The 144,179-nt window shown below is 43.6% G+C and overlaps 2 protein-coding genes and 2 long non-coding RNA genes across 4 annotated transcripts in view; 2 read left to right on the top strand and 2 right to left on the bottom strand.

Annotated features, from left to right (window-relative positions):
• Positions 1–56,259: 56,259 nt before the first annotated feature.
• TTC17 (tetratricopeptide repeat domain 17) lies at positions 56,260–102,324 on the bottom strand. Its single transcript, XM_072338758.1, is given in 26 exon segments — positions 56,260–57,387; positions 58,540–58,683; positions 59,712–59,831; positions 61,564–61,647; positions 62,119–62,278; positions 62,598–62,718; positions 65,140–65,305; positions 65,886–66,136; positions 66,531–66,692; positions 76,907–77,093; positions 79,225–79,449; positions 81,492–81,569; positions 82,120–82,294; positions 82,812–82,927; positions 83,294–83,434; positions 84,902–85,014; positions 85,596–85,756; positions 85,997–86,136; positions 86,499–86,643; positions 86,880–86,989; positions 87,643–87,774; positions 88,891–89,002; positions 89,928–90,097; positions 91,516–91,605; positions 102,006–102,278; positions 102,280–102,324. Coding segments are annotated over 26 exon segments (3,753 nt in total). The 3' UTR covers positions 56,260–57,255.
• A 698-nt stretch (positions 102,325–103,022) lies between these two features.
• Positions 103,023–117,413, bottom strand: API5 (apoptosis inhibitor 5). The gene is made up of 14 exons (XM_072338327.1): positions 117,214–117,413; positions 114,180–114,341; positions 113,198–113,291; positions 112,188–112,253; positions 111,712–111,863; positions 111,126–111,332; positions 110,558–110,662; positions 109,851–109,940; positions 109,089–109,270; positions 108,845–108,938; positions 107,981–108,037; positions 106,981–107,057; positions 106,518–106,654; positions 103,023–105,148 (listed from the first exon to the last, which is right to left on the bottom strand). The coding sequence occupies exons 1-14, from the start codon at positions 117,280–117,282 to the stop codon at positions 105,069–105,071; spliced, it is 1,572 nt and encodes a 523-aa protein (XP_072194428.1). The 5' UTR covers positions 117,283–117,413; the 3' UTR covers positions 103,023–105,068.
• Positions 117,414–132,976: 15,563 nt separating this feature from the next.
• Positions 132,977–136,290, top strand: LOC140253083 (uncharacterized). The gene is made up of 3 exons (XR_011903765.1): positions 132,977–133,034; positions 133,503–133,657; positions 134,250–136,290. It is a non-coding gene; the product is annotated as an uncharacterized lncRNA (long non-coding RNA).
• A 521-nt stretch (positions 136,291–136,811) lies between these two features.
• The window catches only part of LOC140253084 (uncharacterized), a 7,673-nt gene continuing 305 nt past the window's right edge, over positions 136,812–144,179 (top strand). The window contains exons 1-4 of the long non-coding RNA XR_011903766.1: positions 136,812–137,200; positions 138,502–138,650; positions 141,633–141,744; positions 144,092–144,179. The exon at positions 144,092–144,179 is cut by the window's right edge and continues 305 nt beyond it. This is a non-coding gene — a long non-coding RNA (uncharacterized lncRNA). The remainder of the gene's footprint in view (positions 137,201–138,501; positions 138,651–141,632; positions 141,745–144,091) is intronic.

Below are 144,179 nucleotides of genomic sequence, written 5' to 3'. Positions count from 1 at the left end.
AGAAAAAGAAACAAAGAAAGAAGGTGGGATTTTAAAACCATGTTACTCAACAAAGGGCCAAGAGACAGGACCAGCTTAGCAAGGTCCTCCAAAAAAGATCAAAAACCCCAAGCCTTGACATTGCTGAGATCTGGCAGGACACAATTCATTTATGATCAGTGTGGTGTGGGATGATCCACCAAAGCCTTTCTAACTTTGTTTGTACATAGCCTTCTGACACAGCAGACTGCTTTCTTTCCTCTTCCAAGAAATCTTTAAGAGCAGAGAGGGCACAGATGACTCTTCCAGACAGGAACCTTCCGAACCTACAGGCAACTCACCATTCAGATGGGATCATCAAGCTACACTAGTAAAAGGAGTGAACAAAATGGAATAAGTGAACCTATCATAACATAAAACACCAATCTCCATAATTCAGTAACCCTAGGACTGATCTATCAAAAACTCTCTGCCTCCATTTTGCTGAAATGCGTCTCCTGTAAATACTCCTACCATTTGAAAATCAGATCTTTGTCCAAGGCTGTACTAAGCTGGGAGAGCCTGGGGAAGCACACAGGTGCTAGCAATTCATTTGAGCCAGCCATATTTAAAGGACAGAGGAACACAGCCATTACAAAGCAGTTTGAAGAGGGAATGATGGTGAATACTTGCTGTCTCCTTTCAGCAGGCAGAGCTGTCTGTAGTATGAAATTCCACATTTGAGCAAATTATCTCTTTCTTTTAAAAACCAAAATTTCTAAGTGTCATCAACAGTGTGCATTTAAAGAACTACGGCAGTTGACTCCAAAGTAAGTGCTCTCGCTGACTGCTGAAACCATATTTCTGTATGTTGGCACATCAGTTTGGGATCCTCTGATCTGGAAGTCACTCCAGATTCATCTGAAAATAGTCTTTTTGTTTTGGTTCCAAGTCAGATGTGAAATCTTAAAATCTTCCCTCCCAATCTCAAAAGACAATGTACAAGTGAGTATACCCAAGAGTAGAATTTGACCCTCATCTTTTCCCGTAATTTTCACTACTGCACAAAAAAAAAATATATATGGCTTTTATTTTATTGCCAGCTCCCAACTAGATGAATTATTGGTGATACTCGCAAATACGGCTTCTGAAACACCCATTTTTATGGCCTTCTTATTAATCACTGACTATGTCCTCCAAACCCTGCTCTCTCATAGAGAAGCTTCTGACAGTGTTAGTGATATTCTCCAAGTTGTGCAAAATTCTTTTTGTGCTTCTGTCCTTCTGCTTTTATACTATACCACTCATCTCTAGAACTCATCCCAGTCCCATTAAATACAGTAGCAGCAGGATAAAGAGCCAGACATGTAACTTTTTCTTAGCTTCAGGTTTGCAATTTGAGGCTGCAGTTTAGAAGGGATGGGGTGAAGGGAAAATAACAACTAACCCACACAGAGCACTGAGTAAAATACACAGTAAGTGAAACTATTTAAATAAAAAAATAATAATTTCTAAAATACGTGTGAAATAAATAGCTGACAATCTAATAACATCTTGAACAAACACCAATTTCAGATAGATTCTTGTCTTCGCAGATTTTTCAATCAAGTATCACTGAAACAGATGATTTCTAGATGTTGGGATGCTAGCTATAAATTTATCTAAATTAGAATCAAAGGGTTTAACAATCACAATGATTAAATTTGATTAAGGTATGAGGTATTGGAGTTAATTTGGTATCATAAGAAAAAGTTAAGCAAACAGTTTAATTTATGTGTAATGTGTCCCAAACAACCTCGCCAATTTCATGAAATATAGTGTTATATTTCTTGATGATCCTGGCAAGCATATGTAATTAAAAATGAAACTTAGCATCTGTAGCCTTTCCTTTTTCTTCTCCTCTGTCCAAATATCTGCAGGTCCCAAGCCTGCAGACACGTATTTGTTTGAGGAGTCCTGCAGGCTCAGACTACTCACAAAATTAGACTTACTCATATGTACTGAAGTGTTTATAGCCTCTAACTCGAATCTCCAAGCTTGCAGGAAAGACTATCCCAAATAGGTGACTCCTCAAAACAAGAGAACTTCGCTATAAAGTACTTATTATTTTGAAATATAAATGTAAAGTTGCAGAGGGGAATTCTCATCTGAAAGAAAAGATATTTCTAATCAAAATATTAGGCATACACATAGAATTAGTGGATTGGGATCGTATGGAAATGAAAATTTGCTTCGTTAACTGCCCAGAAAGAAAAAAAACAAGTAAAATATCAAATAAAAAGCAACATCTGGGGTAGTCAACACCAAGTTACAAGTAAATAAATTGTTAATTGGTAGTTTAATGGAGAAAAAAGAAATCTCCAGCCTTTGTTCTTAACAGCAAAGATTTTTATATATATATATATATTAATATATATTTATATTTCTAATGTAATTTTTTTTAAGAAGGAAAATATGACTGTTACTATGGAGTAAATAAAAAAAAAGAGGATTAACATTTACTTTTAAAATTCATATTTATTTAATAACTTTCATATTAACAGATGACAGAGTGATAAAGTGGCAGTATGCTGCTCTGACAATTTTTTTTTTCCTGATCCAAGCTTGTTTAACATTTAGCATCCACTGCTGCCCTAATGGAGTTATTTTTTTCTTCCTACTTAGGGTTACATTCATATGAAAAATTCATCCTAAACCTGCTTTTGGGTTCCTCATCTGCAAGAGACTTTTGTTTGCCTGTGGCTGAGCCTAAACTTGGGGGGGGTTTAGGCATTAGAATTGCCCTTATAAAGCCAACAGACCAGATCCTGCTTACAGGTAATGGGGCTAGATTTGTGGGACAAAGTAACATGGATTTGACTGTTATCAAAATATGCAATCAATTATTGTTTTATCAGCTGCAGCTGTCATTATGCACTTAATAACCCCCCTGACTAGCTATACCAAGAACAGCAGGGCAAAGCTTTAATTTTTTTCTTTGCTCTCTCCTTGATGATTATAAATTTGGATTTTTTATTTATCTTTTTTCCAAGGGATACAAAGGGATAATACTTTCAGTATCGATCAGTGCTTATTTCTGCTCTGGCCACCCAAATAAATACTTTCATTTATTGGAAACAAGAATATGGGAAATTAGGTATGGAAAGGGAGTTACATGTGGCCTTTACCCACACGGGCTTGGAATCTCTATCATGCCTACTAGGGAGATTTAGAACCTTCTCCCCCCCCCCACCTTCCAGAAACATTCTCTTACACAGCAGATCCTTAGCTAAGTATATACAAAGTCAAATGTTCTTAATGGCTTACTGTTAGTAGGTAAATGCATTTCTTAAGCAACTCTTTGAAGACATCCTCCAGGTCTCCACTGCAATGCTGCTTAACTTAAAACTAAATAAAACAAAGGTATTACAGAGATTCCTTCAAACAAGAAGCCAAGTCTGCATTCACCTTGCATCCAGAGCTTCTCATTTGTTACCAAAACCTCTTGGAGTCTTTTTTTTTTTTAATGTTTAGGTTTGCTTATTATACTTTTAGCATTTGGTTTGCTTAATTTTCACTCCTCCCCAATGAGCAAACCACCACTAGCCTTGATGCTGGCTGCCACAGCTCAGAGGGACTTCCCATGCGTTACACGGCAACCAACCTGTAAGGCCAGAGACCACTAAAGTGAAAAAACTTCTTCTGACTAAACATCAGGAACAGTAAAAGTAAATATTCTATTCTGATGTTGACCCAGAAGTTCTAACCCAGCAGAATACATCCTCCTATCCCAGATACTCGCCTGTGGGACAAAGTGCCCAACAGCATTATGCTAAGACTGCCCTACAGAGGCACTGAATGGGCACTTCGTTATGCTCGGCTAGCATGATTTGCACCTTGCAGAGCTCTGTAGATCCAAGATCTTTTTACTTGTTTCACTGAAATGACATTATTCAAACTCCACCTTGCTCAGAGTTCCTAAAACTGACAGAAAGCAAACTGAGCTGTTTCCTTCTTGAAGTCTTTTCCCAAAACTCCATTTAGACTTCACTGGGGTTACCTTTTGGAAACCAGAAAAGGAACATATCATACCAAGAACTGTTAGACTCTGTACTCAGTTATTCTTTAAGCTGATACTGAAGTGCTGTTGAGTTTGGGAACTGTGCATAAAGTTAAAAAGCAACAGCCTAAAATTCTAAACTTACTGACTGAGGTCGGGCTCCCAAACTAGGCTGCAGAGAAGGGCAAGCCACTAAATAAAGACATTTAAATCAAGGAACAACTGTTCGACGTGATGTCTGCGATATGAACAGGTTCACAAGTCCACCTGTGAGAGTAACTAGTATTTTTAGCTCTATAATTAAGTCAGTGGACATCATTAGGAAGACATGAAAAATAAGGTAAGCAGGATTTGGCATACAGTTGCTAAATCACTACGTACAGAAAAAAAGTGCTTGTCTTCCAGTGACACTTCATATACGTGCTCATGACTTCTCAGTCTCTGTGCCAGAGACATTACAGTCTGCTTCCAAATAAAAATCATGACATGAAGCGATCACCAAATTAATTTTGACCTTCAAGGACAAATTAAAATGGGAAAAAAAAAAAATATATTAATCTACTGGCTTTCATACTGAAATGTGACACCTATTCCTGTAGATATAAAAACTATGTGATTGCGCTTAAAGAGAAGACCACTGATACACTGTTCTTATTCACAACTTCACACCTCTCTACCTAATGCATGCAGCAAGCCACAGTAAGAACTACACAAAACATCTAGTTTTGTATATAGATAGATAGATGGAAACAATATACGTGGCTACACATGCATACATACACAGAAATCATGACGGCTGTTCCCTCAAGTAGAGGAGGCCACTGAAGGGACCGATACTACATCCAAACTATTTCCTTTCAATGAAAAACTGTCCCTAATTTTTAGTGAGTTTTGGATCAGCTTTCATTAAATTATGTGAACAGTATGGGCCTTATTAACATGTATGTTCAACAGTTTTCAAAGCAACTCACCGGAAAGGTAATAGATTTGTGAAATCCCTTTCCATTATGGGAATTTCATCATACAGGAGAACTATACTGCAGCTTTCATGAGCAACTTAGAATTCTATTAACCTACCCCAAAGCCTTGTAAACAAATAAGCAGAGGATGCATTTGTTTCTATTTACTATTTTCAGGTACCATGCTTTTCCTATTTTTTTCACGCACATGATGTGTGCCTATATATCTATATATATGCATACGGACATAGCTCCCCACACAGAGTGCTACTGTACTGGTTCAAACTTATGCAAAAAATTCCTTTAGTAGGAATGAATCAAGAGATTGATTTAGAGCAGTTAAGGTGAAAAGCAATGAGCACTGTTTGACTGGGACAGCGTCAGCTAAAGTTTCACACTTGGACTATAGGGGAACTGAGAATGGGCACACTTAAATGGTGCCTATGGGTTTCTATTGTAGTATTCAGTGGTGTTACACAATTCAGGGGGGTTAAACTGTGGTCTTTTGCAGATCAGAACACCTAAATTAAGGTGAAAAAAAGTAAAAAAAAAAAATGAAATGCAATAAATCTTATTTTATGTTTTCTTCCTTTTCAATCTCATCAGATTTTCCTACTTTTTTTTTTCCTCTGATTGCTTTTCCTGCTCACAATACATGCTTAGATTTAGGCAGCAAATAAAATATCTAAATTGTGATGTTTCTCCTGTATGCAAGTATATATAAAATGAACAAAATAAATGAAGGGGATGAATATGCCTCAAAAGAAGAGGTTGAAGAAGAAATTCAGAGGAAAAAAAATATCACTACTGAACCAGTACCTTCTACATACATGTCTAAAGGAGTTTTGCTAAACGCCTCACTGAAGGAATAGAACTGACCACATAATCTTATGAACCATACAGGAAAGGTCTTATGCCAAAAGATAGAGCAGGTTACAGAGATTTAGGCACTCATCATCATTTAGGAATCCTTAAGCTTCTCCACATAGAAGTACATGGCTACATTTTGTTTACTGAGTGCTGAATTACAGGATCTCCATTCTCAGTTTGACAGCTGCATTACACGTATATTTTTAAATCCCACTAAACTGAGAAAGGTCTAGTTTAACTATGAATAATCAGAGATGGAAATAAGCAAGCAAGCTAACAGACAAGGCATCAGTGGCTTGCTTGGTACAAGTTTGTAAGGTCTCTGTTTAACTGCCAGGCAGTAACAGTTTGTAGTTAAGAAAGTAAAAATATAAACAACAACAAAAATATCTCCCTCTCATCTTTGGACAATCAGAGCAGAAAGGACCTGGAAAATCTCCTGGAGGACCTGGAAAACTCCTCTCATCCTCCAAATAGTCCCTCTGACTTGCAGCAGCTGTTGTACCATGGGGCAGCAGGTTAATAAAACCAGTATATCCATTGCAAATGGCTTTGCTGAGCGTGTGGATGGAGAAATGGTCACACCATGCCAGACCTACATCCTACAGAATCTGCTCAAAACAACACCTAACAGAAACATATAGAAACCAGTATCTTTCAGGGAGGGCTTTAAGCTCTTAATCCCAGTTCTACAGCTGAACAGTTAAAAGTGAAGTAAAGTTCAGCAAAAGCTTTGTTTTCAGCATGTCCAAGTGAAAAGGAAGAGGAAAAAAAATATCTCAGATGCAGCAGTGCTAGACAAAAGGCTGCAAGTATCTGCCTCTGTGTGCAGCACTTACTGCTGCAAGCAGCCCTGTTGTGGCCAGGCTATGCCTGGTTCAAATACAGCTTGGGAAACAAAGCACCCAACCTGGGATGGGAAACCCTTACTGGATCAGGACACAGTTACTTCACTTCAGAAACAGCTGCTAGGTTTGCAAATAACGTGCAAAGCTTTGAATCACAGCAGGCTGCTGGAGAATACAGCCAGCCATAAACTTTTTCCCTGACTACATGGTTAAATTTGGGGGTGAAAAAAAAATATATAAAAAAATAAAAAAATGCAAGTTGCATAAATGCAGGCAACTACAGGTCAATAAACAATTCTATAAAACATGCTTGACTCTACAAGCTGTGATATAATAAGATGGACTGCTTCAGTAAAATTAACACAGAATGGGCTTGAAAAAGTTGGTAAAAATTTGTGTAATGAAATACAATATTACTAGCATAAAGTAAAACCTGTGTATCATTAAATAATATTTAACTTCTTTGTAAAACTTATATCTAGCAAGAGCAGGTCCACGTTTTGCCTTCACTGTTCCTACTACGGATTTGCACATGCATACATTTGTGACTGTGTTCGTGTGCACATACACATCCATATGTGCACCCACAAAAAAGTCCATATGAACACACAGAGGCTTGTGCTTTCAGAAATATGAAATAAGAAAAGCAGAAGAATAGATATAAAAAACAATATGCATCTGCAGGATCGTCATAATAGATTAAAGCCATTGTGCAGATTTTTAAGTTTAATGTAAAAAAAAAGTAATTGTTTTTCTTACTAATTTTACTTCAGAAGATACAAGCAGGAAGCATTAACAAAAGCAGAAGGGAAATGCTGATTTCCAGTTTTATAGGCTCCTTATGGTTGCATTTCACTCAGTTTGGCCAGTGGAAATAACAATAATTAATAATAATATCAATTGTTCATCCTCCTGTCCTGGCCATTCTATCTCCTTGCTCTCACATACTAAAACTAATCAGCTGCATTTGGCTATTTGACATAAAACGTAAAATTCTTTAAATACTAAAAAGTAAATGAAGTATTTTCAGTGTTCTCTCTCACAAATATACTTTAAAAAATAGAGAGAGAAAGAGAAAAATAATAAGGCTTTAAAAAGTAATTGCTATAGGTCCTTCAAGCTGATCTTTAGGGCCTGGCTTCAGCATAACACCCCGTACACTGCAAGCCACCCAGCAGAGCTCCCCCACAGCTTCAGCTCAGTGCTGTGGCACCCTGAGCTTCTACGTCACACTATACCCAAGTAATTCACCCTCTTAAAACAGCCTAAAGATGAAGGTGTATGTGACCTGTGAGCATATGGACAGCAATAGGTCAGGGTACAGATCAGTACCGTCAGTTTGGGGGGTTTTTAATTCTTTTTTGCTTCGCATTTTCTTTTTTGGTTTAGTCAGGCAGGCTGGCATTTTGCTCCAGCTACCTAATATATATATATACATGTGTGTATAAAAACATATAAAAGCAGCCATTATGTAGAAAATTCTATAAGAAAGCATAGAACACATATAAAAAAACCATTACCACTGTTGCATATCAGGTCCTCCGTTCCCCACCTTGCTTGCCTAGACTCATCACGAAGCATGGAGTGCAAAGTCCCTCTATTCTTTGTAATTTCTGTGCTGTCTGTGATGTGCTGCAGGTGGGTAATCCATTTCTAACCTACCACACTACCTGCAGCATCCACACCAATCCTGTGCAACAGACACAATGGCACATGCCACACCAATTTACCTACAGAGCAGCTAAGGCAAAAAACCTCAGCACCAAACTCAACAGTGGAGGAAGAGATTTTTTACACTTACATTGACAATCCCTGACATCTGCTTCCTCTACTCCGTGGTGACCCTCATGACTGTCCCCACGCCAGCAGATACTGGCCAACCCAGCCAGTGATTGCATCTTCCAGACCAGCCAGCCCTTCTGCCCTCACTCCTCAGTTTGCCTCCTGAGTTCACCAGGAGAGCTTATCTTGTGCCCTGAAGGTAACGAGGTGGGAGGAGCAGGGCAGCAGGGGAATCAGCTGAGGGCCAACTCCAGAGCCAGGTGTGTTTATAGGCAGGGATGAAAATCTGGGAGACAAAATAGAAGAAAAAGATAGAGATTGTGCATGTGACTGAGAAGAAAGAACTAAACAAAAATAAGAAGAAAATAGGAGTGTTTTGTTTTTTAAAGGTGGGGAGAAATAAGAACTGTCTCACCACATTCAGATCATTAATTACATTGAGTCATTTTTCTACCTGTACTGCACTGTACTTTCCCAGCAGATGATCCTGTAAGGGTAAGGTGGCTGAATGAAGAGCGCTGCTCTGTTGATGGTGACTCTAAGGACCAACAGCAGGCGGAGTTTTTTAAAGCCTACAAGTTACTCTGCTAATTCATGTCTTTTTCTGGCTTCTTACATCCTGATTTGGAAGGGAAAAGAAAGTTACCAGATATCTTGTCAAATACCAGTGTTCCTAATGCAATGTCAACTCTCCCTGTGCTTCAGCAGGACTCTCTCCTCTCTCATTTTACCTTCTCAAGAGGAAAACCAGTTCCTCTTCCAGCCTGGAACCCTCCCCAGCCCTGTGCATAAAACAAGCAAGGAACCATACCAGCCAATGTACAACAATGCTGAGCACCATGCCCCAGTGGGGAGTCCTTTCCTGCACCACCTGTACTAGAGACTTACCAACAAACAGCAGAGCTGTACCAAAATTAACAGTGACTATCCAAGCTGTGTTGGCCAACATGTGGGTACGGCCTGGGACTTCTAAAAGGTGTATCCAGATTCTTTTCATTCTTATAATAGAATAACAGCTTACATTACATTCTCCTTCCACTGCTTCTATTGGTTCTCCCTTCATTTAATCCCTGGCCACTTCTAAATGTGACTAAACATAACATAGACACACATGTTGAAAATTAAGTAAAATGTAGCAATGTAATTAAAGAGATGTAGAAAGGAAACCAGAAAGTGGTAGAGCCTTGGCGTCAGTGTGCCACTGCAGCTGTGAGTGGCTGTGCCAGATGTGCAGAGTGCTAATAAGTCACCCAGTGTGATCTTCCGGGCAGGGAAAAGCAAGGGCATCCAAACATGTTAGGGTTGGGTTTTGCATCTCCTCTTGGATGCTCGCATCTCTTGTTGTTTACATTAAATTAGCACTGCCGACTACATATTCCATATACTGAGATTGGACAACCAGTAGTTTGTGGCTGCTGGCCACTTCTCCACAACCTTCTCCTAATTAACTGGACTTTTCTGTCTTTACTCCTCTTGTGGGAAATGCTGACAGTTTTCTTTCTAGACCGGATACTATGTGCCATTCACTCAGTGCAAGATCTAATACGCTCTCTTTTGGATCACTTTCTCATTTGCCTTCTTTTACCTTCACTGAAGGTGGATGCCGATGTGGGCACTGACATACACCTGCACGTTTGGACTCTACCTCAATGAGCTGCACATCAGCACACATCGTTGGTTTTTTTTCTAGTGCTCATCCCAATTCCTCTGTTGGAAAATACCCTTATTTGCTTCAGCAAAGCTGTAATCTCAGGAGTGTGGTGGGCCCTGATTCAGGAGTGCTTTCTGCCTCCCACACTGATCTGGTGGAACCGATCATGCCAGGGCAAATAATTCAAGGAGGAAAAATGGAAGAATCACATTCTTTAACAATCAGATACAATTTCTCCATGGCAGTTTCTACTTTTTTTCCTTCAACCATGCACTCATTTTGAAAACATGTCCTTCAAAACTATAATATTTTCAGGTTTTTGTTGTTGTTGTTCAAATTCCTCTTTACAAAAAGTCTTGTTCACAACCTGAAAATGCTCAGGTTTCCCAAGTGGTGGTACCTCATCTGCTCAGGCAGAAACCCGTGGTAACTTACGTTATTTAGCATGGTATTATCCCATGCTGTTTGCTTCTATCTCACTAAAAATAAGGGATGATGGAACACATTTTCCTGGACACACCCTGCCTTTATCTTTAGTAAACTGTTCCCTACGATTTCGGCCAAGAAAGCTGGGTTACTCTGAGCCTTCTTGCCTTCTTTTTTCACTGGAGTGGCCATTTCCAGCTGTGGGAAAAAGCTGATTTAACCCACCACCAAATACCCACAGGTGGGCAGCAAGGTGGCCAACTTGGGAAGTCCACCCCCTGAGACACAGCACTACAGTGGCATGGCCAGGAGCACTGGTGAAGAAGCATCTGTCAATTTCAGAGGACAAGCATTGGAGATGGAGGACGCAGTGGAGAGGCTACTGCCACCAGCACAGCATCACACAAACAAGGGGCTCACACTTCACCTCAGCCTGGACACAAGGCAATTGCCACTTCCCTCCTGAGAAGCTTCCTGCTGCATCCCGGTGACTAGCACAGGCACCATCTGCATGTCACTGTGTGTCCTCATCATCCTGCTCATGGCTTGCCCCCTGGCCACCCTCACGGGGACAGGAGCACTCATGGGGAGCCACCTGAGCCTCACAGAGGCTATTCTGCAGCCACAGGGAGGAGACGGTGTATGCCAACCCCAGGCAGGTTCCTGAGGTAGCAGAGCTATGCTGTGCATGAGGCTCGTGTCATGCTGCTAGCGTGACGCATTTCTCCACATGCAAATGCCATAATTAGTCCAGCATCTTCTACTGTCCTTCCAAACCCAGCCTAATGACAGCACCAAATACTCTATAAAATAAAAGTGGCACTTCTTACTTTTAAGTGGGGTTCTGATTTTCACAGGACCGTTTTGCAACTCTCTTCCACAAATTAAGAAGCTTGACTACCTGTAACTAAAATAAAACACTAAAAAAAAAACCAACAATTTTATGTACATACATATGTATTTTGTGAGCATGTATGCAAGCACGTGTGTGTGGCCAACCCTGTGCCTCTGCATTCTGTTCTCTAAGGTTCTAGGTCATTTACATGGAAAATTGTCTGTTTTTAAATCAGTGGCAACTTCTTCTCTCTGTTCCAAACAATGTCTACTGATGCTGCTGTAGGTCCACATGCATCTCTTCCCTAACAATTAATTGTATTTACCAAAGAACACTGAAGTGAAAGTTCACAAGCCTCACTTCACTCTTTCTCTGTCAGTCTGGCTGCTCTGGTGCTCCTCTCTGAAGTTTCATCGCTCTACACCCCATATTTTGCCCCAAACTGCTTTCTGTGTCTGCTGTAACACAAATCTGCTGAAGTTTCCTACCACCTCTACGGCTAATTAGGCTTCATCAGGGTTTTCACTCTTATGCTCCCTGCTGTAGATAAATGCAGTGGCAGCTAGGCGTGCTGCAAGAGCTGCTGACTGCATTACTAGTTAGCAGAGCAGCGCCAGTGGTCATGCTAACAGGTGATAACCATAGCAGGAATGTTTTAGCAGAAGACCTGTGTAAGTATTGCCAGTGAGTTAACAAACCCTGCTTGGCATTCCTTAAGACCCTCCTGGAATATAAGAGAAAGAAAAAAATAAATAAATAAATAAATAAAAATGTGAAAGAAGCACTAATTACTTATCATTTTGAGTGGACAAAAAGGAAAAGGGACAGCACCAAAATGAGCATAGCCCCACTGAAGCTGGTAAAGATAAAAGATAACTTCTGCGTGTCCCGTATTAGAGTGGTCTCTGCAGCCAGAAGTGAGATGGCAGCATACCACAGCTCACACAAATATGAGATCCAAACGTATTTGTGGCAAAAGATTTGAGAGAGAAAGAATGAGAACCAACGTGTGGATGATCTGTAAAAGACTTGAATGCTAACAAAAATTAGGGGAGGAGGCAGGAGGGGAGGGGAACGGTGTTAATCATTATTTCATGAGGCCCATACTCACAAATCAATTTTTTACAGATGGTTGGAGGTATTTCTCGGTCCCTCACTGACAGGAATACAGGAGGCTCCGAGGCCTTAAGCAGCAATTCTATTCATAGGCTCTTAGCCTTTACATAATTGTATTAAGTGCAGTAACAGACGTAAATTAACGCACGCTGACCCCACGCTCCTAGCAAAGTCTGCCCTGACCTTTCAGAAAACCTGAAGAGCAGTAGTGATTTAATGTCTGATACGATCTCTTTGGGGGGAGGTTGGATGCTGCTCAGGAGGTGCTATGTGCCAGTGGACCTAACAGGTCTTTCCATCCTGCACGACGAGGAGCCACTCTCCTGCCTCCCTTTCAATAAGCAGCTTGTCTACGTTGGTGGTGAGTGAGCCGACACAAAGCACTGCAAAGCTGAGTGGTGCCTTAGAAGTGCACGGCTTGTGCCACGTGGAAGCTGAGCCAGCCCCCCACCTCTGGGGACATTTGCCCTCCTGGTAGCTCTGAGGGGCAACATCTTTGTTGGTTTGAAGCAAGACACACAAAGAACACAAGAGCAGGTGACAGCCTTCCAGAAACTGGGTGCCAAAATGAACTAGCAGAGATGGACGTCTCGTAAAAGGCTTTCCTGCTTCTTATACCTACTCATATAATAAAGTTCAAAATAATGCACGGAGGTTTTGTTTTTTTTTTTTTCTAGTTAGTTATCTATAAACTTTTAATCTTATAACAGGAGTACTTTTCCCATTCCTCTAAACTGTCCACATTCGGAAACAGGACTGTGGGGTTGCCGCCAAACAGACAGAAATGGCATACGTTCCCCTGCCTCACTGGGAGGAGGGCTCCTTATTTCTAAGGCACTGCTGGTAATTACTTTGCTTCTCCTTCTCCTACCTCACGGCTGCAGTGGTAGCCAGAGAACTGCAGAGCTGTGTCGGAGATCATGGACGTGAGAAGGAAAAAAATAAAAAAGACAAGCCTACACGACTACATCTACAAGAGCTGCACGTGTTGGACGGCACATGCAACTCTGGAGCAGAAGAGAACGTAGTTAATAAATAAAGAAGGAAAGATAACACAGAAATGGAGATTTTAACCAAAGCCTTCCAACTTTTCCCCTCCCCACCTGCTCACAACGATGGATTCTCTTGAAATCAGTGTGACAGCACAGCAGGGACACCTAACTTCTGCTGATTTCCCTTCCTTCAGGGCCTCCCCTGCCCATCTTCTCTCTTCCCTGCCTCTGGCCGGGCCACGCTTGGCCAGGAGTGGGGACAGCCGGGCCTGGAGGGGCTGCCTGTGCCCTGCCTGGGCAGGGGAACTCGAGGCGAGATGCCCAGTGCTGATGCAGCGTGGGCTGTTGCTACGACTGGGGTCAAAGGAGAGAAGTAGGCCCGGGCACCCCTGGACGTGCTCCCCGACCCCCTTTGCCGGGACTGGGCCGGGGGTAGCCCGGTGCGGCGCTGCTCTCACCTGGTGTGGGCTGCTGCTCCCGCGGTGCCACGGATTCCTCGGCCCCGACGGTGCGGTCACACCTGCGAGGAAGGGCAGAAAGAAAGGAGGGTGAGCAGGTGGGGACATCGGCCTCGCACCTCACACACATGTGCGGCCGCACACACACGGGCACACGCACGCTGACACACGCGGGGCGCAGACTGCAGCCGGCTCCCGGACGGCAGCCCCGACTCTTCAAGGTGAAGCCGCGTCTCCGTCACCGCGGGGTACAGAGGAGCTCCGCTCCAGCCGCAGCCCCAAGGGCAGGGATCCCCTGCCCGGGGAATCTCGCAGGCACGTCGAGGGAAGCCAGCCCAGTCCCGGGCGCCCCGGCGGGAGGAGGAGGCCGCGGTGCTGCAGTGCGGAGGAGCCGGGGCCTCCCTCAGGGCGGCCCCGACGGGGTGAAGGCGGAGGGGGTCTGTTCTACAGGGCAGGGACAGCGGCGAGCCGGGGAGACGGCCGCGGGTCGCTGCGCTGCCTCGTTAGGGGACCTCTGGGGGAGAAGGCGGCGGGACGGAAAGCTGGGGAGTGCGGGGGAAGAGCCCCGCGGGGCGGCGGCGTCGGGAGCCGGGCTGAGAGCTGCCCCCGAGCAGAGAGGAGCGGCCACCGCCACCGCCCGCAGCAGCGATCCTCAGCAGGGCAGCAACAGTTGGCTGCCAAGGTAAGGAGACGTGGAGCCGGCGGGACTGCAGCTCCACTCTCTCCCGAGCTGCCCCCCCAGACCACCCCTGGTTTCAGTTCTCTGAAGTGTGAAGCAGGAAGAAGAGGGGATGCTGCTTTAGATTCAGCTTGGCTGATTCCTCTCATCACTTCTTTTTTTCCCCAAGTTCCCTCCAGTACCTTGTCTCCCTCTTTAAAATATGCTCACATGAATAAAACCCCTGCAAGGAGGTTTGCTGGCGACTGGAAAGGACAAACACTTTTTTATTTTCGAAATAGGAGAGGATAAATAATTATGAAAATGCAAGTCTACTTGAAAGATATCGTGACCCTTCCACGTCTGTTTTCATCAAGGCAGCTAGTGCTCGAGCTACGTGTCCTGAACGAGAAGGAAGGGAGGAAGGGGAGCGACGAGGTGCTTTTCCTTCGCCTCCTTTCCCCACTCATCCCTTCACCAGCCTTTTACTCTTTTCTAAAGTGCAGGCAGGTCTTCAAAATCTCTTTTATCTCTTGAGAAATATTAACTCTTAGCCCCGACCGTGGTCCTCGCCCGATCTCTCCACTGCAGGCTTCCCTGAACTGCCAGCTCAGCCCTTTCCCGGCGGATCTCCCTCGGTGCCGGCGGCAGGGCAGCGGGGAGGAGAGCCCTGCCGGCTCCGGGCAGCCCCGACGGTCGCTCGCCCCCCCACCCCTTTTTCTTTTCCAGACGGTGGAACCATAGGCCCCTGTGTCGCGTCGAGCGGCCGCTCTGCTCCCAACTTGCTGCTCAGCTCTTGTCTCTTTCACGAGGCTGATCGGCACGGACAGAGACGCTTTTAATCGCTCGCTCTTTTGGGGGGCGGCAGGCAGGGAGGGGCTCTTTTTGTTGTTTATTTCTTGCCCACGGAACCGGGCTGGTAATTACTGCAAAGGGAGAGAGAATGCAGCTTCCTCAACTCCTGCCTGAGATGCTCTTAGAGCTGTGTGCACGCACAAGGCAGTTTCAGAACCAGAGAGCTGGTGCTGATGCTGCTCTGCTCGCTCGCAATCACCTCGTCCAAAAGCGGAGCCTCGGCGGGGTTTTCCCCCGGATTCCGCCTGTTTTACCCTTTTCGGGGGCACTAGCTTTTAGGAAAAGAGTGATCGGGGCGATCGCCGGGCTGCAAGTTGCTCAAAATCGGGTTGGAAGTGGGCAGGGGGAGGGAGGCGCCTTTGGCAGCGCCTGCCTGGTGCAGCTCCCGCGAACTGGGGGCTCCCCCAAACCGCCGCGGCTCCGCGCGCCTCCCCCTCTCCTCCCTCCCTATTATTTATGGGGCGATCCCGGCAAATCCCACCCTCCCCACCTCGGAAGAAGCCGAGGCTCCCTATTACGGAGCGTTTAATGAATCGCTCAGAAGATTTTTTTTTTCCTCTCTCTCTTTTTTTTTTCTTTTTTTTTTTTTTTTCTTTTTTCTTTCTTTCTTTTTTCTTTCTTTCTTTTTTCTTTCTTTCTTTTTTCTTTCTATTTTTTATTTTTTTTTTATGAATTGATCTCGCCCAGCCAGGACTCCCGTATATTTTAAATACGGAGATGCCCCGACGGGAGGGGAGGGGGGAGAAAGGTGAGGGGCGGAGAACTTTTCGGAAGTTTTATTCTATTTTTATTTTGCCATTAATGAAATAAAAGCGACCGTACAGTTATCTGAATCAAGGTGTGATCTGCTCCGATAAGCAAAAGTCGATTAAAAAGTTCGGCGAGAGGCGGCGGCGGGTGCCTGACTGCCCTGGGGGACCGAGCGGGGTGGGAAGGGGGAAAGGGTGTTTATTTCTGCCACTACATCGCTCCCTCTATCTCTACACACAGATATACACGCACAGCACGGAGGGATGGGGGTGGGGGGGGGTGAGGGGGGGGGGCTGGATGGAGGAGAGGGAGAGGTGCCAGGAATTAATAATAGAAGCCCACAGAGTCTAGATAAGTCCAAGGCTCGGCGATCGCAGCTGCTGCTCCTTCGGCGAATGCGCCCTCCGCGAATGCTTTTTGGGGTAAGGGCTTCCCGGGTAGGTAGTTATGTACAGCAAGCCCAGACCGCAAAAAGATTCGCGAAGGACAAAGTCTGCCGCGGCTTTCCATATCCATCGGCCGGCCGCCGCCACACCATCCACCGGACCCACGGGCGATCGCTCCGCCATCCCCGCCACGCCGGGTCCCCACCCCCATCCCCACCGAGCGCCGCTCCGAGCCCCGCGGCCCCGGGCGAGGCGAAGCAGGGCGAGGCGGCGGAGGTGAGGGAGGGGGGGGGGTGGCCGTCACCCCCCGGCGAGGCCGGGGCCGGGGCCGCGGGAGCGTGGCGGAGCGCGGCGTGTCCGCGGCCCCGCTCCGCGCGGAGGCTCCGGCGCTGGGCACAGGCGCTGCGTAAAGAGAAAACTCTTCCCCCTGAGCGCTAAATAAATAGAGAGCAGGCGGGCAGCTCATTGGTGCGGGCTAAAATCGTCACCCACCAATCAGGCGGCGCTTCACATTGCCTATTTCTGCCTTTTTTTTTTTTTTTTTTTTTTTTTTTTTTTTTCTTCCCGAAAGGGGGAGAGGCGGGAGAGAGGAGGGGGAGAGCGAGAAGGGAATAAAGAAATAAAGAAATAAAAAAGAAGCATCTCCACGGCTAATTATTCGCCAAATCCACTACCACGGCGCGTCCGAGAGCGTGGCCGGGACCCCCTTACACCTCTCCTCTCCCCCTCGGCCCTACCCTGCCCGAGGGGCTCCGCGGAGGCACGGAGCCGCCCCGCCGTCGGGGGACCCCGCTGCGGAGCCGCCGCTCGCCCCGACGGGGGCGCCCCTGGCCGCCGCCACCTCGCGGCGGGCAGCCGGGGACACGGGGAACCGCGGCGGGCGCTCGGCTAGGCAGCGTGCGGCTCCCGGCCCCGGGCAGCCCCCGGGGGCGACCCTCCTGGGGCGGAGGGGGGGACGCGGGACGCCGCCTCCCGTCGCACCGCCCGAGGTCGCGAACCTTCGTGCCCCGCCGCCGGAGGGGACGAGGACGGCCGGTTCCAAAAAGTTTCGGGGACGCGGCACCCAACTCCGGAGCTCCCCGCCGCCAACCCGAGGGGAGAGAACGGCCCGACGGTGCCCGCGGGCGGCGGCGGAAAGGCGAACGCGCGCCCACGCCGCGTCCCGCCGGGCTCGCGCGCGACGCGGGGAAGGGAGACCCGCAGGGCTCGGGGGGGAACCTCGCACCTCAGAAGTTGGCGGCTCGCCCCGCTCCGCAGAAAGGACCCGCGAGCGGCGCCTCCGCCCGCCCCGAGCGCCCCTCTCCCCCCGGCCCCGTTAGCCGAGCGGCGGAGCGGCGGGCAGGGCGGCGGCACGGGGCGGCGGAGCCCGGCACTTACCTGGCGTTGCCTCCCGGCCGCTCCGGCGGTCCCGCGCCGCGTGCCCGATCACCACGGGGTGTTTTGGTTGGTTTTTTTTTTGGTTTGTTTGTTTTTTTTATAGAAAGCCCAAAAGCGAAGCGTCCCTTCCTCCAGGTATGTATATAAGTTACTGTACTGTGTGGGAGGGTCACGATCTCGCTAGGTGCAGAAGATTCCCCGGGATTAACCCCTCCTCTCCCTTCCCCTCCTGCAACTTGTTGAGGATGGCACCGCGCGCGCACGCGGAGCGGCACACGGCCGCACGCACACACACGCGGAGCGCGGCGCGGGAGCGGTCCGGTGCCCCCGACGGCTCGGTGATTGGCCGCGCTGCTCGTGGAGAAGGGGACGTCTCAAGTCGAAGTCACGATTTCTCCTCAGTTTGGAACCATCTGTGACTGGAGCCATGACGCAGCCAGAGCACATTACTCACTTTTACAGTCACGACTTGGAAATCCGTGCAGTTTCCAACCAAAATTACACCGCCACCATTGAATTATTTAATAGGATCCAGTTAAGGGTAATCTCATGCATTGTGCCGGAGAGCGGCGGTCGGGAGGGGAGGGCTGGGAGGCGGGGGGGGCAGAGGGAGGGCACTGCCGGGCTCTAATCGCTGTTTCACAGAGCCACTGTTTCCGAGTTCCGACGATTGGCTGCACGTGCCGTAAGGGCTTTTTTTCCTTTCAACCCCAACCAAACAAACCGGGGACGGGTCCGTTTGTAAATACGACCACGCGCGCTCGGGAAAGGAACGGTCCGGTTCCCACATTCAGGGCGTCCGTGGGCGGAGTGCCGCGGTGCGGCTCCGCGGGGCTCGGCGCGAGGAGAGGCGCTTTGTGTGCCCGCGGCCGCGGCCGCAGCGCGGCATTGTCTGCAGGATCCGCTGGCGGTGCCGGGCTTTGTGCGGTAGGTGCACCATTTTCTAAGCTCGCTCGTACCGTGAGGCGACGGCTAAGGGCGCTCGGCGGGTGCTGCCGCCGCGGCTATTGTCTGCCTGTACCTCTCCCACCCCTGCAGGGCTCTGGCTGCGGCGGAGCCCCCTCCCTTCTCGGCGGCTCCAGAGCGGTGCCGCGGTGCGGGGCTGCCCGGGGCGCCCGCCGTGCCTGCCCCGCCGCGGGGCTGCGGCGCCGTGACCCTGCAGCTCGGCCCCGCGCCTCTCTTTCGGCCGTTCCCACGCCTCGGCCGGCGAGGTTCTGTCTGCCTAAGGACGCGAAGGACGGGCGATAACAAAAGCAGACACCCGCACACACGCGATCCGCAGAAGGTGTGAGCGCTTAGCGGGGAGAAACGAGGTGGGAGGAGAAGGGGTGAGTCCAAATAAAGCAACCTATAGCCTCCTATTTTGCGGAGCACCATCATCAGGTACAGCTCTTTCAAACGCACGGGCGGGAAGGGCGGCGGCGGCGCGCACGGGCGCGGGGGGAAACAGCCGCGGGAGCGGCTCCCACGGCGGCGGGACCGGGCCGACCCCCCCCCTCCCGCCCTCCCCCCGCGGCGGCGGCGGCGGTTTCAGCACCGGGGAGCGGACAGCGCCCGGCGGCGGCCCCGCGCAGAGCCCGGCCCGCGCCCCCCGCCCGGCCCCGCCGCGCCCCCCCCGAGCGCAGCCGAACGGGGGGCGGGCGGGCGGCAGAGGGGCTCGCTAGCGCCGACAGAGAGAGAGCGAGAGTTGCAGCTCGCTATTGATTCAGAGATTTACCGACAGGGTGATTCCCCTTTCTGCACAAGAATTCCCTGTCTCCGGGCTCCGTGCATGCAGCAAATGCGTTATGGAGACGAGCGGAGCCCCCTACGCTTTAAAGAAAAGTAGAAAGGGAGGAAAACAGAGGGATCCGAGCATGCAGAAAGGAAAGACGAGACTCACGGCCACTGGCTGCAGCATGCACAGGAAAAATCGCTACTTACCGAGCGGGAACTCCTCGGGTAGGGGAGGGGGCGGGGGGGGGGGGGGGGGGGGGGATGGCGAGGATCGGGGGTGTCGGGGGGGGGGGGGAGCGGGGGGAATCCAACAATTAATTTCCAGACAGGAGTTGGAAAAAAAATACTGCGGTGATGTCCAGGTTTTCTTCCACCCGCGCTCGCTTTTTATACAAGTGCAACCCTCTGTCTATTTCTGGAACGCGATCAAAACCCTGATGCTATTTTTAGCAGGTACTGGGGAAAAAATCCACACACAAAGGCATTTCGCTGGAACGCTACGTCCAAAACATTAAATGTGCATTAAGTCTGCTCCCCCCCCACCCCCCCCCGCACACACAGCCACCCCCAGCCACGCATCCCCCTACCCCGGCTTCTTTCTGCACCACCATCCACTGTTGCTTTAGGTGCATCATTGCAGAGAATTAAAAAACAAAACAACAACAACAAAAAAAAAACCAGCACCACCAGAAAACCATCAACTGACCGCCTTCCGTGCTGTCCTATTGCACAAACCCCTAATCCACAGTTGTACTGAGTCTGTCTCTCTGCCTGTTGCCTTGCAAGCATTACTGTGTCTGTCTTCTTGCAGTGTCTTTGTAAAGTGGGCTTTGGAGAAAACACAACAACCACCACCATGCACCACTTTGCCATTGTGCACAAACGTGGGTTTCAGGCAGGGATGCTTGCTTTGCTGGGAGGCTGAGGTGGCTTCATACGGTGAATTGCACCCAGCACAAAGAAGGGCTGCTGTTTCTTTTTTTATAATTCTCTCCTCCTCGCCCCCTGCCTTCCTCCCCCTTAAAAAAAAATGTAATCCTTTGTTTGGAGAATAAAGGATCTATAAATATATATATGAAAAAAAAAAAGGGTGTGTGTGTGTGTGTGTTTGCGTTCTAGTAATTCACTACGAGGGGGGACTGGGGAAAAAATAGAATCATTAGGGCTTGCAGGCTGCAAGGAGCCAGCCTGAGACTCCTTTGCAAGGCTGCGTCAGTTATCAGCTATTGACGTCACGTTCAGATTCTCCTCTTCAGAGGCTCTAGTTCATCATAAAAGATGTCTGTGCTCAGAGCTTTGTGCTTGCAGAAAGGCACTTCAATTCGAGGAAAAGAGTTAATTAGCAAGCCCCATATTTTGTGGTGTGCAGCTTTCTGTGCAGTTGCACAAAAATCCGGGTGGGGTGGGTGCAAATGTGTGTTTGTAAGTGTGTGGGGGGAAATCTTATGCGCTGGGGATAGGGAGGTGTTTCTCAAAACACACACACACACACACACACACACACATCCCATGCAGAAGCACAGACAGAGAGCGAGCAATCTGCATAGCCCGGCACTGCAAGAAAACGACCCCCACCCCCCCACCCCCCCCAGCCACCCCCTCCTCGGGGATGGCTATGGCAATTTTAGCAAAAAAAAAACCCAAATTGGAACAAAATCTCAGGTTTTTAATATTTGCAATGCAAACAGCATTGGGGGGGAGAGAGGGGGGAGGGGAACTGAATATATTTTAACATCCCTTCTCCCCCAACCCCCCCAATCTGAACAGCAGCAGCAGCAGCTCGCACCCCCACCACCTTACACTTGTATTTGGCTACTGTAGCAAAAGACAGATATTGATAAAACCAGGATAAATTCTGTATATTTGTCAGGCAAACAGCCCCGTCTCCTAGAATGACGCAAATAACAGATTCTATGGCTCTGGCTTTCTATATTCTGCACCCACGCACTCTGCTTGGTCTCCCACGGAATCAGCTACAGAGAGCAATGATCCAGATTATACAGAGAGAGGGGTTGGGGAAAGGGAGAGAATAACAAATGAAATTGCAATTAAAAATTATAATGCTGCTCCAGTCTGTACGCAAATGGCTCAACCTGAGCTTGCACAGTGGCACACACTGACACGCGCTTGCATCCCTGAGCCCCCTGCCCCTATACCGGGGGGCATCAGCAGCATTTAGACAAAAGGGAGTTGTCTTACTGACAAATGCAGGGTTTATCTAGCAAGGAGAGGTGTTTCCTTTATGCACCACACCTTTCCCAGCTCCCATTAAGCAAAACACATCCCTGAAACGACCTGTCCTGCCACTAAGTGTGTGCAGAGGGGACAGTTAACACACACAGCTGGGGAGAGGAGTGGGGCCACCCCCACAGCCCCACAGGAGCTAAGGAGGACCTCTACGAGCAGGTCATCTTCTCTGTCTCCCAGACAAAGGGATGCAGCTATTTCTCAAAATGCCTAAAAAAAGTCAAGCGCAAAGGGCTGTTACTATTTTTAAACCTCTCTCTCATTTGTTGGAAAATGGCACTAAAAGCATTAACCAAGCTCCCCGCCCCCGGGGACACAGTCAGACACACGGCAAGCCCCGAGGAACACCAAGGCAGTGGGGACTGTCTCTTCCCCAGGTGAGGGCTGGGAGTGCCCCACCACCATTGCCACCACTAACTACGTCACACCCCATGCGATGGGAGAAGCAAAATGTCGGGGCAATCAAGAAACCCATAAGTTATTTACTGTCTAATCTGTACACACACACTCCTTATTTATTAACTCATTTAATTATTACCAACTTCTTTTGCAGACAATGAATTTCCTAATGTCAGTAAGCTGCAATCAATGAGGTAGGGCTGTCTCTGTCTCTCTCTTAAAGCCAGACAATACTGTTGTCATGTCTGCCCGTGACAGGGCAGCAACTGGGGAGGAGACCACACCTTTATAGGGGGGCACAGCATGGCATCATGAGGCTCTGGGTGGTTTAGAGGCCATTCAAATGACCATACGTAATGCATGAGGTGCAACCATATGCATCACCATCCGCACGTCAGCAATAAACCCATCTCCACAGGACTTGGAGAGATGTTACACTTCAGACCTAGAATGAAATGCAGCCCAACCTAAGGTTTTGCCATGGGAAACACCCATGCAGTAGTTGTCGCCCAGAAGCCAGATGAACAGGAAGAAATGCTTCCACAGGGAAAGCCCTTACGCCAAGGTCAGATTCTGTTCCCTCAAGCCCCCTGGGAGCCAGCTGTGGAACATAAATCCTCTGAGGAACTGCAGTGAAGTTCATCCTGGATGAACAAAAACACTGGGCCACACAGGAGCTTAAGGATACACACATGCATGCCCAAACTGTCTTTTGACTCTCAGACCTTTGAGAGCCTTCTTATGCTGTGGAGGGAGGGGGAGTGCAGCCATTTTCTCTCCCTTCCTGCCCTCACACAACCTGATTCTTTTGTACTTCTGTGTAGTGGTCACCTTTGTGAATATGAACAGAAGAAAGCTGGCCAGCCTCATCTCTTCTCTGTTGCATAGAAAAGATGCTAACACAAGGGGTGATCCTGGTGGCAGGCCCTGGATTGGAGGATGTGCAGCTCCCAGGCCTCAGGAGCTCCAGTGCCTCTTCTTCAGCCAGGAATCCTATCTCCCAAGCATCTCCCTGGAGCCCCACAAGTGTTTTATATTCTAAACTCTCCCACGTTAATGAAAGAACTAATTAATCTTCCTACTGCACGGTTTGGGATGTCTTTCTGGAAGTTGTTGTATCACCTCTCAGCCTCAATTTCATCAGCTCATCTTGCTTCTCCATTTACTCCTTTCTCTTCTCCACCCAAATGTATCCTCTACCTCCCAGCAGGCCTGTCTCCTGTCCTGCTTGCATACTACTAAAAGCAAGGTGGAAGCCACGTCCAGTGCCCAGGGAATCCCTGGCTTAAATAAATAAACAAATAAATGGAAACCATCCAAAGTGGAAAGAATGTTTGGCAACCACCTAACCAACAGCGGTTAGAAGCACCAAAGGGAAAATTTATCCTCTATCTTGCTATTTCAGTTATCAGCAGCCTTCTCACTTCAAAACAATTAAAACTCCCTACCAGCAAAGTCTTAATGAAAGCAGAAGCTCCTGTACTATTTCCTCCACCAAAAAGTAATACCACAGATCTTGGACAAAGTGGTGCCGTGCCTGACAGCAGCGGTACACTGCCCAGAGCTACTGGGGTACCAAAGGAAGCACCTCTAGCATGTGGATATTGGCCTGTCTTCTTGAGAGTTCCCCTTCTGTGCTCTGCCCTAATGGACAATGACACACATGGGAATACTACTGGGAATAATATTGTTATTATCAGCAGCAAAGTGTTAGCTGGCACAAAATTCTTGCTTGAACAACTATGATCTATCAATTACAAAGTAGTTTAGTCTGCAGGTAGAAACTGTTTTAGTTGCATTTGTCACTTTTTCTTCAGCTCACCAAGTTTAAGGTCCCGTCTCTTTCTCATTTTGGATAAGAAGGTGGCTTTCACCTTCTCTCTTCAGGACAAGGAGCAGTCACAATCAAGACTACAAAATGAGGGAAAAACAGCCTAAACTTGGTTTGGTTCCACAGCCCTTGGAGTTCTGCTGACCTGTGAGCTGAGGACTGATTTATAGATGTAACTGTTTAAAAAAATATCTTCCTAACCCCCACTTACTCCCACAAATAGTCTGTTCTTGGGCTCCACCCAGGCAGCTGAATGACATTTGATAAATTCCAAACATAAAGAGAACAGAAGAAGGCCAGAAACAAAGAGTGAAGTGTCGCAAGGGACTTAGAAAAACCCTCAGATTTCAGAATACAATTCACCTTGTATCAGAGCAATCAATAACTTATACTAGTTAACTCTTGTTACAGGAACACATGGCACCCAGAAGAAAGAGGAATTGCTTTGAAATGAAAATAAATTAGTAACATCTCTTCAGTAACCTACTGCCTATACAGACAGCAAGGTCTAAGTTAGTGATAGGACCTAAAGAAAAGTGATTGCTATCTGAAGTGAGATGTTCCACTAGATATTAGATATCCCTCTTCAAAACTCAGATTTGCTGCAATGAGTGTTGATCCGAAATTTCTTGCTGAAAGACTTATTCCTTTAGCATTTTTGAGGTTCTCCTCAAATGTCAGGTGAAGTGCCCATCACTTTACGCTTGATTTATCAATCTATAAAACGAAGATAAGATGATACCTACTTACCTAACCAGGATGCTCTTGAAGATATCTATAGTATTGAGATAATCAATAAAAGTCATCAGTAAGAAGACAGCAATATTACAAATAATCAGAGAGATCAAAGCACACAAAGAAGCACAAGAAGGAAAAGAACACTTTTCCTTCAAACATCGGGATGAGAGACTGAGCAATATTTTAGTAAAGAAAATCTCACCTGCATCAGAAGACCAAAATTAAGACTTGTGACCTCAATGTACGGAATTTTTGGAGAATCTGGATGCACAGACCAGGAAACCAACAAAACAGAAATGCACATTCTGATGTCATCTCATTCAGATTGCATTAATAATCACCTTGAACAGTTTGTGATACCTTTGCTTTGTTGCTTTTAGTTTTTCTGTTTACATTGTTAAGAAACATAACAGCTATAACATGTAAAATGATAGAAACTGGATCTTCCTCCAATGGCTGCAAAATCAGACCCTAGAGACATATTTCTGTGTAGCGGGGATGAAAAGAAGAAAACCATTAGCATAATGAAACTGGTGAAAAAAGAGTATGACGATCTCAACATTGAGGATGATATCAAAAGGAAATCATAACAGTTTTTAATAAAAGTTGAACCTATGGAAGAAATATGGTAAATAGACATAATACTTCAGGTACATGAAGAATAATCTTTGAGGAATTCAGCTGCAAATTTGATGAGCCTTTACACTAAGACTTGATTTCCATTAGCCTTTGAAATGGAACTTTAATAAATAAGACCCATGACCCTTAACACCATGTGTACACATATCTGGTGAACATCTTGAAGAAAGGGTTACAAACAAGAACAAAAGGTAAGAAAACAATTTGTGGTGCATTACACAGAATCTTGTACTGCTGGGAAGAAAAGAAACGTGAAGGCAGTAACGAGGATATACCAAAAATCTGTGTCAATCTTGAATTCATAACTAGCCAGTATCATAGCCAGAGGGAGAGAATGGGATATGGAGTGGGGGTGATATTAAGGTAGTCTAGGAAGAAGTTATTTACTAAGATAATAGAACAAAAAGTCAAAGAATCCAGTGAAAGGGAAAAAATAAAAAATAAAATAATAATAATAAAAAAAAATAATCCAGTTCTTCTCAAGGAAGAAGATGGTTGGGTAGAAAAAACCTCCACACTCATTTAGCTGCATTTCATAGGTGATGAGGTGAAACACAAGGCAAGATACCTAGGATTATCCAGACATGGCCCTACAAGATCTTAACCAGACCTATGATGATCCTGTAAACAAGACTTTTCTCTACTTTGTTGCCTCTGATTTGCTCTTCCTTATAGTGCAGTTCAGTCTAGCTCTCAACAATAACAATATAAAATTGCTACTCAACCAAAGACTCCAACAGATAGCCCAACCAGGATAGGCTGGTGAATTTATTGGTCACTTCTCTACTTACCTTTTGGGGTACAAAATTCTCAAGTTTATACCATTCAGAAGTTCTGGTACTCCTATCTATCTAGAACCCAAACTTCCAGAAATCCTCATTCAGTAAGTCAGAAACATCTGGCAAAATGGATTCCAATGCCATCAGGAAAAGTTAAGACTTGAATAGAGCGTAAGACCTAGATCACATATGACTTCTTGTCTGAATATCTATTTTTATCACTGGTTAGCATTTATACATTGCATGCTAATAGGATGTTCAGCCCTATAAATGGCACCAAAATCCAAGCTGTTTCTGCTTGGATTCAAGCTGTCTCAGCTATGCACAGTTTACAAATTAAGCCACTGGTTCCCTGACTGTGACTGGCAAAACATCAGTGTGTACAGAACTTTTGGAAGTCCCAGAAGGACCAGCTGGCCAAACAGCAATGGCTTTTGTTTTCTCAGCTGCTGAATCTTCTCTACAGAAGCATGTAACACTTGAATTCCTTTCACTTTGCCTTGTAAATTACTACTGCCACCGATAACATGGGGATACTTGATCATTAATTGAAAGGAGGCAATTCATCTGACTGAACATGGGAGTGGAAACATCTATAACACGTGGATCAGATCCCCTAGGGAAAACTGCAACAGGATTTGCCATGAAATTAATAGAAAGAACATACTCTGAAGAATTGGTCCTTCAAGATAGTCTTCAAAAGCATTGCTGTATTCCATATACTTGATCACCCAAGCCAACAGATGGCCACACATGTGGTGGAATCACAGTGTTCTCCACTTTGTCCCATCATTGGTGGAAACACGTAGCACCTGTGTCTACATTTATATTTCCTTAATGTCAGGAAACATGTATTAATACTTACTCAGCTCATCATGTGAGCTGATTGGGCAAGTGAGTATCATACATAACTTACTGAGTATTAGTAGAAGAGCTGGAGATCCATGGATGAGCAACAGAAGCGCAGGTTATTACGGTATTGCTATAAATGCCTGCTGCAGAGCCAGCTGATGAAACACATTCTGCAAATCCCTCACAGATCATCATTTTGATGCTGCTTTTTCAGTAATTACAATTATTGTAGGACTATATGAACAGAGATACAGAGTCTGAATTATGTTCTATATAATGATTTTCTGGGTAGTTGAAGGTCTGCATATAAAAGCTATGCTGAACTGTTGTTCAAGACTGACAATGAGCACTTAGATAAAATTAGTAATGTGTTAATTTTTTAAAGTTCAATATTGTATCAGTTGATTGCTCCTTGCATTAGCTACACATGTCACCAGTTAAACTTTGAAGTGTGAGCATTATTATACACTGACTATCACAGGCTAAACTCTGTTTCTGTTGGATGCCATGCAAACACAGAATCAAAAAATAACCACATGGGATGCTCTAGCTAGGAGCCAACAGCTGAAAATAGGAGTTTGGGTGTTAAAAAAAATTATCCTTATTCAGGAATAGTAAGGAGAGATTTTTATCTAATCACCCTTGATACAATGAATACTGTTCTAAATAACCAAGGAGACACAATGTCCAATCCATGAGGTTACAGTCAGATTGGAAGAGCACAGACAAGGGCTGACTTCCATGATGAACAGATGAATTTGTCTTGTCTCCTGGTGTGATATAAGGATACAAAGGGATTTTTGCATTTTGGAAGAGTTGCAGATAAATCAAGAGGAGTATCTGCAGAAAGATGTCCCACCTTTGCAGATGTTTTTGATTAGATAAGAGACAGATACAAGTTGGTAGGAAGGAGATGTTGGACAGAACACTGATGTGGAAAACCATCAGTTGCCAAACTAAGACGTATGGCCTCATAGTTAATTGTATTCCAGCAGTCATCAGGAAGCTGATGCTGAAGCATGGAAGAAATGGCAGCTTCTATACAACAAGAAGTATTTGCAAAGATACAGAGCAAAACACTGGTGAGACAATCTTACACTCTTGTTTCTGATTGTGGTGTTTCAGGAGGAGAAAGTGTAATGGAGCACACAAAGCACTCAGTTACACTCTGTGAGTGGAGCTATTCATCTTTAGTACTAGTTTTTCAAATGGGAAGACAGAGGTGAACTAACTGTGCAGCAAGACAACAGCATATGGGTGTCAATAAAGTTTGGAGCATCTTTCAGAGATGTCTAGAAGAAAACAGATAAGAGGGCTATACTTTTGCCAAGGTGTTTTTGGGCTTGTGTCATTTTCTTCCTCTTCTTTCTTTCTTTTTTTCCTTCTGGAAAATAAAGGTGCATCCAGATGACAAACTTTGGCCATCCACTTATCCACTCAAAGTACAACATTTAGCAGCACTCAAGTCTGATTGATTGATGGCCATAAAATAGCATGAAATGCCCGAAGAAAGAGTAAAATACATTACCAATACTGGTGTTTTGCCAAGTCCTTTCTATTACATACATAGCTGCATAAAAGAGTGAGTTGCTTTGTGTTCCTACAGAGTATGACATAGTGTGGGGTTGCCCCTCTTGAAGGATTTTCATAAGAAGGTGCAAGTTGAGGGGCTCATTTACTATGAAGAAGGTTGCATGTAGGCCTCTAATGGTACTGTGCAATTCCTGCTAAGACAATCCAGGGAGAGATACTTTGAAGAGAAATGCAGGTTTCTCATCTGAAAGTCTGTCCATCTGACACCTAATATGTTGCATGGTGGAATACACTCTTGCCATCTTGAATAAAAACTTTGTTTCAGAATTAGCTTACGTGGCATAATTGAGATAAGAGATATCACCAGACATGAGAAATCAGCACAGCAGAAGAACACGCAAAGCCCGGGGAAACTTTATCAGGAATATCCTTCAGCACAAACAACTGAATCCAGACAAGCCCTTCAAGGGAAGATACTTTGTTGCTCTAGTCCCACTCAGTGCTGAACCAGAAGGACAGGTAAGTAGAGACACAGGACAGAGCAGAAAAAGAAATGGAAGTTAGCTCTTTCAAAACAGAAAATTCCTCTACATCTAACATAAAAAGAAATAACATCTGCAATACTGCAGAAAGGTAGCTGAGCTGTGTGCAAGCTGGAGAATTCCCTCTATTGCACAAGCTATGCAAATATAATTGTAGGCTAGAAAGTGCTGTGACTCATAGGTGAAGTGGATGTGAGAATATCTGGGTCAAAGAGAGACTGTACTGAGAAGACCATGTGTAAGACCTCAGAAGTTCCCAGGGAAGGTAAAGTGAAAGGAGTTAATGAAAACTCATCAGAAAGAGTCATCCTGCCACAAATTGCTTCTTTGAGGCAGCACATGAGGAGGTCCTGAAGGCATCTAAACCAGGTGGTGTTTCAGAACATCCTGGTATCAAGATTAACCAAAGATTTGAGGATGGGCTTGAGAAGAAAACAAATGAAGAACAATCCTCAGAAAATGAGGGTTATCAACAATTTGCTCTATTTAGTACAAGACAAGATAGGCCATCGAGCCAGGAATCAGAGGACTAATACTTGTTATGAAGATACATGTTGGACCCAACACAGCACTGCCACGTGATGGACTCCACTTGTTGTGGAGCTCTGCAGAGTCAAGACAGGACTGCCTCATGATGCTTCAGCTCCTGCAGCTCTCACTAATCAGATGACCCCAATGATGTACGCATCGATATTCCCAGTGATAAACCACAGGCTTTCCACATTTTCTCAGCTGGACGTGCAAATGACAGATGAGGAGTGAACAGACAACAGCAGAGGTGACTCAAGGCTGAGCTAACTTACCATTTCCATACTTGGAGGGCAGATAGACTGAAGGTGGAGTATGCTGGAGAAGTAGAGATGAGGGCTCTGTAGCCCCCAGCTCATTCCTAACCATTCTGTGCTTCATGGCTGTGGGCAGTCCATGGCTGTGGGCAGTCCACAGCTTTGGCTTCCAGCATTACCTCACATCTCAGGGCATTTGACCATCACCCTGCAGCTGGGAGCTGGGCTCCCCCCAGGTCTGGGCTGCCTCGTGTATCTGCAGAGATCCCATGTCCCAGCTGCAGGGTCAGGATGCAGCTCCACAAAGTGCCTCAGCTTCTTCAGGAGGGACATACACCAGGCATGGCATGCACTTACAGCACTGCTCGTCCCACGGTGCCACTTATTGGTCATCAGGTTCAAAAGAAGCAGAGAGGTGTCCCAGGATGGGAAAAGCTTTCCATCAGTCAGCACAGTCTGATCTTGCAGCACTTTGTGCTTCCTCCCCAGACAATGAAGCCCCTCCAGCTTTTCCAGATTAAGAAACCCACTTGGAATTAGTGATAAATCACACCTGCTCTTCGCAGGCAGGGCAGCTGTTGCTAACCACACCAAGTGCAGCAGCTCTAGAGGAGAGCAGAGCATGCACTGCAGCTGCCTGCTGCCACAAGGGAGGCACAGGCTCAGCAGATGCTGAACTCGAGGTTCTCCCCATCTTCAGGCTCTGCAGTTCTCAGGCCCCCAGGAATTCAGCAAGCAGCTCGGGCTGCACACTGCAGAGCACTAAAGTTTGGATCATGCCATCCTCTCTAGTTTCTCAATAGATCAGCTATCAGAAATTACTATGTATAAAGATTTCCCTCTACAGGTGGTTAGAGCTTGTAACAGCCTCTCACTTTCTTGCATCACTTTAATTGCTATTTTGTCTCATCGTTTACTTTGCTGTCATTCTGCCCGCGCCCCCCACCACGAGTTTGCGGCCCCTTCCCAGAGGTACCAAATTCTCTATGCCAGAAACGCCAGCTCCCTCCGATCCTCCTGAAGCTTCAATGCTGCCGGCTTATTTGGTTGCAAAAAGAGCCAAAATCCCATCTGCGAGCTTCTTACCCGAGCGAGCCAATCCCTCCCCTCGTCTCCCCCCCCAGCCCACAAGTGTGCCCCAGTGAAAGTTGAGGCCCCTGCAAAAAGTGCGTGTGTGTATGTGGGGGGGGGTCGTCTCCAGCTCGCAGCTCCCAACTGCAGCCCTACAGGAGCAGGACAGGACCCAGCACACAAGAACTCTTTGCACGGAGAGGGACGCAGCGCCTGCACCAGCACACGTCGGGAGAGAAAGTGTTTCTTTGCAAAGCATCTCGCGCCGGGATCGGGAAACTTTGCGAATAGGCGAAAGCAAAACACCTGCACACCCGGCACCCGCACCCGCGCGCACACAGAGGAACCTACCTTGCCACATCTTCTTCACTTATTTTGTGTGCAAAGGAGGGGGGAGGAAGGGGGAGGAGAAGGAAAGAAAGAGGAAAACAACAAACCGAAGCTGTCCCCAAACAGAACAAAAAGAATCGCTTCCCCCCCGCCAAAACCGCGTCCCTTCTTTCCCGCGCCTCGGCTGCATTTCTAGGGAACGGGGCCGGGGAAGGGGGGGGGGATCAGGGGGGTGGGGGCGGAGGGGGAGGAGGGGGAGGAGGGCCGGCCGGGAACTGGCGCGTGGCGGGCTGGGGGGCTGGCGTCATGTGTGGCTGCACTGAGCCGGGAGAGAGACGGAAAAAAATAGAAAGAGGGAAGGAGGGGAAAAAAAAAAGAAAAAGGTTGGAGGGGAGAAAGGGGAGGAAAAAAAGAAAGGGGAGAAAAAAAAAGAAAAGAAAGAAAGATCCACCATCACCACCATCACCACCATCACCCCGCTTGGCGCTCGCAGCCGCCTTGGAGCCGGAGCGCCCCCCCCCGTCCGCCGCCCACGCGCCGCCCCCGCACCGCCGGGCCCGGCACCTCCCGGTGCCCGCGCGGGCGGAACAGCGCGGCCCCGCGCGCCCCCGCCGCCCGCGCCCCCGCCGCTATTTATAGCCCGGCTCGGCGGGCGCGGGCACACGCGTGTCCCTGCCTGCCTCCGTGGGCGGCACGCAGGTAGCGCGCCTCGCTCTGCACTGCGTCTCAGCGCTCTCGGAACGTTTCTGTTCGCCGTGTCGGGTTTATCACTTTTGCTTTCATAGAGGGTGGGGAGCGCGCAGCCCCCGGGGTAAGAAGGGGGCGGTGGGGGGAGTGCGCGGGGCCGGGGCTGCGTGTGCGGGAGCCGCGGTGCGGGAGCGGGCGCGCAGCCCTTGGCTCCCGGCAGCACAGTCAGTTCCTCCAGTGTGTGCTATTGACCTGCATTGACGTCATTGCGTCATTAGGTCTCCCTTAGAAACACTGACTTTCAAAAATAGTATCAAATTAATTCAGCTGGCAGAGAGGAGCCACTAGCTGGAATGAGCCATAAAACTCCAGAATCTTCAGCCCTCCCCCCCCCCCCCCCCAACCCCCAATCGCCCCCCCCCCTCCTTCCCCCCTCCCCGGCCCCTCCCGGCAGAGCGGGGGGAAATCGGATTGTATGGAAAATACCATTGATGGAATCAAAAAAGGAGAGAAAGAAAGAAAGAAAGAGGGGGGGGGAAAGAGAGCCCGAATTAGACCGCCAGCCCGAGCGCTGCCTCTCCCTCGCTCCTCTCTCCCTCTCTCCCCTCCTTTCCCTCCGCTGAGCTAAAAATAGCCCCCGCGAGCTGACTGCGGTATCTTTTGTGTTGCATCGTTCCGTTTTTAGCTCCGCGTGCGCTGCCCAAGGGCGGCCGCGAGGGACCGGGGGCGGCGGCGTCGGCCCTGCGGGACCCCCGCGCCGGGCGGCGGTACCGAGCGGAGGGGCCGGGCGGGGGCCGGGGGTTATTTTAGGATAGAGCTCACATTGCCGCCGAGCCGCGGCTCCCGCTCTCCCCCTCTAGATTCGCTTTAAAAATATCCTTCCCTCCTCACCCCACCTCGCTCACGTGGACCTGTGGGCAAGCACATGTCACCCCCATTCATACGGACACAATGCAGCCGAGCAGCGGTAATGCGCGGCGATGGTACATTCACAAACAGCGGCGCGGGCCCTCGATGCAGCCTGATTCCGCCCGAAGGACACCGCAGCCCGGAGGAATCCGATAGGGCTGCTGATGTACTTGGGCAAGCTGCTTAGCGCTTCCCTCTCGTCTTAGCCCGAATTGAGCTAAATTAACCGATCCTCTTTTTTTTCCCCCTTTCTTTAAAAATAAACAGAAAATAAAATTCCATTGATGCTGCAGCTGGAGGATCTGAACCTCGGGGCCGCTGTTGGAGGGCGGTGACAGCACGGGGTGTGGGCTCGGATTCCGGGTCCAGACACCTCCACCTGCACAGTCCTCCGTGCAGAGGCTGCCCCATCCAGGGCAGTGATCGATTGAAGATTTATGTACAAATACATATGTATATGTGTGTGTGTGTGCGTGTTTTTTCTTCAGAGAAACTGTTCAGGAACAGAAGTGCTGTGCTAGACAGTAATAATTTGCAAGATCGGGCCATAAATAGGGCTCTCACACTGCAAACATTTCTTCACGTGCCAAGTGTTAAGGCTGTGACTAATCTAGTTGGAAATCAAGGGGATTACTCACAGTAGTAACATTAAACACCCACACGTTTTGAGGACCAGGGCCCATCCGACAGACCACCACTGCAGCGCTGCTGTGCACCCAGCGCTGCTCCCAGTCCCGTGGCTGCACCCCATCCCATCCCATCCCTGCAGGTTGCTGGGCTCCAGCACTGTGCTTTGCTGCCCGTGTGTCTCGTGGAGGTAATGCCGTACACACGGCGTGGATTTAGGATCGTTTGAGCAGGAGGACCCGGCCCCCCAGCCTGCTTCACGTGGGCGGTTCACGAGCTGCTTCCCTTCGCTCAGCAGCCACATGTGCACTGCAGCTGTCCCCGCAGGCTGCCGCTTCCCTGAGGGTTAGCAGGGGAGGGCACGGAGGCTCCACCCTCGTGGGGGAAGAAGGAAAGCAGGGCCGCTACCCAAACACTTCATTCGTTCTTCAAATATTGCTCTTAATTTCGTAGCAGATGCTCTGGTCCAGTTCAGGCTGCTCTGTTGTTGCCATTCATTCTGGTAGTGCGTGGCCCCCACCAGCCGTGCTTCTGCATGAGCAGCAGAGCCCCGTGCTCCAGCCCCCAGAGCAGCTGGTGGCACACAACCTATGGCAGAGCAGCACGAGTGTATGCTGGGTGAGTAGGTTTCCAGGCAGGCTGCAGGTACCATACCTCAGTGGCTCCAATGGTGTTTGTGAAACCTCAGCCACATCCATACACTGAGATGGGGGCTGCTTTCCCCTCAGCTGTCAGGAGCTGCACAACGTGTGCATTGCCTGCTTTTCCCAAAAGTGCCTTTGGCCAAGTTCCACTATCTCTGGGTTAGAAGACAGCACTGGCTCTAAAATAAACAGTCAGGTTTGGTTCTAGAAACCTAAGTTGCCAGGAAGATCACTAGTGACTCAGTGAGGGAAGATAGAAGGTGATTAAAACCTGGATTTGGTTACCTGGAGCAAGGTGAGCTAATGCAGTCTAAGGAAAACAAGCTTGGCTTGGTCACCTGCCCCAGTAAGGAGCTGGTAACACATCCCTCCCACAAACACACTGCTCCTGGATTTCGGGTTTCTTTCCCTTGGTGCCTGTCTCAGCATGTGTGATGCTATGTCCCATAGGTCTCCACATCACCCTGAGAGAGGGGCGAGGAGAAGGGTACAGCTGAGATGGGTGTGTGGGAGGAAGGAGAAGGAGAGCTGCCAATGGTGTGGGCATGGAGAGGACATGGAGAGGAAGAGGAGTTGTGAGAAGGCAGAGGGACAAAGGTGTGGTTGTAGCAATGGGGAGGTCAGAGGCACTGAAGCATGGTAAGGGAGAAAAAAGTGCTGGAAGGAATGGACTTGGGGCTGAAAGCAGTGGAGAGGAACAGGACAAGCAGAGCAGCTGGGCTTTGCAAACTTCTCAGCCACCATCTGTACCTCACAGGGCTTTGGAGTGAGTTGTTTTGTATCTCACACAGCCTTCCTTCACGTCCATTCCCTTCTCTAGGCTCTTTAGCCTGGAGAAGAGAAGGCTCCAATGGGACCTTGTAGCAACCTTCCAGTGCCTGAAGGGGACCTACAGGAAAGCTGGGGAGGGACATTTCAGAAGGCATCTAGTGACAGGACAAGGGGAAATGGTTTTAAACTGGAAGAGGGTAGATTTAGACTAGATATTAGGAAGAAATTATTTACCTTGAGGGTGCTGAGATATGGGAACAAAGGTTGCCCAGTGAGGTTGTGGATGCCCCTTCCCTGGAAGCACTCAAGGCTAGGCTGGATGGGGTTGTGAGCAACCTGGTCAGAGGGAGGTGTCCCTGCCTATAGCAGGGGGGTCAGAAATACATGATCTTAAAGATCCCTTCCAACCCAAACCATTCAGTGGTTCTATGATTGTATAATTCTATTCTCTGCTCCACCATCCCCAGAGGTGTGTCCAGGGCCCCAGGCTGATCCCCTGCTCCTCCCCAGGGCAGCACACATGGGATTGGGAGCAGCATGGGAGCAGTGAGCCCATGTGGGTTTGCATGGTGGGACAAGGCTGAAGAAGTCTGTGTGCCCCAGAAGGTGTCAGGACTTCCTGCAGGACATTGGCATGGGCACATGGGGCACACCTCTGTGGGCAGAGCAAGTAACAGGCTCCCATTTCCCTCGGCGCAGACCCTGTGCTGTATCATGATTTCAGCTTCTCTGAGCTGCTCCCACTGATAATCAATACATCCACAGTCAACACAGCGAATCCACTCAGAATAGATGCAGATAAATGCTGGATTTCCAATTCGTTGTCTGTGTTTCTAATAATAGCACACCCAAAGAGAGCGTCTCAGGTCTATTTATTAGGCTCCTCACTTTTTGCTGTGCCATTCCCAGGAGCTAATGCCAGCAGGACACATTTAAGGTGGTGCTAGGGAGAGATATTGCTTGCTTTCAGCATTTCATTGCTGGCTTCCCAGGCGTTGCAGTCCTGTGGATATCGGAGCTTTCTAGAAGAGCAGAGAGGCACCACGCTAACTGTGCAGCAACAAATGTTCTGAGCACTAAATAACAGCAGCAGAAGACAGCTCAGGGCACACAGTGCTCTGTGGTCAAATGTAGGAAGCCTGGAGTTCAAACGAGACACCAGGTGAAGAAGACATTTAAAAAAGAGATGGAGGATGAGGAAGGTGAGTTACTGAGTTGAGATGGGATGGATAGATCTTGTTGTTTTCCACATTTTAATCCAATTGGCTGTCCTGGGAAGGACTGTGGAGGGGTCAGCCCTGGAAGAAGAACCTGTGATGTGAGATTTGTGTCTGGGTGGGCTGTGTGGCATGTGGTCATGGGGCACTTTGGGCCACCATCAGCTGCACAGCTGGCAGAGCATGCACAGAACAGGCTGTGTACAGCCCCAAGGCAAAGAAGATGTCTCTCCCTTTCTCGTGCAACTTAGAGCTCAGGGTGAAATTTCTGGTCTGCACAGAGTGCAAGGAGCCAAGGGATGGAGATTTAGCAGGAACATAACAAAAGCAAAGTCACTTTCAACTATGGCACTACTGAAGTCCCAGTGAGCTAGTAGCATCCTGCCTACCATATGAGCTCCATGGTGAGCCGTGCTTCCTGCCCCTTAGCACAGCTCTGCCCATAGCACACAGCTGCAGAACAGGGTGATGTTGCTACCAGCTTTGTGACATGGCCGCACACCTCCTGGCAGGGGACCCCTCTGCAGCACTAAGGTGCCTCTCCCAATCTGTAGCATGTATAGGGACTGGGCTTAGGTCTGCTGATATCACACACACATACACACACTGCTGTTGTGCCAGGGTACCTGTCAGCACAGAAAGTCCTTTGCAGGTTTTTTCCTGCCTTCATCATGCTGCAGCTCAAAGTCTCAGAGAGGCCATTTTGAACAAACTCATTCAAGACCTAAATCTGTTCCACACTCCAGGTGAATCCAGCCTTGCTCTTTGTACAAAGCCTCTCAGTGCCCACGTCCTGCTCACACTCTCACAGAGGAGACGCTGAGAAAGAGGGCATGGCTGCCTGCTGACCTGCATGCACAATGGGGGCTTTCTGCCTTTTATGAGGGAGACGGAGGGTTTGAAGCCTGAATCTTTGAAGCTGAATAATGATGGCTGTGGGCCTGGTCCTCCCCTGCGAGGCGGCTGGAGGAGGTGCTCTCTGTGACGCACTGACTTGTCACTATGGAGCAATCCAGTATTCCCCCTCCTCAATGCTGTGGGGACGGTGCCGGCAGTTTTTCTTTCTGCCTGGCATATTCCCTCCCCCTCCACGTCAAAGACAGGCAGGAAAAAAAATCCAGAGTGCAGGGTCAGGCTCACGCCATGTCCCTGCCCCTCTCTTGGGGTGCAGCCTATGCCAAAGGCCACTCTGGGTCATGGTTGAGGGTCAGGGACACAGTCAGGGTGCCCTGCAGGAAGGGTTGTGGGCAGCAGGTGTGGCACACACGTACCTGGGTAGCAATGACAGCTGTCCTGAGCACTCCTCTTTACCAAAATCATCCTTGGCTAAAGTCTAGGCAGTTGTTGGTGTTACCAGCAGCCAGCTGCACGTTTTCATTCGCAGGCTGTGATGTTAGGGACTGACTCCAGCACACCTGGCTCCACGTTGGACCAAGAAGATACGACTCCAAAACAGCCAATAAAACAACCACTTACTGTCAGACACCCAGCAGCAAAAGCTTCTGCCCACCTCCTCACTTCCCTTATCAATTGCACCTGGTGATCTCTTTGAAAGCAGTACCCAGCTGGGCAGTTCCGAGCCCATTCCCTCCCCACAACAATCATAGGTGCTCAGTGAGGTCATGGCAGATCTGGGCTAAATCACCCCTTGTGTCCAGAAACCCCTCTTCTATTCCTTGTGCTCTCAGTGTAAACACACCCCATCCCCAGTGCTGCAGGGCAGGAGGAAGCAGCAGGAGCTGACTGTGGGGGAGAAGGGCTCCCTGTTGCACCCACGAGGAGATAAAGGTGGATACCTGATTTGCCGAGGAATACATTTTCAGTGTGCAAATATTCTTCTTAGCCATCAGGCTCCATTCCCATCTTGTCTAGCAGAGGAATTAAAAATGTTTGGCAGCTGAGCACATTAGCTGCAAAACCTTAAAAGAACCCCAAGGCATCAGCAGAGCCGGCTCAGGCTGGAGCCTGTGACTATGGCTGTAGCACCCCCAGCCCTAGCATTGCTGCCGTCCTTACTTTCAGCAGAGTCCAGAATCAGAATTTGCCTCTTTGCCTTCCCCCCCAGCAGCGCTCCCCACATAAGCAAGAAAGCTGGTAGGGTGGCCACGGGTGCATTTTAGGACAGCATCACCCCACCATACCTCTCGGTGTCCCTGAATGTGAGCCCCACCACCCAGCTCCACCGTCACCGAAGTGCCTTCCCCAGCAGCATTAACTTATGCGCACACACCATTCACCAATTGTTCCACGTTTTTTGTCAATGAATCCGCATTTTATGAATTAGAACAGACCATGCCCCCTTGTGGTTCGCCTCCGCTCCCTTCTTCAGCTGCGGGCCCCTCGGCATTGCGTCGAGATGACCCCAGGGGGCAGCCCCCCACTACTGACACTCCGGTGCAGGAGGAGCATCCTGGTGTGGGAGCGATGCACCCAGGGGCGGCATGAGGAAAGCCGCTGCTGGGGGGAGGGAAGGACTATTGCTTTCTGCATGGTTTTCAGAAGGGCTTGGCTAATTTAATGGGGCTGGGAGGCAGCGCAGCTGACACGCACGCATAATGCAGTCCCCCGCTTCTCCATGGAGCAGGCACAGCGAGGAAATGGCTCCTGCCTGACCTATATGGCTCTGACGTTTGTGAAGGAGCACACGTGGAGCCGACGCTTCGCAGCCTTTCCTCTGCTAACCCCTTCCCGTCCCCAGCGTGGGGCTTTCTAGGTTGCGGCAGCACTTCAGTTACCTGAACTGCTTTCTGCCGAGACCTGAAATGAACCCAGAGACCTGAGCCCCTGGGGGAATCCTGAGAACATCCAGGTGCACTGCTTTGATTTGGGGACAGAGGGGTGAAGCACTAAAGCTGCAGGAGAAGAGGTAAAACCTGCAGTGCAGGGCCTGCAGGAGAAACGGAGTTGCAAACAGGGTCCCATCCTGCCCACAGCACTCCGAGAAAACACAAGGAAACCAGAAGAGGAGTGAACCTCCTGAGGGCAGCCAGAGCACAAGGCCCCTTTGCTTGCTGTAGCACTGCACCCTGGCAGGCTGCACCCAGGTCCTGCTGCCACATGGCTGAGTTATTGATAACAGGGGTTTGAAAACAGCAAAAGAGAAACCAGCTAACATGAGAGAAGAGCAGGTGTTAATGTAATTATGACGCTTGGCATGAAGCGCACACATACGTGCATGTTTGTGTGTGGTGGTGACCCCACCATTACCAGCATGTTAGGGTGGGCGTCTCACCTGGCTGCCTGCATCTACCAGGACCTCCATCATGGATCGGGCTGCTGAAAACGGACATAATAAGGGTTTAAAAATACAACCGGCAGTGGGTGTTGTGAGCGACCTTTGCTCCCCCTGCCTCGCACAGAAGCCGAGTTTTGCAGTGAGCTTCACACAGCCTCACATGGCGTGTGGGGTTTTTTTCCTCTGTGTGGCTGTCAGTTTAAAACATTTGGGTAGGATATTTAACAGGGATGCTTTTCACCTTCCTCACTCGCTCTTTGCATGAAGCAGCACAAGTTTGTTCTTGTGAGAGAGCAGAACGTCTCTCATAAAGACCGAGGCTGCTAAACTGGGGGTTTTTGTGATTTCTCCTTTGCAGGGCTTAGTTCAAAACATCTAGTCTTGCTGAGGAAGCCCCTCAGCATGCAGGGAGAGCTGGAGCAGCCTCAATCAGCTCATCGCTGCTTCCTCCCCAGGGTTGCAACAGGGGAAAGCGGCTCCCCAAGGTGTCCTCGTTGGGGTTGCTGGCTCCCAACATAGGGGTGGGGGTTAGCACGTGGTGGCAGGAGAAATGCATTGGGGCTACAGCTCAGCTCTCCAGATTTCACCTCTGTGCTTATGGAGGCATGAGGCACACAGCGCCATCCAGGAGACAATGGTAGTTTTGCCCTTTGGGGTTCAGAGCTCCTGTTGGGGATGTTGGGAGGACTGCTTTGGTTAACGAATGCATCCTGAGGCTGTAACACAGCCAGAATAGCTCTAGTGCTCAGCGCTGCAGAGAGAGCAACTCTGCAGCATCCCTCTCCTCATGGCCACTAAATTAATGAGGGTATTGCTATAAAGATGCCCGTGCTGAGATTCTGCTCTCTCTGACGCTATAGCAATACCTCTCCCACCTCAGATGCCAGCGGAGATGGGAGCACAGGGGAGAGGTGTGGGGATTCCCTTTGGCTCACAAACGCGTTTGGCCCAGAGCACAATCACCCCCCACCCGGAATGACACCACACCTCCCCCAGTCCTGCTTCCCCCCTGGTCCCCCGCCCTGCGGCAGCTGGGCTCCGGGAGGAGCGAGGCCGGGCGCGATGCCCGCGGCACCGTGCTGTGTGCGCCTCGGGGTCATGCGTGGCCAATGGCACCGGGCGCTGCGGGGGCGAGTGCTGCTGCGAGTCCCCCCCGCCCCCGCAAGGAGCGGGGATGCTGCTAAACCGCATCGAAACCCCCTTAAAAAACTGCGGTTTGGCGTCTTGCTGGGTTTTATTTCTCTCTGCCGTTCCTCTTTCGCCCTGGAGTTCTGTAGTAGCCCTGAATTAGCATGTCACGTGTATGGCATGTGGAAATGAATCAGGGGCATGTGAGGAGGAGGAGGACGCCTGTGTCTGTGTTTGCATCCAAGGATCTCCTCTCACTCTGTGTTTGCGTAGGTGTCTGGCTCCCTGCTCCCCCTCCCTGCGCTGCTGCCTCGCTCCCTCCCTGCCTCCCGCTCTTCCTCCATCTGGCCAGCTCTGCTTTCCCTGCCAGCTCCAGCAATTCCTCAAGCAGAAACTGCAGCTTTTTTTTTTCCTGAGCCCCATCAGCAAAACAAGGGGACCCCCAGTTCCCGGTGCCCACCTGGGGGAGAGCAGAGACACGTGCTCCCCAGCGTATCTCCCTTTCCCACTCCCCTCCCCCTGCATTTTTGCTCCTTGCTCAGAACCCAGCGCCCTGCACACTGCACCAAGGGCAAGCCCATAACGTCAGCGTGATACAGCCGCCAGCCAAGCCCCCTTGCAGCGGGTGGGTAGCGCTTGCCCCTTTGCCCCCCCTATCTCCCCCCCCCCTCCCCAAGCCGAGCTCAGAGCCTGCATCCCAACGGAGAGGTGTGCCTGGGAATGGAGGGGGGAGCACACCTTACACCCCATCCTCACAGCACCGCCTGTGACAGCCCAGAGCCTCCAGAACCACTCATGTCAGTCCCATCACCCCCTCCCCAAGTGATGAACTCAGCAGTGCTTTCCTTTTCCCTTTATTTCATTCCCTTTCCTTTGAAGTCTCCCTGTGTAGCATGTGAGCTGGGACGTCCCTGCATCCCCAGGCCCCCTCCCAGGGCTCCCTGCCACCAGCCCTCAGGTCCTCAGCCCCAAGGCACATTGCCCCACTATGGATGCTTTCCCCCAGAGCCCCTTCCCCGCTAGGGAACTGCCACTTCCCTCCCAGCTCCCCTTCCTTCCCCTGCCCTCTCACAGCTCCATTCCTGTCACTGCCGTCGCCCACCTTCGCTGTCCCCAGGCTGTCCCCACGTCCCCCCCACGACCGTGGCCGCGCTGCAGTGTGCGGGAGGTGCATGCAGCATGCAGGCTATAAATAGCACTGAGAGCTGCGTTCCCATTGACACCGTTTGGACAGAGCATGGAAAAATAAACAAAGGAAACTCTGGCTCCAAACGGCAGCCTCGTTCCTGCAGCTAAATAATAACAGATTTTCTACCAAGGTGTGCGGGCAGCGTGTGGAGCGGAGCACGAGGGAGGGAGGGAGAGCAGGGATTAAAACACATTATCTACACCCAGTGAGTGTCAATATTTTGGTCCTGCTCGCTCGGCCCCGTAGTAGCTGAGTGCACACAGATTGGCCATATTTAGAGAAGGGGTATTTTTAAATACATGGCGATGGAGCTTGTCGCCATTAATAATGGTGGGGAGCACTGAAAGAGGTGGCCCTGGTGAGGACTTGTCAAGTGTTACTTTAGTGACGGAAAGAGGCCCCAGAGATAAAGGGCAGGGCAGGAGCAGAGCAAATATTTTGCAATGGAGCAGCAACTGCCCTGAGGTTTGCAGTTGCCCTGCTGTTTTGATCCAGGGGTCTGTTTGCAGCAGGAGGTCACCCACAGCTCCTGCTGGGGGATTCCAACAGTGGGAACAGAGCTCTGGTGTCAGGGGGTTGTTTTATTCTCTGTTCCCCCTCTTCATTTGAGGACAAGAGGCGTTCTGCAGCAGAAAGGCTCTGCTCACTGTGGCTGAAGCATTGATGGGTACGGGGAAAGAAGTGGCATTGATCACCTGACTGTGGGATGCTAACTCAGCCCAACTTGGGAAGAGCAGCATCTGCATTTTAGCAACAACCTTTTTTTTTTTCATCCTGTCCTTCCTGAAATAACCTTTCCCAGCCTGTGGATTTCTACAGGGATTTCAATCCTGACTTTTATGCATATCAGGTGACGGGGCAAACAACCTATGGAGACCTGCACCATGACATGGTAGGAGTGATGCATACCTGGCAGTGAAGGATTGCACAAGAATCTCAACAGATGAAAAGAGGAGGAAGAAAAGGAAAACGAAAGAATAAGGACAAAAGGAGAGAAAGACCTTTGTGATTAATTTATCATCGGTAAATGAACGCTGGATGACTTACCCAGGGCCATTGAGTGAGGCTGTGGCATCATTGCTTTTCCATCCCAGCACAACACATGCCATGCGACCAAGATAATACTTCACTATTTCTTTCCTCCTAGATGTTTCCACTCAACCACCTCCCAGGCAAGGCAGCTTCAAAAGCAGAGTCGTTAACTGTCAGCTCATTGTGGAGGCCAATGCACACCTGCTTGTTTGCAAAGCTCATCCTGGCACCATGTTTAATGCCCACCTGTGTGCAAAGGGAAAGGCACAGCCTGATGGGTGGGACAGCATGGGGAGGTGGTGCTCCTCAGGCTCTTCTTGCTTCTCCTGTGGTCTGAGTCAGTTAGGGCAGGGTGGGAATAATTGGGGAAGGTGTGGAGCAAAATCCATTTTTACTGTGGAATGGATGGGAGATGCCAGAGAATGTGGGACTGCAGGAAGTACCCACTGGAGGTGTCCCAGCCCGTGTGGTGTGCATGCAGCCATATACCCTGGAAGGGACAGAGATGTATCCCATCCCAGTATCAGCCCTGTGTCTGCTCCTTGGCTTGTGGAAGTCTGGGTGGTGTTCACCGCGTGTTTTTTAAAGCTTGGAATGCTCAGCCCACGTACTCACGCTGCTCCCTCACAACTCCCCTGCAAACAGGCACAGTGAAAGGCAATAGGCTGCACCTGCTTTCCTGGAGGAATGGATGCATTGGGGCACTTTCAGCTAAGCCAGCAACATTTGTGAATAACCTGCCTTCACATAGACGTGCGTGGTTTGGATCCACCCAGCACTGAAAGAGAGGAGGAAAGACAAGTGAGCAGCCCCACACGCACCTGCCTGATACTCCCAGAAGCAGCCTCAAGCAGGAAGGATCTCCTCACAGACACCCCACACAGTGCACAGGGCAGGGCTTTCCTCACGCTTCCAAGATGAATTTGTCCACCTCACTATGGGAGACAACTGCATCTCCCCCCAGAGAAAAAGGCCCTCTGTGGTCATGGCAGGAGAGCCTGACTGGGCCTGGTTGCAGCCTGTGCTCACACCACATCAAAGGGACTTCATGGCCACACATCATCTCCATCTCCTTGGCTGGCAGCTGCCCTGTTAACACGGAAACATGAAGGCCCACCCAAGTTGAACCTATTCCACAGAGGTGCTAGGTCTGCAGGCCGTGCAACTGCAAGAGGAGGGCATGTGGAGACTATGGGTTTTCAGTAAACTGAATGTGAGATCAAATGGGAATGGGGTATAAAGGCAGTGAAAAGAAATACAGTTGTGGAGGTGGGCTCTGAGGAAGAGCTGCAAGAGGAGGCTGGGTTGTGGGTTGACCCTTATCTGAGCACCGGGACTGACATTTCCGCTGGCCTTGATGACAATGAGCCTCCAGCTGACAATGCGGGCTTCTGTTATGTGCTGATATATCTACAGGGACAGTGGCACCACGCCAGCTGGTCGCTTTATTCATACTTTGCTACTCTTATAAAGATAGGCTCAAGTGACTCATATGTCACTGGCCACACACCATACATTTAAACTCATTGTCATAGATTTGATTTCTGGGGGTTAGGTTGTCGTCGTTTTGGCTTCCTTGTTTTTATTATTATTATTTTTAATATTAATTCCCTTCCCTTCACTCTCTTCGATTTAATTTCGACCGTGTAATCTACAGATCTGTAAGGCTCAAGCATGATGGCTCTGGCTATCAGGTTTCCATGTTCACAATTAGCAAATGGTGACAACAAGATGAGCAGTGCTTAGGAAGCAGTTTTAAGGTGGAATCTTTAAGAGGATCTGTGGTACCGTGGTGTCACCGCTGAGGGGAGGGCCACAGGTGAAGAAGGATTTAAGTTTCAGTCTCAAGTTCTGGAGCACTTAAAAAAATAGAAAAACCAACCTTTGCCAGGCTTCCTACAGTTAGATGAATGTCAAGCAATAAGGAGCACAACAAGGACATTAAGCCTTCCTTAACGGTGTGCAGGTACCACTGAACCATGCCGATGACTTGTTGGTCTTAGAGCAGAAGTCCTCCTTTCTCTTCAAATGTCACTGAACAGTGGCTCTTGAGTAACACAGCCCCTCAAAACATGTTGCTTCCTCCCCCCAGACACACACATTCTGAATGTCAGCTGCTGCTTTCCATGCTTTCCTCCTCCACTTTGTGCCACAACACCCTCAGCTGCTTTGCTCTGAAACTGCACATGCAGGGCTATAGAGCCACAAGCAGGACAAAGGCCCCAGGAATTGACTACAATCTTCAGTCCCAAGAGGAAGTGAAAAGGCTCAGAAAAATCCAGGGTGTCACCTGTGGCACATTCCTCACCATTTCTCCGTTGCACTGATGTGCGAGGAGTGCAAAAGCACTAAACACAAGGAAAAAGATTGGCAAGGTTGGCTAGAGACCTGCTGTCATGCTGTTGAATTCAATATCTGTACACCACAAGTTTCATACCACGTAACACCTGGGTGCTGAGTATCCTATTATTACCGTCCTAAATAGGCATCTTTAGCCCACAGTGGTCTTCATCTTAGGATGAACTCAGAACACTGATCCAGAACCGTGACACAAGAAAAGCAGAGGGGGTGTTTTGGGAAAGGATTTCAGTAGTGATTGGATACAGCTCATGAATGTTTTCCATTTCTAGAACAGATGTGCAGACATGAGACGTTCCCTACCTTAACTTCAGCATTCTGAGGAAGCCATTTCACCTCTTTTTTTTAACAGGGAGAAATTTCCATTTCTTTTTGCAGTTTTCTTCAAGTGCAACAAAGCAGAAACAGGTAAATATCTGGCACTTGGATTTCTCAAAGAAAGCTTCATACCTGTTGCCACCTACCTGTCTCCAAGGACCCCCCCCTGTCGTGGGTGTTTCACTGCCATCTCAGGCTCTGTGGATAGATGCTCGTGTCCTGTGCAGTACCACGGTAACTGGTTATTGGGAAAAGAGAGGGGTGATGCCTATGGCTCTCTCACTCGGACACCCATCAGGCACCCGAGGATGCAGGTTGTGTCCAGTCAGATCTGAAATTAAGAAAAGAAAAGCCCAATTTTTCTGATTACAGTGGAAAGGACAAACTCATCGATGCAGTGCTGTGTGTTAACCTCCATGGCAATGGGAACATTCCTTTACACCATTCCCCATTTTTCTTGCTGCAGCCACAACCGAGACCTGCTAAGGGCTGCATCCCTGAACAGATGGTCCAATGGAGAGACTTGCAATTGCCTGGAGGTGCAGAGAACAAAGAGGGCTGGGAGTAGGTGGTATGTCAGGAGAAACATCAGACCTTTTGGCTGTGCTCAGGCATGGGACATGTGCAGTGCCACGGTATCTACAGCAACTCATTTCTGAGCAACGCCCTCCTCAACGAGGATGCTCCATTCCTGTAGAAGTGAAGGATAATGCAGGTAGCCCAAAGCGTCACTCTCCTCACCCACCTTTATAGCAGCAGGCTCCTTGAAGGCAGGAGATGGTCTGCAGGCTGCAGGGTATGCATTGTGGCACCAACAGCGGCAAGAAGATGAAGGATACTGATGCACGTCTGGTACTGCAGTGGTCTGGCACTGCAGGTGTGGAGAAAGGAGGAAACCTGACTTGAAGTTTAGAGTCAGAGCTGAGACAGCAGCTTCCTCGTTCCTGCTGCAGGCATTACCTGTGAGGTGGCTGCCCACAGGTCCCCCTGCCCGTGGGCACAGTGGGGTGACAACAACAGGAGCTGCAAAGGGCTTCAGGAGCCCCCACAGGGGGATGAGGGCAGCAAAATGCAAACTAGCAGGGGAGAAGACGTGCAACACCCCCTCCTGCATGTTCACTATGGGGGGTCATAGGGAAGACGACTCCAAGAGCATCTCCTTTTCATTTTGCTTCAGACGTCTGCTGCCTATTTCTTGCGGCTGCTTCACAGGGGAAATTTCTTTGGCTCTGTCATAGAGGCAGAAAAACCCCAGACCAGATTATTTATTTATTTATTTACTTATTACTTTTTTTATTGGGTGGAGGCCACTGCAGCAAGGTACTAAGCCTGTACCTTTTAATCTCTCTATCTGGCTAGATTAAATACATTTATAGCACACAGAATGCGCTGCAAAGTAGAAACTAGGAGGCTGGCTTTGTTGGGCAGGAGAGAGTTAATCCCTATGGGGTGCTCATGTACGTCAGAGCAGGTTCCTGTCTGTGCAGTGCTCAGCTAGGATTGAGAGCTTTTGTTCCTTGTTGTTTTTCATGATTTCTTTGCATTTAATAGTGTTTGGATTTTTTTTTTTTTATTTTTTTTAATACATTTTAAAGAGCATTTCAAGCTGGCAAATGGGGGGCAGACTGGAAGCCCTGTAGACTGCAGTCCCCTCAGCACCCTGAGCTATTGAAAGAACACATAGGCACAGGCAGGACAAGTCCCCACTGTGGCCCTGGCATGCTTACCTCAGCGCGGTGCCCTTGCCACACCCTGCAGGGGCACAGCCCTCGTTTGCTGCCCATCATCTCTCTGGAGGCTGAGCAGGGTCCAGGAAATGGCGGTGGGATAAGGGGTGCTGACAGAGGTACCCCCTCTCTATCTCTTCCCCCTGGGTCCGCCAGCAGGCAGCTGTCACCTGGGCAGGACTGGGGGCCGAAGGACGAAGGCCCTGAGCTGTGCCAGTCCCGAGCCAAAGCTGTCTCTGGGCGTCACTTCCCCCTTTGGTTTTTGACTGAATTCAAATCAGTTTGGAAGAAAGTGGTGTCATGGTTCCCTGGCTGAGGATCCAGCCGGAGGGGCGGGAGGCGCACGGAGCCTGGGGTGGATTCCCGTGCTCGGGACAGAGGCAGCGCTGGACAGCGCCTGCCCCGCGCAGAGTCGGGAAGGGGAGCCGGGTTCTCCCGCAAGCAGCTGTACCCAGGAGGAGGACTGAGGGTCGGCCCCGACGGACCGGTGCGCGGGCGGGTCGGGTGATGCAGCCGGCGGGATTCCCCCGGTCCCACCCACGTCTTGTCCCGGTGCGGGCAGCTCCGATGTGCTCAGCGCCTAACAAAGGAGCGGCTCTCGCCCTGCCGAGAGGCACCGCAGAGTTTTACATACCGAGCGGAGCACGGGGAGCTTCTGCGGCTCGTCCCGAGCTCAACCCCAGCGGGCGGCCCGGCACAGCGTGCCCGGAGCGTGGCTGCCTCCGGAGGGGAAGAGCGGGGCAGCACCCGGCTCCGGGTGCAGTGGACAGGGATCCCCCAGCAACATCACGGATCTGCCCCGCGCCGCCGGCGGTTTCCCCTCCCCTCTCCGCCCCGCAGTCCCGTAGCCCGAGGGGAGCACCTAAGGAAACGGCCCCTAGCCAGCTCTGGGGACACTCTGGAAACGGCTCAGTATTACACCGACGGGAGACGGGACCGAGCAGCCGCAGTCCCGGAGGAGTCGCATCCCTCCCGCAACACCCGCGGCACGAACACGCGTGGGAGGGGATCCCCGCGCCCGCCTCTCCCCGCAGCCTCGACGGCGCGGCCCGACCCGCAGCGCCGGCCCCGCCCGGCCCGGCCCCGCTGCCTCTCGCCGAGCTCCGGCTGCCACCTGCAGGCCGTAGAGGGGAGAGCCGGGCCGAGCCTGCGGCAGGACCCCTTCTCTGTGAGGGGAGCTGTGAAGGGCTGCACCCCGGGGAAAGAGTAGGGGTGTGCGGTGCTCGGGTGGCAGATGTGAAGGTGCAGAGCTGCGGGTAGGAGGGTAAAGCAGTGCACAGAGATGGGCAGTAGGAAACTGGGAGCAGAAAAGCAAGTGCCCGTAGGTCCGAGGCTGGTGGTAGGGGATGGAGAAACCACAGCGTGGGCTACCTGGTGCTGCTGGGCTGGCACAGGCAGAGTCACAGACGGTCATCTCATCCTGACACCTCAAGTCACACATAGGCTGGGATGGGTGCGCTGGGGTGGGACAACTCCTACCAATAAGACAGCCACTCATACCAGTCCAATATGCCTGGAGAGGAGGCAAGAGCAGTTTTGTCTTTGGTCACTTCTCATTTCCACTGCAGCTACCCCTCTCAGGAACTCAGAGCATCCAGAAACCAGGCAGTGACAGTGCTGGGGTGGCTCACACCATCCATGGCTCTCTTCCTGGAACAGAAGCAGGAATAGGGCAGGGGTGAGGCAGGTAAAGAATGCCCCCAGCCCCTTGGTCCCAGCAGATGACAGGAGCAGGCTGGGGGTGGGAGGGGGTGCTGCAGAGGAGCAGGCAGCCAGGCTGTCTCCCAGCCCCCACATAAACTTCCCTCTTCTTCCTCCCACCTCCTTCCAGCTGCTGGTGCTGCTCTCTCCTCCCACACAGCCACACTGAGAGAGGCTGGAGGAGATGGCAAGGAGCAGGGGAGGCTGATAGCTGCCACAGCCTTGTTGCACCACAGGCCCAGCTCCCCATAGCCTCCTCAGGCTCAGGATGTATAGAAATGACTAGGCTGCTCAGCACAGGGTAACACAGTGCCTGGGAGCTGTGGACACTCATCACAGCTCTGGGAGGGAGCAGCAACCTCAGGATCAAGGAAAAAGAAGAGTAAAAGTCATTGCTGACCCTCCCCAGGCAGCTATGCCAGCCAGGGCCATTTCACCAGGGGTGTCAGGAGCAGAGTGTGGCTACAAGGCAGTAACCAAAGGTGGGCGGTAGCAGACAGAAGGGCAGCATTGCAAGGATGCATTCAATACCATCTCAATTGCTGCACCCATGTAGCTCATGCTGCGATTAAATAGCAGCTTTTTAAAACTAATGCTATGAATTCAGCTGCACACCTAATTCCCTTCTCAAAACTTCCTAGCAGCACTCGGACAGAACTAGAAAGTGTTGTTTTTCACATTCACCAACAGAACAGGCTTAATGTCAAGCACCTGAAGGGCTGGCTGCCTGTTGGACAGTCACAGACACCTGGTGCACCAAGACAGGTGAAAAAAACACACCTGCCACTCAGTTACCCCTATATACATATATTTATTCATATACACACGTCTGAGTATGAATAGAGCCCAGGGCTCAGCCAATGGGAAGTCAATAGAATCCCTCTCACAGCTCCCTGCAGCTCACGGGCAGGTTCTGTTCCTCTGCCCAGCACTAAGAAGGGCTGACAGCACAGAAAAGGTTCATCCTGCTTCTCTCTTTGGAAGTTTCTAAGGAAACTGTCACCCTGCTTATTTGTTTTTCTTTTTCTCTACCTTGCAGGTCCTCCTGTTGAACAATGAAAGCCTCATCAGCACAAAAACACATCCACTTGTTTGTTCCTCTGGTCAAAATGCCTTTGAAGCATTTTGTTTAGGGGGAAGTGGTTTATAAGAAACACTCTGGGTTTCTAAAAGCAAACAATATCCCATCTACCACAGAGGACAGGGGTGTCTCTGTTGGGACACCAGTACCGGTGTACACCAACCTGATCAGTGCAGAGGAGTGCAGCCTCTCCTGCCCGGACACGAGGACATGGGTTTGGTCACAGTGTCTGAGAGCTTCTGGGTGAGCTCTCAGTATGGATGGATGGCATGAACATAGGAGGTGTCACCACAGATCTCAAGGGCAGTCCATGTAGACCAGCAAGTGTCTAGGAAATGAACTCTCACAGTGAGAGTTCTTGCAGCCTAATGCTGACCAAGCTGCTCCAAATGATTAAAACTGCCCTTGGATGACAATCAGCAATTAATGAATTAGGATCTGGAAGGTCATTTAGTTCTCCCCTGTCGGATCATTGAAAATGAGACACAACTGCCCATAGATAACGCACAGATTACTAAGGCTGCAGTTCTGACTTCTGTTATTGGAGTCTAATTGTGAACAACCCTGTGGATGAATTAGTGATTCAGTTTCATACCCCATGGTTACCATCAAACACAGGGTTGGTTCTCATGGCAGTACAGCAGCACCTTCAGATGCTGCAGTGCAGAGATCGGTGTGGTGAGGCAGGGGGCAGTCGGGAAGATGTTTGTTGCCAACCCCCCTGAGTTGATGCAGCCAGGCATACCATCACCATGCTGAGGGAACTCTGCAGGAGCTGTTACACTGCCTGCTTGCTCAGAACCCTTCCTTCAGTGCCTCAACCCTCTACATCCCTGTGTTACATGGTCAGATGCAGACTTTGCTGCCTCCAGTGTGTGGCCAGCATCCCACTTACCTGAGCCACATCCTGACCATTCTGTTCCAGCAGAGTCTGTGGTACAGGTGGAGAAGCAGGAAAAGGAGGAGACTGCTGTACACACTCATGATGAAAAACACATTTTTTAGCAAGTGTTCTACAGTCCCAAACAAGAATCACTAGACTAAAAGTGAAAACAAGTCTGCTCAGGCCTCATAGTGTTGTCATAAAAGAGCACAAAATGGAAAAGATGAGGGAGAGCAACTGTGCATGGTCTCATCTAATCAGGAAACAGGGACAAGGAGGACCGAGTGAAAAAAACTTCCTCACCAAAAGGCAAACTAATGTTGGAGCTCCCTGCTGTAAGTGCTTATGGACACTGAGATGCCTATATAAGTCAGAAAATGGACTGATCAAGCTACGGGAGCAAACTGAATGGTATCACACTGCACTCCAGCATGGGAGCCATGCTCATGACATCCCACACAGCAGCAGAGCCATACAGGTGCTACCCTGCCAAGGCCCCAGAGCCCACAGCACAGTTGGCTGAGCAGGCACCTGCTGCATGCACTTGTGTCTCCTCAGGTGCCTTCCTCACTCTGATTCTCTGGACTACCAGAAGCCACCCACTCTGCTTGGGCTGCCTCTGTCCTCCTCACCCTGCCCAGTCCTACAGCCAGAAGCGGGTTTTGTGCTACCACACGGGATCCTCACCCTCTGCACATCCTTGCAGTTCTCAGGGTCCCGCCACCAACACTGGGTTAACTTTCCCCTGGTTCTGAAGAACTGTTTCGTACCTGAGCTCCTGGCAGAGCTATTGGATACAACTGGCTTCCTGCATCCATTCAGTTTGTTTGGATCTCATCTGCCCACATGCCACTGAATGACTTCTAGACATTGCTCCTCTGCCCCTCAGCACGTGGGCCACAAGTCAGGGCACATCGAGAGGCAGCCACAAGACACAACATGGTAACACACTGTCAAGCTGCAGTTTGTTGCTCCAGCAGCTCTGGGATTCTTTCATTTTCTTTCATCACTACTATAGAATTAGAAAGCTGTAGAGAGCAGATAATACCAGATTAAGACCAAAGAGGACAGTGAAAACATTTAGGTTGAGAGTTTTCCATGAATGCATAAGGATGATGACTGCTTTGCTTGGCAGGCTGCTACCTTCTGCTCAGGGGAATGGGGACTGCTCCATGCTGCAAAGCGCAGCGATGCCCCTGTTGAGGCACTGCAGGCAGCGCGGTTCGGTGAGCGGCCGCCTGGTCCTTGACCGTTGGGTGAACTCCACCAACACCGCCAGCAGCCGTGGGAAGCTTCCTGCGGGCCCACGTCTGATTGCGCTCTCTTCAGAGCAGAGATTGCCTCATTGTGAAACATCTGGCCTGCTATCAGCACAAATAGGTATAAATAGCAAAACTCTATTAGGCTGGTAATAACCCGCCTCTGAAGGACCGAACATGGAAGGAACAGTCCAAAACTAACTACAATAATAAACCAGAACACCGATCTTTAGACAATCCTTCTAGGTTGAAAATGTCACAAAGCTAACTCCAACCAGCTGTGTTTGATCTGGTTCTTCTTGTGGCACTGTTATTGTATCTCCTGTGTTACTAATGGAATCGGTGACTTTGGATTTTGTTCTAGCAACTGGCACAAATGGTTCAAAGCCAACAATTAACCAAAGTTTTAAGGGCTGCTTTTTTAAGCAGTCAGCCTTACCAAGGTGCTGTTCCAAAGCCATCCTGCTCTTTTTGATACTTAAAACTGAGAAAAGCTGTAAGTATAAGAACACTCTTATTTAATTCAGCAAGACTCCTTGCTTTCCTAACAGTTCTTTACACATTCTTATGCAGAATATGGATTGTATCAGTCCTGTCCAGATCTCCTAATAAGCAAAATAATAATTACATGCACTTGAACTCCCTGCCCATCCCTTCCAGTTAGCTGCTCACAAGACAACTTCTGCTGGCTCTCACACACACCAGCCACCAGGCTGCAGCCAGAAAACCACAAATTGATAGGAAAGCTTCATAAGCCTCAGCATCACAGACCCATTTGTTCTGTTTGAATCAATACCGGCATGCTTGAGTACACTCGGCAAATTAAGAGAGAAAATCAACAAGAGCAAACCCCAAAGTGACAAACCTCTCTCTTTGGGGATATGCCTTTGGGGAGTCTTGCTGGACAGCTTCTCTAGGAAACCAAGGCAACCCGCAGAACTGAAGGACACCTCTGGTGCTTCCCGAGATGGGAGAACCACCTTGATCTCCAGAGGAAACAAGGAGCTTGTAGTTTTCTGGATGCAGAAAGAAGTTCTTATGCAGCATTTTCACTCTTTCAATGCCGATCCAGGGGCTATTAAACTCTTCCCATTTCTCACTTCGTAGGTCTCTACACAGTTGTTTTTAATCTGTGCTGTAATTGTTTGCATTCCCTGGCACTACAACAGTTTCTCATACAAAGACATAAACAGCAAGCATTGCGGCTCCAAAAAAGCCATATGTTCTACAAAGCCATCAGACAATGCGTGGGAGGCAGAGGTACAGGGAGAAGGGGAAATGCTTTGCCTGGAGTCACACAGGAGGACAGGACTGGGAACACCACTGTTTGTGAAGCAGCTCTAACCCCCAGGAGGTCCAAAATTGCTAACCAGACAAGTTCGTGGGAGATACTGAGTGTCTCAGGAAGGAAAATGCCACGAGCAGCATCCCAGTGCTGTGATAGAGCTACAACATCTTCGAGCAGCTTAGGTTACTGTACAATTGCCATGGGGCTTTGCTCATTTTTATTCTCTTTCCTCCAGGTTAAGAGAGAAGATGCGAAGGTTTTGGGAGAGGGAGAAAAGCAGGTTGTAAGCTCCATCAGAAAACTTCTGATTTGTATTCTAGCCTGTTATAAAAGTTGGTCATCAAAGGTGATAAAAAGAGATTGCAGGTGATGGGAACTGAAAAGCCAGCCTGGGTGCCAACACAGCACTTTGCATTTTTCTTCTTTGTACAGGATCAGTGCAGCCCTGATCAGTACAACTACGCCATCAATGGTGAATCAAAGCCATCACTCCGTAGGCAGAAGTATCTGAACTTTCTGCCCTCAAAAGCCCTTTGATGTTAGACGAGTAACGCCATCCGCAAACAAAGGGACTTTTCCTCTCATCTGTACTTCAACTTTTGGAAACCAGGGAGAATACTTAGAATTCATTTTATTTTGTGGGAAAGGACTTTGCTCTTTGCCCGTGGTTTTGCCATCTCTAAATTAGGCAACTTTGACGATATATTTAGCAGAGCTAGTCAGTGCAAAATATGCTATTAAGCGTCATCATTAGAAATCATATGGTAGCTGGTCAAATGTATCACAGCAGTCATGGGAAGGAACAGGCTGACTGAAGACACCACTTGTCACAGGGAGGGTGCATCAACCTCTGGAGATAATCACCTTTTCCATCTGCTGAAGATGCAGCCAACACAACAAGCTTAGATAGCTTATTTTAAAACGGATTAAATAAAAGGTTTAATCCTTAAGTAGCGAGCTCATCCTGCAAAGAAGCACACCTTTGCTCCATCAAATTCATTGATATCCCTCCTAGCACGCCGTCTAACTTGTCTTCTCCTTGTAAGATGGACATCATTAGTTTTTCCCTTACACTTGAATGCAACCAAAACATTCAAAATCACCACCCTTCCTACTTTTGCAGCGGCATTTAAGACACAGGAATGAGAAAGAAGAGCAATACATCTGCATTCTTCGAGATGGGAGTTGGTGCTCCCCAGAAGATCCTAAAGTGGAATCTTCAGGACACATGCCTTACCGCTGGCATTAACCCAAGCTTATGCTTGAGTAAATTGTTTTCTTCTCTGCATTGATTTTATGCACTGTGAGCAGATGATGGAAACTACTACAACACTTTGAAGAATTACCTAAAACTTATGAGAAGACACTTCACAGGAAAGCAGGGGCTATTTCATAATTAGTTGCATGGAAGATACAGCAATAAGCAGCTGAGTAACAAATAAACAGCCGTACATGGATGTCTTATGAGTAAGGTAACGTATGTTCCCTTAAGGTATTTAACCAATATTCAGAACAAAATACAGGAACTCAGACTACCTCAGTTTTGAAGAACTATTACAAGGTATGAACTCTTCAAAAATGCAAACAGATGAAGAAGATAAATAGCTTGCTATCTCCTTGGTGGCAACACCAGTTTATAGTATGATCATCACACAAAATGTGGGGCACCTGCCTACCTTTTGCATGATGTCTGTATGCCATGCTCCTTGCTACGCTTCTAATGAAAATACCAACCAACCTAACCACTGTAAGGAAGATGCAAGCTGACAAGGGTATTAATGCCTAATTTTAAGTGTGCATCAGTGCTGTCTACGAGCAATGGTAGGTGATCCAGAAAAGGTTTACTTACATTCCATCCTTGACAAAGCCAGTACTGCCAACTTGTGACCCACGTACAGCTGCTTTAGCTTCTTATGGATCAACTTTGCCCTTTACTTAAAGCTTTGACATTGCTCATCACCAGTGAGACAGACACACTAGAAACTTCAGTGTGTGGCGATCACTTGATTCAACCAAACGGCACATCAGAGCATTGAGCAGTAAGCTGGATCTTCTAGGTAAGAAAACTTTTTGCATATTATTATTTTTCTAACTCAAACGGAACTTCTTTCCTTTAACACGTACCCACCTTATCGGCTTCTCCCAAAGCTCCAGGTGAGAAGTCTCCACAGTTTCTTCTCCCAGTCCATACTCTTTGTGGCACCGTATTAGACTTTCTTGAAAGTGATCAGACTCTCACAACAATAGAACTTACGCAGACAGATCTCCAGTCAACATTATCAGGCTTCCAAACAGCCTCAGGAAAGGAATACGATTCGACTTGCTGCCGGCTCAGATGACAATCAGAAATTCAACACACTCACACGTTTTTAATAAAAACCTACCCAACAGCAGTACTTGCTCATACCTCTGTGAGGCTTTCTAGATTAATAACAAAAAATTACTTGCAGTAAAACAGAGGTAAACATTTGCATTAGAACTACTCATCTTCAATTACATATAAAAATATTCAGAGATCATATTATGAACTGAAAAGTTACAGTAAATTACAAAAACTACATTGATGTCATAAGTTCCACCACTGCCATTTTGGCTCTTATTTCTGTCATTGAAAGAAAGGTGAGGAGTTTCCCATGGATATGTAGCAAACCATTATCTGACTAGGAACGCTATAGGATCTGCCAGCTCCCAACTCTACTTGCTCCAAAAGAAATGCAGCAGCTCCCCAAGGCTAGTTTCCTTCAAACAGCGCATGACACACAGAGGAGAAGCCACGTTTTGTTCATAAACAATTTATTTGAAATATGTGCCCTTGTTAATTCAACAATGATGTATGGAGAATCACGTCCTCCACTGACCAAAGAGAAAACTGATCTGGAAATCTTTCACCTGACTCATTTGCTGATGATACCTTGACAATGACTCCATCCCTGCTCCTTCTCAGCTGATGAAAGTACGGCTCAGAGAGAGCAGAAACTTGCACCTTACTTGGAAATGACTAGAAGTTCAGTGAACAAAGAATCAGTAAAACAACCATTGAAGGAGGCAGAGGGCTATGAATATACAGACAAATATAAAACATCTTATTGGGATCACTACTCTTTTGTTTTTTTTCCTCCCTGCCAGTAAGATTAAAAATAAAACCACTTTGACTTCAGTGTCTTGTTGTTCCCCACCCTTCATTCCCTCATCTCCAACAGAAATAAATCATTCCAAAAGTGATAGATGTTCCTAACTCCTTTTTATTTTGTTTTCCAGATAAATGTTTGAAATTCCGTGCCTCTCCTTCCAAAAAAGCAGGCAATGTTGCATGGAGTAAACAGGACTGGACAAAGCATGAGTTTCACATGGATGAACTGCTGATTATCTCTTCTTACTATTTAGTATGGGCGTGTGCTTTGCATTTCTATTGACCTAGATTATAAGACACAAAGCAAGTCATTTTAGATGCTGAATGCCAATCTGAGCATTAAGGAGAAACTAACGGTGCCTGGGTCCTGATACAGGTGGTTATGGACTCATGGAACTTCCTTGGTTTATTATTTACATGGTTGTTTTAAAATTATTGTCTGTGAAACATTTTCCAAAGATGTCTCTATATCTGAGGAAAAGATAAAAGAACCCCTGATCCAAATCCCATCTCTTTTCCGAAGTCTTGTTAAAAATTTCGATTCATCAATTTATCTTAGCACACTTAAAAGCAGAGTAGTGAAGAATGGCTTTTTTTTTTTTTAAAAAAAAAAAAAAGGAGGAAAAAAAGAGGAAAAAAAAGCCAATCTCTATGGAGACCGTCGCTCTTTTTTCATAAGTAAATGACACTGAATGGTGTGGATTCGGTTCTTTGCTGGGGCAAACTCCGGCTGAAGTTTTAATGTTGATTCATACCATTTCATCGCCTTTTCAAACTCTTCCTATTAAAAAAAAAAGGCAGAAGAAGATAGCATGAAGTCAGATTCTAAACACAGAGACCACTAACTTTCTTATTCTTTCTTTTCCTCCTCCAGTAATCTCTTGATTCAAATTACTGCAGAACATTACTGACCAACTCTCTTGCCTTTTCTTTTTAATCATCTATCCGAATACTCTTGCTGTAAAGTAGTTAACAACAAAACCCAAGACTTCAACTGAATACAAAAAATTTTCTTTCTTTAAGATGACAGCAAAGCACTGAAACAGGTTGCCCAGATTGTTGGTAGATGCCTGGTGACATCTGAGGTAATGCTGGACAAGGTTCTGATCAACCTGATCCAGCTGTTGGTATCCCTGGTCAGATGACTTTTAAAGGTCTCTTACAGCTCCAACGATTCTGTATGTTTCTTTTCAGTCACTTTTTGCACATTTTTCCTCCTCTTTTCTCCTTATAAGAGCTGAGCTGCTTCTATATTTTTGATATTTTTGACACTGTGGATGTTTTTTTGTCCCCCTCCTGAATCTACTAAAGGGAATCCCCAAAAGAGCTTTAAAACCAATGCTGGATTTTGGCACCTCTTCTCTTAAACAGCATATCCAGTATTTCCTATGGCAAGGCTATTGATGAACTACTGGTAAAGAGCTAAACTAACATCCCCATGTGAAAGCAGACAGCATGTGGAGCAGCACTTCTAGACTCCCTATTTTCTTTATATGTAAAAGATGACAGAACTTCTATAACATCCATCCAGAGTTCTCAATCCTTATCAAGGCCAACAATTTCCACTTTTCAAGGCAACGTGATGAAAGCCTGCACAATAAAGAATGTTGGCCTCTCTAATGCTCTACTTTCAATTACCCTGATATTTTTTTCTAAACAATCTGTTGGGCAGAATCAGTTCTTTAAGAACTGATAGCTTGCTAAATACAAAAGTATTGTAGGCAGCATCCTGAAGCCAGCCTGTAACAACACTGGAATTCATGTATTAAATGATTAATAAAAAGCTTTGATGCTCCAAAAAAAGTACATGAAAAAAATATTTTCTTATTGATAGCCTCTCTAGTTCATGAGTGTTGCTTCTCCAAGATTATCTGTGGAAATGTGAATCCCATGTGCCATAGAAACAGCACATCAGTGTAAGAGGCATGCTCACCATTGCTACGTAGACATTCGCCAGTGTGAAGTGATTAACCACAAAGTGCGGTGCTATTTCCACTGCCATAGTAGCCACAACGATAGCATCATTCCAAAGTCTGGCGTTGTGAAAGATGTTTGCCAGGCTTATTAGTGGTACATCCTGTAAGAGAAGAGAAAGTGATCAACAGTGAGGTTCTTTCCACTGAAACTGTTTCAGAAGCAAGAAGACTGACAGAAGGCTCCACCACCTGGTCACTTTGAAGGTGATGAGTTACACTTACCAGAGAAGAAGCATCTGACCCTGAGCTATAAACAAACAAAAACAGCAACTCATACACACCTATTTGAACATGGAAATGAGCAAATATTGCTGTCACATAGACAAATAACTCAAAAATTAACTCACATAAAAATAAACATATGTACTACAATATTTGAAGATGCTGTTACTTCTCCCTCCCCCCCCCAAAGCTAAGATGTGCTTTAAGAGGCGAGAGCAGCTCTTTGATCCCTCTCCTTCAGCAGCTGTATAAAAGGAATATGAGTAAAGAGAAAGTAGGGAAGTGAAAAAAGGGTTAAACATTAGTGCAACTCACACACTGTTTTCTCCCCCACCTCTGCCACAGATTTCCTATAAGATGCTGGCTAACAGCTATAAACAAAATCTTCACAGACTTTCTGAATTTCTGAATTTCCAGACCATGTTTGACTGACAAAACAGCTGTAACAAGCTCTTAGGGAACTGGACTTCACGCCTATGGAGAATAAAATACTGCTCAGAGGTGAGCTGCAGGTGCCCTCAACAGAACAACTGAAAACTTAAGATGCATTTGATCCATTCCTCCTTGATGCCCCCCCACTTTAAAAGCACAGATATATTTTAAGGTAAAAGACTTGTTCAAGATGAGGCTGACAAAGATTCAAAGTTCTACATAACAGAAGGATGCTTAAGCCTGTAGTGCCCAGCAGAGAAGCATTAAACCCATTGAAATGCAGGAAAGTGCTCTTTTGCAGCCCACACTCAACAGGTGGTGAAAGTCTTTAAGTTTCACCACTAGCTGATATACAGGACATACACAGATTCCTGATACGCACAGCTCTAGTTTCAATAATCGTACATGAAAACTAAGTAGCTATCTCACAAGGACAACATTATTTTATCTGTGTAGCAGGCAGATGTGTACACACCTTCATATGATGGGGTGCATAGTGTAATGCTTGCCGTAAACAATCAATTGCCTTCTTTCCTTGGCCTTTCACCCTCCAGTAGAGAGCTGCCATACTAGAGAGCACCCATGAAGTCTGATTCTGGAAGAGAACACAGACATGAGTCGTACAGACACCTGTAGTGAACAACCTTCCTGCCTTCAAATTTACTCAATATATTGGGATAGAGGATGCTTCACTTAAAAGTAGCATTCAACTATTCCAAAGCGTCTTAAGGATTCATCTAACAACATATAAGCAATAGCCTCAGAGACTGCCAAACGAAACAGAAATTTCAAGTGCAACATCATTTTCTTAATCTTTTGTACAGTAACAACAGCTTTAGCAGTCACAACAGCTTCTAACCAGCTGTCAGGTGCTGAGCATCTAGATGTGTATACACATTACCATATAAGCTAAGTTGGTTGATTAGACTCCTGATGCTCTCTGTAGCCATCAGAAGGAGAAAAGATACTTTGGGATGCAACTCAAAGCAGAAGCCTGAACTGTCCAGCTGATCAAGTCTGTTGCCTCCAGTTGGCTGACTCCCATGCCACATGTTAGAAAGGAAAATACTATGTGCTTGAATTCAATGGACTGAGATACTTAAACTTAATGTTTATTCTCGCACATGCAATTAATTAAGTAGTCATCTTGATTTAACTCCCGTGAATAATGAATGACATCAGTAGACAGAAGAATTGTGCTTTATTTTCATCACAGCTAACCTTATGAAGAATTACATTTCTCTCCTGTTAGTAGTAAATTTTCAGCTTATTTGGACAAAGCTTGCTGTTTGCAGGGGCAAGTGTAGTATGTAAGACAAAAATTAGCATAGAAGTCAAAAGAAACTAAGCTTACTATACAAGCTTAAGAGAAATATCTTCATTTTCTGGGAACGATAAAGGCTTATTAACTTCAGTATCAAAGTGAAGTAACTTCCTTAGAGAGTAGGATAGGCCAGGGGCACCAAAGTGTTCTGGTAGAACTCTCTTTCATATAATAGTTTGACATATCTTCCTGACACTGGAAAAACACAACAGTCAGTGCATCCTGGTCTGCCTTGTATATCCTGAGAAAATTACGTCCCTAAGCATTCCTCCAGCTGAGGTTCTCAGTAGCCTTGATCTAGACAGGAAGCTTAGTTTTCTCGGCGGGGAACAGGAAGTGCAGCCTCGCACATGGTGCTATACCACTACCTGAAGGCATCTGACACTTCAGCTCAACAATGCATAAGGAAATAGCAAAGAGGTATGAAAGAGAGGAAATCTCTCCCTGCCATAAACACAATTGGAAGAGCTGAGTCATGGGTTAGCTATGACTTTCCATAAGCTCCAAGTGAATGTAGCATCAGAAGAGAGAGAAAGATTGAGAATTATTAAAACAGTTTAATATCAGAGAATGGCTTAGGTTGGAGGGAACCTTAAAGATCCTCCAGTTCCAATCCTCCCTGCTATGGGCAGGGTTGTCACCCACCAGATTAGGCTGCCCAAGTCCCCATCCAATCTGGTCTCTAACACTTCCCAGGAATGGGGCATCCACAGCTTCTCTGAGCAACCTGTTCCAGCACCTCACCACCCTCTGAGTAAAAATTTTCCTCCTAACATCTAACCTAAAGGCAAGCAAAAGACCTGAGAGAGGGACTCCCAACTGTAAGCAAAGGATCAAGAGCTCAAGTAAAAGCCTTGAAGGGCATTACAGATGCTGAATAGACAGAAATTTCAAGTCCAAATATAAATTCAGTCCTTATTTCAGATAAATGGTTTGAGACCAGATTGACTGCTAAGCCAAACAGTATGTCCAAGACATAATCCTTCTTCACATTTATATGTACCTTTTCCAGAGCTTTGGCTATTCGAGTACCAACTTGTTCTAATGACTGTGGTGAGTACTGATCTTTGCCAAGATTCTGTAGCACCTGTGAAAGAGAAATGACAAGTACTTTGAAAATGGAAAATGAGAAAAGACATCCTTCGTTTTTGGCTACTCTTTTCACTCAACATTCTGCAAATCTCTGACTTATTTGAACCTAAGCATCACTGTATAACTTGAGTTAGTACTATAATCATAGAGTGTTTTAACTCCATGCCATCGAATTCTGAGAATTGTAGAAGTCGGTGTATACTCTGTTTGATTTTTCTTCCACTAATTCATCTATCTAGAGCAATAAATACCAAGACAGCAATTGTGTTTTAGTATTTCCCCCATCTCAGATCACAGACGGTTGGGAAAACAGTCTGGTAAAAATACTACATTCAGCTTTCATCATTCTTAGTCTTATTCAGGTGCTCATGTACTGCAGGGCATTTTGGAAGACAGAGCACTAAACATAACTTGAATCTGCTATGGTATAGATATCTTTGTGTGACAGCCTTCAACTGTGGCATACCTCTTTAAGCTGACTCTCTCCAGTGTAATGCAGGCTTGCTCGACTAGAGACACCTTGCAGGTGGTCCAAAGTATGCATACTAGCTGGCAGATTGGGGTTACAAAGGGGCTCCATGGCTGGTTCTTGCAGTTGTGTAGCAAAATCAATGTGCTCTGTAATGCTACAAAGGTAATAAACTGAATCAGTCAGGAGAAGAAAATAAAAGTCATTACAAAGTTCTCTAGTGAGTATAAACTGCACAGAAGAATCTCCTTTGAACAACTTGAGAAGCAAGAGAAACTGGATCTTCAGTCTGAAGTTGCTCTCTTCTTTGCAAGTCTACTGATAAATACCACATCATGTTTTCAAACATGAGTTTCAATCCTGATACTTCCTTCTTACTTTAAAGAACAACAACATCTTCAGTTAATGTACACTTGAGGCCATACAACTGCCTTGCCTTGTGTGAGTGGTTTAAGGTCCATATATAAGATACCTACTCAATGTTTTTAGCAGAAACAGCGAGCCACGTGCTAGCCACAGTTGTGAGCTCTACCCGACGGAGTTTCAGACACTCATCAGGACTTGGCCACCCAAGGCTACGATAGTCATGCCTCTTTCCTGGAGAGAAAAAAATAATAATAAAAAAGAAATAAAAGGGATTCTTTTCAAGCAGAAAGACTTAGTACAATGAATTACAAATACACCAGCAGATATATTCCCTACAACATAAAAGTCACAGTGCTGTGGTCAGATTTCTTTAAGAACGACCCCATATCTAAATATACCACAAGGAACTTGTGGGATCCAAAGACAGAAGTGGATGCTATGACAGATTTGAAAGCGAAGTTTTAAGATACAAGTTATAAGTTAAGAGTTTTTCAATAGCTGCAGATTAAAAACAATTGCCTTTCTTGTTTACAAGTATTATCTCTAACTCCTTAAAGTTCTTAATTGAGTTATTATTCACGATGTACAGCTACACTAAGAACTAATAAAAGTTGATCACTCCATCTTCTGACAATCCGAGACAAAAAATACTGCCATTTCTTACCCAAGAATAAGCTTTTACTGCACACACTCAAGACAGCAACATTTCTGAAACACTTACAACCTCTCATTTTGGAAAGGAGTTAACCAAGGAAGGGAAAGGTTAAAAATCCACTTTATGTTAGGAAACTGATCTTCACATTTGATCCAAAATCCACTGAAATCTTCCCCTCATATTAGGTGGATATTGCACCAAATCCTACAAATCCAACTTGTGTTAACTGCTAGGAAATGTGCTTCTCTCATCAAAATCCTCTGAACTGTTTTGAAGGTAAGAAAGATTCATCATAGCCTTAAATTTGCACAGCAAGTGGCCAAATTCACAAACATCACATCAGCTACAGATGCAGCATTCTGGTACCTATTTCTGGTTACCTAAAGTTTTGACTTCTTGGATGCAAGATCTATTTCCCAGCAAGATTTAAGTGCTTCACCACAGTTCTGCAAAACGATGATAAAGTCTGCAATATTGTGTCTTTTGTAAAATATTCTGATCAAAGGAAAATTAACTTTGAGAAACTGGGAAATTCCAGAGGGGAAAGATTATTTTTTGTCATTGGCTCTGTGCAGTACTTGATTTAGAGTTACTATCGGCACGAACAGCAAGAGATGGTGAAAGGCATAAAAATGTTACACAGGTCAGTTATCAAAGTACCAGTCAGACAAAGGACAGTCAGCTTCATTTCCCTGTTCTGCTTGGAATTCCCCAGGTGACCTCCAAGGCATTACTTAAACTTCTGATAATGTAGTTCGTGTAAAGAGGATGTCAGCAGACCTTGCCTCTCAGGAGTGTGAGAAAGTTAATGACTTCACAATTAAGGGATGCTGTGTAATAAAGCCAGGAAAGTAGCTCAGGGAGAGAGCGCACACTGAGAAAAGGAAAGATACGTCCTCACAAATGGTAACTGTCGTTATGCAATCTTCCTTATTTAATTTAATAATTTACATTTGTTAGTTGCTTATAACTTTTTAAGCTTGCCAAAGACTTCATGTAAAAGCCTTGAAAAAATGTGAATTACCTTCTAGGTTATCAAATTGTCAACGACTAGAATGTACAGGAGAAAACATTTTTGCATACCTATAACACTTAAATTTTACATCAGCTGAAATCATGGTAAGATGAAATGTATGTGGAACGATTATTCATCCTCTCTTCCTTCGCACCAATAGGTCCCAGAAATTCCAAGCTTTAATCAAAGTAATCAAGTGCTGGTAATTTCTGTCCAAATGAGTGCACTGACGGAACTAACTTGCACTACCTTAATAGATCTCTCCACAATACTTGCTCCTTAAGTAGCAGAAACTCCACCTCTCTCTCTCTCTGCAAACCTCCTCATCCATGTTGATGCAAGACTGTGCTCTCCACTAGCTCTACTAAATCTTCTTTTCTAATATCACCAAACATCACAGTAGAACGCTAAGTTCTATTTATTTCTACTAGGCAAGACTTTCTGTATTTTGTTTTTGAACTGCGTAAGTTATGTTTAGTCAATAATAAACTCAAGCTTTTACCCCAGCATCTCTCATCTGGTAAAAACAAAAGTAACTTCTCTTTCCATTCAGTTTTAACAAAAAATTAATTTCCTCCCCCTCTATTTACTACTTCTACTGACATTATCACTGTCTATCCACTTTTACCACTTTTTATCCATAAGTTCTGAGTATTATCTTGAAAGTTTTCATACAGTGAATGAAGTTACCCTGTATTTCATGAAGAAGGTACTCATGAGAGAGATCTGTTGGTTTTCCACATTCTCATCTAGAAGGTATATTTCACTATGTCATTTTTGTAGTGCATATTTATGGTAATAAGCCAGTGTAAAATAAAAGTTGCCATGAAATAAACTACAGTCTAGAGGAAGGTGTCCCTGCCTACAGCAGGGGGTTGGAACTGGATGGCCTTAAAGGTCCCTTCTAACCCAAATCACTCTATGATTGTACAGTAATTCAAAACCTGCAAGGGATTTCCTTTCTCTTGAGGTGGCAAATTACCTATTGGTCCAGGAGAAGGTATCTTTGGTCCACTGATTTCCAAGGCAGTTCGGTAGAAGTTTTCATTTTCTCCATTAGTCCCTTCTTCTCTGTTTCTCCCAGTTGGCTCCTGGAGATCCAGGTTATCAGCTTTTGGTTTCTTTAAACGTTTGACCTGAAAAGTGATCTACCAAAAGGACAATATTGGCAAGGTTAACATTAAGGAACACCACAAATGTTATCTGCTCCAATACGCTACCTGTTCTAGCCCAAAGATTCAATTCCAAAGATGTTGTGATGAGATCTCATCTCTTCCCCATCTCAACTTATTCTCTAAGCCTGCTCATTTTCAATGCATCACGCTATGCCAACAACATACAACTTCAACTTTTAACCTAAGAGAAAACCAATTTAACCTCCGAAGAGCTGAAATGCATTTCTCATTACATATTTTGTTTGCAATGTGATGACTACAGGTATTTTGTTAGAAAAACTAGGACATCTGGTTAAAATCTTGTCTCCTTTCTAACTCTGTATAGGTAGCGTGGAGGCATCCAGCAACATCCAACACCCAAGCACCTGCTGTTGATAATCAATGATATTAGTTTTAGTGGAAGCCTTTCCTTTGGAATGGACTGAAACGAGCAGTTCATTTCACATAAACCAGCTCTCTGTAACCCACAGGGGAAGTTCCCAGAAACTGTCCTAGTCTTTCCCTCTCTAAAAGTTAGTTGGTACAAGACTTCTACAAACTCATCCGAACTTACCCATTCAGCTTCATCATCATCACCACAGTCTCCAAAACAGGAGCTTGCCAGGCCATCCTGAGCTCCCTTCTTTAGGACACGGATTCCCTGCAAGTCCATCCGACGACCTTTTACTTCCAGAGCCCCTTCAAAAGCTTCTTGAGGCCATGAGTTTTCAAACTCATCCACCAAAGCCAGCATCTCTTCAGACATCTGATCATCTTCTAAACTCTCCACTCCTTCTGAATCATTGCTTTCTGCAGTAACAGTGTCTAAAAGGGAATACCATAGCCTCACTTTTTCCTACCTTCACCCATAGTTTTTTTTTTATGAAAGATTTTCTTTTTTTCTTCCCCTTTTCCCCCATGATCTGACTCTTTCATTTGCACAGACTCCATACTCACTCTATGCTGCATATGGAGAAAGGGACTAGAGAATGCAAACTATATCCTTTACCTGGGAAAGCATCCTAACCTTTGATTTCACTTTTTGATTATATGCACTTTCATGTCAGGCTTGGAGAGGAACAGTAAACACAACAAAGTATTACTCTCCACTTTACAGGCAGAAGGGAATAATGTAGCTCCTTGGAGGAAGGAAGACAGCTCTTCCAAAAAACCTAGAAAATCATTCATCTGTCAGTACTGAACTTTAAGGCTGACTTACTTTCCAGTCTCAAGATGGAGGGATCCTTTACAGAATGCTGAGTTTCTGTATCTTCTATACCTCCCCCAGGGTGTCCTGCCATTTCTGTGACTGACTCATGGTGGTCTTCAAAGTATTTCTCCTTGTCATGACTACCTTCTGCACTTTTTTCATGACAGTGACCTAAAAGAGAAGAATGTATTGATACACCACATAAGACTGTTCCTTTTGGACATCAGCACACAGTCTTGTAGATTTCTACACGCAGATTAGTAGTACAGTTTCACAAAGTATTAAAGCCATTGCTCAGCGGAAAACAAAAACAAACCAAAACAACCCTGCTCCACCTTCTGACATGGTAGATTATCTAAAAAAGTTATAGAAAACATTTTTATGTATACACTGTGAATGACTAATGAAAGAAAACACAAACATCTTTTGATAGGAAGCAGCACAGTACTTGAGAAATAACTGTGTGGTGGTAGCACCTTCAACGAGTGTTTCCGAAGTGTATTTTTAGTGACACTGCACTGCACATGGGGGGCCATTTGGAAAAATTCCAACACAGAGCTGCAATGAGTCGTCCTAAAGACAGCCAGCCAGCTTGCAATTAGGCCATAAGATAAGCAAATGTTCAAACCAGAAGCTGGTAGCTTCAGAAACTGTCCTAACATCTACCATGCAATTATATTCTTCCCTTCCTACTTATTCTATCAGCGACTCTTTCTTTAATCCTCTCACATCTCCCTCTGTGCTGTCAATTAAAAGAAAAAAATCATCAGTTTCACTGCAAAAAAAATCTCTCCAATCTATGGAGACCCTCATGTTTATTTCACAGAGAATGTTGAGTACAGAATGCTAAAGCTTAAACTACTCCCCCTGCCTGCCATCAAAACCAGTCCGATTTTGATGCAAGTCAAGTGCTAATCAGAAATGTAATGACCAAAACTCACTTTGAGGAAGGTCAATTCATCATTAGTACAAAGATGGGGGGGGCGGAAAGGGGGACAAAATACAGATAACTATTTTTTGAGATAAAGACACCAAAAAAAAAAAAGAAAAAAAAAAGAAAAAAGCTAGAAATAGCAAGTGAGAGGGAAAAAAAGACACAATTCTACTTAAGACTAACCTTATTAATATTAATTTACAAATAGTAACAGCTAAAAGCAGACTGGATGAGAGTGCTGGCCTTCTTGGGATCTAAGAGCTGCTATATATAGAAATCCAGGTGGCCTGATTTTTTGAAATTACTGCTTTCAGTTGCCTGATGTCACAGAAGGAAAAACAGGCTGGCTGAAGAAAGAAGAGAAGGTCTTGGATGAGCTTTGCGTGGACCTGGTGATAAGGAAACACCGCCCTCAGAATGTTACAGCTTGTATCAGCTGCGTGCCTGCAGAATAACTGGGAAGAACACCCAGGACAAGTTCTACCAAAGGAACAACGTAGCTCCAGGTTCCAGGAACATTCCCTGGTGACAAAGCATGACCCATGTCATTTCAGTGCCTACTGCACACCACTTGGGTGAAGGACAAAAGTGACTGCTGCCCTAGGAATGCTCAATTATACAGTATTTCTTCTTATTCACAAATACTCTGGTTGTTCACATGCGCACATGTGAATTTTGGGTGTAAAGACCAGACACAGGGATTACGGTTACAAAATCTGAAGTCTAAAACCACTTCACAGTACTTGATTCTCCAGCTTGCTGCATAAAAATGTACTGAAGAAGGATCTCATTGTTGCTCATTCATTTCCTGGGAGCAGATGTTGTGACTTTGTATCTGAACTCAGAAATTCCAGATAAAAGCACATTGGACTGTCCTACCCTGTGTATTCAAAGACTTGGTTGTTATGTGACAGTCAGTGGAAAAAAAGATGTTACAGACAGAACACGTGTAGTCTTCTGAATTTTATATAATATTAAAAATAATATAAATAATGCATTATTTACAAGGGAGGGGAAATAAGACAAATAAATAGTCTAACCATGGCTATTTAATGTAAAAACTGGGAGAAGAAATGAGAAAAGTTCATAAGTTATAAAGCAAATCCACTGGATAGAGAAAGCAATACAGATTCTGAAACAAAGCACGGGGATCCTAAATATGAAAAGCAGAAAACAGTATTGTTTGTTAGAGGTCTCTATTCCTCATGTCATTTTAATCTGCTTAATTTTGTGAAAGTGCTTGTACGGCACTATTGCAAGACACGGTCTCAACCAACCTTCCATGAGGGGTTGCCATACGCTTTAAGTACAGAAAAGATCTGATAAGGTCATCCTTTCCATCTAACATTGACCATTTTGATTTTCAGGGCTCCTCTTCAATTTCCACCAACGCATTAGCACCTACTACAGCCATTATAGCCATAGAACTACACAGCAAGAAGTCAAACTCCATGATTCCTGATGCACACTCAAAACCGTATTCTTCACAAAGAAATGTAATGACAGTAACTACCTTTTCTTATGAAGAGAGTAGCATACTACTCTTTAAACGTGAAAACTAATAACAATAATCTCATTAGACCACACGAAAACTTTGGTGGTGCTTTCTGCCTCAGTGATACTGCATTTTTAGTATTAAATATATTCATTAGAGAAACAAAACTGAAGAACAACATATTGCCATCTATCATTTTATAGGACAAGTCCTGTCCAGCTCTCTTTGAGCAAACCTCCTTCAGGCAACATCGAAAAAATGAGCTCTGACTTGGACAGTATTAATAACTCCAAGGAATACATACTGCACAGCCCAATTACCTTCATGTTTCAAGGTGGACAGATCATTTCATAAAGCTCCTGTGAGCTATTAACAGAAAACGTGTTATTCTGATTGCATATGAACAGATATTTGGTTGCAAAAGAAACTGATGATCTTTAGACCAAGACATTTGTTGAGGGGGAAAAAAAATCCAGGCCAGTTACAAGTTTTTCAAAGCAACAGGGTGAGCAGTAACAAGAAAAGAGGCACATCTTTAGCAACTATTGCTGCTCTGAAAGACTGAATTATGAATTATAATGCTTCTATTAGGATTTTTGCTCTAAAACTCATGCATTCCTTTTCTTACTCATTCCCTTTGTTTTAATTTAAAAAACAAAACAAAACAAAAAAAACCCAAAACAACAGAAAACACAACACATTTACGCTTCAAAGATAAAATAAAATCCCACGATTGAGCTACAAAAGCAGAAACTGCAAACCACATTGCAATGACAGAACAGGGCTGTCACTGGAAACCCAACAAATCCACCCGAGTTGCATGACTGAATGGTACTCCAGTAGCCATTTCAGAGCCATCAATTAACAATAACCTCGCTATGCAATACTGACACTAGTACTCAATGGGTCTACATTTAACCAAGGACGAATACACAAGCTTTATGACATATTCCCTGTATGTTCTAGGGCTCAGAAAAGACACAAAGCAGATGGGCTGCCTGCACCATCAGCAGCACAGAACTGCCAGAAGCCTTGTTGCACACTTGAAAAGCAAAGCAGTCCATCCAGCAGTAGCTCTTGCTCCCTAAAGCCAACAATACCACTGCTTGATTCAACAAGGCACGACGAGGTTTTGCAATCATAATACAAGTGTCCCTCCAGTATCTTTTACAGCTGTAACGTGCTCTGGTGATCACTAAAAATTGCACCTACTATCCACATATCACCACTGTTATTATTCTGGAATAACAAAGGACAGGGGTAGCAAGTTCCCTCTCAGGCCAAGTATATCTAGTCAGGTATCAATACTGATACCAGCCGAGAATGACAGTGGCAATGCTTCAACATTTGGACTAAGCTTTTGATATGTTTTCTGCCAAAATGGAAGCACCCTTTATTTTAAGCATTATTCCTTTCATAAAAACCCTCCCTTCCAATATTTGGGATACAGGATAGAACCAAAAGAAACCTCCTCCTCCCAACTCCCCAAAAAAACTAACCTACAAAAACACCATTTTCAATGTCAGAGCAGGACATTTTGCTAACAAAAGGATAAAAGCTTAACAACCAGCAATGAAGAGCTCTACAAAAGTAGTATCAAGCATTGTGAAAGCTTCATAAATTCCTACCACATCTTAAGTTCCTCCCCTCCCCTAGAAAACGGGTTAGTGGCAACTTAACTCAAAGATGACGAGGGGCATACTCAAATCCAGTAGTCATAAGAGTGCACTACATAACAAGCTTTGGTTTGATGCATAGCAAGTAACAGAACAATTTGCACGCTCAAAGTTTAGACTCATGCACACAAAATGAAGCATTCATTTTTTTATTATTATTATTTATTCAAATACCGGATTTTCAATTAAGAGGATTATATTGTTAAACAATTGCTCTCACTTGTAGCAAAATAGTTTTAAAATGTGATTTGTAACCAAATGATGCCACTAAATTGGCTTAGCTATAGATTTAAAGATTATCTACTTGTCTCATTACAAGAGCTCTAAGCAAAGCTTTAAAAAACACACAGATGCCAACCATATACGGCCAGATCTCCTCTTCATGCTGACAGAAACACACCTCAATACTGTGTAGCAGACTAGTCCCTGATACAGACACATATCTTCTTTATGAAATATAAGTGATGAAATACACACACACAAAAAAAGGAATACAAACCTGTTAAAACTTGAACACAGGGCAAGGGACATACCTGCTAAACTTCTTGAAGAATTCAGCAGTCTACTATGTAGCAGAATAGAACACTTCAAACTAAACAGTCCCAAAACACCTCTTTCATAACTAAAAACGGGAAGGGGAAAATCAAGGAGGTTGACTATCTAAAGCCTTCACTGTGCTCCTTCCTCACTATCCATTGCAATAAGAGGTGTTGCTTTTACATTACTACAATGCACACCTAAAAGCCATGACTTGCTCTACGATGCCTAGAATAGTATCCAAAATACAATCTAAATTGAAATTCTCAAACCTTGTTAGTAGCTAAGAGAGACTGGAATACAGCCCATTCAGAGTGTGATGGTACTACATAAAGAGTAGCAAGGTAAGCAGCACTCCAGCCTGAATTTCAGTTTGTGCTTCAGAAATAGCCTTTCTATCATTATTATTATCATTATTGTTATTATTAATTTTGGAGAAAGAGGGGGAGAAAGTAAGAGAAACAAACACATATCAATTCCAAAGATTAAAGTCTGTTCTCAGTGAGTTCTCCTGCATGCTCCTGTATTTTTTTCTATAATGTCAAATAAAATACCTACCTATTTATTGCTTAACATTAAATGCCCACCTACATTGGATCACAGCATAATATATGCTGTGAAGACTGAATGGTATTTTGTCCTCTGACTTCACATAATGAAGTAGACATGGATTAAGCCATGGAAATTCTTATTTTAAGTATTGCTATCATAAAGCAGAGACACTGTTTCATGTTTGTTTTGCTCTTATCTTTCCTCCGTGTTCAGCCCTATATACCTCTTATGCTAAGCATTAAATATTTTGCACGTCTCAAGTCCAATTGTTAGATCTCATATTTGTGAATTCAGTATCTACAAACTCGAGTTTAAAAGAGACTAAACACAGGAGCAGCCTACTCTAAACATTAACCCCAGAACAGCTAACAGTTACTCATAATGAGGTTAGTTAACTTTCCACTTCTCTCAACACAGACACTAGAAAGCCTGATGGGTGTACAATGACGTTATGCACGTAGATTTAACTACCACAGTCTGTAAGATCTGTACTAGATGGTGAATTTAAACAGGTTTCTGGAGTGATCTGATTTTGCATTTTTAAGAAAATAGTTTCGATAGGTCATATTTCACGTTCATCTGCACATCTTTTCTCTGTACAACACTGCTTAGCCAGAGCAGATTAACAGTTAATACTAACCCACAACAACTTACAGATTTCTTTGGGACAGATACCAGCACAATCTTCCTCCTAACTGAAGATCAAAGTACAGAGACACAGACAAATTCAAATAGCAAAGGAAGGTGTTGACTGGCCAGGCAGGTATGCCCCTTACTAATCTAAGATAGCTTCTAAGTGTTTAGCTGTTTGTCTGACAGGTTACATTTAACACAGTTCCTTCAAAAGAGCACAGCTGTTGCTCCAGATGAAAAAGACAAAAATCAATCCTGGTTTTGACAGAGCGATGAACAATAAACAGAACCTGGATTAGCCTTTTCTAGAGCCTAGGCAGGAAACTCCTGCAGTAAATAAAGTTAGACAAGAATACCGCCAATTATCCCAGTTTAGGATTCAAGAGGAAAACATTCTCCTCTCAATGCCAGCATCGTACAAAACAATAAAACAGGCCCTGCAAAAATACAGGAATTTGGTGAAGAATTTGCTTCCTCCCCAGAACTGCTGCATCCAAAAAGCATCTATTTCTTCCTCTAGGGAAACTGGAATTGTCCCAGTTTTGGTCACCAGTAGCCAGAATGGATGATAGATTTCAAGCTTTGACGATAATCAGAGCACAGCAGATTCTCATGTGAACCAGGCAACCAACCTTAAAAGGAAACAAATCAATAAAGTAGACAGATCAGGGGTAGTTAAGTGCCTGGCACTCCATGGCTCAGCATGCAGTGCTCATTTTAATCTGAGCACATGGCATTGCATGCTGCTTTGAGACAATCTCAACACGACTCATTACAGGCTGAAGCTACACATCACAACTTTATAAGTTCTCAGATTTAAGCCAAGTGAATACAGCCTACAAGGCATTGGCAAGTTGTTAATGAGACTAAACAATGCCTTGTCAGTTCCCCCATACCTGGAGGTCAGGTTCTTTCTTCCAAATATGCTTTAACCAACTCACTAATACAGTCTATGCAGATTTACTACACACTTGTTAGCACAAATGCATCTGCCTTGTGATGTAATTAGGCAACTACCATTCTCCCTAAAAAGCCTTTCAAACATACTTAGATGGACGTTTCGATAAAGGTCTAGACCTGAGCAGAGCATCTTCAGATTCTGTAAGAAATATGAACAGCTGCATGCAAGAAATCACCTCTGGCCAACATTGCCTCCTAAAAGGAGACGAAGGCAGACAGTAGCAAATGCGTCTCATTTCCTCTACATCCCTATCACGATAAATAAATCACCAAGAGCATTGCAGAGAAACGTTAATACACCTGAAAACTAAAAATGAAGGTATCAAGTTTTAAAAGATTCGGTCAGAAAGGGAATCTTTTCTCTTTCATCCTAACCCCTGATGATCGATCCTCCTATTACACGAGCATGCAATTATGCTGAAGTAACAGAAAGATCCAGATAGTATATCAGGAAGAATCATTTGCGCTACGAAGGCAGACAAAAATGGGAATTGTCATACTCTATTTCATCTAATACTGTACTACTTTCTTACTGTACTACTACTTAAGAACATAAAAAATGAGTATTTCACACCTCTGTGTTAGCACACACAGTACTGTAAAGGAAATATATGTTTGTCTTGGCATACTGGGGATTTTGCTTAGAGTTTGAGTAGCTGAAACTGCTATAAAAAACCTGAAGCAATTGCAACCATTAAGATTCTAAGGCTTCAACTGTGATGTTGATTTAAGTAAGTTATTTAATCTGCCCATAGGTAAACTAATGGGATTTTAAGCAGAGATTCTGTTTTCAGGTGAGCCTCTCCCTTTTCAGGTCTATCTGCTTGAAGGTCTGAGCTTACTAGCTTTGTAGAACATTATGTGCTGGGAGATAAAAGAAAACATATATACTTCAGCACTCAAATATCTTTTCCTCATGTTCTATTTTAAGATGAAGCAGATGAAATAAACCAAGAGTTCCATTTTAATGCAGTATGGAATATTTGCACCACAAGAGGGCACTAAGCCCATACTTAAAACATTGCTGCTAAGCCAGCAGCTCAGAATGTGTAGAAGTACACACTGCTTTTACAAATTTACATACTCACTACACACAAGTATTTGGAGATCTTGATAGTATACAAAGAGAAATTCCTAGCATGCTCTCAGTGTCTCTGCTTCCAGAAGAGTAGCACAAAGCTTTTTGTAAAAGCACTACCATGCCAAGTAATGAGACAGTAAGACCAGAGACACTCGAAGCTTAAAGCAGGTTATGCTTCTTGTCTGGAATGCCATTCCACTAATAGAAAAGTTAAAGAACTTGAACTTCGATCTTGTTTAAAAGAACATGAAGGGCATGAGCCCTCACATGCATGAAGTGACTTGAGTTTGAGACACAATTTTATGTCTAAAACAGAAAAGACAGTACGAGGATGCAGTGCAGACAGGAACATATTAGCAAACATTCAGCAAAGTCAGCATCAGGGCAGCACACTTCAAGTCCTGTACTAACAACAAATGTCACAACATGCTTCAGAAAATTCCTGTTTCACGTGTATGAAATATCCATGACACATAATGTAACCTAATACAAGACCACAAATTCAAAACTTTGATCCTACATTCAATTCACTGAACCATGCACCCAACTCCCCAAAGCATTTGCTGCAAGAGCGTACAGCCCAAAGCACAGGCAGCCCTACTATTGTTACTTTCCAAAACCTCGAAGAAATGCTCCAAGTTAGTTATTAGACCAGAAACAACACTTGACATTCCAATTTCTGGGTGATTTTTCCAGTGGATCAGGTACTGCAAAGCAGCTATTCTTTAGTTCCCGAAGGAGATGGAGGAAGTAAATTATCCATTTTGGACTCACCTTCAACTTTCCCATAGCCTGTCAAGTTTTCTTTCAAGTCTGTTGAGAGGAAGAGCAGGGGAAAAATATTTCCCCAAACCATATGACAATAAGATTTGTCTGACTTTTCATTTATTTCTCATTTTTTATTTAAAACACAAATCATCACCAGGGCTGAATTAGCCAGCACGTTTATTTTACACTCTGCAGAAGAAGGTACAAAGAACATTTACACTATCTGTCAGGTTCATGCTTTCAGGTTTTTCTTGCACCCAGACAAAAGATGACCTAAAGGGTATTAGAGATAAAAATGAAAGAGAGAGAAATATTAAGACAGAAGGATTCCCATGAAAAGGCAAAAACATAAATAAAGAGTAGAATACTACAATTCTGAGTCAGAAAGAGACCCTCAAGATGTGCTTTCATACCAAATTTCTACACTGAACCAAACAGCATTCAGTTCTCTGCAAAACTGGCTTGCTAAAGTATGTGAAAACGCAGGAGGCCATATAACATACTATTATTCTAATGATACAGTTGATATCACCAACACTGAAATAGTCCATATTTAGGAAGTATATGAGGCCTCTTGCCTGTATTTAGGCAGCCTAATTGTAGACACAAAACCAAAGAAAGTTTTTTCCATGTTTCTCCCCTGGATGTTGTATTATAGAACAAAACAACAAACAAACAAGCAACAACAACAACAACAAGCAAGAGAGAAAGCCCTAGTAATGCTAAAAATCAGAAGCATTACTCTTATATGTTCATTGACAAAGGAAGAAGATGCCTTAGTGACAATTTGCAAGAAATCTGGGTTATTAAGCATATTGATAAAGGTTCTTTAAATTGCTTGTGAGTAGCATATTAGCTACGTCTAAGAACAGGGAAAGTACTGGAAATACTTAGTGAGATCTACAGAACAAAATCTGTCTCCAAAAGCCATTTGTGGGGGGTTTCATTCAAGTAGATACTAAGAGTAACAAAGCATTATACCTCAACTTCTAAGTAAAAGTATTTTAGTTGGGAGAGATTGGGTTCAAAGACATTCACTTTACAGATTTTTGTGAGTTTAAAAGCAGTGAGCACAGACCCCATATAAACAAAATAATACTGTCACAACTCTGACTATTCCATAGAGACTGAATACTATAAAATGACATCCAATAGACTGAATGCAATGGAAGGATAAGAAAACTAGAGCTGTTCCTTGCCAGTTTCTTCAGCTTTGAGAAAACAAATCCATCCGACTGTAGAACTTGAAAGGATGTACAAAGGGGCTGTTGAGTAGCCAAGCAGTAGCAACTGTACACTTCTCTAAGTATTCAATCCAGCATTCCTCATTTACCACTAAGAGATATCAGTTAGGTTGTTAAGGTATTACTGACATACTCAGGAAGTAATTTACACTCACTGGTAGCCCTCTAGATATTTAAGAACCCATCCTCAAGCACTTCTTGGCATCTGAATAGGGAGCTAGGAGATATGATTTAGTGGTTTTCTGTACGTATGGTAAAGGGAGGACGATTAGAACAGATGATCTTGTAGGTCCTTTCCAACCTTGTGATTCTATGATTCTTAATGGCCTATAACTTTTCCATTAAAAGCAGAGCCTCAACTTTGGTACTAATGGGGAGAATACACTACAGAGCAAAAGGGAGGATCCTCAAAAAGAAACAGCACAATGAACATGAATTCCAGGTACACCACTCAAGGCAGATGGACACTACTTCACCCACAGTCCATCTTCCAGCAATTGCTTACCACTGCACACAGAAGAGGTGATGTTGTAAAGAAAAGGATAGAACTGCAAACAGCGGATCATCTTCAGGCTGCTTTCACATTCCAAACACTTGGTAGTCAAATCCAGCGCATGTCTGAAAGCCTGCAGGGCTCCACTAATGTTGTTCAGAGCCAGATAGGCATTTCCCAGGCTCAAATAAGTCAGGGGCTATGAAGAAAAGAACAACACACCTCAGCATAAGTAGTCTTAGCAGTTGAAATGGAAACTGACTAGGCACATCTCCTGCCAACCCACACCCTCCCCAATTTGCCTGGAAGGAATTGGGAAAGCTTCTTCAATAGGGATTGCCTATTCTTCAAACTCAGAACTAACAGCTTGATGCATTTGTGCTAAACAAAAACTGTTCTGACATAAGGTTATGTTCTGGATTCCAACTTCCTACGATGAAAAACAGCTGTTAAATACACGCTGAGATGAAGCATTAAATACTTAACTATAAACCACCACAAATGTAATGGTCACTGCACAGAACATTTGATGATATCTTAGAACTACCAGAAGTCAGCAAAAGCATACAAATATTACTACAGCTCTAGAAGGATAGATGCATTTCATTTGTCAATAATATTCAACACTTACTTGAGCAGAACTGGGCTCCTGAAAACACCAATTTCACACTAGCTTAGAGATGAACATTTATTTTCAACTCTTTATAAAAACTTCATATTTTTACCCTCTGATTTTGGCAAGTCTCTACATAACATTTGTAAAGTATGGATTACAAACACCCTTTTCACTGGATAGAATTTAATCAGAGAATACAGGCACATAGCAAAGCATTACTTTTTGTTTATCTGTTGACTGAAAACAATCTTTCACTTACACACAAAGAATATAGTAGTTAATATAATGCTAGAATAATTACTATAATATTGTAACATAGCAGTCATTTTTTCCCTTCCCAAGTAATTTTACACTCATTATCTGAAAATCTGGAGACTGACCAACAGCTTCAGATTTTCCACACTCAGCTTCTATCATTAAGCATTATTCAGAAAAAGATGCAACTTGAGCAAATGCATTCCAATTTTTCTTTTTAACGAGCTTTTGCTCACAGAGCACATGCTTAACTCCCTGCTACTGTAGTTCACTTTTATTTATACCTACTTTTCATTATATTCCAGGAAGTTTCATTTGAGCACAGATTTTCCTGCCTTTTTTTGTTTTAATGGTATTTTTTACAGGACCGTGACTGACTGAAAGAATAAGAGCAGGCATTACTGCAGTAGGCAAGACTCACCAACATCTCTGAGGAAATCCCTACTCCATGCAGTGTGGTCCTTAGCTACCTTTCAGTGTTGTGCCTTCAAGTGCTCCTCCCAAGGCACACCTCTTATGTTTTTTCTCTAACTCCTTCCTGCGACTCACATTGGCCAGATCCCTTTATATTAGAAAGGCTTATGCCACTTCTTGCCTTTAAGTGCTTGGCGCCTGGTAGGTTACAGCCCTTTGTTCATCTTGGTGCAGAATTACAGGCATGGGAAATATTAGCTTTCGCTTCTTACAGAAGTATCACAAATTTAAGACCAAATCACTTGCCAGAGAAAAGGTGCTGTGACACAGATACATACACACCAATCTAAGTTCAGGTCCCACCTCAATTTAATTCTTTTTCTTCTCCTTTCCTTTTCACAATTGCTCTGGCCAGCTTCACAGTTTAATCAGTTTGTATGGTGTTTCTACATGAGATAGGTGCCCACCTGTGAAATGTCTATAACACTGCTGTTCAGAATTGCAAAAGCTGTTTTGAATCTGCGACTGGAAGTAAAGGCAAAAAACTCCAACACAGGTTTATACCCAGCTACATACCTTAAATCTAGGGACAAATATAACCGCACATCATAAAAACTACAAAAAGAAGTGGCAGAGAAAGATGTCTATACAGTCAAAGACCTTCACGACACACCTGCTGCTTTAAGAGTTTTTTCTTTTTGTTTTAAATCAAGATAGAACAGCAGCATTATAATCTCTTTTTAAGATGACAAGAGTTCCCAGAACATCATGATTGGGCTCCTTTGAGCCACTGGTGACACAGGCTTTTGGAAGCAAAAATGTGTCATCTATTGAGAAGCATTATGTTCCAGATGTGCATGTTCTCAGTTACCAGCTCCACCCAGTTAGAACAAGAATGTAAATGAAAATTAACATTCCTTCCAAACTACAAGCTGGAAGATAAACTGCATACTTCAGGTAAGTCAGCACAGTTACATAACATGTAGTTAGAAACTAACCAAGGAATGGAAAGGCAGCTGAACTAACAAAAAAAACATCATCTTACCTCAGAGGCGTTGATGGCCAAAGCCTGAAGCAACAGTCTGCTGGCGTCCAAATGAAGACCATAATGAATCAAGAGGTTAGCAAGATTGACCAGAGGGATGTCCTGATACTCATGTGGAGCCAAATTAAATGCTTTTTGCAAACAAGTGATAGCAAAGGTGCTATTTCCAACTGCACGCCAGTACAATCCAGCTTCATTAAGCACGAGCCATAGAGGATCTTGAGGCTACAGGAGAATTAGGGGATAGGATGAAAATACCCACAGAGGTGTTTCAGGGAGACAGAGGTGACTGCTGTCTGGTAAAAACAAAAAAAACCTTATCTCTGCACACTGTCTAACTAGGTACACATTACACTTTGCTTTGCTCACAGTTTGAGTTTTTTCAGGGCAGAGAAGTTAGCAAACTGAGGTAACGTACAGTCTGCACTGTAATTTAGCAGGACCTGCTTCTCACACCATTTACTTGTATGACCAACTTAGAACGTAAACACAAAATCCCTCAAAACACACAACTGATAAGGGTTAGTTTGCTTAAGGAAGAACATCTGTGAGCCACTTTGGAGTCTTAAAACTACATCAACATGGGTCTGTGAAAAGATGTTACCAATTTGAAGGTCAAGCACTTTCCAATCACTAGTTAGATGTGCTACCAGGTCCTATATCCTAAATCAAGATCTTTCATTTAAGGTTTCAGAGTTGTTTTTTCTTCAATTTAGTTATCTCTGCCAGTTTTACGAATAGATGTCAACATGACATGCATAAGATGCTGCCTAAAGATAGCAAGTGACAAGTGAAGGCATGTGTAATAACAGAGAAAGCATCAAATACACTTTGAATTCCTCCTCCTCTTTGACCTATGGCAGAGGAAACAAACACTCATCCTAGAGGAGAAACAGGATAATTTTAAAATCCTGACAAGTATGCACAGCTAAACAAACCAACTTCTTTCAGACAGAACAGACAGAATTGCTTTAGAAACATCAAAAGTTCCATTTCAGATCTTTCAATATTTTCAGCACTACCCAGTTATGTGTGTTGAAAAAGTTAACTGACAGAAAGATATTCCAGGTTTTACAGACACCTCACACAGAAGGGCTTTTCCTATGATTCAAGATGCACAGGAAGATATCAAAAGGATGCACTGCCTTTTCTCGTGAGTACCTTATATAATAATCTGTAATTGTAAGATTACCTAACGCCTCCGTTTTGCAATGCACATGTATAACATTACTCGCATGTTATTCACATCAAACTCCTCGCTGAACTACTTTCCAAACACAGGTCTTAATGTCCTCTGACTTAATCCCGAGCAAAATTACTAGCATTTTGTCTTTCTCAGTACAAAGATGCCAGCTGTTGCTCTCCTTCACTAGAAAGTTCATCATTAACAGAATAGGCATGGCATAGTATTGCTCCTGCAGCAGCATAAAAATCATCAAGTTCAGACTTTCAGCATGAAGGCAACTAAGTACTACAGTTAGAAACAAAGTATCAATGCACTGCAACAGTTACACTTCAGACATACATAGTATTGTTCTGAACACTGTAATAACAGAAATCAACTCCTACTGCTAATTTTTCTTCTTCCAGGTAAGACAGATGCACATAGTAACTGCTACTGATTTTAGACTCAAAACAGTGCATACATACAATGCCTTGACACAATTTATAGAAGATAGTTACTTGGAGAGAGATCAGCTTGACATGTCATAAAGAGCCAACCTCTATCTCAATGCTTCCTGTCAACTGAATAGTGATGAGTCTCAAAGGCCCCAAGCAAGATGGAGGTGGCATTCTGCAGGGTGTTACACAGATGTACATTCTCTGCCCCAGAGTGCTAATTATCCTGACAGAAAACTGACAGTGGGTTGTTTGCCTTTGGAGTATGGGGTTGGGGAACTAGTGAGGAGGAGGAAGAGTAAAAGGCAGACATGCTGGGAGAGGTGGAAAAGGGAGTAAGTGCAAGCTGTTTTGTTCATCTAAACAAATGTCTGTCAGGATTAACTAATACATTGATGCTCAATATCCTGCAGTCACAAAAGGAACAAGTAACCCAGGGCTATGTGGTATACACTGAGCTAAAGGAAACAGCTGCTTCTCCATACGTTTGGACTTCTCTTACAAACCTGAATTTTCAAGCTATTTTCATCTCACTTACAGGCACAGCAAATCTTTACTTCTAAAACAAATCTGACTGTTTTACAAGTATAGAAAGAAGCTTCAAATAAGAATTCCTCGTTTATCTTGTGCTACAAATTTTGACTTACCTTCTTCATGGCGTGATCAAGAAATGCTTCCATCTTCTCCTGTGTAATAGCTTGATTGTCGATTCGAGAATGCAAGATCTGGACAGCAGGATTTTATTTTTACAAGTGAAATTTTACAAGGTATAGCTAAGTTCATCATTTAAGTCTCACTTCCCTAAGTATTCCTTTTCGTTTACTAAGTATTTTCTAAATCAATCATTAGATATTCATATCACATAAACAGCCAACCTACAAAAAACAATATGGAGTAATCTCACCTTAATGTTACCTATTAGGAAGAATACAAGTGATACTGGAAATCCCAAGAAGATGAATCACACCAAGTAACTCTTAGAAGTTTCAAAGTAAAGTAGTAACTTTAAATGAATTAACTTCCTTGTTTTGTGTGCTTTTGGTCAGCATTTAAGAGAGGTCAGACAACAGTCTTATGCTGAGTGACATGATCTCCCTTCCTTCAGCACTATTAGAAAGCATTTGCTTCCACATTTCCAAAAAAAATAAGAAAGAAGGAAAGCAAGCAAGTCATCTTTTAAATATCAGAAATGGTTGATATCCTGAACAAGACTTCTAAGGCAAAAAAGAGGAAAAACTTAAAAACAGATGAGACTCAGAGAGATGTTTCTCTTACTTGTCTTGCTTGATCATCTGGCATCTTCATTTTCAAATCAAGATTACCATCTAGTTCTTTGACGAGTACGTAGAGAGATTCGTTGTTACGAGCATCAGTAATGGAAGAACAGTCTGGTACCTGGGTGTCTTCATGCCCAACAGCTTCTCTTGGGATATTTAGGATTGACTGGACTCTAGCAATAAGGAGAACCAAGATGAATCAGTAGCTTCCCTACTACTACTGCAGTGCTAAGTGAATAGAATAGTATAACATTATCATGACCTATGAAAGTAGCTATTGCAGCACAGACATTTTTATTTTACCCTATTTAATATTAAGCACTGTTGTCTATTCCACAACTAAGCTGTTTTTCTACCTCTGTCCCAAAAGAATAATCCACGTTCATACCTGGATTTAAATCCTCATTCTTTTAGTAATATTGTAGATGCTTCTTGTATTCACTTTGTACTAAAAAAATCAACGAACAATCACCATGAAATTGGGTCTGTTACAGTTATAGAAATAACAACAGTAAAGGAAAATCTCCTTCACTGGGATGGCCAAAGAAAGAGATCTGAATGCACTTGTGCTGTTGAACATGAGTTGCATCCACCCTATCCAGAAAGAAAATGCTCATTAAAACATTAAGTGCCAAAAATTCTAAGTATGAAACTAAATTAGAAATATTTAAAAATAAAATTAACACTTGCCTGAATCCCCTGTTTTCTGGGGGCAGAAAATAAGTTGGCAGCTCTTCTGGATCAGGAATTTTGGGGAAAGACTTGACACACTCTGACCGCTGAGGCCAAAGAAGATGCTGTTTGTCCTAAGAGGAAAAGGAATTTTTAAAATTATTTTCTCAACATTTTCAATATTTCAGTGAAGAAGTTAATAAGAACACAAGGAATAACCTGGAGGAACAAAAGAGCAGACACTTTTGAAACTATTATTTTCCAAGTTTTTCCAGAACAGCAGCTCAGTTTTCTAGCTGCACTGCTTTACTTGCAGCAGACTTCTTCTAGAGCAGCTGAGAACAACCCTGCCCATGCTTCAAATGACTAGAAACTGGTCCACAGACACTAGAGATGTTCAGCATGTTAAAGAAGTGCTAAGCACAAACAAAGACAAGATGTATGCTTTTGTAACTCCTCTTTGAAGGAGCAAAAGAGCAAAACCTATTCCATTCACTCACTCTATTGGACTCTACGCTCCACACCGAAACGACGGAACGAGCAACTGGGGAAGACTGCAAGGATTGGCTGTGGCCACTTTGGTTTGTATGAAGATCAAAATTCAGAGATGTCATACTTGAAGTTGAAGAGTCTTCACCAAACTAGAAACAAAACAGAATTCCATACAGAAGAGAGATGACGTATTAGTGGTGGAATGTCCGACCCACTAATTATGAAGTTAAACTTTATTAATGAGCTGAAATTTGGGTAGCGTTAAAAAACAATAGAAATTTAAACTTGCTCCACTCACACCACAGAAAAATACGCTGTAAAAAAGTCAACAATGAAAATACAACTCCAAATAAGCAAAAAGTGCTAGAAGATATCAAGTAAACATTTCTAGCAGATCATAAACAAAATAAGCATATCTACACCACGTATCTCGATAGTTCAAGTTGGTGTTACTAAGTCTTATGGCTTCCAAAACCTATCTTGATAACCCAAACAGGAAAAACACCCAAGAAGAAAACAACAATTAAAAATAAATAATCCTGTTTTCTAAAACCAGATAACAGGAAACTCCACAATACATTTCACATTACAAAACAAATTAGACAACAACCTTTACGTGTAGCTCTAACACATCAATGGGTTGGATTTTGTTCTGGGATTTCAGTGTTAGAACACACCCTGTTTCCAAAGCTCCCCAGTATTCCTGTATCAGATTTTCTTGGTGATCTCTCTAGCTGAAGATACACAAATAGCCAATTCTTGTTAAGTCAGGCTAACACCTGATTTTAGGGCAAAGGAGCTCTGCTCTTGCATTTGTTAACTGTGCATTGGAGATCTTTGCTCCTTCTGGTAGGGACAAAACATTAAACTGGAAGGAGTGGGCAAATGTTACATTGTTTGAGTCGCACAATAGCATAATAAACAAAAGAAATTACAAACCACTTTAAGGCCATGAAATAAAACACAATTCTGAGCTACCTATTGGAATATTGTTTCCATTAAGGAGTAGTTCTCATTCCATATCCCACACATACACTCAAAAAGAAAATCAAATCCTTAGGAATCTTTGTCTCTTTCCTGTCCTCTTTGAAGGAAAGTTAAACATTAGACTCCTGCTAGCATGCCTGAATGAGAATGCCTCATTTAAATGAGAGAAAGCTGTAACTCCTCAGAAGTGAGTGATCTTTGTCCTTCCTACAAAAAGCAGCTAGCTGTTCTATACAGGTTAAAAATGCAAAGGAGACTACAGAAGTGGCTCTTATCTCCCAGAAAAAAGAAGACTTTAGAAAAAAATATTAAAATTAAACGTAAATAACTATTTTATTTTATTTTTTTTATTAAGTAAAACAAAGCCTTACTTAATAAGAGCTTGACATTTCTAAAACCTACTATCGATCTCAGCTTGCACTACTAGCAAAGTAAACAAGCATTAAATACTTCAAACTCTAAAAAGGGGACTAGGCCACTTCTCACTATAATTCAAAATCCCCAATGGTACGTCCTCCTCTGATGAGCCTCAAAAAACCCAGAAACTCCATAAACCAAAACCTCCGCTATTTTCCTAGTGGGGAAAACAGGATGCAACTTAGAACAGCGGTATCAGTTCACAGACAAACCTGAACATATTCCACGTTCTCAAAAATGTCTCCACGGTGATAGCGAACAGGCTGGTCCCACTGGCAGTGCAAGCTGTGCTGCTGGTTGCTCAGTCTACAAATCTGATGATTCCCTGCATAGCACAAAACATGTTATTCTACAATCAAAGCGAGGTTATTGAGGAGATAAGAAGTGTGAAGTAAAAAAAAACTCCACTTCCTCCCACATAACTTTTTATTTTTTAAATCCACTCATCAGGAATTCCATCTTGTAAAGACTCACAAAACACCTATTTTGAGAACACGCCATAATCACTGGTTTTAATAAGCAAAACAGAACAACAACAACTCAGGCCACCATCATATCCAAAGAAGTTACATCTTGACATTAATATTTAGGGAGCTATAAAAAAAGGAGGGGACGTATTCTTTAGTAGAGCTGTTGTGATAGGACAAGGGGAAATTGTTTCAAACTAAAAGAGGGCAGAGATTCAGATCAGACAGAAGTTTTTCATAATAAGGGTGGTGAGGCACTAAAGCAGGCTGCCCAGAGAGCACTCCGAGCACCCTAATCTAGGTGTCACGGCTCATTGCAGAGGAGTTGGACTAGATGGTCTTTAAAGTTCCCTTGCAACATGAAAGATTCTATGAGATCAATCTGAAAACATGTAATTCTTCATTGCTATAAATAAGCATGAACTCTGAAAAGCGGTACCTAATTGAGCTTCTTTCGCCATTTGGGTCTCATGAATTATGTTCCTCAGGATTTGTTCCTCCTGGATGAGCTTGTATTTGTCTAAAACGTCTTGCTGCCTAAGGTAATGGTCATGCTGCTTCTGATATTCCTTCAATTCATTTAAGGTTCGCTGAAGTGATCTTGAAAATTAGACAGTAGAAAAGATTCACTTTGAATGTTTTTTTTTTAATAACAACTTTTCCCATAATATTGTATATTTTCAGCCTTGTTCAGGGTTACTTAAAGTAATAATTTTATCATGCAGACTAAGAAATTCACAAAGTAAATCACTGTTATTCTATTGGAAATATAAAGAATTGCTTCATCAGAACAATAAATTGAGACTGTATGCATATCTGCTACTGTGGTGCTTTAGTTACCTATGCTGAGCTTCCAGTTTTTGCTCTAATTTTTGCTGACATAGTACAGCATGCTTCCTTTTCACAGCTTGCTCAAACCCTGGCTTGGCCTGTAGAGCATGATCATAACACAGGACCGAGTGGTTGTACTCCCCGAGCATCTGAAGAATGATGGAGAGACAAAGAAAGAATAAGCTATTACTGTGTAACATTTAATGAACTTCCTCCATTTTTAAATAAGTCCTCAACTCAAAATGTAATCTGCAGTCACGACTCGCCTGTCTGCAGAAATTAAAGTCACTTTAACTGTTACACTGAGGTTGTATGAAAATTTCCCTTAAATTTAAGTACAAATATAAACATTTGGCAAAGACAAGACTTCTGGATGAGAATATTTAAATGGAAACATAAACATTAAGCATGTAATATGTGTAACAAAAAAAGCATTGTAAAAGACTAAATCATTATAAATCAAGCCAGAAAGACTATGTTTTTCTATAGGTGTTGAAAAGATAATATTTACTGCATATATATTTCCCAAGGTGTAATAGCTGGTAAAGAAGTCACTGTAATCCAGAGCTGCGTGGACCACAATAGCAGCATCCGCAGAGAAGTGAGCTCGGTGCAGAATATTTGCCAAGTTTACCAGTGCAATGTCTTTGTTTTGCCTAATTAAACAAGAAAGGAAAAAAAAATAAGAAAAAAGCCATTAAAAGGTCAGACTAGGTAAGGACTGTGCACAAGGACACACATTCTTCAGTTATATACTAAATGTGGATTCTGAAGAAAAATCATGTATCTAAATCATATATATGACTAAGTAACAGTGTTTATTTCTTCAATTCTTAATAAGGATAACTAGTAAAGCAATCTGACAAGAAATATCTTCACCAGCAATTCTCACCTTGAAGAGAAATGAAGGGCACGCATGGCACATTCTACTACTTGGTACGGTTCGTTCTTTATTCGCCAGTAAAATGAAGCCATATTATAAAGTACCCAGGAAGAAGAGTTCTGCAGTAAAGAGAAACACAAGAACTGTACTATCAACTAAGATGAACTAAAAGGTCATTCATGACTTTAATTACTAAGGGATGGAAAACTGAGCATTAATCTGCTTTAAGTTTTCCTCTTCCTCTGGAAATTTGGCACTTGGCAATGCCTGTGAACGTTCAGGAAGACTGAATTGGCACATGGATCTGTGAAAGAAACACAACTCCTGCACTTTGCACTGGTGAAAATTCAAAATGAAACAAGCAGTGATAGAATTTTATGCAACAGCAGCGACACTCCAAGCTGAAACAGAGTTCCTGTGTCTTGCACAAAGGCATTTTAAAAAAAGCATATGTGATCTTTAAGTGTACCTGCATTTTTATTTAAAAGCTCCTGTATCTTAACAGAGCAATGAATGTGGCCTCTCTGTAGGCCACAAAAGTAAGAGTTATTAAAGATGACAGTATATGTTTACTGGCTTTGCTAATTGCTTTATCCTGCCTCTGCTTACCTTGCAGAAAATGCTTTTACTCTATCTTTTGTAACTGAAACATAAAACCAGAATACATGTGAAAGGCTAGCACTGGATGTGACTGCGTGTACCAGGCATATCTAATCCTCTGAACACTTTCCAGTACTCTTTTTCAACATACCATAAGTTTACAGCTTCATACCTTCATTAGCCCATCATAAATACGATGACCTATTTCCTCTATACTTCTTCCCAGCCTCCGTGATAAGTATGTGAAGATTGGATCTTCTTTAGGTAACAAGGGTGCAGAAAGATTAACTCTTTCCTGAACACCCTAAAAGGAAAAAAATAAAGATTAATTTTAGAGAAATTAAATAGCTGAGAAATATGCGTAAGAACACGACTTTCAGGAAAACTTCCAGTTTTACTACTTCACATTCCTGTCATCTTTTCATAACAAGATCTCCGTGTCTTTACAAGATGCTGTCACCTTTGCCAGATGTATAACATATACTACTATTGATAAGGAAACACCTAAGCAGTCATTAATATCAATTCCTCCAAAAGCAGCCTTTACTTGATGAATGCTATAGGACAAACATTAACTTCCAATAGCTTTGTATAACTTAGTAGCCATCAGTGTCACTAGTCACCACTGAAGCACTTAACTCATGTTTGTCAGGTTATATGCTACAGAATTGAACTCTTCTCTTGTTTTCTGAATAGAAAAGGTACATCCAGATCCAGGGACAGAACTAGAAAACGTCCATTCCTGTTTTCTTCATAAGAAAATACTTGTAGATGAAAAATTATTTTTGAGACTAGTGATAGAATAAATATAATGAGATGAGTGCTAAAGCTAGGTCTGCATTAGAAAAGCTGCTCATACAACTTTGTTGACCAAAGCAACTTTTGCATCACACTTCAGCCGTGATCATTCTAAAGCAGATGACCTTTGTATTAGCAAAGAGCAATTACCTCCTCCTCTGGGTTAGAGCTTGGCATTCAGATATCAAAGAGACAGTCAAGTACATTATGAAATGTTGACAGCCATGCAAACAACTTTCTGACCCTGAATCTCCATATAGCTTAATGACCCTGCTCAGCACTCTCTAATTTGCAACTGAAACAATCCACAAGACAGAAACATTTAAACACAGACATAAAAAACTGCCATTTTACTGATGAAACGTCACGAAAATAAAATCCTAAGAATATTCTCTAAAATGAGACCAGTAGAAACAAGAGACAAATGTGTACCTGACAGAAGCATTCTCCTATAATCAAATACTTCAATCACAGTAAAATCATGTTTATAAAGAAGATCAAGACAGCCTTCAAAAAACTGCATTACCTTTCAGCCTTGACTCACAGTTGCCCCTACGACGTTACTGTTTCTCTTCCGGATATAGGAAGAAATAAAACAACACACTTCCATTTGCTTGCTTACCCGTAAGTGCTGAAAAGCATGAATGCTGTATGGAAGATCAAGAACTTTTGTACAATCTGGCTGCTGCAGGTCTGGAGGCACTGGAGACTTTGTATCTATATAGTCTTCAGGCCTGAGGACGGAACAGAACATAACATAGTGGACTCCAGATCAAGATACCGTACAGTTCAAAAGATACAATGTTTCAATGGACAGATACAGCACTCTGATTTCATCCACTGTTACAAAAACCCTGCTTCCCCACACGGCATCACTTCTGGACGGTCACCAAATGCCATCACTATCAACCTAGTGTATCACTGGTACAGTTGGTGGTATGATTCATGATTTATATGCCAGGCAAATGACCACGCATGCAAACTCAACTGAACATGCCCTGCACCCCTTCCTCCCCCCACAAACCAAACACAATCAAACAAGAACAAAGAGGTAGTCACAGGCCCAGATTAAGGTATCTGAGGACAAAATTCATATTTTTCCACCTCATGTCCAAAAAAAAAAACCACCCCAGAAGTACAAAATCAAAACAGTCAGCGCTGATGAAAAAATACAGACAGAGCGGCATGTCAGACTGTCCACAAAGCCTTTATTGGCTAAAGACATAGGAAAAAAATTGACTGCAAGCTTCAACATCTTGATCTTCCATACAAATTTGAGACAGTTCCCACTACAAGAAGCACGTCTAGCTCAAAAAATCCCCAACACTCAAGCAAACGTAACCCCTTTTTGCACGATGCACTTCAGTTTAATTTGCATCTGCTCATATCATGTCAGAGTAACACTGACTGGGAACCTGGGGAATGAGAAGTCTTGGGTAACAGCTAACAACACAGAGTTGGAGAGAGACAGAAGACACTACCTCCCTTTCGTAACTAGCGGTAGATGTTGTTTCATTGTGACTTCATATTAACATAAAACAAAACAACTGTCATCTAAAGAACAGTCACGTGACAGTATTTTTCTTTGTAATTGCAGGAAGAGATTTATTTTTTTTCCCCCATTCAGTAAAGATCTTAACATATAAAACACCTCATTACCGGATATCTTTGCTCTCTAAGGTGATGTACGTGCCATCATACAGATCTAGGTCCCCCAAGGGCACCTTTGCTTTAATGCAGTCCGGGTCTTCTTTATTATGCCTTTGTTCCAGCCCTGTGTCTCTGTCCTCATTTTCCTCTATATGAATCTTTTGAGCAACTAACTGTTTCTGTAGGAAACAGAGAAATAGAAATATGCATATTGACAAAAGCAAACTGTAGAGTAGTGAACAATTCAGCTTTTTCCTTAAATCAAAGTCAATTTGAAGGATACGTAAAAAGTTCTATTTAGATAGAAAATGAGTACTTTCAAGAGAGACAATACAATTTAAACAGGCCTTTATTTTTCCTGCTGTACCTAGAAAGAAAGCTTACAGCATTTCAAATTCATTGTTGCCCATTCAGAAAATGAATAGTTAAAAACACGTGAGTTTTGTCATATTTGAACCCTTCTCTTACACTTCAAAACATCACAAAATTAGTACCAGACTGCAAACAAAATGAACTCTTAAGCAGTCAATACATAAAGAATAACTGAGGCAACAGGCCAAAAAGAATAGCAGAGAATAATCGTGCATTAGTCATTTACAAATCTGCAACCCATGTCCTAAACAGCCTACAGTATTTTTTTCATCTACAGCAAAAATACCCCATGACCAGAAGATGAGAATATCTTAATAAGAAAGACTGGCTGAACGTAGTCTCATATGGGGCAGTCCCACTTTTTTTGTTGTTGTTCCTGTATCTCTGTTCCATTTGCCTGAGGTTATCTCAGGTGCTCATTTAACTTCTTAGCTACTTACTCTCATCTGACAAAATGAAAGCTGGCACAAGAGAAAGAGGAGCGAATGCATGTCGAAAAGAAAGTCTGAGAGCTACTAGCTTTAGGCATTTAAGATTTAGTCCCCATGAAAGTTATCAGTTTAAAGCTCACTGAAGCTCTTTTCAGAAGAGTGTTTTCAAAACCCACTTCAACAATAATCAGGCAGCACTTCTGTGACGTGCACGTGACAGAGTGCAGGTTGCTACAAGAAGCTGTGGAGTGTCCTCCTTGGAGACATTCAGAAGCCACCTGGGCACCCTGCTTTGGTTGGCCCTGAATTGGACCAGATGTCCAGAAGTCTCTGCCAACCGCAGCCACTCTGAAGCTCTGTAATAAAGGGGCTTTAAATAAAACAGTGGTGACCTGCTCTTGCACATGTCCTAGACAGAGCAGTGAAAATAGTCTGACCAGCCCAGAGAGGTGTGCAGGGAAATTTGCAGCCTACTGTGTGTGTACTCTCACTGCCTACAGGATGCACTCTCAGTAGCTGCTATAACAAATCTAAGATAACACTACCTTAAAAAGTTCCGGAATACAGTAGCCAGCAACAAAATCATGATCAAAAATGTAGATGCAACTGAGGACAGTGAAAACCAATTCAACAAACCTGAGCCACAAAAATCCTGAAATCTGAAGAATTCTTTATCCATTTGTTGGAGTTAAGCTGATAATGACTTCTGATCCTTGTCTACATCTATCACTAACACCATTACAAAAAACAAATCCGTATCTTAAGGAATGTTAGTGGTTAATGTTACGCTTTACCTCCAGTTCTTTGAGGTAGTTAACTGTTGTTTCTTGTCTCATTAATATTACCAAATCATGTGGGTTCCTCAAGTTCATTGGTGAATCCACCTGCAAGACAATTCAACAGTCCAAGTAAGTCATTCTCCAAAGAGTGATTTTAAAAGATAGGAAGCTATGCTCATTCAGCTACAGTTTGTCATTTCAGGGGTTCTTTGCTCACTTAGCATTCATGATACGCCTAGATTTTTAAGCTATACGTTCAATTGCTTTGTGGTTTGAGAACCCAATTCAATCCATGCTTTATTTTCAAATCTATTCTAGTTTATTCAGGTGCACAAATTCTAAGCGTAAGAGGCAAGTGAAACCCTCACACAATAACATCACTATGAGTACTTACCGCTGAAGTGCTCGGTAACCTTAAACAGCAATTGCAAAAATCTATTTTCTCTTACAGCTTTAAAATTCCTCCATCAAGTCTCTCAATAGGTAAAATGTACTTCAGATTCAAGTCAACTCCTCTGTACAACCACTTTAACACAGTGGCCTAGCATTAAGTCTTTCAAGGATCTACTGCATTCAAGATTAAGGAGTAAATGAACAAAATCAAAAGGTAATCAGACAAAGATTGAAAACTCTATTAGAGAAGACCGTGCCACAGCTTCCACAGCCACACATGGGAACTGGCAGCTCAATAAAGTGCAACATTATGGATAAGTCACAGACAAGAGTGGCTACATGCTGACTTCCACTGATCCCTAACTGGTTTCTGTAAGATGCAGCTCTTCATGCCAAAGCTGAAATATCCCAGCCCTGTCCCCTTGCCAAGCCAATCCTAGTGCTTGACTGCCTGGGGGAAAAGTCCCAACAGCAGCAAAGATGCTCTGTGGGTCTCACCACAGCCTTTCAGTCCTGTTTCCCCCATTCCGTCACCGCAATGACAGTTAGTCCCTTGTATCACCTCTGGAGCTCATCAGTTCAACAGGACATCATCTGCTGTTGGCTGCTGCATTTGAACTATTAAAATTAGCTTAAGGAAGACTGAATGAATATGCAATCAAAAGGAAGCAGACAGGAATATGTGATGACAGGACCAGAAGAAGGCAGGTGAGGATGGCAAGAATTCCAATTTTTAACGTTTTTGAATGTTGATGAGTTCATCCCATTTCATGTTGTACCTTAGGCTGTAAAGGCAGACAATCCACAGAAAGGTATCCGTGGGTCTGCTCAGCTTCCATTCAGATCCAGCAGGACAGCAGCAACTGCCTACTCCCTTTAAAGCGACCTCTCAACAGATCAAGCCTTGAGCCAGGTTCTGTTGGCTACAAGACAAGTAAGAAGCTCAGAACTACTACTCTCTCTGGACTCCTGTTGCCTCTACCTCTTCACAAACCCCCTTACTAAGCAAGGACTCATATCCCCTAAGCAAAGACAAAAGTTTGCCTGCGTTCCCCCTACCTCAAAAACAAAACAACAATCTACACAATGTTAGTTTTGGCTCAATTTGGCTAAATATCCCTTTTCAAATCAAAAGCTGAACTGCATCTCTTAGCAAGCAGGCATTTTGGAGGGTAGCTACCTACACAGTCCAGATACTCAGGCATGCCTCATCTTCTTCCCTGGTGAATTAATGCTTCCATCATTAGATGAAGTAATAATTGATACCAGTTAGATTTTACACTGCAAATATGGAAAGTATGGATTTCACTGTTGCCAACAAAGGATAATAGATTATCCACAATGATCCTAGAAGCATGGAAAATAACGAAAAAAACCAACAACACCGTCAGCTGAATTACTAAATTCTACAGCACTTTGCCTGCAGCTGTATTTCTTATTTCCTTCTACGGGCTCCACCTCACCTCGAGCAGGTTGCTTGTAAAACTGAGTTCTGTGATGACTGAAGAACTAGTTTGTACCTCACTTGCTAGAGGAACTACTATGGTACATCCAAGCAAATGAATTATGGCTTTGCAAAGAAAACAAAGTTACACCTTAATGCTTTAAGTACCTAAATCCACATCGCAAAACAGGAGGGCTGTTCCTGCCTACTGAAGGCTGCTTTCTTGATACTTTACAGTCACTGAGAGAAAAGGTAAAAACAAGCTCTGCCTTCAGTGACTAACTGCTCCTGGGGAGCGACTGTTTGCAGAACATTATACAGAAATCACCATTTAAAAACCTCATTAAGAAAGCTGAATGATCTCAGGTGATGGTTCATTCAAGAGAATGATATTGAGAAATGGCTTCCATTCAGTTTTTGACAAAACAATCATATAAGAGTTAGTTCTGAGATTAGGGTGTGAGAACTTGGTACAGTACCATCCCTGCATGCACAGGTTGACGGAAAAGAACTGACAGGTGCCACAACTGTGAGCGGTTCCACATTCCTATCAAATGATACCTGGCAGCAGAAACAAAAGCAACAAAAGCATCCAAACAGCATTATCCTTGAACTTAATCAAAAGTTACGCCACCCACCAGTAAACGCTATCAAGTTTAGAAACTTAAGACCAAATACCCGACTTGCATCAAAAATAGTGTTACTAGCAGGAATAGGCAGGTAATTGTCCCCCTGTACTCGGCACTGGTGAGGCTGCACCTCGAGTACTGTGTTCAGTTTTGGGCCCCTCACTGCAAGAAAGACACCGAGGCTCTGGAACGTGTTCAGAGAAGGGCTATGAAGCTGGTGAGGGGTCTGGAGCACAAAAGATTTCAACATAGTAGAAAATTATTATTAGGAAATAATGTTAGCAGCTATTATCTTCTTAAGACCAATGCTGTGTCAGAACAAAAAGCTCTAAAACCAAAACCTCAGAAGTCCACCTAATCTTGCATTCATATTTCACCATTTTTGACAACTAAATGTCAAGATTCCCATTGTAAGAAATCATCAGAGACTCACAATTGGCTGCCAGAAATAAAACTCCGTCTAGACCCAATCATTTTTGAAGAACGACCTGAATGGGAAAAATTTAAGCAGCAACATCAGACAATATCAGGTTTGCAAAGGAAACTCCAGCACATATGAGTGCTCAAACCATCCTGTTAGCTCATAAAACTGACTGAATGCCATGTATGGAAGCACATGCAATTGACAGTTGGACTAAATGATCTTGCAGGTCTTTTCCAGCCCTTGGATTCTATGATTCTATGTTTCTATGTATCAATACTTTTCTTCAGTTCACATGTTTACATTATGAAGGCATTATAAGATTTTAACTGAGGAAACACAAAGCATTCAGATCGACAGGGGAATGCCGTATAACACAAAGGAAAGCAGATTCTTAATGGAAAACTACAATAGAGACCCTGACTACCAATCAGAAAAATAACATCAGCCTGGCCCTCACCAGCCATCAGCCTGGAGGATGATGGTGCTCATGCTTAAGAAAGTCAGAGAAGTTGAAGTGCCGTTCCCTGACCTCCTTAAGTCAATCCACAAAAATCACCCTGGTGCTGGGTGGAGGAATCCTCCCTTTTGTTAGTATCTGTCATCTTCTAGCTCCACTGTGAGACAGCTCACTCAGTTCAGCTAAGTAATTTAAGAGGTCTGCTCCATTGGTTGCTGGACCAAGCTGGCCTCAGCAGGCACCTCATCGCGGCCCATTCACCCCACAGAAGCAAGGCTCAGGAGCTGCCCTGAACATACAGCCTTCTCATCTCAGATCCAGCCAAGAACATTATCAGGACTTGGAGGAGATGAGGATGTTACCATTCATTCAGATAGCACTGGATATGTTAGCTTTGCCTTTATGCAATATGGACAGCAGCGTACCAGTGCTACAGATTCTTCACCCCTTCAATGTCTGCACCTTATGTGGCCTCTCATCTCAACACGGCAAAGAGCAAAACCACAGGTGGAATCTGAGATTTAGCTCATCTCCTGCAAAGCTCCCCAGAATGCTCTTTCAGGCAGAAACGAAGCGGAAGCCAACTTGCACAACACGTCAGGTTAGCAGGGACTTCTGAGCCAGGAATGATGCTCGATCCAATTATTTATTTTTAGCCTGGCTGGTGGCAGAGCACCGCGTTCATTCACTCCTCCTCTGAAGTGCTGAAACGATGACATTGAAGATGAACTGCTTGAAATGTTAGAATCTGAGTTTGAGTCAAGCATGGTAAACAGGGGAAAAACAGTGTTGAAAAGCCTTCCTTGGAACTCTAATGAGTGTTGCAGCTATGCTGCAGAAAGCCTGCCAGGAAACCACTTCTAAAATAAGCATTCGCTGTTCAACTTTGCCCAAAGGTGAAAGTATCTCTATAAAGCACAGTACAGGTTTATTCACTGTCACTAAGTATACCCGGAACCTGATTTGGCAACACACACTGAATCTGCACAACAAAAAAAAAAGACAGGGGAGTTGAATCAAACCCTCAAGCTCTGGAGAGCCTCCTACGTTACCTGCACGTATCAAAGCCTCTGAACACTTGGGTTTGTATGGCCAAACCTTCCAGCACGTTTTCTTTCCTTACAGTCCAGTTACATTACACTGGGAGGTAAATTCTTTAAAACGAGGGTAGACGAATGCCTCCATCAACTATTGTTAGGTAATATTTTCTTTTCTTCTTAAAAATAATGCAGAAATTCCACTGTTAATTGAGGCACAGAGGTGTCGAAATCAGAACAGCTGTGCACATCCTAAAAGCTATGATAGGCAGAAAGCAGACGATGATCAGAAGAAGCTGGAAAAGGCACCTCATTCACCTATTGTGCACAGCAAAACGGGCTCCTCATCTTATAGACCATAAATAATGAAGCTTTTGTCATTTACTTGCAAAATAAAAGCAGTTCCTGCTCAAATAGACTAGAACTCCTCGCGGCCTCAAGGAAAAGTGAAGGATCTTCAAAACTGACACTTGCCTTTTGTTATATTCCTGCCAACAGGAGATGCTCTACACAGTGAGATAAGACCAGGGCATTTCCAAAAAGAAATTTCTGTGTAAGTTTTAAGGCAAGGCAAGCTGCTAAATTGGAAGACATACTCTTCGGCTTATCTAAATGATGATCAGGGAGCGTTAGAAGGTTCCAATGGATGTCACAAAGATTCGCTTCACTAGAAAAATGGTGCTGATTTTTTTGAATAGCAAATATTCAGCTACTTGAAAGGTTAGCGCTGAAGTATGTTAAAAAACAGTATCAGCTATATGGGTATCGTTAAAAAGAGCTGAGCTACAGTGAGTATAGAAATTTTACATGTAACACTTCAAATGTGAAGCATGACAAAGTTCCAGCATTATCTAACAGGTCTGCTCTACTGCAATCACTTCAACAGAGCACACAGGCTAGGAATAGATGTTTAGATCTGTTACCTACCAAAGAAAAACAACAGTTCTTCTGTAACACCAATGTTACATGTTTATCAGTGCAAAACAAACCTTAGCTAGAATATTGGAAATATTGGTACATATTGGAAATCTGTTTTCTACAACAGCCAGATAGATGTGAGGTCTACACTTGCTGAGATGGAGGGATCATCCGTATACATCTGTAATAGGTAAGAATTTGTTTTGAGAACAGCAGACCGGTTCCTACTCGCTGCCAAACCCTGACAATGTGATGTGTTCTATGCTGAAACTGCAGAAAAAGATAAAGCCTACTCACTCTCACAAAATACCAAAAAACATTACACATAATTAGTAATTTTTTCAGCAATGACAAAAGCACGTAACTCATTAGGTACTTCTGGCTAATGAACAATACCATCCTGCATTGTACAGGTGCTCACAGTGTGGATATTAGGGAAAATTCCTTCTATGACAGAGTGGGGAAGCACTGGAACAGGCTGCCCAGGGAGGCAGAGCAGTCACCATCCATAGAAGTGTTCAAGAACTGTGTGGACGTGGCACTGAGGGCCCTGGGTTAGTGGGCATGGTGAGGATGGGCTGATGGTCAGACTGGATGATCTTAGTCCGGTTTATCAACCTTAATGATTCTATGATTCTCGTTTCTCAGATGCTTGTTAGAAGTAAGGATTCAGTTTTACATGGGGGAAAAAAAAAGTCCAGCCACAAGAAAAGCCCATAGATGACTTGGTTCTTTCAGCTTTCAAAGGGCCTTCCTGAAAATGGATGCTCAGAGCACTCCTGGCTATGCTTCTGCTATGACACCCATGGTATGGGGAAAACCTGCCAGGAAGCAGACAGGCCTTCAATAAACAACAGCCAGTTCTGAATAGCTGACTGGAATCACCTTATCAGTCTGTCCTACAATTACATACAGCTGGTGCAAAATAGGATGAGAGGCCAGTATGCAAAGTGTGAGGCTACAGAAGAAACAATACCAGCAGACAGCAGTGCTGTGTAGAAAGACTGAAGTCAGACAGAGAAGGATCCCATGCCTACAGTCAGAAAGAAGATGGACCTCACAAGCAGAGCCCCCTCAGTATCTAGTGAGGGGTCCAAGTGAAAGGAATGCTTCTGGCACAAACTCTCATATCCTCCGGCTCGCACAGTGCATGTATGCTGAAGACTGCACTCCAGCAGTGCACCCACGCTGCTTGCCATGTTCTCCACTTCACCTGCAGATCTTTCACAGCTGAGCTGACAGCATCAGAGCTACTTGTGATGCATCACTGCTCCACAGAGTAAAAACTTGCTGCTCCGCGTGGAATTCAGGCGCAGTTCACATTGAGGGGCTTTATTCCCAGCACAGGACAGGCCAAAGCCTTGTACCTCCATGCTGGCCTCCAGTTCATCTCTTAACAAACTTCAAAATCTACAACTGCACATCAAAAGCAAAATGACTTTCTGCCAACTCAGAGGCCTTGCCAGAGTCTCTCTACTCCTGGCAATGCTTCCACAGCCTTGTCTTGAACAATCTGCCTAGGAGCTCAGAACTAACATGAGGGCCATGTGAGGGCAGTTCTTCCAGTCCCCCACAAGATGCTGGGCTGCAGCTGTCTCCACCAAGCCCAAACACGGTATCTGCAAGGACCCACTTCAGCTCAGATAAATCTTTGGTACATGGCAGCAGCCATTCTGCACCAACAGAGCTACAACTGACTGCTGGAACTGCTTACAGAATTGTATTTAATTCATCCTCCTAGTGCCATGTTTCTCCATTATCTGGAAGGACACCTGTACTTCAGCAGGGTAGCCAGCTTTCCTGCTACCAGACAAGCACAACCTAAAACAGGTTATATATTAGTCTGAACTTTATACTGGAAGTTGTGAAATGAAAAGGTTCATAAACATGCACACTGTGCAGATATCATCTCAATAAATTGATATAATTACTCTGTACCCAGCTCTGTGGGAAGACACACCTGAAGGACTCAGACCAAAAAAAAGAACAGGAACTGAGTGAATTAAGATGTATTTGACCTGAAAACAGCTCCTAGAACAAAAGACAGAGCTTGATGGCTTTTACTTGATGGCTAAGGGAGAAAACAGAATGTTACATGCACTGCTGAGAATTAACTTGCTTTATCATTCAGAAATGATCACCAGAAACTGGAACAGCAGTGCCTACTTAGCAAACACTCCCATTTATTACATGGGATCTTGTTGATACACTTCCAGCTGTTGGGTTTGTCATAGCTCTGCCACCTGCCTGGTTGTTATATCTCCAGGAGTTCCAGAAGAAACAGCAGTCAGGGTGCTGTTAGCTGTCTTATACCACAGGAACATCAATCACACTTGAACACAGTCTCACATTAAAGGCTTACTCACTCGCTACACTATTGGAAAACAACTAATGGAGATTTTAAGGTGATAATATAAGTTACTCCCTCTGATTCAGTCTGTCTCAGGTCAGGATCTGCAGCCTTTCCACTCCCAAGCCACAGTGCACTTCAGTAAGAAGGCTGCAGGGAACCTCATTTCACTGGTGCTTCTCTGGATTTCCACAGCTAGTGAACCACCCCACAGGATGAATGCCTGGATCTGAGTAACACTTAAGCTTAATTATTTTGGCTTCATTCAGACAAGTAGTCCAAGCAAAGATTAAACACTCTGTTCCCAAAAAGGTAACAATTCAATGCATTTCAGACTGAGAAAGCTAACACTCCTACTAAAGCTAACAATACAAATACTAATTAATGCCACAGCCGTTTGTCACCAGACAGCACTAGGCACTTCCAGTGTGAGGCTGCTGTGCTCAGCAGTGCAAAGTCCAGTGGTGGCCAGTCATCAGCAGTGTCCCTTGGGGATCGATCCTGGGGCCAGCACTGTTTAATGTCTTCATAAACCGGGAACATCCAAACCTCAGCAAGCTTGGCGCCCTCTGCAAACATAGGTGGCAGAGCAGAGGGAAGGGCTGCAGCAAACAACACAGCTGGAGAAGCCACGGTGCAGATCAGAGAAGGTGAGAACAAACGCAGCACCCGGTGTGGGACAACCCCTGCAGCAGGAAAGGCTGACCAAATGGAAATGGCATTGCAGAAATGGACATGTGGGTTCTGCTAGGGGAAAAACTTATGATGAGTCAGCAGCACATGCTTGTGCAGCAAAGAAAGTCAGCTGCATGCTAGGTTGTAAACTGTAGCCAGCAGGGCAAGAAAACTGAAGCACTTGTGAGAGCGCACCAGCTTTCATGGCATGGTGCTGTACATTGACACACCTGAGCAAGCCCCACAAAATTAATGCACAGAGGCCATGTGGAAAGGATGAGAATCAGGCTCAGCCTCAAGGAAACAGTCAAAGGGAGATGCTGCTGCTGCTGCCTCCAGCTTCCTCATGAGAGGGTACAGAGAAGACTGAGCAAAAGAATACTTTGAAGGGGAGCTTTAAGTTTATGTTCTGTTATAAGAACTTACATCTTTGTTTTAAGAACTCAGTTATTTTGGAACACTATGCTTCCATCAACGAAGCCATAATAAATGTTACAAATCACCCCACTAGCAGTGAATGGAAGAGGTCATCTACTGTGGTTCGACATTTAACAGCAATACACATGCATGCACAGCAGCAAAATATGTATTTGTTTGTGTATGTGTGTACATATACACAAAATATAAGCTTACTCTAGAAAAACGTCCACATTTCTTATTTTCCAACACACAAATAAAAGGAAAAAGCAGAGGTCCGAGGTACTCGGTAGGGTGGCAACACCAATAGATACAAAGTTAAGGTCCACTTTCTCAAGAGCCAGAGAGAGAAAAAAGCTAACAGATACTGAAGTACATCCTATTTTAAGTAACTCACTGTAGCATAAGCACCACTTCATGGAAAAGCACTGAATCCCAGCTGCTGAGGAATGCAGCTTCTCATATCCCAAGTATGCTGTACTCATAATCTGTGCTTCCTTACTGGTAATGGGTGAATTCATTTTGATGGTACAGGTTAAAAAAAAAGTAGTTATCTTGTTCAACAGACGTTATTTTATCATATTAACTTAGGTTTTAAGTAGCTTACAAAAGGAACATGGGAATGCCACTAGTTAGAAGACTATTGTAATTAAATAGCTTACAGCACAGCAGTCGTACAGTGGAAGCTTCTAAATGCATCCATCTTTTATGCAACATCATAAAAAGACGCTTCTTAAAAGCAGTGCTGGATTTAGCTAATTTGATTTTCCCATCATTTTAGCTAATTAGATTTTTTCAAGCCGCAGCTGCTTTTCATGCAATAATCAAAATCAACACTTCACCCAGAGTTGATAATATACAATTAATATACACACATACGGATGCTTCCAGCCCATTAGCGCATGCTTTCATCATTTCCCCACTGAAGAAAATAGGAAAAGGAGGAGAAATAACACTGTGAGTGCTATCATTCATTAGCTTGTGATTAAGTGAGGCTAGAGCGCTAGGATCCACGCAGGCAGTCCATGAGACACCGCCTAAGGCTGATGGAGGCAGCAGGGCCTCCTCCAGGCAGCCAGCTCCACCTGCCTCAGGACTACAAACACGCACAGTAGAGCCCAGCAAAAGCCTCTCAGAAGGAAAGCGATGCTAACAGACTCTCATTGCTCCACGCTGTTCTACAGCTGAGAAAAAATAACGGCGGCACAGCTTTTTGCAATGCCTGCCTCCCACTCCAGCCAAGGACAGCCGCGGTAGCAATGTGTACAACCAAAGCACATCTGACACCACAACAGATAAAGAGAGCGGAGACCGTACGACAGAACTCCAACGTGAAACCCAAACATTCTCAGCGCACGAGAGATACAGCCCAGCACCGAAATAAAACACGCTCTGAACTCCCACAAGAGATGAACGACGCCAGAGTGCACCCCTGCAGCCAGCACCGTGCCAGTTCAACGTTTTACTTCCAGAAGAAGCGGAAAGCAGGCGGGGCGGGGCGACGGAGTGCGAAATCGCACACTCATTCAGAAGCCCGACCGCACCGATCGCGTCCAAAGAGCCGCTCCCAGAGCTAACGGGGCTCGGCGGACGGCAACGGCCGGGAGGCAAAGGACAGTACGGCAGCTGCCGGCCCGAGAGCCCCCGCTGCTCGCCCCACTGCGGGAAGCCCAGGAGGGGCTCAGGCTGCGATGAAGGGCGGCGCGGGCAGAAGCTCCCCCACCGCCGCGGCTCCCGGCCGCCCCCCGCTCCCAGTCTCACCTGCTGCTGGATCTTCCCGTCCTCCGTGACCACCCAGTGCGTGGTGGCGGCGGCGGGCCGCGTCCCCGAGGCCAGCAACGAGCACAAGCCTAGCGCCCAGCCAGAGAAGACCCAAGCCCGTCCCAGCCCGCCCCACCCGGACGCCGCTGCCGCCGCCATCTTCCCCAATCCCAGCCTGCCACCACCCGGAACCGGAAACGCCCGCTCCGCCATTTTGGGAGGTGGGCTCCGGACGGGGCGGGGCCACAGCTTCCCCGAGGTGCCATGGAGGGTCGCGGTCCGAGAGGGCCCACCCCGATGCGGTCCGCGTTTACTTCATGTACTTATGAATTGCTTTTCATTTGTACCCCCGCTGACGGCATTCACGTTCACCACGAAGAACACCAGCCACGATATCCCAGACCCAACGTCCGCAGTCGAGTTGCGAGCAGTTGTGCTCCTTCAGGACAGCAGCCTGCCGAACAGAAAAACGTGTCTGTAACACACTCAGCATCTACAATTAAGAAAAAAGCTTAGAAATGCTGACGGAGCCGTTGACTAACACACGGGTTTGCGTTCCCTTAAGGACAGAGAATACAGTCCCACAGCTGCGGTACTTACAGTTGCCCGGGTTTCCACATGAGGCACGTTGCACTCCTCGCTAAATAAATCAGGCCGTTACTCCAAGCCGCTGTTGCTGTCAAGACACCAACATATTTTATTGCATTGTCAACATCTAGAATATTATGTGAACGTGACGTCTCCTTTTCACGATACATTCCCAAATAAAACGTAACAGATTGTGACACACAACTTGTGTTGAATAATAGCGAAATGACTGTCCGAATTTTCGCATTTAAGTTGAGTTACTCACAATGAAGAAGCTAATAGCCTTGATAAATAATCATTAATGACACGCGGCCCTATACGTCTATGACAATCTCATGACTAAGTCACTAAACCAAAACGTAGCACAGCACCCTGCTACTAAAGCCAGGATAAAATGCTGCAGAGTAACTGTAAAACAATGAGCCAAACAAAATTACAAAATGAATTTATTCCAAAAGTGTAAGGGAACATTTACAAGTCATCAAGATGGTAAACAGGTGTCTCCACAAGGACTCACTGCATTAAAATTCAATACGAAAGTGAGGGAGAAAAGCTGACTGCTTCTGAGGCTACAAGAACTTTGCACGTCACCTCTGGAAAACAGGAGCCCCATGAAAACTCACTCCAAACTCAGTGAGAAAACAAGCTGCTAGTGCCTAAATATCGGTCTAAAGGCAAGCAACATTTAGGCTTGGAGATCACATTTTTAAATCCCCTCAAGGCAACAAGCGATAGCCACAAGCGCAAAATATCTTCCCTCTTTCCTTTAAGGAAAGCTTGTTACTAACCAGTGACTGTTTTCAGAGTGACGCTTTGACCTCACGAATTTATACTTGAAAAATTCTTTGCCAAGTTTGTCACTTTTAGTGACAAATCCGATTTCAGCAGCTGGCATATATTCAGAAGTACAAGCTCCCATGTCTTGGAATGTCCTAAGTTTAATGCCTGCTGCTCCAGAGTTGAGCACAAATAGACTCGCAATTTGGTCAAGAACTCCAACTTTGACATCATTTTGGTATTCTGCCCTTTTGACTGCAGTGATAATGAAGACACCCGAGTCAGATTCACAAGCAAATACAAATGGAACTAGGTGGCAAAACATCACTTTTGAGCATTCATATGCGGATATCAAATGATCGCAGAAAAAAAAGGGACGATAAGAAAAGAGCTTCATTCTTCTAAAGCCTAAGCTATTTTACATCAACATGCCCCGGAAGTCTTCTTAGAAATTCTCTTCCCTGCCCCAACTTCTTTTTTTATTATTTTTTCTTCTTTTTTTTCTTTCCTATCAGCTAACCCCTTTATAATGTTCAGTGACCTGAGAAGTAAAAATTTTAAGTGGTGAGAATAAAAAGCATTGTGCTCTTACATTGTATTTTCTGGGTGTCCACCAGTAAAGAAGAACTCCAAGTTGCTATGAAAAAAAAACAAAACCCAATAGCATGGATTTGTTCATTTTTCTACTTGAATCCGACTACATTGCTGGAATTTTTCAACGTTAGCCAAAATACAATTTTATTTATATATTTTGAAATGCAACTGTGTTGGTAAAAAGACAAAACAAAAACACAACCCTCGAGTGCCAACTAACCCAGAAATCTGCAAAACACAGAAAAGAGCCAGGTACTGCTACGGTCCAGCTCCAGTCTACAAAGCTCAATCACTGCATCAGTCTTTACCCATTCCTGGAATAATTCTAGTGATTTATTGTTTCGTTTTTCCTGTTCATTTCCTGTAATTTCATGGCATAAGTATATGCACGTATTCATATCAAACATTTAAAATTCCTTTGCAAAACACCACTTTTGCATTACAATGCACGGAGAAGAGTAAGATGTACAAAACCAAAGAACACCACATTCTCCACGGTTCTAAGTGAAAGGACTGCTTCATGCTACAAGCAAAATTAATTTCCAACCAGTTGCAAACCTCAGAAAACCAGCATGTCTCAGTCATGTTCATTATAAGTAAATAAAAGCAAATCTAACAACGGTACTCTTCTCCACATATTGCAAAATATGATTACAGATGAGGAAAGGATTACTTTAGGTGCTAAGCTTATCTGACGTATCTCTGTAGTCATGCCTTTCCTATCCATTACTTAATACATAAAATCAATTACATAGTATCAGTAATGCAGTAGCTGATTTTTAGGTTAATATGCAAACAATCAAGATGTAAGTTTTGATAAAACATCTACGCTCTTTTCCAATTTTGAATAAATCGTGAAGACACTTCAAAAATAAGAACCCAAAACTGCTGACTGTAAGCATCCAAAAATACAGTTGTAGTTTCACTATGGACAAGTTGTAGTCCGTTAGAAAAGTAGATCATACATACAAAGGTATAAAGAACATTTAAGTCAGTCTTAGCAGAAGGCAGTCCTTGAAGGAAACAATACTCCAAGCAATCTCTTGCTGAGTGTACTTTCGCTTTAGCCCACTGGGGCCAGGGAAGGAAGATACAATGGTCTACTCAGTAGATTCTTCCTCGACTACGATTGCCACGTCCTCCCCAGCCTCTTCCTCGTCCACCACGGAAACCACCTCTTTGTTCTGAAATAGAAATCAAAAACTTTTCATACAGGTTTCATGCTGTATACCGATGAGAACTAAACAGCAATAACTCCATATTAAGGCTGACTTCAGTCTCTGATTGTTGTATGATCTGATTTGTACTCTGGAGTGCTAATTGTAAAAGGATGTCAGGAGAGCCAGCCTCTTTAAACTAAGTGTAGTCTTTCTGCATACTATGACTGAGCCAGCCCTGAAAAACTGGGCTGTAAATAACTTCATCTGGCCATCTAGTTCATCCTGCAGTCCAGTAACAGCACAGTGATCTTGACATACGTTTGCCTGACTTGCACCGACTGATGTTATAAATGATGGAAACTCACAACTTTTTCAGCCCGCCTTTTTCTATCCTTTAGTTATTAGCATACTTAAGTTTCTTTGTTAGTCTGGTACCCTAATGTAGATCCAAATGGAAGATCTTAAGTATTGCTGGATAACATAAGAACTATTTACAAACTAATACTGTAAAAGATGTTTTGTTTCTCTCTGTAAAGAGCAAATCTGATCGCAGTGGAAAAAAAAATAAGCGAGTCAAACTCTCATTCCTCTTCCATGCTTTCTCTTCATGTACAGACTTTTAATCTATGAAGAGAACCACAGGCATATTTTAAAATGAACAGAAATTTAAAACGGATGAGAGGTCTGGGCATCTCATTAACAAAAAAACAACAACCCAGTAGGAAACTGAAAAGTTTCTAGTTTTCACAAACGCTGAATTACAGGTTTACAGACGCTGAATTAAAGCGCAGAGCTGCATCAGCTGAAGTCTGCCATTTACTTGACAGAGGTAGGCCCAATAGACATCTGGGTAAGACGGTGAGAACAGGTTGCTGCCACTGTGGCACTTGTTCATCCAGCCAGCAACTGCTCTCCCATTCCATCCACAAAAATGACTTTCAGAAAGACAGATTGACTCTGACAGTGGGAGCGTGCACAGTACATCTGACAAAACCTAAAAGCTTTGGAAAAGGTCCACAGTGTTAGCAATAACTATAAGAACTGAACACAGATCAAGTCATAAGACAGGCAGGGGTCACTTGCAGAAACTGATCCGCCAATTGGAAATCCAGGGTATGTTCTCAATTTTGAGATAAAGCGCTTGCAACAGCTACCTTACAAAAGCTTATGTATTTAAACACTACTAAAACTAACCTGGCAAGTCACATTACAGTCTATATAGGCTGACAGTACTCAAACACTAACTGATGAACAGTTAGAAAAAGGTCATTACACACAAAAATTGGTGACAGTACAGCGTGACCTTCTGAGAATGTGCTTAATTTGCCCTTTCCCCCCAACCCAAAAGGCACAACTGTAACTAGACAAAGCTTTTCCAAGCTGCCTAACTCACCATAAGAAAAACTGCCCAGGTTACTACTGTATTTTCCACTGGGAGGATTATATATCTGCCTGGCATCCCTTTTTGGTCCTGCCGAAGCTTTTTTTGGAGGTGAACTTGAGGTTGTATCTTCACTTGTTCTTTTTTGACTGCCAGAAGAAAACAAAAACATATCATTTTAACCCTGTGGCGACAAGTACAGGAGTAACTATTCAGCTTTAAAGATTAACAACTAGCAGTAACCGCTGAAGATGTCCTGAATAAGAATTCTGGTTCATTCAGGCAATTGCATCCCTAAATCGAGACCAAGATTATTATATCGCAGCCTTAAATCCTTTCAGGATGGGTTTTAATTTTGGTTGTGAAACTTTTAACTTGTGCTGCATACATTATATGAACACGCAGCATCTTTGTTTTGCAAGCAGCAAAAGTTAACACTTTTTTTCATTGTTGCTGTTAATGTAAAACCTCTTACTTTGCATCTGCCTTCTGTACTGGTTTCCAGGACAGCGTGACTGTACTTTTATAAGAAGGAGGAATGTGGAAGAGATCCTGTAGAGACAAAATTGGACAGTTCATTCTGCAGTCAAATCCACATCCATTGCACTTGAAGTTTTAGTTCCCTACTGAGGCTCCAGAATAGCACTTGCCTTTGAAGAGTTTTAAAACCCAAACCTTTAAAGTCCTGAGGCAGAGAATGGAACAGAAGCTAACTGCCTTAGTTCCATATCCTTTAGTAGGAAATTCAAATGAGATTTGCATTACCAGAATAACACCTTATACTGCAAAAATACACTTTGTTTCTCTGCCTATGCAAAAAAACAAACGAGCAATCCCCTATCTTTTAAAGAACTAAATGGCTCCTGCAAGCACATCTGATATCCCCAGTTGTGAAGGTAAAAAAGTTTCTTGATAGCATGGACAAAATTTAGTTTGGGGTCATGAATTAAAGGCGTGGGACAGGATATGAAGAAAGGCAGCTACTGAAGCTGGTGAAGTTTTAAAAATGTAGTTCAAAGAAATAAGAATGTTTTCAAGGTCTGTGGATAGAAGTATATTTCTTCAGCCCATCTCTCACAGATTGTTTGAAGAAAACAGCTCTAAGTAGCCGTTTGCTTTGCCTCTTCCTTCATTTACATCTCTTTGCAACTCTTTGAACTATTCTCTACCTGCCTTTAGCACAACAGAAATGGAAAATGAGAAAGAAGGCTCAGCTAAAATCCATGCTCCCTTAAAGCAAGGTTATCTACTGCTGCCACTACGAAGTGCCTTAAAACATACCCTCCCCCAGCAACAGCAAAGGAGCAGAAGCAGCAGAGCCGTGTGTCTTCAGAAGCGTAACAGTAGGCAGCACACTCAACTGACTAACAAAGACTAACTTAACACAACACAATCCAGTTCAAATTATTCCCTTTTTTCCCCTCCACAAGTTACTCTACTGTGTGAATTTATTTCCTCATAATGTTGAGACTTACCTTGATTAAAACATTAATGTTATTGGTGATTTTCAAAGCAACCACTTTGATCTTGTTCTGTTAAAAAAATAAAAATAAAAGAAATACCACTGAATTCTTGCTATTCCAGTAGCTTAAAATTACACCAGTTGCTATTCAGTGAACTGCTGTAGCAGTAGTGAAAGGTGCGTGCCTACTTTCAAGGTTACAGTTTTTTAGGCTTCCAGCAGCTCTACAACAGCCATTTGCTTGTAATGTTCCAGCGTACTTCCCACCCCCTTCCTCCAAATGCATTCTGTTGTTAGACTGCAGTTACATCACTAGGACCCACTTTAAAACAACACAGGAGTAATGCTCAGGAAATCATGCAAGATAAACAGTAACCCAATCGGGCATTGAACCATTATCACAATGGCAGCCTTAGTATTTAATTTATATTATTCAAAGCCTTCTCGATCGTCCTGAAACTGGCCTATCTGCAGAACTCACACCAAAATGAAGGCAATGTCCTCAATGCCAAACAACATTTCCAGTTTGTTTAAATGATACGACCTGCAGCCTTTTCCCTGATTTCAAATCTGAGAGGACCCAGAAATATAAAGTTTATTAAAATTCAGTTACCAAATATTAATGAACCATAATCTCACATGCAAAAAGTAAAATAAAATGAAACCATGTCTCTGAAATAAGATCAGTGGACAAGCTGAGCTTCTATCAGTCATCTAAAACATAGGTAACATAAATAAGTTTAAAGAAAAAGTGGCGATAGATACCAGCTATAGATATGCAGCTATTTGCATGCTTACAACAGGTGGTAGCCTATTATTATGCACTAATGGTTATTTCTGTACACTCAATTATAGTCACTATTTCCACAACACTTACCTCCTCTGTTTTCAAGGCTTCTCCTGTTTTACCTTGGAGTGCTAGACGAAGCTGTCGAATATACACCTGCAAACCTCGAGCAAAATATTGTAGCCTAGAAAGTCGAAAAGCAAGTGGTTAATTTCACATAGTCCTATAAAATAAAAACATGTGCAAAATGAAACTCTAAACATTTTTCTACTAAGAAAAATCCCCAAAGTAACACTTCTTAACAGAATTCCAAGACCTGCCCCTAAACAATTACCTGATTTTAAAGTCTTTCAATTTCTCTGCATTCAGCTTGGCTGTGAGGAAATCTGGAAGCTTACGACCCAGCTGATGGAAGCTATACAAGAGACACTCAACGTAACTGAACTGCAACTTGGGCTCTTCACCACCAGCATTTTCCCCATTTTCTGCTTCCTCTGGAGGAAGTGGCATATACTCCTAATGAACAGAAAGGACAAACAAATATATGAGGCATATTTACATGGCTTGACAGTTCACTTGCAGTGTTTGAACTGGAGGCTTTATTTTTGCTGACAATTTAAGAATAACTTCCCATCCCCACAGTAATGTGTGGAGCTGCTCCACAAGTCCTAGTGCATGTAGTTAGCCCACACTCATGCTTCCCTGACACCTCTGAGTCATAGGAGATACTATGGTAGCACTGCTACTACAGGAAGCAATGACAAACAACATCAGTGTTTCTGAAACAGCGCAGAATTTGTTTAATGTTACCAGTGCAGATAGATATAGCATTTAATGAGATTGAACATGATCCTCTCATTGCTATGTATTTTCTTTTTCTTTTACTGCAAGTATACTGGATCAAGACCAACATACTTTTACTTTCAGATGGGCTCTGAAGAGTTAATGTTGTTTGTCACTGTATTATGGACAGTGTCATCGGTGATATAGCCATTTTTGAAAAGGATAAACAGATTAATGGATTAACAGAACTTGTTTTTGATGAGAAGTGTTTATTTTAGTGTTTTACATCAGTAAAAAGTTGAATTAGTCTTACCAGCAATTTATCAAATAGCTTCTTCAAATTTGATTCCAGCTTTTCCATATCTCCACAAAATGAACTCATTTCAGCAAGAAGTTTCAAGACCTACACATAAGGATAGCTATTTTTTATGTGTTAACAGAGAAGAAAGGAAGCTTAACTTTCAGACCAAATGAAATCATTCTATCAGTATTGTTGGTGCATTAGAGGTCAGCTATTACAGATTCTAAAAAACCTCAAACTCCTAGTCTAAGGAAAGAATCTAAGGGGGAATATGCCTAATCTGTTCACATCCCCAAACAGAAACACTGGTATTACTGTCCAATCCCAGCAAGCAACACTAACACTTTTCTGTAAACAAAAACCTTGTTCTCTCATACACATCTCCCCTTTACATGGAAATTCATAATGATTTAGCTGAAAGTGCAGCACTGATTAATGTAAGCAAAATTACAGACATTAAGCCATTCCCTTAGGAGACTAAATTAACACAAGCTACGCAACAATAATTTCAGTAAATGCTACAAGCTTAAAAAAACCGACAGCAATATAAAGATGATTTCGCCGATCTACTTATATTCTAGCCTTGACTCAAAAACTGGGACAAATGATATGCCTGGTCGTACCTCAATACAGCAAGCACCATTTTCCTAGCTGTAGCTAGGTTTCCAACAGAACAGATGCATATTTCTAAGGATTTCAGACACTGTAACTTGTCTTACCTCTAACTGGATATCAAGACCCTCCACTGGAGTAGTCAAAGCACTGAGGTTTGGAAGTACGTGCTCACAGAAGTAAGTAACAAATTTTGTGGAATGAACGTTCTTCTGCAGAAAACAACACAGGCTTCAGGTGACTCTTTTGAATGAATTAAATATCCCCCCCCCATCACTCTGCCAACCTTGTAAATGTCTACACCACACAGATAAACCTTAAGGCTTTATTAAACTTATCTTTAACTCTAAAATGCAAAGACCCTTCCAAGGCAGCTTAAACTTCAAGGCATTCTGCACCAAGGGCTAAAAGGATTGCCCATAACATGCTAAAAGGACAATGTATGCTGCAGTTGCCTGGCATCAGGCCTGAATCAATATAATACATATACAAAAAAAAGAGAATACACAAAAGCTCATTCATGGGCTTAAAGGGTGCCTTCTAACATTCTAACACAAGAAAGGCAGAGAAGTTCTGGTATGTTTTTGTTCTAATGTAAACACTCGGAATACTCAAGATGAGCTACAGCTATCAACTTTCCACATTATTTCTCATGTAAAAGAAAGAAATACATACCGAGAAGAGTGGCACTGCCTGGCGAGTACACTGCAGAAGTCTGTCCACACAGTCTGGATCTGATGGATTGAATGTTTGTTCCAGGTCAGCTTGTTCAGCTACCAGCTCTACTAGTTGTTGCCTCCCACTTACTGTCTGTAAGCTTTTTAATCCAGACAATATCTTCATGAACAGAACAAATTCTTCACCTGTCACATCTTCCAGTACCTTAATGAAACATCAGAAAACACATTTCCATTCAAGTAATTTGCAAACCTCCAGGCCGAAACTACTTGATTTCAAAAGGTAAAGCGTGCAACAATATAACATTTAAATCACCCCCTATTTATTTAGAAGCACCTTTAAAGGAACACACAAAAACACACAACATAATTGCACACATCTCCAAGATAAAAACTGCCATCAACCTGCACACGAGTAACTTTTTCTTTTACCTAAAAGCATTATGCTTATTCTTAAGAGCATGGGATCAAGACTACAAGCCAGGCTCTTTACTAAGCCTTTACTGTGACTGGTTTTAAATAACAACCTCCAAAACACTGCCAGTGATTGCTTAATATCTAAACTTGCAGCATAAGATGTTCACCTTCTTTGATTCAGCTAATATGAACTCTTCAACCTCCTTAGTCAGCACTTCTTCGGGTAGGGTTTTCAGTTTTGTAGAGAGGAATTTGATGGCTCTTTCTCTCACAATATCTTCCCCCTGAAGAATTTGACTGAATAAGCCTCCCAAAGTCCCTGCAAGGAGAATGAATCAGGAAACACCAGTTATTTCAAAACTTAACAGCTGAGCCATTCATACAGTAGTTTCCTTTAATACCCCATAAAATATTTTAAAATAATTTTCATAGTTGGACATAAGAAACACCATTCTTTTACTGGTCTGTATAACTCAGATCCACAACTACTACAAATTACAGTACTGTTAGCAAAACAAAGTAATGAATACATCTCTAATATTGGCACTGTATTAAAATGGCACAAATTTCGGTCCAGCTCTTACTGCATTAGACAGTAGAAAGTATTAAAAAATATATGTTTACAGAAAAACGTGTCCTTTACCTTTAGCATCCATCTTAAATATACTGAGCAAAGCATTGTTCACCAAATTGAATTCTGCAGAATCATCTGAAGAGAGAAAAAGACTGATATTCAGATGCTGGAAAAGCAAGCATGAATGCAGAAAGATTTCTGATGTCAAACAAAAAGGATTCTATCATCTGCATTATAAATAATGTAACTTGTATTTTAACTGCTATTAGACTGTGGAAACAGAAAGCTGCGGTTACGAAAGCTGGAGTCATAAGAAAACGGCTATTTGCCATCTCATCCTCATCCTCTTGCCCTCCAAAACTTCAACGTTACAAATGTGACAGGCTTGAAAACTTGAAAGAAAGTTTTAACTCACGATGATTTTAAGGAGCAGCTTAATAAGCTCACCTTTATTAAATCCAGGCAAAAGAAAGCAATACTCCCTTTTTAATCTACAGAATTTCTTGAGGGAAGAAACAATTTTCCCTAAACCAAATGAAGAGATGGACACATCCCTTAAAAATATTTCTTTCTGAGAGGCAATACTGCAGAGACTCAAGCACACATTTTTAATACAGTTTTCAACATCTAATATTTAGCACTCCATAAACCTACTGAATTATAAAGAACACTTTATATTAAACTCCAAATTAGGTATTTTGTAAAACAACAACAACAAAAAAAACCAACAAAACCCACATTCCATCTTTTTGTGAAGGTTTTTGGATTAGAAATCCAACAGCTCTTGGTCAGAAGGGAATTTAGTGCAGTCTGTAACTGCAGTATTACCTTTGCATCCTGCTTTCAAAGAACTTGAATGAAAAAGGCTTGAGACAAAAACACGTCCACAATAATAATTTGCCAAAAATTCACAGAATAATTCATAGAAGTAGCAGCATAACAGGAGAGTAAATAAAAGAGGGGAAAAAGAGCAAAAGGTGGTGTGAGTGCCACTGGGACAGGCTGCTCTGCAGCAAAATAACCAACAGAAAACATTTTACAGAACAAACCACATACATTACCATGTAAGCATCTCCTACCTGACTGCAGAAGCTGGGTCAGTATGTCTGCTACTCGGGGAAGATTATCTCCGGTGGCAAACTGAGGCAGCTCCTTAATTGCCTGGCGCCGAATCTGTGGAATTTGCACCATGAGAAGAAAAATGAATGGAAAATTGTGGACCTCTTTATCCTCTTTACATGAGCATCATATTCTCAGAGTGATGTTCAACTGTCAGACTTCAGTGACAGTCCAACCATCCTCTTTGCTATGAAACAATATATTAAGATGTACTTTGGAAGAAGAAGAAAAAAAATATTTTCCTCAGATTTAAGCAGAACTGGAGAAAAGCCAATTTGACCAGCAACTACACTCACAGAATTATAAATCCGATCAACAGTTTAAGTAACAAACACAACAAAAGGCTGGAATCTGAGTTACTATGGAGCCTTGTTTGCTAATGAAAATGATACTGTTACAGGTGTGCATATGGCAGAGAAATGATGTTTTTTCCCAGCACTGCCAAAACTCCTTCAATCATCTGCTTACATCTTTTAAGATCCAGCCACCAGGAATGTTTCAGCTTATTTCAAACCAAGAAGCAGCACAAAGCACCTCAAGATTTCTGCATGAAGTCAGAATCACAACCTTATGGTTCTCAGGTGCAAAGGAAATTTTCTTGCCTTCCAGCAAGATTTATTGAAATCCATTACCACAAAGCACTTTGAAAGGAGAAATGCAATAGATATTCAAAGAAACCATAATCTAAGCTTCTTTCTACAGAGCTATTCTGTTGATCAATGATGGGAGTGAAAAGACAAAGGAAAAATGATTTATCTTCTCATACCATCACACAATAGATTTTTCTATTGCAGGAATATGACTAAGTGTTTAAGGCTCCCAGAGACCAACTTTCCCTTTCTGAAAGGCATAGGCTAAGAAAGAAATAAAAAAAAAGAAAGGAAAAGAAAGGAACAAAATCATCATAGCAACTGGATAGAAGGTTCTGGTCCCCATTCTTACAGAAACGTCTTCATCCTCACAGAGGTCCAACTGGGCATTGATAGCTGAGTCAGCTAATTCAGGAAAATGCTTGAAGAATTTTGGAATAAACTGGGCTGCAAGTCTCTTCTCCTTGGCGCCTCCTTTCACACCATCCAAGATCACCTGGTAAGCATCCTTGTGCTGGAAGAAGAAAAAAACACAAATAGAAAGAAATCTTGGTGTGTTCTTAAGAAATGATTTTCTCTTTCTTCTTGTATTGTGCCTTTTAAAACAAACTGATTATACAAGTCTTACACAAAGAAATGCATTTCTCTCATAGAGCAATATAACCTCAGTAATCCAGCAAAATCTGTCCCTATTGACTGTACTGTTCTGGTTCCAGTACACCTTGAAGGGCTTACTGTTCAAACTCCTTGCCCGGAGGCTACCAGCTCTTACATTCCACTTGTGATTAGATTAATGCAAACTAAAGGACTTACATTACCACCTTCTTCACCGAATTTAAGCATTATTTTTCCAATGAGCTTCTACCTTTTGTCTATTCTTTTACGCAGAGGTTACCTCTCCCAACAACTGTACAACAGTAACAAATCATGAGTGACTGCTATAATTTATTGCTATGAAGTATCTTTTGCATCTATCTGAACTGCTGAATTGATGTATAAGAGTTTTAAAAAATCTGTAAGGATGGATTGGATGTGATAAATAAACAAATTAACCTACAGTTGAAATACATCTTTAGGAATAGCATGGAAAAGTCTCCGTCCAGTTCCTCCAACCCAAATCATTTCTGATGTGCCTGCAGGACTGAACCTTCACAATAAATTCAAGCCTTTTTCGTGGTTAGCTGTTCACAGAATGGTTCTGGTTGGGAGAGACCTTAAAGATAGCCCAGCTCTACCCCCTGCCATAGGCAGGGACACCTTCTACTAGAAAGAAAAGTTACTATCACTAGGATGCTAACAGAAATCAGCATCTTCTATCATTAATTTTCTTCACGGTTGTGAAAGGAATATTTAGGCAGTATATCCCACTTTGAAGAGCAACATCAACAGTACAGGACACTTTATCTGCTCTGAGTTTCTCAGAGTCGCATATATCATCACCCCTACTCCATACACAAGTTCACCTGCAGCAAGTAGAGTTACTAATTTACAAAACAGTATGCTGCTTTAGCTCCCCTTATAGCAAGCTGTATTTTAATATTCAGGACTGCTTAAACACTCCTTATTCCATCTGACACCCATCCGCAATGCCAGATTCTGAACTGGAATGAGACACTGATCTGAAAGGAAAATCACTAAGAATAGTTTTTCAGCTGACCCACATCCCCATCTGACTTGCCCTATAGTTGTGCAGCACGACACACAGCACAGCATGTGCAGGAACAAGCCAGCACAAGCTAACAATCAAGTACATACTGTTATGATTACAAATTTATACACTGTACACAAATAACGACGTTTTGTGAAACAAGCTGCTTAAACTTCACATATACTTAAAAAGCGTCCATATAGCAACTGAAATAGAGTAGCCTGTGTTCCAGGAATTTCTATTACTGCATGCTAACTACTCCTACTACTCAGTTGAGGCAGCAGTTTGTCCTACCACCTATCTAGCAGCAGTCAATGCCCAAGAAAGAGCAGCTAACTGCAGAAAGCATGATCCTGCACTTGTGCACATTTCTTCCCAATCAGTAACACAAGAATGTCTGAACAACTAAAAACTGACCACTCATCCATTGATTTCTCTTAATCAGCTCTTGAACTGATTAATACTTCATAACATCTCACGACAAGTTTAACAAAGTGTTATGGAAAAGCGCGTTGTCTTCTTTGTTTTAAATTGCTTCTTGATAGTTGGTTTTTTCTTTTGACATTCTCGCCTTCTTTCTACTTGTGATGTAGACTCATCCTATCAGTCCTTTCCACAACTGAAACACTTTCAGAAGCTGAACACTTCTGCTGCTTTAAATTACTCCATTCGATGTTATATTTCTAGTGGTTTCCTTGCTCTTTTCCTCATGTTCAAAGTTTCCTTTTTGAGATGTCGTGACTAAGACTTTTTTATAGTCAAAGCATGTGAGATGTCACATACATAGAGATATTAAGGGATAATAGAAAGGAATAAAATTGATGAATTAGAAACAATTACTCATGGCTTCTCAGAACCCAGAAATAAGAGACATTATGATTAGGAAACGAGAAGTTTTAAAGAAAGTAATTTCTTCACGAAGGTTAATGAAGAAATGGAACATTTTGTCACAGAACATTTGTAGGCCAGAAATACAGTCAGTTAAAAAAAGTGTCAGAGAAGATTACTGAGGACCAACGCAGCACAATACACTAATCACAAAGAGGCTCTGGAAGCCTGTAAGTGGAAAATGCACCAGGATTCATCAGTCTTCACTCACCCTCTTCTTACCCTGAGAGATTCAGGCCCATCTCTGGGTACTGATACCTGCTACAGGCAGCACTTGTAGCCATTCTGGAGTTTGTTCTACCTCAAGACTAACTTTAAAAAATAAACGAACTGTAAAACCTTGAAGAACTGCCCAAATAACCTTGTGTCGTAGTACATACTTAAAACCCACTGCTAGGTACGTGTATACAAATCTACTTCCCTAGTTAGGCGTGTTATAACACCGCACCACACCTGCAGGGCTACTGAACCCCCCCCCCGCTTAAGGCCCGAACCTGGTAGGCAAAACCCCGCACCCCTACGCGACAAACAGGCCGCTTCCAGATACTGACTCCCAAATAACCGGGAGGCCACATCTAAGCGAAGAGCAGCCACCGCAAGACCTGACCCAGTCCCGTCAACCCCCGCAAGCCCGCGCGGGATCGCAGCCGTAAAGGTCGATCCACAACCTGCCCCGAGACGTGGAAACCCGCAGCGAGGGCAGCACCGGACGGCAGGCAGCCAGTAGGGAGGCACCCCCCCATCCCAGTGGCGCCCCGGCGGCAGCCCGGCCCGCCCAGACCGGAGCTCCCCGTCGCACCACTCGAGCCCCAGGCCTGGCGAGGCCTTGCAGGCCGCAGCCGCTCCGCACCTGGCCCGCCGTCTCCGTGGCGTCCGCCAGGATGCCATAGTTGCGGTAAAGCTCCTCGACGGTGGGCATGGCACGGCGGGGAAAAGGCAGAGCCGTCGCTGCAACCGAGGCCGCCGCAGACGCCACCGTCGCCGCTCAGGCCGCCGCCGCCGCTCCGCGCAGGCCGCCGCCGTCAGCACCAACGAGGCGGAAGTCCCAGAGCGGTCGAGGCGCGGCGGGAGCGATGCCCGCTTGGCGCCCCCTGCAGGGCAGTGTGGCTGCCGGCGGACCGGCTGTGCCGCCGTGCGAAACCGGTCGGCGTTCGGTGGTTAAAGGAAATCAAGCGGGGCCGGGTGCAGCGTTAGCCGGGGTTCGTGCTCGAACGAAGTGCCGTGTCTGGGAGCAGTGCACCCCCGGCAGGCACCACGCGCTCAGTGCCGTACCATTGCTTCCCGCTGCTCTCCGTCAGTGCACTCTGCTCTTTGTGCTCCATATTACGCCTTTTCACACTTATATGTGTGCGTCCTCCTCCTTCCACCATCGCTTCTTTTTATTCCTCTCTCTCTATTTTTCCCCCTCATCTACTTTCCTGTTGTTTCACATCATTAGTGTGGAGGTTGGAAAAGACTTCTGAGGCCATCTGGTCCAACCCCCATCATGCCCAGTAACCGTGTCCCTCTGTGCCATTGCCATGTCCCTGAGTGCCTACGTTCTCTCCTTACAACCATTTCTGCCTTCCAGTCTCTAGTTTTCACCTTACTCACACGTATACGTATTCATAATGGTACTTCAAAACAAGTTCACATGAGCCTTTAATGTTAATATGGAGAGAAAATAAATGAAGGGCTGAAGCTGGTACAAGTCGAGGAGACACTGAAATTATTTTTCAGAGTTAATCGGGTAACTGTTGGTCTGTTAAAACGGACGTGTTTTTGGAAACGCACCTTTTGAAACTCAAAAGATTGAAATGGGTATCCGTGAGTGGCAACACAGCTTCTAACAGGCCGTACAGTGCACACCTCCGGGATTCATATGATGTGATCAGTCAGGATTTATCTCTTCTTTCTCCTCAATCTCTTCACACCAGTTAAAGTGGCAATTGCCCTACGGTGAGTTACAGAGCTATTTGATCATGAACTGTTTCCACTGTGCATTTGACTTCCATTCCTGTACGCTGCCCACTAAACTCCATACGCTGGCATCATTGCAGACCTCTGCACAATTTTCAGTATGTTTTACATAGGAAGAACAATTTACTTGTGGAATTGCTGGAATTTGTTTATTTCTTCAGGATTAAAGATTACTGATCATGTCCCACATCTGCCCTGCCTGTTGGTGAAAAACAGACCAGATGTAGCTGCATCTAACAGACTTGTACTATGACCAATGTGTGGATGAGCATAAAAGATTCTCACAGGGAGAGTGGTTTAGTTCCATGGATCCTCCAGGATCCAGGGCTGAAAAGCTTCCGTGGGACGGATTCCCAGTGGAAAATAAAGTGACTGCAGTCAAGTCAATGGCTTAGATTGGAGGGGACCTTAGAGATCACCCCGTCCCATTTACCCGTTTATGCCAGACGAGCAATCAATCCTGAATTCTAATTCTTCTAACCGCCCTCCCGCAGGTTCCCAGGCCGTGCAGCAGGTGGCACTCGGCCACCACGGATGGAGCCGGTTGTCTCAGCCTCCCCCCCCATCGGGAAGGGCTCACCGGCGGCAGCTCAGCCATCCCTGCCGGCATGAGGAGTTATTTCCTGGGCTGTCTGCTCCCACAGCCAGAACAGAAGTACTGAGTCTTTATTAAATGATTTCTATGCAGCATTGAGAACCATGCTGCATTTCTGTCTGAAAAAGTGTTACAATAGGTTGTTCCTGGTGACATTGCCAAATTCAGCAGGAGAGCAAGATAAGGGAAATAAGGAGTTTATTTTTCCTATTTTTCCAGATTGCTGACTTTGTATGTGAGATAGCAGCCTGACGGTATCAGTCTTACCGATTACCTAAGTGTGATGAGTAGCAATTGCAGAACATCCTACTAAGGATTTGCGAGTCAGGTAGTAATCTTTGCTCTCTTCTGTGCTCAGAAGCTACTGAGGGCCTGGCACGAAGCATTCATGCCTTGCATGTTAGCTATCACTAATTGGCACTATTATTTGGAGCCAATAATGCTACGTGCCTTTCCACATAGGGAAGGCTATGTAAAGATTGAAAACTCAACACTTGCCAAAGCCAATTGCATTTTCTTGTTTGTCTGGACCATTCATAGAGTAATAATAGAGAGCAAACACCTCAAAGCACAGAAAAATGTGACTGTGAAGTGTAATGATTGGCAAGATAACTTAAAAATGGAGAAAGCAGCTACAGATTGTACAGCTCAAAGGACATCTATGAAAGGGAGCTGCATGATTGGTTTATTCTAGGTTTATTCTACCCATACTACGAAGGTCCATGTGTATACAATGCTGGTTAGGGAAAATAATTCAGGCAGATGCCTATTTCTGCCTCCAGGTGTTTGTGTGTCCATACTGCTGGTCTGCAGGCTGCATGCATGTCTAGTCATGAAACATCTCATGCAGTTTCATATGATTATTCGAGCAATATTTCATGAATTATTCCCTGCCATTCTGATTAAGTGTTTCTACAGCTTGAATAAGATACAACCCTGGAATCACACAAATCAGACCATACAAAATACTCATCAGGTATCCTGTGAAATGTTTTGTGAAACTACATAAAACATTTGTGCTACCATCCAGGAAGCACTGTCTCTTGATACTCTGTTAAATTCATGAAATATTTCATAGCAGCATCGATGGAATGCCAAACAAAGCATAAAGAAAGCAATGCAACCACACGTTTAATGAAACAAAAGAACAAAATCTGAACAGAAGGAACCCTTGCTTAGTGTCCCAGGCAGCTGTCACTTTGGAGAAGGAATTATGCATGGCTGCCTTAGAGTGCTCAGAGTGCATTTTCACCTTGTTCTCACAAGTACCGGGCAAAACGGAATGCTTCTGCCTCCAATGGGTAGTCCTCTATGGTCTTCCCATTTACTGAGAGGCAGCTACATTTCCCCTTTTGACACTACAATGCTTTCTAATATTATCTTGCAGCTACAAATGATTAAACAACACATTTCTAGTGTGCATGTTTTTAAGTAAAAGATCAAATCATACATAAAGGGTCTGGGGAATTACACAGAGAATACAAACATTTATGTCTGTTGTGGTGATCACCAGTTTTATTGAATATGAAGGATTTTAGACCATCTGCATCTCACTACTAAGCCTGCTGTTGTGCTCATCCAGATATCGCAGCCCAATGCATTGGTAGCCATTTCTACTAACAGGTTCTGACACCTTGAGCAGGAGCATAAGCATTCCCCATTTTTCCTCTCAGACTCCAAACCACGTGTGTACTAAGCCCCCAGTAAGCTGTGAGCAGTGGCATGCCTTGTAACATCTGCTGGGACCACCTTTCTCATGTCACTGCCCACCTCCAGCAGAGCATCCCATATGTCTGCACCAAACGGAGCCTAGACAAACAGGGACAGCATGCTTACCTTCAGGAACTCTGATGCTTAAGTAGGTGGCAGTGACTTTGAGCCAAATTCTGCACACACATCCAAACATTTGACCTGTCTTTACCCAGACACCCAATAGATACTGACTGTTGTCCCAGGACCTTCCCTACCACTTGCCTCTTGAATTATACACCCAAAAGGAGCATTTCTACTCTGGATGCTCACTCTCCTGACCCCTACACTTTCCAGTGCTCCTAAGCTGGTGGGGAGGCTTTTATAACCATGTCCAGAACCCCGAGGGCTGATCCACAGCATGGCGGCAGGTTACAGAGCTAAGGTCACATGGCAGCAAGCTGCAAGAACATCTCCGCAGCTGCTGTGTGTTCGCAGTGTCATTTGGAATGGCACGGAGCGCTGCTTTCATCTGTGCTGGCTGATGAGACTGTGAAAATGGTGCAGGCTGTGTGGGAGGAGATAGATGGTGACAACAGAGAGAAAAGAATCAGGAGGATTTGAGGTTTGTTCTTAACAGGCTTTGGAAATATTTTTCAGAGGTACTTAAGGAAAATCCCAGTATATAGGGTTGAATATCTGAAATAATTGGAGTAGCCATTCAAAATTGCACTTAACACTTTATGAAAGGTCCTGGCCACCTGGATGAAATACAGCAGCAGGCTGTGTGAGCGTGGCTACAGAAACTACAGCCTGCAGCAGGTTCTGTCCCTGCACTGTGGTTTAAAAAGGGTCTGAGAGCAGCCAGATTGGAGCAGGAATTCAGATCTTGACTAGATTTGAGTTAAATAGCATCCCTCTAACACTCTGAGCCATTTTAATGAGAAAAATCATCCTAAGTAGATTCAGGTCTTTGTTACATTGGAAAAAGTTTGATGGTAATTTGTATCTCAAATTACCCTAAAAAAATAGAGGAAAATGTTATTTTCCCTTCTCCCATTTCACGAACTAGAGAAATTAGACTGTCAAGGAGATTTCTTCTGGCATAGCTCTAAGACTTTTGTTGTCATGGGGATGTCAATTAACTCGCTCGTTTGTTATCTTCTTAACTTAGCTGTGCCAGCAAAACTTTGGGATGTAGACCATTTCCTACACTAATCTGAAAACTCAAAAATAGGAACAGGGTTTTCTGTTTAATAAATTGTTTTCTGAAGTCTTCACTGCACTCCCTGGTGCTTTCCTCCTCCTTACCATACTTTACTAAGTATATGAATATACAGGCATGCACTGTATATGTACAGATTTGAAGATACAGTAAACCGTGTAGGTTTTATTAATGCATATGGTTGTAACCAATTGGAAATTTATTGGGAAGGATGATGGTAAGCAGATTCTGCAAGTGTGCGTTGAAAGGTGCATGCTGCTCCTGTGCCTTGTCTGACCAGGGAAGATATTCATGCACATATATGCCCATATAAAAAATGTCAGGTATGCACATACCAAATATTAAGACATATGTGTAATATGTGGTGGAGTGTGTGATTTCATATTTTGTTGGGTAAACACAAAGTGTTTGATAGTTTGTATATTCATTTGTCATACTCTGCAGAAGTGTGTATAAATGCATGAAAAGATTTTTGCATATGCGATGCGATGTGTATACGTGATTTAAAGACTATGGAGCATCCTTGTGAGCATATCTAATGATAGCGCTCTGGTAATTCTACCTTCTTCATTAAAAAACAAACAAACAAACAAACAAAAACCTTTAATATTTAATATACTCAGCATACTGAGATCTTCTTTGAATACCAGGGAATTTAGGGTTGCTCAAAGACTGCAAACAAACCCTGAAGAGGGACAGACTTTGTGGCATTTTCACAGAAACACAGAAAAGCTTAAGTTGGAATGGACCTTTAAAGCCCATCCAGTCCATCTCCCCTACAATGAACAGAGACACTTGCAGCTAGATCAGGTTGCTTAGAATTCTGTCCAGCCTAAACTTGAGCATCACCACGGATGGGTCATCCACCAGCTCTCTGGCAACCTGTTCCAGTGCCTCACCACCTTGATGTAAAAAACTTCCTCATATCCAATCTGAATCTCCCCTCTTTTAGTCTGAAACCATTTCCCCTGTATGCACGTTGTGCTAGATGCTTTGTATTGGAGCTCCGCATCTATAGCCTCTGCCCCAGAAAACTGTCCTTAGTGCACATGAATATTCTGCGCTGAGCTGAAACCCTTGCTGTCTGCCAGAAAGTGTTGACAGTGCCCTTTGTTGGCTTCCCCGGGGACTTCATGCAAACCACTTCAGAAATACAACAAAACCATAGGATCCCTAAATGCTTCTAAACAAGACCAAATTAGAAAAAGGCTTCACATTGAAAACACAATTTTCAATTAGTGTCTATTCAGTGGGAGTGGGAATGGGGCGGGGGAGAACTGGCATGTGAGATAAGCTGGATTTGTTAACATGCTTTAAAAATGCTTGCTGGCTAGCAGGCATTTTTTCTTTTTCTTCCTTTTTTTTTTTTCCCCCTTGTAAATTCTCACCTTGCTGTAATTTGGTGACATTTTCACAGCTGCAATATGCTCTGCTCTTGTACTTCAGACAGAAGGGAACTCTGCCCAGCAGGAGGTAGACTTGCTACAACCATCAGCAGGCTGTGTTCGTGTGTCATATGAGCAGGTAAGCAGTGCTGCACAGGATGAAAGCTAGGGATGAAACAAGTCATTTCCTTCCTCAGTCCACCCCTGTTGGTATCATCTGGTGCACTGATGAGAACACAGAGCAGGGAAGTTAGTGACTGAACAGGCCAGAGTGCAAAGTGATGTCTCATTTCCCTCAGAACAGCACAGCTTGTCTCTACTGTAAGTGATGAGGGGGTGCCTTCTCCAAGGACAGATGATACCAGTCTGCAGGGAAAGCACTGGGGACCCTTCACTGCGTAAGTGCATTTTGTCAGCATTCCTGTTCTTGGCAGAGGAAGAGAAGCAAGTTAGTTGTCAGTGTGGCTGTAATTAGTAGAAGGAGAGACATGAAGTGCATCACTCCTTAATTAGCTACTGCTTCTTTTATCCCTTATTCTTTTATTCTCTCTATTCTTGATATGTGGCAGCATTGAGTGTTTGTCCTTGTCTTATATTTTATTTCTTTTTATTGCTCTTAGAAAGCATCCCTTCCCAGCCTTAAATCTCAGAAAATACCAGCAGCCATCGAGATATATCGGTCATGACATTTCTTGGCAAGGCTGTGCCACTCGTATCCATTGTGTGGAGTCCTGTTCTTGTGCATACAAGTTACGTAATTTAGTTTATTTGCCTTCTCTCTTGCATTTCTGTCCACTTTGAGATGCTCACTCATATCTGTCTGGACATCCCAAGGCCCTCACAGGACCAGGGTCTGTCAGCTCCTCACCTGGTCAGCCTGGAAGGTACAGGTCACTCATTAGTTACAACTACTGTGGCAACAGTGTGAAGATTTTGTGATTCTCTTCAGGATACTGTACATGGTTGACTTTCTTTGCTTTTTCAGAGGGACGTGGATCTAAAGTCTTCCATGGACCTTAAAATATGGACCTTAGCAAGTGAAAGGGAAATGTGGGGAATATAGATCCAGTGTTAACAGGAGATTGAAATAACTTCTGTGTGCTGTTGGATATGCTTTGGTGAAGAGGATGCTGTAAGTTTCAATGGTGGTTACAATGAAAAGTTTTAAAGAAAATATTTCTGGCTTTTCAAAATGTTTTAAAGCTTTTGAAGAAGGACATAAAGCTTCATGAATTTCTTAAATAAATGTTATTGTTTACTAAGCTTGTTGGCTGACAAAGCCTCTCCCAACTTTGCATTTGCATTCAAGTATTCCTTCTGCAGTTAGTTTACTCCAAAAAAATGACTATTTTACTTTAGAGATACTTGTCTGTGTGTCTTTCACCTCTGAATTTCTTGATCTCCCTTAGAAGAGTATGGTCTCCGTACACAACCAGTTAGGATCTACAGATAAAAGCAAGGGAACTGTTATCACTCTGTCTGGTTCATCCCTATGGCAAAAAAAACCAAACAACCCACTAACATCTAACTTTTATAATTAGTCAGGAATGCTGCAGCAAGTTTAGCTTACTGAATCCACAATTTACTGAGATACACAGACAAGGAAACATCAACATTCTGTGCTCCGAACAAGATAAGTATAAGAGGGCTTTCCTGTTAAGTCAGACTATTACTGGAACCCTCTGGATATATTTGGCACTAACAAACTAGAAGTCATTTGCTTATCATTTTCTGCCAATGCTTTAACTCTTATTTTACTTCTCGCATTTATTCTTTGTTTCTCACATCTCTTTTCCAAGGCTCAAAGGCCAGAGTAGTTCATTATGTACACATTTGTGTTAACCTCTCTGGAAGAATGGTACCTCAGTTCTATGAACTGGCCGTTTTTCTCTCTTGCTCTTTGATCTAGTGCCACTTTTCTCTCAGTGTCCTTTATAGAATCCCAATTAACAGTTTTTGTAGTTCAAATTATATCCTTTCATAAAGGAAATCTGAAATCACAGTATAATCTTACACACAATGTAAGAAAAAGAGCATAACATATAGTATAAGTGCGATATTCACTTAAGAACATTGCTACAGCCACCACATTATCTCATGGCAGTTTGGAAGGGCTCGATTGGAGGGGATTAACCTCAGTTCTGTCTTTGTCTTTTTAAAATGGTTCAGACCTGTGGCTAGTGAAGGTATCAGCATGAGCATTTCAAAGGCAACTTTTGTGGACTAGCTAAACTTTTCTCATTTCCTACTCACTCCTCTTTCCACACTGAATTTATGACAACAGGACACCACTGAATTCTTAGCCCTTACCTACTGCTGACCAAAGCAGCCACTTCTCTGTCCAGACTTGGCAAGATAGATGAGAAGATGCTCCACAGCTATGCATCTCTTCCTTGGTCATTCAGAATGGCATTAACTGCCTCCTGCAGGGAATAAATAGATAGCAGCTCTCTTTTGCACAGGAAACTATCGTAGTTCAAAGGTCTCAATTATTTACTGCTCCTATTTTGGCTAAGAATACATCCCAGAGCACGAAAAGCTCTGAAAGAGAGACCTACGTTTACCCTATTAAGACAGAGACATAAATATCAGCCACTGACAAGGAAACAGCAAAAAGTTAAACTGCTTAATGTGCGCTTGATAGAAGCGAACAATACAGACTGCTTCCTCATTAGTTTTATCAGCTTCAGTGAGTTATTCCACTTAATCCCTTGCTCTTGCCATTGAATTTGGCCCTTCTGGCAGCCAAATCAGCTGGTAATGGCTTAATTATTTGTATGCTCTTGAAAAAGAGCAAGACAAAAATAAAAGTCTGACACACAAATTGAACAGAAATTTCCAAGTTTCTGGGGAAAACGTGTGGTTTTCTCAGAACTCTACAGATCACAGGTAAATGTCTCTGATATCCAGCACAAAACAGGAATTAAAGACTGGGTCTATTCTTCCTTCTGGATTTGCTTTCATGAAGCCAGCAGGCAACCTATTCAAATGCCATCTTGAATTATGCCTCAAGTGATATATAAGTTGAAATACTGGGCCAGTCCTGATGATTCAGAATCCATCCTGGCGCTGCAACCAAAACTCACTTCTCATAGACCTTCTCATATGTGAAGGAGGAACGTGACTTTCCTGCATCAGATACTCACATGCAGCCCTTTCACACCTGCCAGAAAACTTTGGAGTTAGAGATGAATTAAACCAACATTTTTGTTCATTTCCTATTAAAACCCTGTATGACTTCAATTGAATATTTCATTGTAAACAGGCTGTGGGTTTTTCTGTGCTCTACTGAACAGCTGCAGTGTTCTCTCCTGTGTTCGCTGCATCTCATTGGCAAGTCAAAGGATTTATGAGAGGGATTATATGACATGGTTGCCTGTGATAGCAGGGGACTGGACTCAATGACTTAAACAATCCCTGCCAATCCATGCCCCCATCTATTTTCCTGTGATTCCTGTAGAGTATGCAAATTGTGTTAAGATTCCTGGCAAGAAAACTGCAATGCTAATCTGTTTTATTATTGCTTTATCCATTTTGAGCTGGCATATCCATATCACAGTGTTTGATTTTCTGTTGTCTTGCTGCTTAGGTTGTCATTTAAACTTACCCATAAAGAGTGTTGAAACTCAACTAATTAGAATGGAGAAGCTTGATGTTAATTTTGCACAGATGTAAAATGATTGCCCAGGCAGGGGGATATCAGCTTGCATGTATGTTGATTCACTGAAGCTCCAAATGCATTTTTGGGCTGTTGGTCTGTGAAGTATCCTCTTTCAGTGGTTTAGCTCTTCGAAGTATGGTCACCCCTCTGCAAACAGAGGATTAAGGTTTTCCAGGCAGAGGTCTATGAATGAGGAGAACTTTCATGCAATGAAGAGCTTATTTACAGGAGATTTACTGCAGTAAATAAACATGTTGGTATGAAGCAAAGGAACTAATGGAGTCTGTTTTTTTTTTTTTTTTTTTTTTTTTTTTTTTTTTTTCTGGTGGTTTTGTGTGCCATGGCTGCTTTACTCATTAATCCTGTAAGTTACAAGCTGCAGGTGAGGCTTTTCAGACAGTTTTCTTAATATGGACTATTTAATGTTGAGTGTGGATGATCGTATCTCAAAAATACATTTTTCTCAGATAGGAAAAATACCAGTTAAGAATGAGATTTACTTCCCAGCACTGCTACTGGGGCAGACTGACCATGAGAGGGAAGCAGCAATCTTTCTTTGACTTTGAGTTATACATCCTAGTACAGTGCACTGTCATATGATTCAGGAACAAATGCACATATACCTGTATCACAGACCACCATCAGTTCTGCAGCTCTTTAGCTGGGAGGAACTATTAATTTAGAGACAGAACTGCTTGTGCTTTCTATGAGATGTTGTCTGCTTTTACAAGTGCTTTTGTAAAGCATGATGCACTGCTTTCAGTCAATGTGAAACTCCTCATAACAGAGTAAGAATTTTTTTTTTGTCACAATGAGGATGTAATAAAGCACCCACAACCTACATAAACACATGAATCTTCATCGTGGCTCTAGGTAGTTCTTCAACTCTTTCATTATGTTAAAGCCCCAAAGTGATCATTTTGTTGGCCTCTGTGGAGTACAGAAAATTAGATTGCTTTATACTTCTTGGTTATTTTATTATAACAAATGAATTGGAGATTGAGCCTTAAAATTAATATCCGGAAAAGAAAGGGAAGGATCTACTATTGAAACCATTAGGCCATTTTAAGGAGAGAGTTAGAGCGAGAATGAGCTGGAGAAAAAGAAATGAAACAGCTTCCTTAGGGACATTCTCCTTAATATTCTTCCAATGTCTGGATACAATGGGTAGCAAGATTCTTTTTCAGTGGAGATCACATCCTAGAGATAAAATGATGGTATCATGTGGGTCAGCATCATCTTTTGCCCTTCCTGAGTCATTTTCTCTGAGGGTTCCCAAAGCAACTGAACAATGTCAGTAAAGTCTTTTTACCCTATGGAGAACAGTGTGTGTCATGGTTTTGTGATTTTTGGTTACTAGTATTTCAGTAACTAGCCCACAAACTGTTGACAGTGTCTAAGTATTGTGGTCTCCTTTTTCAATACAGCAAAGTGAAGAGCCACAATGGTTCTGTATGCTCTCTGCTTCTGCTGGTAGTGTAAATGCAACCTGATGGTCATTTCTATTTGCAGATTCAGAAAATGTTTATTCTGTTTTCTGCTCTAGGACCAGAAAGGTAGACCGACAGCATGCATGGATTCAAATAGGGAGGTGTTACACTTCTAACACACAAGATTTCTTCCAGTCTAGGTGAACAGTACCAGTGTAGGCTTCTTATAGTTGTAGCACAAAACTGGCTCAAACACACAGAAAACTGGGAAGATTAAATACCTCTCAGCTGAAAACTCAGTTGTTGATAATTCCCCTGTAAACACTGAGTTTGCATATAAAACTGAAGCTTAAAGAAAGAAAGGATAAACCCATTATTTGGTAAAATACAACAGATCAAATCAGGAACATTCGAGTAATAATTACAACTCAAAGTCCTTGGTCTCTTGGGCAGCTGTTTTTCATTCTCAGTCTCCCAACCTGCCACCACGAATGCTCAGTATTCAAAAGACCCTTTTATATAATTGTTTTCCCTTCCTGTTGCTTTAGCTACTTCCAGTTTTATGTTGGATATTAGCAAGGTCCAGTGATGCACTCTGTCCAGTTTAACTTGAGTTCAGACAAATAATGCTGCTTGAATTTTGTGAGTAGATATTTTGGTGTCACCAATGTCTGGTCCCTCACTGTTCTCATCTTTAAAGTCTCACTAAGACTCTAAAGTGACCCACTGCTTCTTTACTACTTCTAGTCTTGGAGATGTTACCACGTAAGTCAACTTTACCCATTGCTTTATCTTGCACGGTGTGTCAGTAACACTAGCATTCAGCCATCATCATCCAAGCTGAAGTGCATGAATGCTTCTGGTTTTGATGTTAGATGGGCTGGCATTAGTGGAGTGCAGAAAACAGCACTGGATACTGCAGGCAGAATTTAGCCATTCTCATTCTCAAGATCCATGGAATCTGAAGGAAGTTTCACCTTGGCTACATTTAAGGTTGAATCAAAAAAATGTTCATGCTGCCAGGTTGGGTTAAGTGTTAAAAAGGCTACGGTCCAGACCCACAAACCTAATTCAGATGAGCTGTTCCAAGGACTCATTCCCTCTTGGGAAAATAGGCTTGTACCTCCATCATGAGCAGTGTATTAAAATAGCACAACAGCTGCTCCTTGTCTTTTCACCAAACATGTTCCAGGGAGGCTTGAGAAGGGCTTGAAGCAACATCCTTTGGTAATTAAGATCTGACTGGCTGAATGACTCTGACAAATTTCTGAAGCACTGAACTGGAGGACCAGTAGCAGATTCTCTCTTGGCATACTAACACAAGTCTGCGCAGTGAGCAGCTCCAAAGAACCATGTAAATGCAAATGAAGCCAGAAGATGAGTTTTTGGAACAAATACCAAGTTTGTCACTCGTTCTCTTTGCTTTGATCTCTGCTACCAATTAAAAGATAAAAAACTTTTATAGTACATATAAGTCCAATTAGATCTTGTAATGAAATCCTCAAGTGCTACCGAGGTGGAACTTACAATAATTAGTTTTGATACATAAATAAAATTTCCAGATGCAATTTGTTCTTTTAAGCTCATGTTCCTCTTTTAGTTCGCAGTGTTTTATTATTTCACAGATGTGTGAGAAGTAGCTTCCCATGTTTCTGTTCCCACAGCTCTTACAGACTCTGTGCTAATGCATTAAAAAGAACTGGAATTAATGACAAATCTAATAAGTAATTTTTCTAATGGCAACGCTATGGACTGAATTTCCAACTTCAACAATAGGTAGAAAGCATTTATCACCCCTTAGTTCCACCCCTTTATCTACCCACAACCACAGAAGCACTCTCCATTTTGTGAGGTTATTTGTATTAAAATCCAAACATATATTCTAGGCTCCCCCCATTCCCCACCCTCTTTTTAATATTTGATGAATTTATGCAGATGGAGCTTTAACCTGTCAAATAAATCAGAACATTTTCACTTGCATGTGATGCTGAAAGAGTTGGAGCTGGTGTTGTTCAGCCTGGCGAAGGGAAGGCTCCAGGGACATGTCCCCAATCCCTGGTGGTGTTCAAGGCCAGGTTGGATAGGGCTCTGGGGAAGTCTGATCCAGTGGGTGGCAACCCTGCTCGTGACAGGGGATGATCTTTAAGGTCCCTTCCAACTCAAGCCATTCTATGACTCTATGATCCTTTAAGACATACTTCCATTCAAAAAATATACATTGGAGACACACGCAGAAATGATCTTTTGTCTGATAGGTTCTTAATCACAACATGGGAACAATAAACTATATACCTTATAGCTTTGCTGTGAAACTAAACACATGAATATTAATAACAAACATATGGAAATCCAGATAAGAGTTGATTTAGTCATTGTTAAACAGTAATGTATTAGGGTGTAAGTACCATGGTACTGGGAAATCAGTGACAGTACACAAAAGATAGGGAGATGCTAATTACCACAGCTCATGTCTTGCTTATCTTCAACATTCATAGTATTCAAAGGGCAGGGACTAAGACTCCTTCAGGATTCAATGCATAGTATTTGCAGGTGCTACCAGGACTGACTCTTCTAAGAAGCTCTGTGCTCAGGCTGCTGCTTTTCTACCTCTAAAGTCACTTCTCTGAACCCCAGCCTTGGCTGCCTTTCTTGTGTACTTCTCATACTACCTTTTTTCTTCTTCCTGACTGACACTCTGGACAAGTAATCTTAGCTCTGTCAAAATAATTTAATGATACATCTTTGATACATGTCTCAGGTTTTATCATTGCTGCCATAAAGGGAAACTGAAGGAAGGCCTGGGCATGTGCATTTCAAATCTAAGCTAGTGTAGATTGCAAAAGAGGGAAAAGGCCATGCTTATCAACCCATAACAGCCTGTGGCTGTAAGAAAGCTTACAGAGAAGCAGTTTGTCACTTGAAAGGGCCTAAGAGTTGGTGGAGGTGATGCAACAGTGTGCTTTATACACCACAATAGCCAATGTTGATTAAAATATCTTCCAACCCTAAATAGCACAGAAGTTTGTACAAAGGCCTGCTCACTGCATTGCTTGTCCAAATACATTTAAAATTAATACCAAATGGCCAAGCCACTTCTGGTCCTGTGATAATGTTTGTTAAAATGGGAATATTTTCATCTTCTCAACCTGTGGATCCAGCCTGATGCAGGCTGTACACTTTAGCAGTCTCACTATGAAATCTCAGTTTTAATCCCTTTGACTTCATCAAGGTAGTATTGCCTCCCATGTCTCTTAATGAAGAAGGGGTTGCACGTAACTGGCTGCATTCTGTTTAGAGTAAAATGTGTAAGCCAGGTACCTCTTTACTGGGAACTGAGATTTACCAAGGTATCTACAGTCAAGGGAAAGAAGGAGAGGAACCTTCAGAGAATAACTCAGATTTAGATAGCGAGAGGCAGTTTTATAGGAACATCCCTTAAATTAACAGGACATGACAGCTAACTGAAATAACACCTGTAGTCCAGAAGCCATACAGATGCATCAACATGACTCTGTATCCCCAATTTCCAACAAAACTAGCTCTCTGGAATGTGGTATGTTTGAATGATTTGAACTGTTTATGCTCTCCTTCCAAAGCAGAACTGGAACCAAGCCAATTTACAATGTTGTTTCAGTATCTGGCAAATAACTGTCAGTGAATTCCCAGCTCACACTACAGCTGATACCAACGTGGTTATAAAAGTCTGCTTTTCTCACAGCCAGCAGACAACAAGCATTTTTCATCCCAGGACTGTTCAGGCAGTGAAAATATAAGCCATTCAGTGAGATGCCCCTTAGAGTAATTTAAAATAAAGTAGAGAAAACAAAAGAAAAAACTTGCTTACAATCACTCAGCAATCATGACCATAATATAATGGCCATTTATAAAATTTATCGATATTAGTTTTATTCCTTAGAGGGCAATATAAATATCTAAGCATCAGCAATACTGAATCTCATTAAAAACATGAGATAAGGTTGTGTTACAGCCTACCATTTATAGGATAAACAAGTTCAGTTACCTTAAGAATTGTAGGATACGTGGCAATGAGTCTCATGTGGGAAGTGACACGTGGCACTGAGGGACATGGTTAGTGGGCATGGTGGAGATGTGTTGGTGGGTGGACTAGATGATCTTAGTGGTTTTCTCCAGCCTTAATGATTCTATAGTTCTGTATCTGACTTTTCATTGCATGCCCTTCAGCAAAAAAAAGGTGAAATGTCTCCTTCAAAACCACTATGAGGGTTCAGGCTTGCTTTATCAGCCCAGCAGTCCAGTAACTCTGCTTTCAGTGCTTACTAGAAAGTGCTCAAAAGCAGAGAAGTGAGGAGTTAGTCTTTGCCCCCAGCATGCTGTAGTGCCTTACCCCTTGTCAAAGAATGACAGGATTAAAACAGGAGTGGAGGTGTTAATGCACACAGAAAATAAGACTTTCTTCTTACACACAACTCTTCAATCTTTCTCATCACAGAGATGTGCTGAAACTTGCTGTATGGGAAACTGGTAATCACAGCCTGAACCTCTGATTAATCAGCTGAGGCAAGTGTTGGGTCAGCTGTCAGAGCACAGGTGAGAGTAATTCAGCTGTGCTCCTGGAAGGGCTGGAGCTTGACTCCACCTCCTCTAACACCTCATTTAAGGGCTGACCAGCACTAAGGCACCATCTTTTGGAGACTGGACCTTGGTGGAGACTGCCTGAGCTTTTTCCAGCAACAGCATCCTTATTGGTAAGTTTTCCTTTACAAATAACTTTTTGAATATTTGCTATCATCTTTGTTACCATCTTCATTTTATTCAGCCTCACACTTGCTAACTCCCTTTTAATTGAAGAGTCCATATCATCAGTTATGAAAAAGAACTTGCTGCTCTCTGTGCTGCCCACCACCTGCTTATGAGGAAAAAATAGAAAGTACCAACAGAGCATGTGAATTGAATTGTACTGAAAATTTACTCAGTCACTCATTCAGGACCAATTCTTGTCTCTCAGAACTGATTTCACAGCACTATTTGTCTTGGTAATATAACCAGAAATGCTTCCTTCCTTCTGGGAATTGAAATGCCTGTTGCCTTAATCTCTCCTGTGCAGCAGCTGAAGAAAACCATAGGGGCTGTGTTACCCCCTCAGCACACTTTTAGCCATTGAAACCTCTCTTCTCCATCATGGTCCACTTTAAGGTGCCCTTTCTTCTTTTCAGAAAAGACAGCCATCAGGCCCATTACACTTCTGCAGGGATGCTCAGTTCAGTGCATGCTATCTCTGACTTGCGCTACTGTCTAGCAGCGGAACATGGGCCATGAAATAGTGTCTCATTGCTCAGAGCCAGATCAGCAATTCAATTAAATGATGCAGGTTGGTTATTCATTTATTTTTTTTAGCCAAAGTCTCTAATAGGAAATGTAGTACGCAAACACTAGAGAATAGGTTTCTGTTAAAAAAGGACCAAAAGCACGATGGGAACTGCTTCAGCCACACTGAATCCAGCTCCATGGACTCAGAGAGCAGTATCCTGAAGATTGCATTCCATTATCTAAGTGCTATGGGCCTTATGGATCTCAGGGCTGCTCTCCTAGTCTGTTGTAAATTGTACTTTCAACCACTGCATTAGTTTATGAGTGTGAAAAGAAAGCTGGGTCAGCTCACAGCACTCAGGAACTGTCCTGAGCAAGTCGAATCACTTTTTAGTGATGAATATAGCATTCTTGTAGAAAAGAGAGAGTTGGTGGAGAGAGGAGTAAGAAGCAGGGGTGAGCTGGTCAGAGCAAGGAGCTACTTGAGATATGCCTTGTAGACCTGAGGGTGCAACTGTTGGAGGTACTAGCCAGAAAGCCATTGACACAAAGAGATCCTACTGCACAGCCATGTGACACTTTTCAGTTAGCTCTGAGCTACCAATAGTTTTGCAGAGATTTATCTTCTAACATATTTGTATTGATTTTTGCAGTACAAGAGAACTCTTATGAGAAGTGCAAGGCTTTCTTCTTGTCTTAATATTTCCCCCAAGGGGTCTGCTCCCAAATATCCTTGGTATCATCTCTTGCCTTTTCCTGACACTTCTTCTGAGTCTTATTCTACAAGATTGATTTGTCTGCAGTGTGCATGGGAAATCCTCACATGTCCACTATACACAAGCCTCTAGTCCAAGCAATTTCTCACCTGCTGCTGCTGTGATCTATGGGAACAATATATATTGATTAGTGGCTGGACATGAAACTGTGCAAGGCTGAAGGACGCTTCTTTTATTGAGAACCAATTCCCTGCTTGCTCCATTTTCCTGTTATGAGCTCCAGAAGCAAAGATTAATGACAGCCGTTCCACTTGTTTAAACAGCTGATGTCTCAGGCCTAGGTCCCACCTGGGGCTCCCTTTTGGGAAATAACAACAGACCATTACCAAGCTGAGAAAAAGAACACCATAAAAAATAGCAAAGTTTTATCTTCCAAGAAGGCAAAGAAAATAATTTCTTCAGGAGCAGAAAACCCAATGAAGTACAGAAAATGAGATCCATTACAAACAGCAACAAATTTTTTACTATTGTCCCTTACTATTGTGTTTTCATAGATGCAGATTGCAGACATTGCTGGGATGAGATACAGCTGCTGAATATGAAGAAACACAATTGCCATAACTATATGATGAATGTGCTCACAGTGAATGAAATGTAGAAAGTGACAGGGTCAATGATAACAGATGCATAGATACAGAAGAAGAAGCTGGAAGAATGTAACCATACAGAGTAGGAAAGACAAATGGACCTATTTTGGGCACCTATAGCAAGTGCTTTTGACATGGTGAATGAAGAGGGCATAGACAACAGGCCAGCACAGCTGAACCATGGATTAAAATCAGTGCATTAAAGAGAAGCAACCTTAAGGGAGGAGCAAGCCTGGCATTTCTTGTGCTGCACCCAGAGAACCTATTGAGGATATATATAGCCCAAAGAAAGGATAGATGTTGCTTTGCAGCTTCTTGCACCAAAGAAAATAAGAAAACAATAATACTGAAGAATGGAGAGGTCACACTGCTGCTGCATGTGCCTTATAAATTCTCTGGTTAGGGGACTTAAGTGTTCCAAGAATCTTGCTCTGTTATGTTTTACCAGTACAAAATTAATATTCTGGCAAAAGTGGTCAATAATACAAGTTAATCAAGAGAACTAGTTGTGATACTCGTACACGTGAGTACCAGGGTTTCATTGCTTCCTGCTTCTTTAAAAGCTGCACAGTCACTTGTATTGCATTATTTCTATAAGATAATTTTGTATGCAAAATTTCACACTTAGCTGAAATCTCAGAAATAAGAGATCAGGCTCAAGCAGTCACCAAGCCTTCCAATTATATTTTCTAGCCTCATTCCATGTGAAAAATACCAGCTGACCCTTACATTTCAAACTAGTGAGCTAATGAATAAGTACATCCTGTAGCTGCTGTTCTCTTGCAGAGAAGGGGGATCTTGGAGTGTGTTATTTGGTTGCCGTTTGTTTCACTAAGGAGAAAAAAACAAAGAGAAATACTGCACCCCCCACCTCTGGCTGTCACCAGTATGTCTATCTCCATTTGTCATCCATGTAGGTGCTGAGTGATGAAATTTATAAGCCCTTTCAGGCACACTGAGTGAGTACTGCTGAATCAGGACAATCACAGTCTGGTCTCAACAATGTTTCTTTTAAACAACAACTTAATCTTTTAAGCCTCAGGTTAGCTAAAAGGGCTTTTACAGGCCCTTGGTAAAACCCAGCTGTTACTTTCAGAGATTCTGTAAGTGCCAGAGGAGAGGACATGGTCTCAGCTCTTGGTTCAGGCATGCTTCCTTGCATCATTCCAGAATGCTGTCTCATATGACCAAAAAGTAAGCAGTCAAATTTATCCCTAGAATGACTCAGTGAATTTCCACTAGAACTGAATAAGTAAGTTTCACTCTTTTGTAAAAGGAATAATTAAAAAAATAAAAATAAAGAGCTTGTGGTATCCCTAAAATCAAGCTGGCACCTGGTGAATTGTTTCAGAGTGTCTGATAAGAACCCCTCTGCTCTGTTCTCTCCAGCAGCTCCATACTCGGGGATGCTCCCACATATTGCAGAAATCCTCTTGCAGAGACAAGGCAGTGGAGCAGCACACACATGCTGAGAGGGTGAGAGCTGTACTTGGGGACATCTGGGTGGGAAGACACATAGCCTCAACTTTAAATCTCCTCTGGCAATAAACGCTCAGCTTTACAGCATCCAGTGCATCCTGGCCATGTTCCACCCCTTGCTGGAAGTAGAACTTTAGGGCACTTATTATTTACCCACTTTCCTTGTGTGTACTTTCAAACCTCTTCAGGAGGACTTCAGGCTGTTACTCTGTTTCTATAATCACTCTCTCCTTCTTTATTTCCTACTGAACTTCACTTAAATGAGTAGAAGGAAGGATGAGTGGAAGGTGGAAAAGCAGGTTGCTGGCTCACACTTGTTTCTATTTATTATAAAAGAGAATATCTGACCTCAGGAGGAGAGCAATGACTCCTGTAAAGACAGCATATAAAAACTGATGCTTCAGAAACCTCAGATTACTTTTGTTTTCTGCTCCACAAACAGAAATCAGAGTGCAGACTCTGTCCAGTGATGATGGGCATACCCAGAACAGACATTTACATCAGATGATACTTTGGCCATCACTGACTGAAGCTGGATTCTGCTCTCAGTTATGGCAGCAGAATAAGGAATGTTCATTTAGATACCAATGGCGTAACTTTGGTTTTGTTCCTGAGCATTGAGTTAATCCATGGCCCTCAGTTCTCCCTCCTTTACATTCAAAGTAACCTTCCATTGAAGGTATCATTTGTATCTCTTTTAATCTTTTCAGCAGAAGTAACAACTTAGATGCAGTAAACAAGAAGCAGACAGATCCAAAGGAGGTAAGGAACTTAAACTTTGATTTTTTTCCCTGCAGAGATCTCCATGTTAAAACACTAATCAACATGGTGATTGTTCTTTCCAAGTTTTTTCAAAGACTTCCAATACTCTGTGGAGAGCAGGCTTTGGACATCCATTCCTTCTCATGCTTCCTGTGTATCCCTTTGAAATTCTAAACTCTTTCACAGGAGCTTTCCTCAGTCTAGGACACTGTCTTTGCATTTTTGAACAGAGCACGGTTAAAGTTGGAACACTGTCCCTTTTTTCAGCATCAGAGTGAAACTTACTTTCTAGGCAGCTGCACTTTGCTAGCCAGGCTGCAGGTTTGACAGACCTGAGTAGTGGAGTTTCCTGGGGAGCCAAGTTCTGTGTTAAAAAGCAGTGACTGTACAGAAACCTGTAAAGAAAGCTTTCCCAGAGTGGTTTTGTTTCATCACATCTCATCTTTTCAGGGAACTCGAGGTATTTTATGCTTTATCCTTTCTCTCTCTCTTTCTCACCCCCCCACCTTCTCTTCATTTTCTTTGGATTCCAGAGAACAACTGCCATGGAGGGAGCATCTACTTCCTCATATTTAAATCTAATTTAAGTCAGCCCCCTGATCCCTACACACAGATGATGCCATGTTTGATGTATGCTCACTCATTCTCCAAAGATTTCTAGTATTTTTTTTTAGAAACTTCCATTTTAGCCACATCTTCTCTCCTGTTCTTTTCCTTTATAGTTTTTTCTTTGTTTCTCTGCCATTCCTAAGTGCTATTCTTGAATTTTTCAATTGTTCCTTTCTGTAGTAGTGCCCTGAAATCACTGTTGTCACATCCCATATTCATCTTAGTGCTTTTTTTGAACCACTCAGGAGGTTTTGAACCTCAGCCTCTCCAGCTCTGTTTAAATGACTTTAATAAAGTAGTCCATGTATGGAAATGTGCTAACAGATTTGTCTCAGTAGCATTATGCAGCTGCAGCAGTTCCTACATTCCTCAGAGACAGCCTTCAGCTTGTAATCCCAAGAGGGCTGCAGCTGAAAAAATAACCCAGTTCCTAAAGAATGTGAATGGATGGAATTTCATGAGCATGTTCCTCATGGGATATATTACTGGGACTTTGGGATCCATCTATATTTTAATTAATATGGTTGTCCTACATTCTCTTCTGGGAAGAAGGGCAGAAGAAAGGGATTTTAGTGAGATCCTGTAGGTTTTTGCCGGGTAAGTGATAACATCTAAAGGCCAAACTCAACAAGTTAGGTCAAGGGCATCATAAGAAAATGTCTAGTTAAAGGATCTGTTTTTTTTTATTACAGGTAACATCACCATAGCTCATATAAATTGGAGCAACTGTAATAAAGCCTTAAAGCTAGGAACACTGTTTTTTATCTGAACTGAAAGGCACTGGCTGTAGTAGGATGCAGAGACCACAAAACAAGAACAGGAGGTGGAAATGAATGAGAAGGTAAGAGAACTCTTAATAAAGCCAAGAAGATAGGCAGTCATGGAAGGGAAATGGCCATGTACTTGAATGAACTTGTACTAAGCTGTCTGGAAATGAGAGAAAGAGGGATGAAATTGAAGTAAAGAAGGAATTAAGACTGATGAAATGCACCATCTGTTTTGCGTATTTTGGTTTACTTGAGACACATTTTCACTGAATTTGTTTTATGTTTATTTCTGATTTTGTCAGGTAAAATATTTTTCAACAGAAATTGGAACAGAATGTTTTTCTTTAAAAAATACACTCCTTTTAGCTGAAAGAAGAACGTATATGTAAACATTGTCACTGTAAACAATATGGACATAATTTTCCAATTCAGTTGAGTAAACAGAAAGAAGATGAAGGGTTTTAAAGCCAGAAATAGTTAATCTTTCCCAAGGAGTGAGAAGAGCGCCATTGGTATGTAGGAAGACAGAAACTGGGGCACTAGAAATGGGACTTTGCCCTGTATGTGGGGCATGTGTATAAGGTCCCCTTGCTGACTGCAATCAAGCATTCAAAAGTCCTCTTTCTTTGGTGTCAGGAGAACAAAGGTGACTCTGTTATTTAGTAGCTCACTTTGGAGAAACTCACAATTTGAAAGCAAATGTTGTTTGTGTGTGTTTTAGTTACTAAAGAGGTGAACCTCCCTGACAGATGGAATTGGTACACCTAAACACAAACCACAGCGCTTGCAGTTTGCAATGTCAAGTTCAAAACTGGCATGCATGAAGTACTATTTCTGGCCAGCTGCTTACTGATGTGGCTAATTGTTTGATTTACTGAGTTCTTATAGTTCTTATTTTCTGTTAAAACTTAATTTGGAAATAACCCAGCTCCTCTTCCAACAGTCACTTCTTTTCAGGCTTCTTTTCTTTACACAGACCAATGTGAAAATGCTCCTTAGCTGCCTTCATAAAGAAAGGTTGCTTCCATATAGAAGTATCAGGCAAAGTATTACTGCAGGGTCTGAGATGGAGAAATTGTCGAGGGGCATTTCTGTTGTTCTTTCATTGTTTTCTGGAACTTGGAACTCTTCATTAGCATTTTGTGTCCTTCTCCTTTACCTTTATTCCCACAATATAACCAGGGCTCCAGGCATTTTACAAAAATTAAATTGTAAGGCTTAATTTTTCTGAGGCAAAGTGTGTTTGACTGGAAGATTTGCAGTGCACCAGTTCAAGCCCATAATGTGTACATACATCTATATATATTTTTTAAATGGAGCTTTTTCCCCAAATGACATGAGGCATGTGAAAAGTCAGAAAATGTTCAGAACTTAAACATTGTTGCTCATTCCTTGCCTCACTTCTGAATAGAAAGATTTATTTTTTCCTCCTTTCTGACCGACCTTCCTGCATCTGCTTCGATAATTTTTACAGCTGTTGTGATTTGCTTTATGAACTGCCACTCTGGGCTGCTTCTGTCCTTAGTGCTTTTTCTTTGGGGCTGATGTGTTGCCTAAATTGTTTCCTGTTCTTTGATGATATTAACAAATTGAGTTGCCTCACTGGGTTGCCTTTTCCCTTCATATATTTTAGAGAGCATTTTGAATTGAAGTCTCTAAACCCATCAAAACTGCCATTGTAAATCAAACTGACAGTCAATTACAAGATGAACTATGCATTTGAACAAGTCCAGCTTAGAAAGCCCAGCCATCTCTAATATACTTATGGACCTGCAAATGCTCTTCATTTGCAGGACAGAGGGGTGACCACTGCATGTGATCAGCTGCTGCTGAGGTTTGTTGTATAAAAAATTAGCAGAACTGTAAAGGAACTCAGAGGAATTTAGTCAAAATAATCAGAAAAGCCTCTGAAGGAATAAACTTAAGCTGCTGAGGGTGCCAATTTTTTTGAAGCTTTATTGTATTTGAAGCATTAACACTTTCATTACTGTTATGTCATCCAGATTCTGACACGTCCATGCACATTTCAAAACAGCAGGGCACATATTAGCAGTATAGTGGCATGAGGGCATAGGAAGCATGTAATCCATGGAGAAATGCACAGTAACACCTCTTGCACCACTTTTAGGTTTAGTGGAAAAATATTGCCACAAGACAGTTTGTGAAATGGGCGTATGTGTCTGTGATTAAACTCTAGACAGCACTTGGCACAGTTCAATTCCTCTCCATTTGCCAAATCATCTGGTATTCTTCCTTCTGTTCTATATCCCAGAATAAAATAGAAGAAGCTGACTTAAAATGTACAAAAAGAGTTAGTTTAGGCTGCAAAACTGACATATTTCTAATACATCAGAATCTAAGGTAATTCTGTTGGATTTACTATGCTGTTTGTGTCACCAAGTGCCTGCAGAGATGTGGAAACAGCACCAGCTGGGCAATTGCAGCAGAAAGCATGCCATGGTATTTAGTATGGGTTTTCCTCCTGAAAACTGCTCCAACAGGGCAGTGTATACTACTCTATATAACCTTGCATTAAAAAAGGTAAGACTGAACAGTGAAGCAGGAAACAGATGCTCTGCTGGAATTTGGAATTAAGGGGGGCTGAAGGAGGGATAGTTAAAGGTAGTTTATAGAAAAATGATTTAGTTAGTTAGAATAACAAGTAAAGGAAACAAGGGGCGTGGGAGAGCAGGAAGGATGCAGATAAGGAGTGAGACCTCACGGAAGACATCGAGCAAGGAGGAGAATAGATGTTGTAAATACCAGAAGAGGAGTTGCATCCCTCTGGTAAGAACAAGAGGGGGTCTGTATGCTGAAGACCTATTGAATATGCACCAGAATTCCGAGAAATCATTGACTATGTATGAGGTGTACCTATATCTGTGTCACGATTTTACAAGTCGGTATGCAAGTTTGGAGGAGCTATCCCCCTTGCACCTGGTGCTGTGCAACGCTGGAATAAACATACCTGCTTTATAACCAATCTCTGGATTATAGAGTTTGATTCTGCAAGTCTTTTTGGCGACCCAGATGGGACCCACTCTGTTCGGCTGCAGGACCGGCTGAGAGGGGGGACACCTTTGACACACCCTGAGATTTCTCGGAAGGACTCCCTTCCCTCATCTGATCACTGCGGGAGCAGACAAGGACCCTCTATCGGCGGATAAGGTATGTTTAATGGGTACAGGGGAATCCTTAAGTCGTGAGGAGATGTCCTACGTGGGAGGTGTGAGCTGTCATGCTCTCCCCTTTGGTAAAGGGCCCGGGTGGTTGGTTGTGTAATCACGATCAGAGGCCATGTAGATCGTGGGTTCGAGTCCCACTGAAGCGGTCTGAGCTGTTCTAATTGTGGGTTTGGGTCCCACTAAGGCAGTCTCAGCTGTGGGTTCAAGTCCCACCGGGATTACTGTGTGTGCACGAGGAGAACTATTTTTGCTCCCCCTTAAGGGGTTGGTTGGTGACAAAGTATAGTGGATATTCTGTCAATGTTAGCCTGGGTTTTCCTAGCTGTATTAGCAGGAATTGTTGTGTATTTGGCCATTATTAACATCTCTTATTAGCGCTTGTTACTGTACATTTGAACTAAGTGTGGAACCAACAACTTTGATATTTTCTGAGAAATGTTGTACCTTGAACTGTGTAAAGACCGGTCTTGTGCAGTCTGTGTGAGTGTGGGTGTGAGTGAGACGTAGCCCAGCTGCGGGGCGAGTGTGGAGTCCTGACCCGCGGTTCCGTCCTCCCGCGAGGGAAACGGCCGGGGATGGACGAAGCGAAAGGCCTCTATGTTCTATATGTTACAATGTTTTTGTCTTATTAATTGTTGTTAGTATTGTGGCAACTGTAACGCACATAACAGTGAAGTGCATACCGAGTAGGGTGGTGGAAAGAGAGCCCACAAAATGCAAACCACAATTAGTATTGAGACCCTGTTGCTTTTGTTGTAGAGAATACTGCAGTTTAAGGGTGATAGAGATTCAGATTAGAGAAACAATAAGGTTGTGTTAACTTTACATAATTTGTTTTGAACCATTGTTCCCCCTTGTTGTGTGTGTATGAATCAGTAGAAAACAGAGTAATGGGGAGGAACACAAGGGAAAGAGATACCTAAGAAAACTCCCTTAGAATGTATATTGGCATATTGGAGGGACTCTTAAGCCAGAACACCCTCATCAAATGCTGTAATCATTGGTGGTTAGTGTATAAGTTGGAGGATGGGGAAAAATGATCCTAAAATCAGGGAAAAGTTACTTACAGGGAAAATCAATATTTTGGCCAAAATATGGATCTGACGAAGGTTGGGTTTGTCAGATCTTGAATTTATATGTGTGTATATATATGTAAGAACAAAACCCCTTTTTGAAGGAGGAATCAGAATATGCTGCCTGTTGGATACAAGAAATCAACCTTTTATTAGTAAAAAGAAAAAGGCCCGAACCAGGAAAGAGAGGAATTAGAAAAAAAGAACTAATCAATGGGACCCTCTAGAGAATCTCCCCCCATATAAACCCAATGTTGCACAAAGGGAGAAAAAGGGAGACAGGCACTGCCCCAGTAAGAGAAAATGGTAAAGCACATAGTTGTCATTTCACAGAAAAGGGGGGCATGCTGGGCTCAGGAGAGAATTAAAACAATGTGAAAGGGATATCGAAAACTTTCCTTTAGATCGATTTTCAGGGCTTTCAAAATTTTGGTCCCACCAGGAGCCCCTGGTAAATATAAAAGTGGGACCTGAGGGTGAAGAAGTTGTGTTTTTAGTTGATACAGGGGCAGCTCATTCATTGCTGGGCCCATAAGGTATCAGGACTCAAATTAACAAATGAGGCCTTAAAGATAACAGGGGTAGAGAGAACATGGATGACAAGTACCAATTTTTGAGAATTCTGAATTAAAACTAGGGGATAAAGATGAAATTGGAAATCAAGAAAAACGTTAAATAAGGTCATAAAAGTATGGGTGGAACAGCCCAAGGAACTGAGCAATACAGATTGCTAAAGGAAAGTTATCTGGTACTAGGGGTGTTTGTGGAAACTAAAAAAAAACTGTATTGTTTGTTCTGTGGGTTCTGAAGGGAATGGGACAAACTGCTTTGATGGTATAAGAAAGTGTAATTGTTAATGATACAGAAGTATAATTGAGGGTATGTGGAAATGTAACTGAAGGTACAAATAGTGGAATAGTGTACAAAAAAAAAAAGTTAAAGAGAAAGTGAGTTTATCTGTGTGTGTATGAGAGCAACCCCCTGCACTGTTTCCCCTGAGCTGCAAATTGCCAAGGAAGCGAGTAAGGGATGGCCAGGGTGTCTGAGGGCAGTGACTGCACTGGTGTTCAATATTCAAGAAGCCTGTAAATCTACATTGGGCCAAAGGATCCCAATTTTAATATCTCATCCAGTGTTTACTGTATTGGAGGCAAAAGGGGGACATTGGCTCTCACCCCAAAGATTCCTGAAATACCAGGCCCATCCTGATAGAGCAGAATGTTGTAGAAATAATTGTAACTAATGTTGTCAACCCAGTATCTTTCCTTAGCGGAACACCTGGAGAACCAGTATCTCCTGACTACTTTGAAACAACTGAAACTGCACATTTCAGATGGTCAGTCAG

Source organism: Excalfactoria chinensis, chromosome 5 (assembly GCF_039878825.1).
Source record: "Excalfactoria chinensis isolate bCotChi1 chromosome 5, bCotChi1.hap2, whole genome shotgun sequence".
NCBI classification, from domain to species: Eukaryota; Metazoa; Chordata; class Aves; order Galliformes; family Phasianidae; genus Excalfactoria; species Excalfactoria chinensis.
This window is presented reverse-complemented; position numbering and strand designations above follow the sequence as displayed.

Excerpts from the sequence above, each read along its gene's own strand:
- API5 (XM_072338327.1), bottom strand. The coding sequence starts at position 117,282 with ATGCCCACCGTCGAGGAGCTTTACCGCAACTATGGCATCCTGGCGGAC. Across the intron at positions 107,058-107,980 it reads ACATTAATGTTTTAATCAAG|GATCTCTTCCACATTCCTCC; the intron begins GTAAGTCTCAAC and ends TTGTCTCTACAG. Across the intron at positions 106,655-106,980 it reads GTACAGAAGGCAGATGCAAA|TCAAAAAAGAACAAGTGAAG; the intron begins GTAAGAGGTTTT and ends TTCTTCTGGCAG.